The sequence below is a fragment of the Pseudorasbora parva genome, chromosome 1, assembly GCF_024679245.1.
Source record: "Pseudorasbora parva isolate DD20220531a chromosome 1, ASM2467924v1, whole genome shotgun sequence".
NCBI lineage: Eukaryota > Metazoa > Chordata > Actinopteri > Cypriniformes > Gobionidae > Pseudorasbora > Pseudorasbora parva.
The window spans coordinates 35,441,996-35,575,430 of NC_090172.1; the positions used below are offsets into that span (position 1 = coordinate 35,441,996).

Consider the following 133,435-nt stretch of genomic DNA (forward strand, 5'->3'; position numbering starts at 1 on the left):
TATTGGCAGGGAACATTCGAGTGCCACACAAAATCACATTCAAAACGGACGCATTTTAACAAGGGGCAATGGGTTTTTGTGTTATATTCTGTATGTACTACACAGTACAACATACTGGAAAGTTCCCCATAATGGATACTGATTATGTACCTTCTATAAAAGGAACTTCCCCATGTTTATGATCCTATGAGGAGATCTGAGAGCAAAGACAGACATTTTAGACTGACTGAAGGTCCACATCCAGTAGTGTGGCACACCTAGTCATTTTGTTCTCACAGGCTTTTCTGAGATCCATTATAAAACAGTAGAAAAATATATTTACAGTCATTATTCATACAGCCAGCCAAATATTTGGACAGTGTCATTAAGAGGCTTCTCGGGATATCCAGCCGCTCTCCGACAGAAAATTCAGAATCCGTTTTTTCAGCACCTTGTCCAGGTAGCTGGGTAGGCGGCTTTTCGAGGGGATGCCCTGCCGTTTCTGTAAGTGATCTTTGATGATGATAGTCTTGACAGTCAGATAGCGTGTAGGACTAAGGTTCATAGAGTTGCACAGTACCTTCTCCCGATCCGACAGCAGCTCAAAGCCAGACAGGTTCTCGATAGCTGAAAACTCACTGTCCTTTCCCTCCTCTTTAATGGCACTGACTCCTCCACCGCTGCCAAGACCACCTCCTGCTCCAACTCCTCCTCCAAGCCCTGCCGCTCCTCCTCCGCCACTGCTACCTCTCTTTGAGCCAGCAACACTTTTGTTCTCTTTCCGTTTTTCCCGTTTGTGGCGTGCCGCCTCATACTCTGCCGACTCATCGAGTCTTGTGATGCCATTTCGCCTATAGCGCTGAAGCTCCCGAACCTTTGCCCGTAGCATGCGCTCTTTGTGCATGTTATCAAAGAATTCTTCAAACTCGCGTTGTGGCATGAACTGGCAAAGAGCACGTAGTTTTGTCCGTTGCTCCTTCTCTTCCTTGGTGATTTTGCGTTTCGGGGTTGCTGCTGCAGAAGAGCCCAGCGGCCCTGTCGGAATGATGGTGTTAACGCCCCCCAATCCAAGAGCTCCACCTGTGCCCGCAACCCCTCCTGTACCACCTGGACGTTCTCGCTCTTTATCTTTTTTGTCCCGTCCCAGAAAGGCTGGCACCAAATTGTAGTCACGAGCGATGTTTTTGCGGCGCTGGCGTTCACGCAGCTTCCTCACGTACATGTCCACGTGGGCTCGCTTCATCTCGATCTCAATATCTTCATCGTCGTAGTTTACAGACAGGCCACTGATGAGTTTCTCTGCCTCCTGGTCATATTCAATCTCATAGTCGTCCCGAAGCGGCATGTATCCAAGCTGCTGCTGCTCCGGCACAGTTATGTCTAATGGGGGCAAAGGGGTCGTCAAACTAGGAGACAGTGGACCTCCACTTGGGCAAGTGTGGTCTGTCACGCGATTGGGGATGCTGTCAGGGATGCAGGCTTTCCCCAAATTCCCATGGATATACATGCTCACATAATGGTCCATGACCTCCTGTGGGGTGCGTGATGCACCAACATGGGCAGCCATATCCTCCTAACACAGAGAAATAATCAAAGTTAAAGGGTTAGTTCATCTAAAAATGAAGGGTCATCATTAACTTACCCTCATATTGTTTGCCAAATGACTTTAATTTATCTTTAAAACATAAATGAAGATGAGGTGATGGTGTCAAACAGCGTGAATCAAGTGAAATGCGTTTACAGCATTTTTAATGAATATTTTGATGATGTCCATTCAAATGACTTTTAATAGAGGGTCAAAAAATCTCAGGTTTCATTAAAAATATCTTATTTGTGTGTTTTGAAGATGAACAAAGGTTTTGGAACAACATGAGTGAATAAGTGAATTAATTATATATATATATATATATATATATATATATATATATATATATATATATATATATTGGGGAGAAATATCCATTTAAAATACAGGTCATAATAATGTGAAAGTTACAAACTTTCAAAAAGTTATCGTAAATATTACTGAATCAACAAAAGCACCTGCTTTAAGTACAGATGTACAGTACAGTTTGTTCTCTCTGTGGAACCTATAACCTATATTGTGTTCTTATAAATGACCAAAACTGTGATGCACCACAGTCCTAGAAAATCAGCTTGGTTCTTTAAAAAAAAAAAAACTTTCTCTAAGTTTCTTCATTAAGCCATGCATCATTTGTTGCAGACTAAAAATGACTAGTTTGTGTTGAGGTGCACGTTTGGCAATGCAAAGGAAGTTTATTAAAGCCGCATCAATATGGACTCAATTGAGAATCGTACCCAGTTACCAAATCCATATTGCTCGATGGCATCGAGCAGCGACTGTTCTTCCCTGCTAGTCCATCCTCCCTCTGCTTCGGGACCCCACAACGAAAAGCGCCCGCCGTCAACTTGCTGATAGCCATGCCATCGTCTATGGTTGCCGATTTCGGCACCCGCGGAGAAGCACTCCGGACAAAGTTCAATATCCTGACATTCGGCACAGCGAATCCGCAAATTCGTAACATCTGCCAGGCAGTTCACACAGTACTTCTTCCCTAGGTCGGCCATATTGCTTACTACCGCTTGTTGTTGGAAGCAGCAGTGGCGCGGGGCAGGGCATGCGCAGTGGAGTATCACTGGTCACGCCGCTGCGTCTCATTAATATTAATGAAAACCAGCAAATGCCTCTGATTGGCTCTCGCTCAGGGTGTCTATGGCAACACACACGCACTCCCATACAGACAATATTTGGGGCAAGCGCTGTTTCATGAGCTAAACGTTGGTTATTTTAGATTAATTGCATGTAATTATTTCTTAGACTAATAAAAAAAATATTGTAAATTCAGCCATATAAAATGGAAGAGGGGTCATTAAATCATGAAGAAAGCACACTGGTGGAAAACACTGAAACGTTTGAGGATCTAACAGAGGCAACAAGTGTACAAGATGGGGAGAAAGAATCTGAAGAAACTCAAGCTCCTAATATCTCAGAAGCTGTTGAGAATGATGTGGTCGAGCAGGGTTCCCAGCTCTCACTGGGTGTCCTCACAGAAGACATGTCCATTGCTGAGACAAGTGGACCACAGAGGGAAGAAACCGAGTCTAAGCAACATATAATAACAGAAGAAGAGGATGTAATAGAGCTCCTTATAAATGAGAACCCGGAGGACACTGACAGTCATGAAATAGAACATTTAATTGATGATCTTCTATCTCGTGAGGAAACTGAAGATGAAGAAGCTGAAGATGAGGAGGTGAGCAGACTTCAAACTCCTGACCCAGAAAATGAGAGGATCAGCCCTCATAATGAATCATTGGTCCCTGCAGAAGAGGAAGAGTTTGGCCTTAGCATCGACAATGAAGAACGCATGGCCCTGCTGCATGAACTACAGGCGGAGAATGAAAAGCTCAGCGAGATAAATGGTCAGCTGCAGGCCAAAATAGCAAAATACCTCAGTAAGAAGACAGTTGCCAAACTGGAAGGAGATATCCCTGGACATGAGCAGTACCAAAAGTACATGGAGCTCATGGAGGACCTGAAAATGCAACATCACCGTTGCTCAGAGCGCCACCAACAGCGGACAAAGGAGCTCCGCCAGCAGAGCTTAGAGAAACTGAACCAGGTGGAGCAGGAGCTGAGATCATTTTCTGGACTGAAATATGAGACTGCCATGAAAGCATTGACTGGTAAGGTAGACAAACAGGCAGCCCTGGCAAAGGTGGAGCAGCTGCAGGCAGACGGACTGAAGCAGGAAGACAAGCTGGCATGTGTGCGTATCATCAGTATCAAGCTCAAGAACAAAATAGATCAAACTGAGATGGCACTTAAATCCAAACGGGAGCTGGCTGATGGCTTGCTGCTGATGGACTTTGAGCAGCTCAAAGGAGAGAACAAGACATTTAATGACAAGATAAACGAGCAGGAGAATGAGCTAAGTAATCTAAAAGAGAAGGTTGCCTGCACTGTGCAGGTAAATCACATAGTTTATTTCCTAAATATCAACTAAACATCTCAAAAATTAACTTTCTTTCTTTCTTTCTTTCTTTCTTTCTTTCTTTCTTTCTTTCTTTCTTTCTTTCTTTCTTTCTTTCTTTCTTTCTTTCTTTCTTTCTTTCTTTCTTTCTTTCTTTCTTTCTTTCTTTCTTTCTTTCTTTCTTTCTTTCTTGTTCAAATGTTGTTGTGCATATAAAGCTATTCATAGTAGGCTACTGATCTCATTAATTACATTTCTTTCACATGTTTCTTTCCATCAACCTCAGGGCATTTCTCATGTGAAAGAGAAGCACCATTTCATGCAGATAGAGAATAAGGCCAAACGCACCCAGCTTGCCAAGGCAGACACATTAGTTGCTCTTAAACGTGAAGTGCTGACACGTACCCGTCAGGTTCGTGATGGCCTACGGGCAGACAATCTTAAGCTGCAGCAGCGCTGTGGCCTGCTGGGAAACACCACACTGCTGCGGGACTTTGAGGAGAAGGTAGACACCTCCGAATGTCTGCAGCAGAGACTGGAGATGTTAAAGAGACGCCATGCTGAGCTCATACTGAAGTGTGACGGAGTGAAGCGGAAGATTGAGCAAAGCAAACCAGAGTAGAACCAGTGGGTATCACATCAATTTCAGTAAATTGTTTCTGTCAAATGTAATGTGTGTAACTTGACAAAGCATTAAAGTTTAAAATCAAAATGGGTAGAAATACTGAGAAATAATACTTATCAAATGATACTTGTCATCAAATTTGCCTTAGCATTCAAAGTTTATATCTAATTAGTTGTTATGATTGTTTCAATGCCAGCAGATGGCGATATTTTTCATATCTTACCTTGGCAGCTAATTGTCATATGTATCCTCTTCAGAAATCTGATATCACCACCTGATATTTTAGCGTCTGTTGATAGTCTAACTACTTTAAAAGATGCTGTTAAATTCTTTATTCTTTGGTTCAAAGCTGGAGTAATTTAAATGGCCTTTCTATTCTAACTTACTGTATCAATTGACAAAGGCAGCATTTGTTGACAAAAGAACAAACACATACAGTAAAAACATGGACATGGTCAGACATTTTACTTAAAATTGTATCACTTGCACCAAAAACCTCCACCAGTGCATTCTCTAATAACTCTTAAAGCATCAATTTAGCGATTGTATGTCTGTATTTAAATGCTCATATACAGTGCCGATATAGATTCATAAAAAAATAAGAAAAGGTAACATAGTCTGACTGGCCACTGTAGCCCATTATTCATACTTTGGCACAGATATATTAAAGGCACAATATGTAAGATCTTTGGATTAAAATATCCAAATAAAAGCATATATTTTGCTGACTTGTGTACATACTTTATGCCAATTGTTTACAAGAATGTTTTAATCCAGATAAATGATCTATTTTAACCAGGACATGGAGCGTGTCCATGTGTCACTGTCATTCATAAATAATAATAATAATAATAGATTTTATTTATAATGCACTTTTCATTCCGAAGAATCTCAAAGTGCAACAGGGGGGGGGGGGAATAACAACAAAAAATGAATAACAAGTAAAAATATAGAATACTACAAACAATCAACCAACACAGAAAACAGAACAGAAACAGAGCTGATGGTGAACAGAAACAGAGCTGATGGTGAACAGAAACAGAGCTGATGGTGGACAGAAAACAGCTGATGGTGGACAGAAAACAGCTGATGGTGGAAGTCTCTGTTAGCTCCGCAGCACACTGTTAGCTCCGCAGCACACTGTGGTCCACTCCATGTTTCAGATTTCTCCCAGCGGCAGTGTCCCGATGACATCGCCGAGGCACGACAGCTGAAGACCAGATGATGGGTCTTCTTCATGACGATTCAAACGATGGGGATCGCTGCAGCACCATGCAGGAGGCAGAACATTCCTCCGGGCACTTCTGTGGACACACCGGGGCCGGCGCAGATGTCCAAGCCGCTCCACGGTCGCAATGCAGGACGGAACAGCGGCGCAGCCGAGAAGCGGAACATCCCAACATCATGCCGGACGCCGACGACGAGAGCCCGGATGACGCTAGCCCGGTGCAAACTTCAGCCACCATGCAGCCCAAGCCCAAGGGAGACCACCAGTGAGCACCCGCGACGAGAAACATCAAATGTCCTCCAAACCAGAAACCAACCGCAGCAATTCAAACGTAAACATTAGAGAAGCGGTTGAAAACGGCGAAACGACGAACAACGACCTCTCAGTGGCTGCCAGCAATCAGCAACAGTCCCAATTGTAGCTCTGACTGTTAGACTAGTCACAAACATAAGGACATAAAATAAAATGTAAATCTAATAGTACATTAACATGATTTGTTGTGGGTGGAGAAGCGGCGAACAGACAACGCCAGCGTCCTCTCCCCCACGTTGCCTAGCAACATATCCAAAATAAGGGAAAGAATCCATAAATAATCCATAAATAAGGGAAGGAAGGATCGGGAATCTGAACATTTAACAACTTTTAATTAAAAACAAATAAACAAACCGAAAGTAACGTGGGCAGCCGCTCACGGACAACTGCCCGCACACACAATAAAACCATAACATAAAGTCCAGTCGCTCTCCTTATACGCCTCCAAGCTCCCTAATGCGAGGACTCGAGACCAGTGTGGCTCGCAGGTGACACTCATTCGCAACCACGTCCCTGGTCTCGCTCGCTCCTCCCATATCTCTCGCTCGTCCACCTCGCCATAGTCACCTTTTAATGACATCATATCCGGTTACTCTCGATTTTTGTAGAAAACATGGAAACACCAAAGACGCTTTAATGTACTGTAAGCTTTATTAGTCAAAAGAACAACTGTTTGGAGACATTTATAGACAGAAAACAAATTATTGTACAGTAGCATTTTCTCCATTGTTGTCACCATTATGTTTAGTTTGTTTTCATCAAGTCTTTGTTTATTTGCCACCACACATCAATCACCGTGGACGCTTAACTAATCATCTCAGCTGTTCTTAATTTGTGTTAATCATCTGTATATTTAGTTCATGCTTTTCCTCAGTTCACTGTCCGGTATTGGTTGTGTCCTGCGCACACTGTCTCGCATTTTGGCTTGTTACTTGGATCATATTAATAAACGCTGTGTTACCTTTATCATCGTCTTCTATGAGTGTTACAGTAATACAATGTTTTAAAATTAATTGCATGCCATTTGGCAACCATCCAGCAATTATTACTGAAATTCTAATATTGATCTAGCTTACTGCAGTGTGCAAGTGTCTCATAGCAGCCGTGAAACGAACACAAGTTATAAAACTGCAGTGTTTTAACATATAGTGTAGTTTTAATCTTATAAAATAATTTTCAACACACTCATAATGCAGTGATGTGTTAGACAACTTACGCTTGACCAAAAGAAGCGGAAGTGGCAACTGTGACATAATAAAAGTTCCAGGCATACAGCTATACCTCAACTCTCCATCCCTTGTGGCTCTACTGCAGTCTTCCAGGTCCCTGCCTCCGCCTTAGTCCCACGAGTCATCACCTTTGGTCTTGGCCTGGCTCTTCATATCCCTGGTTTCACCTGGGTCTCCACCTCTGTTGGACAGAATTTTGGCTCAATCCTGGTTCTGCCCTCCATCGGTTATACCGTGGATCCTCATTCTGGCCCTAGTCTGGCTCGCTCTGTGCCTTCAACAATTTCACACTACTGCCCTCTCACTCACTGTTCCCCCTCACTGCCTCAATCCCTTCTTATGGACCTTCAAGAACTACACCAAACTACTTGGTCAAGGACCATTACAGTTTTTGTGTTCATCAGGAGCTGGACGTGGAGGGGTGGGGGTTGGGTAATGTCAAATATGCTCTCTATTTGTCCATCTTCAACAGTTACTCTTTGTCTTGTCTCAACTTCGGACAGATGACTTACCTGCTTTGCTAACCTTTTGGATCTCTATGTGATACTCCAGCAATCTCCTTAGATAACTATTCATTGAACATGATGATCACTATCAGACAAGACATCCAAAGGATGTAGGATAAAATACTACCTTACAAAGGAAAATAATACCTCCCAATCACATCTTTATTGTGTCCATTTGAAGCAAAACTGACTTTCATTGTCTCCAACAACGTACCTGTCTAAACACCTTACTTTTTTGAAGAGGTGCTCTCTCTACACTCCTGCTCCAGACATCATTTCTCCGCCATCACCCTGGTAAAGAAACTCACCTGCTTGCATTTAAATTCATCACTGTCAATAAATACTATGTTTGGGTTTAACTTTATTTCTATCTCTTAATGTTCCCTGAAAGAAGACCAGACCAAACCAACATGAACCTAACAGCATATTCACCCGTCCACCTCACTGACCTGCTACTCTTACAAGCTAGCCACCTACTAGAAGATCATGAGGAGTTCTAGAGCTCCTCCTAGAGTTTAAAACTGTCCCACCTTGTGTTCTGGAGCGACTACACTCTGAGAGTGTCTTCTGGCAGGGGGTTGGATGATCATCTCTTTAAACAGCTACCAGCAGGAACTACCACATGTACCCTGGAACGATATGTAGAAAATGAACTGTGGCTCTTCCCTCATGGTCACAGGCGCCCTGGCAACCTCCAGTCCTACTGGTGCTGTCAGTCTCAGAGACACTGCCCATCAGAGCCCACCTGATGCTACATGAGCACCTGAATGCTACATCCTGCAGCCCTACTCATCCAAGAGCATGTCGGACCATGTGCGAGAGCAGGCACCCATGGCCGTCCCAGTATTAAGGTGGAATTTGACTGTGATTTCACTCTGGCGAATCGATTTGAATCAAACAAGTTTTTATAGAGGTCAGTGATCAGCAAACAAAGATTTTTTTGTTTGTTTGTTTGTTTAAGCACAAGACTTTTTCAGTGCCAGAGGGAAAACATGCTTCAGCTGTATTTTCCCTGCTGTTGCTTGTTGCTGTTCATTTTCATGCTGGAACATTTAAGTCTTTAGAATTTTTTTATATAAGACTTAACTACAGACTGATTCCATAAAAAAGAAAGGTGTTTCCATTTAACATTATAGGTGAAGGGTTTTTTTTTTCTACGTGCAACCTTGCAACCTCCGACAGGAAATGCAGTGGAAGGTAACTGTTGAACCGAACAGCTAGAAACAACTAGAAACTGTTGAACAGTTGAACCAACAACTAGAAATATCTATCTGTAACTTTTGATAGTAGCCTTGGATTTGATAAACAGGTTGATAGTGTGGTTAAAGCTATTTTTTAGCTATGTCTATTAGCTAAGGTCAAATCATTTAAAATCATTCTGACCTTGAGAAAGCTAGTCATGCTTTTACTAGTTCAAGATTAGATTATTGTAATGTGCTTTATGCTGGTGTCTCACAGTCATCACTCATGTGCCTTCAGCTGGTGCAAAACACAGCAGCCCATTTTCTAACCAACACACGCAAACGTGAGCATATAACTCCAATTCTCTCATCGCTTCACTGGCTTCCAGTTTGTTTTAGAGTGGATTTTAAAATGATATTGTTTGTATTTAAAGCTCTCAAAGGCCTTGCACCACCATACATAACTGAGATGCTGGCTTTGCATCAGCCAAATTGGACTCTTAGATCAGCAAATCAACTTTTGCTGGAAGTCCCAAGGACACTGGGGTGATCAAGCTTTTATCGTAGCTGGGCCCAGACTCTGGAACAAGCTCCCTGCTGATTTACGTACAATCACTGACCTGGGCCTCTTTAAGGATAAGCTTAAAACTCATTTATTTAGACTGGCTTTCAATGTTTAGCAGTTGCTGTGGATTTATGTATTCTATTGCTGTTGGTTTCTTTTTAAAATGTTTTGTTTTATTAGTTGTCTTATTACTTTTATTGGAAAGCACTTTGGTTCACTTTGTGTGTTGTAAAGGGCTGTATAAATAAATGTTGATGGTTAAAGGTGCTAAAGGTCATTGGCATAAGCCTCCAACCACAAGTTCTACTCCGCTGTTCTGTTCCGCTGACAACTCTGAGGTGTTATCATAGTGACACTTTACTTGTAGGTGAGAAACTAAGCTATTATAAGACTCCACCAACACATTCTGCATAAGAGAACATTTTGTTTTATTATTATTATTATGAATGATCTTGCTTTTAGAAGTTATTTATTAATAATTAATGTGGGGGGAAAATGTAATGCTAAAAGTTGTAGTGACTAGGGAGAAAATAGTGTCTATGAGAGATTCATGCTAGATTAATGTTTGAATTTGGAAGAAATACCCCAACCAACATTTCCATGTGAGCATGTGGGGTTTTGATGGGCTGTCACATGGACCCTGCATGGGCAACCCAAATGAGGCCTTGAGAAGTGGGTTAAAAATTGGGCTCCATTATTAATTTCTTCAAAGATTACAGAGGGTCAAATACTAAACTAATATGCTAAATTAAATTTCAAACCACCTGTACCTAAGCAAACAAAGAAATCATAAAATCAGCTGATAATGGTATAAACTAAATCAGCTGCAAAAAATTCATTATTAATATTGTCTAATATATCCCAAATATGGCCCATTTGAGACCCCTAAATAAACAATAATAGGCAACCTAACTGGGTTTCACAACTTCAATCAAGCTGGAGCCTACATTCAGTCCATTAAAGTGTGACCCCTACTCTGACCCCATGCCTAGATGACGCCCATATAACCCATGCCTAAAATCCATGTGGACATGTTGGCTGGGATATTTTAGTTCTGTCTTTAACTTAGTATTACCAGTTTAAACCACAAACCATGTTGTTTTAGAAATCTATATGTTTAATTAAGTATTTTGACTAAAAGACTTCAGGTGGCAAAATGAGCAACAACACATTTATTTTGCAATACTAAATATTTGGTGAATAAATTATTCTTGACTAGGCCTATACAAAAGCCAAGTGGATCTTTTGCACAGACTGTGAGTGATGACGCATTTTAACTTGTCATCAACATCGTAAATCCTGCCACGTTTTATATTAAAACATTGTTTTTAATGTATGTACATTTATAACTGTATTCTATTACCTTTGCATCAAGTTATGAGAAACTAGTTAATGCCACTGTGAGGGTGTTTCTAATACAGTGGCTGTGGGAGTGATGGGAAAATTGATAGCGTTCTCTCTTCTGACTGCCGTTATAAGTCTCTCTCTATTTTTTTCCCCATTTTTGAAAATTGATTACTTCTGTTTCTCAGAAACTCAAAAATGTGAAAAGGGCCCGTTAATAGGTCAATAATTATTCACACTTACATTGATGACACAAATATGCATAGATACACCTAACAATAAATGACATTGACAACACATGTTTTTTCATTCATTACTAAATATAAATGCTTTAAAGAGTTGGCTTAAGTTTTTTTTTCTGTCACCATTTTATTGTATTTATTGACTTTTTTTCCAACACTGGTTTTGATTGATTTTCTTGTTTTAAAAACTCTATTTAAGCTCTGCTGTTGATGTACAATTGAGGGGTCTGTAACTTTAAGGATCTGTAACACTTTATTAGAATTAAGAGCATCCTACAAGCATCATATACTATTTAATACATATTTCTTTCTTAAGCCTACATGTTAAAAAAAATAACAGTCATAAATCATGTTGTCTTTTTACATGCAGTGCTTTACAGTAAAAGTAAAATTACAGTAGCAAGGTATAACTTTTTTCCACATACTTAAACACAATGTTAAAGAAATGCTAAGCTCAAACAGAAAACATTATGCAGTTACTTGTCCTTATGCCACAGATTATAATGGAAAAAAGACAGATCATAGGAAGAAGGTTAATGAGCTAATTCTTCAGTTAAGAAACAAGTTAAATCACTCCTTAGAGTATGCACATCATCGCCACAGCTGCATCACTACAGATCACGATCATCCATTATTTTAAGGGCACTCTTCACCCAGCTCATGTCAGGGTTCACACAGATGCGAAAACCCTTCTGTGTGATAAAGCTGTTGAAAGGAAAAGATCACAGTTACTCAACTACTCAACACAGAAATCTTACATACATAGACTACACAATCCAAATCATTTCCATTCAGCAATCTTTATGATGACAAATTGCATATTATTAATATATTTTTTTTTTTACATCTATTGTTTTCAGAAAAAGGAATGCAAATTAAAACAGACAATGGAAAAACTTACATGACTCCTTGTTTGTTGCAATCCACTCTCGTCTCTATGTAGGAAATAATTTTAGTGATGGGGATTTTTCTCGCGTAATGGGTAAAACAGCATTCGGTTGGCATATTGGCATCTGTGTTGAAAAAATGTCATTAATTTATGCAATAACCACTGTAACATGAAACACCTAAATGTTATCACACTGTAAATTGTAGATCACTTATTCACGTTTAGAAATTAGTTTAACTGTCACAACGGCCACAAAAAAAAAAAAAAAAAAAAAAAAAACGTTTGTTGAAACAGTCAAACCAAAAATTATTCAGAAACCATATAACTATTTTTTTTACTAGTGGGTGCAGGACACTAGTTAATTTATGTAAGTGAGGATAGAAAAAGAAATGATATATCCAAAAATTCTTCATACAGTGGACTACCAGTAAAATGTATAAAAATTTGGGAAAAAAATGATTCAGACAGTTTGACCTGACCATGTTTGGCCTAAGTGTTTTTTCTTTAATTGCTAAAGTGACCTTTTACACCACAGACTGAACAAAATGAAGCATTGCTTGGTCATTGGTTGACATATTATCTAATTGTGTACTTAAATTTAACAGCTGACAACTGATTGGTTGACTGTAATCCATTACATCAAAGTTATCTGACATTATCAAGATTAATTTGTTCTGACACGTCATATTTTATTACCATTTTCTAAACTATAGCGAATAAACTGTGAGATTTTTTTTTTGAAGGTGTCTAAATAATTTTTGTTTTGACTGTTAATTCACACCATTGAACAAATAAATAATGAAGGTTTAGTTTGACTTACTGTTGGCCAGTACACCAGACTGGAGGAATGCAACAGCCAGAATTCCAATAAAAAGAAAAAGACAATAATGACGCATGGCTGCAGATCTTTGCTTCTCGAGATAATGCTGATAACAGGAAAATGCCCTACAAACTTTACCGTGGTCTATAAAGGTAGAAGGGGAGGGGGCAGTGTGGTTTTGGTAAAGGGGCAGGTTATAGGTGAGAAAATGTTCCACTGCGAATCATAACTGCAAAAGTATGCTCATGTCTTACAGGAAACAGTTTTGTGGTTATTTCATGTAGCAAAACGCCACCTCAAATCTCTCATCATCTTAATCTTGGGTCTATAGTGCTATTATTCTCAATGTGAACATTAATGAGGTGATGAGACAAAGCACCATGAATATATTCAAGTTTATTTATTTATATATTGACACAACAAAAGCAAAGGCAGCATTTTATGACAAACATAAGAACAAGGACACGGTCAAAGCGTGTTGTGCGAGCTGCATCAATGCATACTCAAATAACGTCTGAAAGCTTCAAGTGTGGGGTTTGCATGCACAGTCTGCATTTGAATGCTTATACAGTGCCGACTGGCCAGTTATTCATACATAGGCATAGACACACTGAACATTTTACTGCCTTCATCTTATCACCCCATTTGGTTAATTTCCACATAAACAAAACACTAACATAAATACAACGCACGATACATTATTGCACTTCATTATCAACATGTTCCTGGATGCCCTATGCTCTTCTGAACAGCAGAAGTTAGTTGTTTATGATGATGTGCGCACTCAAGAACTCAACATGACATGACTGTTTACACACACAAGTCAGCTCTATAATTACAATTAAGATTGTAATGGCTTTTTTTTTATTGTACATTAAGTCATAAATAGCTGATTGCACAACCGGACACATCAACTCTTTTTTTGTGTTATGTATGTTTTCATAAGTTTTGGACACTAACAAAGACTTCAACTTCTGGTGCTTGATCCCAGATATACAATACTTTTTTTTTTTTTTTATTGTTATACATAAATTGTCTTTTGAATTGAGGGCAACGAATAATCAGATTATGGTCATGCAAACAGCCAACATTAACATAAAATGAATTCCTGGGGTTCTTGTTAATGAACAAGAAACGAAACATGAAATAGTAGAGAGTATAGTAAAGAAGATCGTGAAAATCTATGAAAAAGAAAAGAAAATGTGCAAAGCAGCTTATTGCATTAGTGTGGTTTGAACCACAAAAAAGGTTGGAGGTTTTCCTTTGATCACAGTGATCAAAAAGCAGCAAAATCTCCCCACATTATCAAGATAATATCTAAATATAAATTTACATCATGGTGTGCAAGATGACAAGCCTTTCAATATTCTTTGCAGTGCCTTCATAGCTTGTTTACATATTACTGATATATGTCGACACATGCACACATACGATATACACTCAGTTTCCATATGAAATTAAGATATTTTTCTCACAAAAATAAAATAAAAAAAATCGAATCGATATAATAAATAAACATCTGGATGTTTAACATTATAATGTCAAACCAAAAAAAAAAAAAAGAAGTGAAAAACGCTGTTATTGCTGTAACATTGTGGTCCCATAAATTAGGTTGCTTTACTGCTTTTTACTGTTATTTACACAAAACAAGCAAAAACTATAAAGTCCTATAACATGGTATATATATTTTTTGATTCAAATTCATACATTGAATAGGTTGTGTCTTTGATTTTAATCTCGACTTGATGCCTTAATAATTTACCGCAGTCTCTTTTTGATTAACAAAGACATTAGGTCAAACAACGTTAAGATGAGCTGTATGGGACCAAACCAACACCACCTGCAGGTTTTCCTATACGTAATCTTTCATCTACTTTCTTTTTAACACTTCAACCTCTTTGAGATCCAACTTGCACCACAATGTTAAAGCCACATTCATTACACTAAATTTCTGTTGTAAACTGAAGCCAAACTTTAGAAACGCTATAACTGGTATATAAGAAACATCATGTTTGGATTTAGACTGGCACAATATTTTCCATAAGAAAAAAAGAGAAAGAATCCAGTCATAATACCACAACACACCAAATATCTTCCAGTACACACTCAAATCTTTAAATAAAGACATTGGTGAGATGGAGGACAGCAACAGAGAACAGACAAGAGGTAGAATAAATGATAGTTCTTGAGAAGAAACTTGGATTAAAAAGTGATAAACAGTGGTGGGATTCACTGACATTGCATCCTAGCAAACAATATAACCTCATGATTTGTGCACTTCCAGTTTAACACATAAAACTCCCTTTGAGACGCCCAGATTTTGAAGGTCACTCAGAGGTCAGTATTTTTCTACACTTTAAAAACATGAACAAACAAATTAAAATCTCAGAAAACCACAGCAAAATATATATTACTTTATTTCCCTTAAATGGAAATATTTAAGCTGAGGGAGAGAAAAGGATAAAGTCAAGGATAAAGGTGTAAATAGCAGAAAGAGGCATGAAATAGTCTAGAGCTTCACAAACTCACACACCTAATTGAGAGATGGAGTGTACATTCATGTGACGTTGTCTCCGTTCCAGCCCTGTGACCTCAGTTTGTATGGAAGAGGACACATACAGTGGTCACTGGAACTGATATTCTCTGATGAGGTGCCCGAGGTGTGCAGAGTCAACATGAGTTTCTCTCTTAGTCTCTGTAAGCTGGAAAAGAACACGAGGATGCATCCTTAGCGTTTCAGTAGTGGACTGCCCCGGTCTTGTCCTTTCATCAAAGCCTGAAGAACCTAGAGGAGCAAAAGAGGGGGGGAAAATACTTGTAAAGTCCCATCAGATTAAAATTTATTTTAATAAAACTAAATTATTTCAAACTAAATTATTAGTTTTCAATAAAACTAAATTAATTACATTTTAAAAGGTATTAAGACCCTTTTATTGGGTCAATTCTTCTTTTCTTTTGTTTAATTGTATGCATTAAAAGCAACATTAAAGACATACTTAGTGTTACAAAGATTCACATTTCAAATAAACACTGTTAATTTGAATTTCCTATTCTTTGAAATATCCTGAAAAAAACATTTCCACAGAACAACATCAATTTAACAAGTCAGAAATCAGAAATGTTTTTTGATCCTATTAGAATGATTTCGGAAGGATCATGTGACACTGAACACACTCACCTAAAGGATTATTAGGAACACCTGTTCAATTTCTCCTTAATCAACCAATAACATGGCAGTTGCTTTAATGTATTTAGGGGTGTGGTCCTGATCAAGACAATCTCCTGAACTCCAAACTGAATGTCAAAATGGGAAAGAAAGGTGATTTAAGCAATTTTGAGCGTGGCATGGTTGTTGGTGCCAGACGGGCCGGTCTGAGTATTTCACAATCTGTTCAGTTACTGGGATTTTCACACACAACCATTTCTAGGGTTTACAAAGAATGGTGTGAAAAGGAAAAAATATCCAGTATGGCAGTCCGGTGGGCAAAAATGCCTTGTTGATGCTAGAGGTCAGAGGAGAATGGGCCGACTGATTCAAGCTGATAGAAGAGCAGCTTAGACTGAAATAACCACTTGTTACAACCGAGGTATGCAGCAAAGCATTTGTGAAGCCACAACACACACAACCTTGAGACGGATGGGCTACAACAGCAGAAGACCCCACCGGGTACCACTCATCTCCAGTACAAATAGGAAAAAGAGGCTACAATTTGCACAAGCTCACCAATATTGGACAGTTGAAGACTGGAATTTTTTTGTCTGGTCTGATGAGTCTCAATTTCTGTTGAGAAATTCAGATTGTAGAGTCAGAATTTGGCGTAAACAGAATGAGAACATGGATCCATCCTGTCTTGTTACCACTGTGCAGGCTGCTGGTGGTGGTGTAATGGTGCGGGGGATGTTTTCTTAGCACACTTTAGGCTCCTTAGCGCCAATTGGGCATTGTTTAAATGCCACGGCCTACCTGAGCATTGTTTCTGACCATGTCCATCCCTTTATGGCCAATGTACCCATCCTCTGATGGCTACTTCAAGCAGGATAATGCACCATGTCACAAAGCTCAAATAATTTCAAATTGGTTTCTTGAACATGACAATGAGTTCACTGTACTAAAATGGCCCCACAGTCACCAGATCTCAACCCAATAGAGCATCTTTGGGATGTGGTGGAGCGGGAGCTTCATGCCCTGGATGTGCATCCCACAAATCTCCATCAACTGCAAAATGCTATCCTATCAATATGGGCCAACATTTCTAAAGAATGCTTTCAGCACCTTGTTGAATCAATGCCACGTAGAATTAAGGCAGTTCTGAAGGCGAAAGGGGGTCAAACAGTATTAGTATGGTGTTCCTAATAATCCTTTAGGTGAGTGTATATGCAAATAGAAAAGAGTTACTTTAAATTGTAATTTTTCACAATATTATTGTTTTTAAAATATACTAAATACACCCATAGGAAGCATAAGAGACATTTTTCCTTAAAAAAAACACAACAAAAAACATACAGACACCATATGTTTGAATGGTGATAATATATCTTTCTGTATAATTCAGTGTATGCATTCATTACATATACACTACGTGATGCGTTTATGTGAGATTGTTTAGAAAAAGATGCGCACTTGTGGCCATTTCTTGTTCTTGCTGTTCATGCTGATGGTGGTTATGCTGGAGAAGATCTCTTCAGCAGTGATGTGGTCCGGCAGGCGCGTCAGGAACTGAGCGATGTGGATGAAGTCCATGTGTGTGAGGATGTCCTCGTAAAGATGCAGGATACCCAATGCAGTGCGGAAGAGAAATTCCTCACCATCACGACAGAACACGTCCCACACACGACACGCAATGTCCAGTGGGAGCGATTTACTGTACAAGGTGAAGATCCTACACAGACAAAAGCAGACCTCTAATAAATGAATCTATATCTCACAAGGCTCAAGGGTGCGTATATGAACTGAACTTTTCAAGAAACAAAGTAACCTACCAGTCAATTAAATAAATATCAGAGGACAGGTTGTTATTTTTGAAATGTGCAAAAAGCTTTGGTAGATTTTCTTCAAAGAACACTTCAAATGCTGCAAAGTATGTCAACATCTAGGGATATAAAAAAACAGGAGCATATGAAGAGTCTTGTGTGAATACTATTACTGGATTTCCCAGCTCAAAATACTTCAAGACTACTTATAAAACTCACAAGGCTGTGGTCCACTCTGTAGAAAGCCATTTGACAAGGCTTGTTCAACAAATTGGCAAATGCAATGAAGGCATCAGCAGTATCCATGTTGAGGATCAACACTGCTGCTATAAAGGACATTCCCTGCACCTATGCATGAAAACAGATGGGGGGAAACACATTACAGAGACATAATGGAGGAGTTATCTTTAAAGTCGACATGAAACAGAATAATCTATTGTGACATATCATAGTAAAGTGGCTTCTCGAAGAAAAAGTAGGCAGATTATTTGTCCCTTTTGTCCACTGAGAACTGATTGTATCAATGTGACTTGCTACTGCTGTGATCTCATGTGAGTGACAGGTTGTCCCATCCTTGCGCTGGTAAACATGTTATCATCAAGAGAAGTCGTTGCAATAAGGGGGGGGGGGGGGGGGGGCATCTAGCCTGACAAGCCAGACCCACATCAAGATGTTTGGTCTGGAAACTCACCCTTGATAGGGCTCAATCTGAGGGGCAGGATAAACGGTTGTCTATTAAACTCCCTCTGCATGCAATTGGATAGCGCTAACAGCAGCGCTACAACCAACCAGAGCAATAAAGAAGGTCAAGCGGAGCTAATTGACAGATTAAACTTTCGCCGTATCCGGTCGGCAAAACTCTGATCACATCTTCCCCCTTTAAGAATGACTTCAGTGCCGTTCTTTGTTCTTTTCTCAGAGAAAAGCTTAACTCCAAGTCTTCCAGAGTCGCGGTCAAAGCTGATTCGAAAGACCGCCGTTCGCCAGTTTCTGTGTTTACTAATAGCACGCAAACGCAACTCGGCCAACATTATGTTAAGCCCAGCCTACTGACTCTATACACGATGTGATTGGCCCGACCAGAGTTTGGTTTTTACAGCTCAGAAGTGTATTGAGAGTTGCTAGACGACACTCACGGCAGATTCGATTTGCTGCCGCTAGGGTGCGTCTAGATTTCTAGGCTAGGGGGCATCTTGATTAAAGATTAAAAGCGTGCATTAATAAAACATTAAAAATAAATGCACAGATAAATATATTACTATAGATTCAGCAATATTCCATAAAAACAGGAATCTTTATTTCATGGTGACTTTGATGCAGAGCTCAAGCTGATAAACGAGTGATGTTTATCAGCTCAAAAATAACATCTCTTAACCACAAAACAACACGCTTTACCCCATACATGTCAAATCAGTGCCACGTTTCTAAACTAAACTTGATAAGCATATACGCAGAGTAACCACACTGTTCCCTGATAACAGTCATGTTCAACAGTTGAGTGTTGTTCATAAGGTAGCATGAAAAAATAATTAATAAATGTAAGTTTTTTTCCTCAAAAAAATCATAAAATGCAAATGTATTAAACTAGGCAGCTACATTATATTAGAGATATTCTAATTTAAACTGTTGCGTCATACCAGATAAGGTATTAATTGGGAGTGTGACAGATTTACAGAAAAGCAGTGTAACATAAAAGTCCCCTGTGGTGAAAAATTAGTTTTTAATGTTATAGGTCTATATGATGTTTAATATGCTATAAGATAAACCATGTGCAAATGTATAAGTCAATATCATTGCTGAGGATTTTTTTCTTTAAAACCACAGTGAATCGAACCAGACGTGGTTTAAAATCACATTCTCTACATCACAACCTTCTTGTAACCAATCACGTCAACTTGCGGGCAGGCTTTAGCTTATCATCATTACTATGCTGCGAAAACAGGGGAGTCTCAAGAGAAGCCAGGCTATCCCTATAGATTTACAATTAGCAGTATAGCAGGTGAATCATGTGTATGACGTTATGATGAACTATATGCCTTGCTGCCTCCACTGACGTTCTTCTCAGTTGTTCAAAGCATCTGAACCAGTTTCTGGTTCAAACATATATTGCTGAATTAAACTTGTATTATTTTCCACTTGCCATTGTGCAGGGTTAACTTCCGTTAATTTGACAGAGTGGATCAGGAATTCTGAGCTGGTGTGAGTGAGTAGAGGCAGGGTTAATTTGCTTATTCACAGTCAGCATATATACTAAATTAAGCAAGGGCGTAGCTGTATTCAAGCTTTTAGAGGCATGAAGAAATTATTATCACAAGATTTTTTTTATACTGCATTTGGTGATCAAAGATGAGTTTTAAAAGGGATCCAATTATTAACTACAGGGGAACTTTAATTTACCTTGTAATTTTTAAGTTCTCTTTATAATACCTTGTGTGGAGGTGTAAGTGCAAAAGCCCCTTGACCCAACAATTGATGCTGTGGTCTGTGAGCAGGATGTAAGAGGGCTGTGCAGCACACATTGCTGCGGTGTTCTCAAATGTGCAGCAGAGTAAGGGTTAGGGTTCTGCGTATAGTGTGCATAATAGCTGGAACAATACTGCTCATCATACCCCAGCAAACCAGCTGCACAACACAATATCTATGTCAGTTTCTGTTTTACTCAGTAAACATCTCTTTATATGAGTCAATACTCAAAGCAAACTGATGTTAAGATAGTCACAGAGGGGTTTTATTTATAAACAGTGCAGTGGTGCAGAGAACAGAAAAAAAATTAAAAAAGACATTACTTGAGCAAAAAAGCTTGGTTACTTACATATCCCACATCGGGACGATAGCAAGTGTAAGCTCCCAGAATGCTGTGCAATACATCATGGTATGGGCCACCCTAAAAGTACATTTAAAAACAAAAAAATAATTATGATTAAATTGTCAGCAGATTATATAAAACACCAGAAACAGCAATGCACCCTACCTGTTGGAATATACAGAGACTGGGAAAAGTTCTGGAAATGTCTAACTTGATCAGTTCTAGACTGGCCTCTCGATCAGCATGAGACAATCCTTTATCTGAAAATTATGCAATTTTTAGTTACAAAAGAACATGAAAGTACAAAAAAAAAATAAAGCAAAAAAGTGGAAGGAGAGAAACAAAGCTTAAATAATTAAAAACTAAAAAAGAAAAAAGCAATCACCTTCAACTTCTGTTTCTGCAGCAGCCGTAGGGGCTACAAATGCATTCCACTTCTCCTTGGCTCTTGCCAAACAGATGTTGTACAGCTCTATTTGAAACACAAATAACACATCATTTTTTCTTTGTGTATAAGTTCAAATTATTTCATATTTACATTATTTCCATTGTAATCTGACCCGCTAGTGATACAGTAAGGTTATAAAATGTAACTTTTCATGAATCAAATTTGCTTCGAGATCTAAAAGACTAGAAGAGTGTTTCTGATTTCTGAGAGTCTTTATTGACTAAATATAATACTGGGAATGTACAACCAATAAATGTACCAAGCTCTCATTATACAAGTACCCAGCTTGTAAACCTGTCAAGACTAATTTGCTATTCAACATTATTGCTCCTAAACTTTCTTTATTTCTCCACTCATGATTATTATGAAAATGTTAAAAAAAAATTAAACCACAACACTGGTTCTTCACGGCAAATGGCCACACATTTTTTATATTACCATATGACGTCAATGCAGCATTCAAATAAATTATTCATGCAATGTGTTTTTGTTAACTAGGCACTTGTAGAAAAGTTTAAAATGACTAATCAAACCACAGGATGCTTGTGAAATACCATGAAGGAAACAAAACCACAATACAGCGTAGGACTGCCTGATAAAAGTGCAATATTAAATAATGTTATATTCAATACAATAATACTTTGGAAAGTGTAAAATAAACAAAGCATCCCTAAAACCTCCAAAAGTAAACAGCAGGGTTTAAATGTAGCATTACATAAAAAGTAAGTGTCATTTTAAAGCTACAGTGTGTGATATTTTCCCCCCTCTAGCGGTGAAAAGGTATATGACCATCCAGGAATATTAGTTTCTGTTCCTCTCAATTCTGATATCGTTTTAACTCCTACGGTGGCCGATTTAGTCCAAGATTACCATGGCAATCCCCCTCCTCCCATTCGACACGGTGCCATCGAGTGTTAAAGCGCGAAAGGCGAAGCTTGAATTTACGGGTATGTCCCTCTTTGGCTAATGTACTTTCAAGATGGAGGGGCAACATGGCGACCGGCACTCAAACCCCTCACCCGTATGTATTTTCAATGGCATATTATAAACTTACGAGAATACTTTATACCTTAAAAGAAGTAAATATACATTAATGAGCACATATATTTTTGAAAGAACTAAGTGTTTTTAGCCAAGAATAAACTAAAAAAGTTACACAATGTAGCTTTAATGTCAGTGTAAACCAGAGGGTTTAGGGATTCAGGCAGGCCTACATTAGGTTTATTTAACAACGGAAACCGAAATCAAATTTAAAATTGAAACACTGCTTAGTCTTCACTGTATAAATAAAATACTGATTCTTATTAAAGCTAAAAAAGTTATTCCTTCAAGAGAAGTGTGATTTTCTCTGTCTTTTGTTGTTTGATTAACATTACGCACATAGACGGAAGGAGGGTTATTAGGCTGCAATATCTGAGAGCTGCAGGAGTCAAGTGACAAATGTGAGGAGCGATGACTGACAGGACAATGGCAGAAGTGAAAGTGAACAAGAACATTTGGTCATAAAAGTAGCATTTCACATCCACAAAAATTTTAGGTCGGGCAGTTCGGTCTGGCCTTGCTCCATAGAGGAGTAATTATCCCCGAACTGTTCGGACCAATGAAATCATCAGGGCGGGCTTGAGACGATGACGGACCGATGATCAACAGTAACGTAATCATGCACGTCATCAAAGGGGCTTGGATTATATTTGTTCAAATCTTTCTCTCAAAAATGATCATGTTGGGTAAGTACTCAATTCAATTCTTTTATTTTTTTACAACACCGGCAAAGATTGTTTATTCCAATGCACGTGCAGACAGGGTTGCCAAGTTTTTACAACAAAACCCGCCAACTACTAGCCCTAAACAATAGCTTCTCTCGGGGTGGTTCTCCGGAAAAAAATGGTGTTTGGGGGGTAAAACATGTGTTATTTTAGCAAGGTTGCAAGCTAAAATTCGCACTTATGGGTATATATATCACATAACAGTCGCTTCAACCCGCGGACATAGAAAACAACCGGCGGGGAAAAAAAACACGGACTTGGCAACACAGTGCAGTTGAGCTCTATTGACGACGCTTCGTTGCTCTGATTGGTTGTAGGTCTATCCAGGTGAGGTCTTTCCTGGTTCGGTTGAAACACACCCCATAATCACAGCCCACTGGAGCAGTTTCAGACTCATATTCTGACTAGAATTGAGTATGACCACGTCAGGCAAGTTGTTTTTATTAAAAAATAATAAAACACTAAACTAAGCTTTTGTTTTAAGCAAATAATTTAAACAAATAATTATATATATATAATTTTGTCATTATACCGTTTTATTGTTAATGTGTTTTGATTAATAATAATTAACATTATAGTGAAGTTATAGTCGGAGTGGTTTGTGGCTCTAATGCGTTTCAATGGCACCACTACCAACGCCACAGCTGAATCAGCAGCAGTCAGGTGTTACAGGTCAGTGCTCTCTAAGCTGTTTATGTTCTTTATTTCTGTAATGTTATGTGCTCTGAGACACCCTTCTACTTCCCGCAGTACTGTAGGCTGCTGTCACTTTAAAAGCTACACAGACCCAACATAAGCATTCATGTAAATACTCACTAAGACGGGCATTTTGACAATTTTGTGTATTTGTCCATATTAGCCGTATAAGAGAACTAAATTCGATATCACTGTCCAAGAGGCATCTTCCTACGTGCATGAGTACTTTGCTTATTGCGCCTAATAATGTTGAGCATGTCACTTGTATGCAACAGTCATATGTCCAGTCTAATATACGCTGTCTGCGTCAACCTAAAACTTTTCATAATCTTTTGAAGAATTAGAATCCTTCTAGTGTAAGCTTGCGATATGCATTTTGTGATATGTACATTTGTAATATTTTGATATATCGTGCTGCCCTAATGCAAAGCGATTTATATAATTACTAACAAAATACACATAAAAAATATTTTTTATTCATAATTTCGGATTTAAAATAAATCCAAAGTAATTGTCCAAATTGTAAAAGTTGTATTGTCTTTTGTGCCTCCTGTATGTGTTTATATGCAGAATGCATGACATTTTGTGTGATAAAGCATAAAAAACAAGCATTCATACCATCTGTGATGTTCAGGTCATTTCCTATCGCTAGACTCCAGACTTTGCCCCTCACACTTGGTGGCAGGCCTTGCCACCATAAATCTCTCACCCGCTTAGATGAACACCTGAAACGGTTAAGAGAAAGAAAGTGCAAAACATAATATATATATATATATATATATATATATATATATATATATATATATATATATATATATATATATATATATATATATATATATATATATATATATATATATATATATATATATATATATATATAGTATGACTGTGTTTCTCTGAGCACATTTTTAATTGTTACATTGCTTATTTCATTTTTGGACTTCTATCCATTTTAATGTTTTATTTGTAGGGACAGAATAGAGATATGATATAACAAGGAAGACCTGGAGCTGAAATGTTGCAAGCTAAATTCAAACTCACATAGCTTGCATGAGCAGCTTGGCTCAAAATATCAGCACACATGCACTAACTTCTAGTCCACTTCTCTCACTAATCTTGCATATGTCAATTAATCTCTTGCCAAATATTAAGATTTTTAATATTAAAAAATATTAAGCAACTTATGTATTTACTGTTATTTAATTATATGGAATGTCAAGAAGTGATTTTTGTTTGTGTGTCTATACTGTGTCAGTGTCCATGATATTTGTGTGCTGACTCACATGCTTTGCCAGTTGGGCAGTATCTCGTGACTCCATGTGAAAGCAGCATTGCCGATGCTTTCCTCCAGTTTACACCTGTCTTCTAGCTGTTTTTTCCGTCTCTGAGCCTCTTTCAGCTCTGCACAGAACAAACACAAACAGTGTGTGTGTGAGAGTGTGAGAGAGAGAGAGAGAGAATCTGTCTCTAACTGCATTAGATTTCATCTTGTACAGCAGCGCCCTCTAGAGCACACAAAACTAAACACATAAACACTCAAACTGTCAAGTTCAAATAGGATCCAACTTTTTGCAACATCTGCCAGTGATGAACTGAGCATTATTTACTGGCCATAAAGCTTTCTTACCTACCGTTTTTATTATTATTATTATTATTATTATGGTTGAAGAAATTATTCCTATAGACTCGCCAAAGGTCATTTTTACTTCCAAAGGTGTTGTTGCACACATATTAACTGTGGACCCTGCACTAATATATACAACAAATAAATGCACGAAAAGAAAGCCACCTCTCTTCTTGGCCTGAGCCACCATCTCCTCATATTCTTGTCTGTGTTTCTGGGCTTCTTCCTCAGACTTTGCAGGAAGATTCCTACACAACAGATACAAAATAACTATCAATACACATTTACATTCTGTAAAACTTTACATCTATAAATCATTTATTGACCTTAATTGTCTCTATACACACATAATACACATGAAACATTTGCTGTGAACCTGTCAGAAAATGGTATAGCATTGCATGTAAGATAGAAGTGATTTCATTTTGTTTTTGGAGATTGCTATGGTAGCCTTGGCCCATTATACAGGAATGAGAAGTTTAAGGATAGGAGGACATAACACATTTACAGAGACATAGGCACACACGAAAACACTCACGCTGGTCGGTTCTCCAGTATAAGGGCTGTGGTTGAAAGTGGCTCAAAGTCCAGGTTCTTTCTTACATTCTTCTTGGGAGATGTGGAATTGCTTGTGTGTCCACTTCTCCTTTCATATTCCTGTAAATAAATACATAATATAAGCAAGTTTATACAAATTATTATTGTGATGTTTTAAATCTTATGAATAAAACCTGTTTACACATTTCAGTCATTAGCAGCAATAACCGACACTGTACATGTATACACCTGGTATTGAGGTCCCTTTTTTTGCAATGTGACATTTATATAACAATAATGCACATTTTGCCATATTGTATATATATATTTTTTGTTATTCTCAATAGAAAGTCTGATTTAGATCTGATTAATACAATGACGTTATCATATGATCTCACACACATGTTTTTTTTTGGATTATGGTAACAAGGCTTAAAGGTGCACTATGTAGTATTTTTGCAGTAAAATATCCAAAAACCACCAGGCCAGTGTTACATATTTTGTTTAGTTGAGTTCGTACAATCTCCCAAATGTTTTCAACTATTTGTAAATTGTGAGAAAATTGCTATTTTAACCAAAGAGCAGAGATGTCTGAGGGAGTCGCCTGTCAATGGCGTCATATCAACGTTACCTTGGTTTCCGGTTTTATTTTATAAATGCTTTACTCTTACTGCAGTGTGCAAAAAGTTTCACAGCAGCCGCTGAGCGAATGCACAGAGTAACGTTATAACATCATTTTAAACACACTTAAATGCTAAACAGAGCTGCGTTCCTTCATACTTATGACGGGAAAAGCAGAAATAGCGCCGGTGACTGTGTCCCGTCATAGTAAAAGTCCTGCTTCTTGCGAGTCGTGATCGGCAACAATCGCTCCAGCGGCCTTGCTCAGCTCCCTCAACAGTCGATCCTGCTCTGCTTCATACTACAGTAACGTTAATAACCGCATCCATGAACTTGATTTCTACCTGAGTCTTTTCTACCGGCTGTGAGATGAAAACCACATGTCCCAAGATTATGCGCTCAAATTTGGAGTCATCAAACTATGCCTTTGTTTTTAATATGTGCCCTCTAGCGGATGGAAAATTAGAAAATGTACATAGTGAAGCTTTGATCATCCTAAAATAATAATTAAATAATGCATTTCAAGGCTTTAAGCATGACAACTTGATGTAACTCATGCTTAAACATCAACGCATGCCACACAATACTTTCTTCACAACCTGCACAACCAAATGGAACCAGAAGTTCTCAAACCAGCAGGGACTGAGCAGCAGTCTTAGCAAAAAAACAATATATTAAATCACATTAAATCAGAACAACTTGGTACTGTTTACAGTATTAGTTTTGTTTATGTCTCATGCCACACACTGTACATCATGAATAGAAATCTGTGATATCTTGCACTGCATCCATTTTTAAATTCTCTGATTTGGTCTATACCGGTAATCGGTTGGATCTGTATAACATACAACATGATAATAGAGGAATATGTTTTGTTTTATGCAGTCAGAAAGCACGCACACTATTGGGCACTGAACTGAGTGAATATAAATATTTAATTTGTCCCCACACTGCACTCTCTCTGAGATTACTAGACAAAATGACCTACATTCCAACTATGAGCCAAATAAGTATAAGAAAAGGACATTAAATAAGATTAGTCAAGAAATTCTTAATTAGTTTAAAGAGCAAATGTGGGACAGCCAACAACAAAAAACCTAAGAAAATATAATTCAACAAAACAGACAATGTGCTCACACATGACACCAGGTACACCTGCTGCGACAGAATCTCTCGCTCCACGTCATTTCCTCCCCACAAATTCTTGTTTTTCTCTTCTTGTTCCCCTCAACTTTTCTTATTTATCTGACAGAAAACAATGAGGGGGAAATAAAAATAAATGAATAAGACATTAACTCACCATGAACGCTGCAGTGCTGTTGAGACATTCAGAATCCAGCGTTTCAGACACCACACTCTACTATTGCTGTATTTCACAACTATAAGATTAAGTGCCTTGTGGAAAGAAAGGCAAGGCACAGTAGCAGAGGAAGAATGCAAGGAATATGGGACACACCCTGAGAAACAGTAGCATGATACTACTGTGCTCCTGCTCCTCTGCTGTTATTGCTGTCTCACTCCTGCTAAGTTACCTGACACTGTTTTTCTTTGCCCTCTTTCTCTCTAGAACTCCGTCCTAACAAACATGCACCAAACTGGGAGGGCCTACATCAGAGGGATGCAGAGGATCCGATCTTGTCCCTTGCTCCTGCTGTGTCCATATGTGTGTGTGTGTGCATGCTAATGTTATTCGTCATCATCACAGTGCTGAGAGAGGATCCATGATTTACAGGCAGCCATACTAATTGATTCCAGCTATTAGGAGCACAAGGCTCTCAGCACGGCAGTTTCATGCGATCAGTGTGCTCTGTGTTCCGCTGCGCATGCCTGTTCAAAGATGATGCATAATCTCTTTCACGTGGCCTGTTTGTCATCAGTTCTTCCACTGATTCAAATAAAATAAAAGAAAACATATCCTAACCACACGGTCAGACAATCCCACACATTTTTAGCCATTAAGAACTTACAATTAGTAATGGCAGCAGGTAAAATACTGCAATGTTCATAGTTAAAAGCACTGAGGCAGGACGGAAGCACACAATATTAAGTTTATCTTAACTAATTTCTCTCTAGGAGCCACTGCTACGGAGCCTAAATAAAACAGCAACTCGGTCACCCAATACCTCAATCTTACATTACAGCAGCAGAGAACAAAAAGGAGAGATAAAAGGTAGGAGCTGGAGGTGCGTGAAATCTAGATGGACACAGGGAGGCTGAATCAAGAGGGGGTCAAATTACCTAAAGCACATTGAAGGCCTGTTGTCTCCCTGTCCATAGGAAACAAAGCCCCATTCAAAACAATGTCATAAGACAGCAATGTAAAGCCATTCGATTAATTCTTGCATTCTTGCAAACTTTATCAAAAATGTTCAAAAATTCTCAAAATGCAGAGCAGGACTTGATTTTGTCCAACAAGAATTGAATAGATTCTTAAGGTTTGCTCATGTTTTCTCACAATCTCATGTGAGTGAGGCTGCTGGAGGAGAGGGATTATTGTCCCGCCCTCACATCGATGCACACATTAGAGAAGAGACTTTGCTGTGAGGAGGAGAGGAAAAGGGTTAGGTCACCCAAAAGTTTAAATTAAAAAAATAAAAATTCTGTCATTAATTACTCACCTTCATGTCATTATTGGTTCAACCTTAAAGCTAAATTTTTTTTTTTTTTTTTTTTTTTTTTTTTTTAGGTTATACTCCTAGACATAGTATCTTTAATTCTTAAGTACAGTATCTACACCGGTGCGGTGACTAACAGCAAAGCCACACATAATCCTTAAAACATTAGATTCATCCGCGCTGAGGAGCCACCAATGCACAACTTGCATACAGATGATAACTCATCAACAGGTTTCAAACAGAGATGGTGACACAGAGGCAAAACTTACGGACGCTTTCAAAGCAATACAGCAGAATGCCGGCTTACCATCGGCCAATGCTGTTCCTGTGAGCACCCCAACGAATGTGTTTGAAGCTGTTGTGTGTGAAGCCGAATGTGTGTAAAGCGCTGTACTGTATTTATTTAGTATGTAAAATGCGTAGGAAACTGGCGCAGACAAAATATTGTTAAATATAACGTTATTTTTGTTAACTTAAATAAACATTGTTTTTATAGCAATATATGATTTAATTGTTAAATTATTGTATGCTGTTGTAAAGAATTTATCAAGAAATTGTTAAATACTTTCCTCTTATACATTAAAAAGAGAAATCCACAATTAAAAACCCATTATACTATTTTCCTGGGTAAAGTGGCAACCTCACATATTCTAAAGCATAGTTTCACAGTTAGTAATTGCTGGGGTGGGATGCCTATAATATTTCACTTGTAAGTTAATACCTAATTCCATATTTGAAGCAGTCTTGGGAGTAAGGTGTTGTTACCCTGCATATTTGTAATGTCAACTTAAAAATCAACTTTACTAGGAGACGTATGACATTAAAACGACGTGTTCTAAAATTATTCACTCCATTTAACGGCGCATGTGATGAGGATTGCAGTAGCCTGGCCTCTCAGGACTCTGGTATCCCCACCATTGAGATCAACCCACCAGAGCACATTCATACTCAGGTCACCACTGCGGAGCTAAAATTGACTCAAAATAAATTTGAAACATGTCTTATGTCCTCCGACTGGAGGTAATCATAGACTGAAGGTAAAAAAAATTGCAGATTAGATCTGATTTTCAGCAACTTCTTGAGACTGCAAATCCATGCAAAAATCTGGGCAAAAGTTGTGTAATGTATCCCAGCCTTTTATTTAAAAGCAGTACCTCACAGTACTTGGTTACTTGGTGCTGAAGATGGCACTGAATACAGAATCTATATTTTCATAATTTCAGCTCAACCTAACTACAAACACACACACAAAAACTTTTTTCTCATTTAAGGTCTTGTCTGAGTGAGTGCAGGTGTGTACACATACCTTTGGTATTTTCCTTGAGTCTTTGATTGAAAGTTCTTTATGCGGAACTTTACCAAAAGGTTTCCACCCAGGCTCTCGCTGTCCTTCCAGTGCACCTGTGTCCTTCATCCTCTTAGCAAAAAGACTCCTTACAAAATATAGAAGAAAAAAAACAGAACTGAGCAATATGAACTCCACAAACTAGACATTTATTATTTTAGCACTTTTCAATGAATACTAAGAACAGAGGGAGAAATTGAAGAAGAATACTGCTTTATATTGGAGACAGAAGAAAAAATATTGTTGCCATTGAGGGCTTCTCAGCTTGCTGTGTAGGTCAGTAGGGGATGAGAGTGAATTGTCAAAATGGTGCAGGACATCATCATTCTCAAACAGCGCTGGACTCAGATGTAACCATGAAGTCTAGGAAGTCCTCATTACTGACTGATAATGTGGCAGAAAACTCAGTACTTAAACTGGACACACAGTCTTATTTTTTGTGCATATTTCTTGGGTAATTTTGGATATTTTTGAAGATTTTCACACCAAGCTATTTTTATTCTTGCCGCCTTTGTCGACTTTTTTAGTTTATTCTTAGCTAAAATCACTTAGTTCTTTCAAAAATATATGTGCTCATCACTGTATATTTACTTCTTTCAAGTAAAAATGCATTCTCGTAATTTTATAATATACCATTGAAAATACATACGTGTTGAGGGTTCGGATGGCGGTCGCCATGTTGCTCCTCCATCTTGAAAGTACATTTGCCAAAGAGGGACATACCCGTAAATTCAAGCTTCGCTTTTCTCGATTTTACACTTGATGGCACTGTGTCGAATGTGAAGAGGGGGATTGCTTGAGGCTGCTATATGATGATGGAGGATCACTCTTAAGCCCCTTTCACACTGCACGTCGGACCCGCAATATTCCCGGAACATTGCCGGGTCGCCTTCTGTGTGAAAGCAACCACGTCCCGGAACTGATTACAGAATTTGACCCGGGTCGGGGACCTAGTAAAATTGCGGAATATGTATCAGAGTCGCCAAGGAAGGGGAAAAGAGAATTAAGACGGCAACGCGACAGGCAAATCAACAAGACAAAAGTAAATATTGGAGTGGCCTTTCCAAGATAAAGAGCTCATGAGGAGCAACGATTTAAAAAAAAAAAACCAACGTTGCCTGCTTTCTTCTCGACAGGTAATATTAATTCGGCCTATTTGTGTATATTGGAAGTTTTATTGTTGCTTGGCTAATTATATCAAGGTGTGCTGTGTATAACACTAGAACGACGTCTAGGATAGTTTTCCTCGCGTCAATGATGAAAAAGTATTGTTTACCTTATAACATAAATCCGTGTTCTATGACGGATAACATGAGATTAATATTTTAATTGCATTATAATTTGTTTGTATTACGCTAGTGATGTCGTACAATATACAAAATAACGATAGCACTGATAAAAGTTACTTTACTAAGATTAGCTTGCATTCGTCTGGGAACCTGATAGCTGATGTTAGCAATGAACTGGTTAAAAATAACGAAAACGTAAAACTATTATTCATTGTACATAGATTAATTTGATCATAGATCATTTGGTAAATTAAATAACTGCAAATTATAATAGTTTTCAAAAATTACCTCATCACTTGAGTTGAAGCAACACTCACCGAAGAGGTCGAACTGGAAGCCATGACTAAATCGGCCACCGTAGGAGTTGAAACGAAATCGAAATTGAGAGCAGCAGAAACTATTATTCACTGGATGGTCACATACCTTTTCACCACTAGATGGGGGAAAATATCACACAGTGTAGCTTTAACTAAAGGGAGGCGGGTCTTTGCCAATGGTCAGACAGGAAGGGAAGTTTAGAAAATACTTTTTTGTTGGCAGTTCCACTAAAGAATTGCAGTCTTTAGGAAACATCACCTGCAGCAACTACAGTATTTCAACTTGTGCTGTAGGTGTTATGCTAAAAAAAGGACTGAATCTCAAAGGAAAAACAGAAAACAAGAAAAAAAATATTTTAGGATGCTACCCCATGACAAACCAAAGAAGTCAATAATCAAACATTTTTGCTTTTCACACTAAGAAGTTATCTAAAACAACCATAGATTGCCATGAATTTTGCAAGATCTTCAAAAATATTCAAAAGTACCGATTAAAATATGCACACATGCAAAATAAATTGCAATAAAAAATTGTCAATTTGAAAAAAGCTTGAAGCTTGTTAAATAATATTAATGCAACATTATTTGACAAAATTTGTAGGAAAAATTTGGATAAACTTACACAAGCATATCACAATACTACTGAACCAATCAGTGGTTTCTTGGTGTGAGTTTAACAACATTACAAATGTAAATGTCACAATACCTGTGGAAGAAGTTGGCGAGTGGTCCCAGTTTCTTAGGCCTAGCCTCATGTGGTGTAGAGAGCCCTACTGGTTGCCGTTGTGGGCTGCTCAGCTTGCCATGTAGGTCAGTAGGGGATGAGAGTGAATTGTCAAAATGGTGCAGGACATCATCATTCTCAAATGTAACAACAGCGCTGGACTCAGATGTAACCATGAAGTCTAGGAAGTCTTCATTACTGACTGATAATGTGGCAGAAAATTCAGTACTTAAACTCGACACACTGCACACTGAAATATCATCACTGCGGTTTAATGTACCCTTGCCTGTCGCACTGGAAAGCCCACTTGCACTGTAGAGACGTACTAAATCAAAGTCACAACGGGGGAAGGTGGAAGACTTGAGTAAGGAGCTATCTGAAATATCCAAATTTAGTGTTGCTGGATTATCATCAAGTGGCGGTGGAACTGCCAGCTCAGCAGTGGTGACCCGAGCATGAATGTGCTCTGGTGGGTTGATCTCAAGAGTGGGAATACCAGAGTCCTGAGAGGCCAGGCTACTGCAATCCTCATCACATGCACCGTTAAATGGAGTGAATAATTTGCTGCCGAGGGAGACATGTTGAAAGTCATGCTGAGAGTCTGAGGGCATGAAATGGTTGATATGGTTTTGGGTGTAAGGCTTGGAGGCACTCCGCAAACACTGTGAACACTTGCTGATTGATGAGACCTGGGAATCTAGAAAGGCAAATTACAAATGCTGATCAGTCCTTACAAGTAAAAAGCTAATATCTGTAAGCATCAAGTCATACAGATGTTTCTTCCCATATTTAAAAAATAAATAAATACATTCTCAATACATCACACCTTACACAGAAAGAAAGAAACAAAACAAAACCAGAAACAGAAAAAGCATTAGAGATTCCTTCAACCCCAAACTGAAAAAATGCAATGCGTAATTCAAAATCAATCAGGAAAATTCCTTAATTCTACCACAGTACATTGGAGTAGCCTAGAAATCTAGACCCACCCTAGCGGTAGCAAATCTAATCTGCCCGCAAGTGTCGTCTAGCAACTCTCAATACCCTTCTGAGCTGTAATCGCCAAACTCTTGCAGAGCCAATCACATCGTGTATAGAGTCGGTGGGTGGGGCTATAATGACGACGGCCGAGTTGCGTTTGCGCTTCTAGTAAACACAGAAACTGGCGAACAGCGGACTTTCGAATCAGCTTTGACCGCGACTCTGGAAGACTTGGAGTTAAGCTTTACTCTGATAAAAGAACAAAGAACGGCACTGAAGCCATTCTTTAAAAGAGAAGATGTGCTCGGAATTTTGCCGACCTTCCTGAAGAGTGATAAGACTCAATGTGCGTGGCTAGGTATACACTTCTCTGAGTCTTCCCTCAGAGCATAGAGTAAAACATCTACAACAACCTTTATCTTCCTTTAGTCGTAACACACTTGACCAGCTTATCTCCACAATAGAATGACAGGAAAACTCCAGCTGGGTGTAGAAAAAGCAACCTGAAGAAAGCAACTCCAGGAGTAGAGAAAGCAACCTGAAACTAGACTAAAATGTGAGCCAAAGGCCTGAGGAAACATCACGTCAACACTCCCTACAAACTATGAAACAAATGTCCTTGATAATCTACCGGACAAGATCTTCCATCAAAATTGGACCAAAATTGCTCTTTGATTTAATAAGGATAGAAGATGAATGATTGGAGAGTGGAGGGCATGAGCCCTTAGGACAGCATGGTAGCACATCAACAGCACATCAAAAACAAAATGGAAAATAGAGTAACATCAGCTCACTATGACAAACAAAATATGTATATATTGTTCCTAATAAGGATGCAAAATATACAATGAGAGAGGCAACAATTCATTCTAGCTCTACTGGTTCTGCTTCCCCAATTGAATGTGGTTCAGTGTGCGTCACAGGTGTGTGCAGCTGCTCATCTACTGCAAACGAAACAAATAAATCTACAAGCCAATACTCGATTGAGGACAATATGCCATAACCAAGCCGTGAAATCTTCAATTGAAAGTGCAATCTTTAACTGCTGCATTTGACAAGACAATAATGGTTTAATTGCCCAACAATACACACCTTGAAAAATAACAACGCTTTCACAATTTCAAAGGTGACCCAGCCTACATTTCTCAAATTCAAAAAAATATTTTTGGTCTTCGAGTTTTAGGTTTTGTGTTACTGCAGTCACGGACAATGAATCAAAATTAGTTAGCTATTTCTCCAAGTGAATAATTAGCTCCTACAACCAAAATCATACAGTCATAGCGCAATGAAGTAGCTCATGTGCTGTTAATGCTTGCAAAATACTATGAGACTGTTGCTCTCTGATGCAATCCTTCATAAGGCAATCAGCAGCATCCTCAAGTTCTCAAAAGCACAAAAGACAAACTGTTTTTTAAGGAATTGGAATTGCAATTGCATGACAGATTATATGATTACAAAAGTTAACATCAGACTACAGCATTTCTAGAACAATGAACAAAAGAGTCCATTTGTACTTTGCTACACTACGTTTGATTTGCAATGCTTCATGGGATTGTAGTTCTATCCCCAGATCCCCCACATTAACAAAGACTGGTACCCTTGATTTTTAAAAACGTTTTTGCTTCATATCAACGTTTATAATGCTGTGATTAACCTGCTAGCGGGTTGTTGTGGTTCATGCTTAAAGCTCTTAAACTAAGACTTTTTTTAAATACCCATGGGAAAAATATTTCTAAAACCAAAGAAGCTAAAATGAAAAGTAGAACAGATGAAATACAAAATAGTCACTGCATCTAATAACTTTGTGATCACTGATAGACAATATTTGTATATCACAAGAATTTCTGTTTTAGTTTAGTTTTAGTCTAGTTATATTGCAATGGATGGCCCTGGAAATAAGTTTGAAGCCACTCTGTTAATTTACTAAAGTGCATGCTACATTTATTAATTTGTCAATATTACATGCTTTAATAGATTATACTGAAACAGTTTAATACTCATCTGAACATGTTAAACAGACAGATCAAAAATAATCATGTGACAAACCTTTTTTTTTCTCCTTCAATTTTGTCCCACCTGTCTCAAGAACCTAGTGATGCACAGCATAAGCGTACTAATACGAATTATGTTATCATTTTGCAATACCCTAAAGACCCTAAAAATAGCTTGGAAAATGATGTTGGAGGATGTACCGATTACATACGTACTACAAATATACTTTGAACTCACCATCGTTGTTCTGATCGTTAGTGTTGCTTTCACTGGACGTGTTCTCTGCTTCTGCCATGTTCCTGCTGCAGGTGAAGGGATGTGTGTGTGTCCATCACCCCCTCACCTTCACTCCAGAGTTAGACCCTCCAACAAACAATACGTCAAATACTATAATTATTATGATTATAATGCAACGCCGTCTGCTTTTATGAACACTTAATTTCATTTATCATCGAAGCTCTAAACTTAACTCAAAACCTTAAACTTTTCCCATTGCTGGTGGCGCAATTCACTGTCTCTCGGTTCAGGAAAGAGCTCAAACTTTATTCAAACTTCTGCGTACGGGTAAAGCTAACAGCGCGATAAAATCTAATGAAAAGTATCTTACCTGTTGTGACGCTGCCACCGCCATTTTAAAATCTTCTCGCCGATGTAAATGTGCCAGGAAAGCATGCGGAGCGATAAATTCACCTGCCCCACGGCTGAAAGAAGTACTGGTCCGCCTCAAATAAAGTAAGAAAGGTTGATATTTCCACCTGTAGGAGTACTACAGCGTTTCAGGGACACAACACGTCAGTTAAAGAGAGGCAGAGCGGTTTGAAAGTGTTAGGACATAGTGCGACAGTCAGTAAATCAGGAAGTGACCTTCAGTGCCCTGTCAACACTGTACGTTACACACTGCGCGACGCGATACAACTACAACGCTCCCATCTACGCAGCTCTAGTGTTGTAATCTTCCATGATTGATTGTGGTTTTATTGCCTCGTTTGAAGTTAGTTTGTTTATACGCGAATACGGGTTGTTTATTGCTAGTTTTAATAAATCCAAGTAATAAAACCTTAGGTGGTTTTATCAGTATCCAGTAGACAGACGGTTGCTATAGTAACTAACCCCCCCACCAGGCTAATTAAAGTGAACGTCCCTTATTCCTCACCATGTGAGGAAAATCTTTACAATGAAAACGCCTGACCATCAGTTGCACACTGACCACATACTGTTTACAAATACAGTTACTTCAGAAAGAATGAACAGTATTAGGAGCCCTTCTGTTTGTGCATGAATGCATTTAATGCTACAGACCTTTCATTTTTTCCTGTTATTTCACAACTACCAGGTAACAATTAACATTTACAATACATGGGATAAAAAAATAAAAAAATTAAGATGAGTTAAATGTGAGCTATTGTCATCCGACAATTGCATAAAAACATTGCAATTAATTAATAAATAAAATAAACAATTAACACAATAAGAACAATATGAAGACAAATCATGGGTGGAATATGTGCTGGACAAGGTGAATAGTTAAAATTCTGTCAATATTTACTCAACCTCATGTTGTTCCAAATCTTTGTTCTGTTGAACATAGAAGATATTTTAAAGAATATGGGTAACCAGACAGTTGACTGTAGCTATTGACTTCCGTAGTATTTTTTCACCCATACTATGGAAGTCAATGGGGCCCATGAACTGTTTGATTACCCATATTCTTTAAAATATCTTATTTTGTGTTCAACAGAAAAAAGTTATTCATACAGGTTTGGAATAACATGAGCGTGAGTAAATGTTTTTTGAAATGAAATTTTTTGAATGAACTATCAAAAACGCATAAAAACACTGCCTGCAGCTGATTTTAGAATGAAAAGGGCCTCCCTAGGGCCCCTTTTATTTTCCATTTTTATAAATGATCTACCACAAATATGCTCAGATTGTCAGATTCATCTATATGCAGATGATACAATTATGTCTCATCATGATATATCTAGGATTCAAACCTCACTTCAATTTGATTTCAATCTTATTCTTTCTTCTAATCTGCTTTTATTGAATAAAAATAAGTCAAATTGTCAAACTGTCAAATGTATCAGTCACTGGATCTTCTTTCACTAAATGCTAGACAACAGTTTCACTGGTAGCAGTTTGTTTATAAATGTATTTTTACAAATTTTCCATCCTATTTGAAACAATACTTGATTCCATATCAATAATCCTATAGTTTACGAGATACGGCCTATGTTTTTTTTTGTTTTTTTGTGTACCAAATATAACTAAGGAAATTGGGAAATTGGCTTTAAATTTAAAGCCACTTCTGATTGGAATGGTTTACAAGTCTTTGAGATCTATCACCTCTTTTCACCAGTTTTCTTCAGGCATGATTTTTTTTTTCTTGTTATTTTTTTTGTTTGTTTGTTTGTGCGGCTCTGAAGGGAAGTAGGAGAGCACTTAGCAATGATTTCTCGATGTTGGACGGTCTCTTGTTTTTTTTCCGGAACTGTATATCTGTATATTTATTTATTATTATTATTTTGTGTTTATGGCGTGTGTGTGTGTGTGTGTGTGTGTGTGTGTGTGTGTGTGTGTATACATGTATATGTGTGTATATATGGATATGGATATGTGTATGTCAATATGAATGACCTTAACTGTTTATTTAATATTTAATGGATTGATTGGGGAAGTTAAGGGGGATTTTGGTGTGAAGAGCTTGTCTTTGTTTTGTTAGTAGGCCTATGTATGTAGTGGATGTGATGTATGTATTGTTTTTTTTTCTTCTTCTTTTTGTTGAGGTCCCCTTATATGACGAGATATATCTGAATAGGTTTTCCTCTTAATAAATACATTTCAAATATATATATATATATATATATATATATATATATATATATATATATATATATATATATATATATATATATATATATATATACATATATAATGTGTGTGTATATACGCTTACCTAAAGGATTATTAGGAACACCTGTTAAATTTCTCATTAATGCAATTATCTAATCAACCAATCACATGGCAGTTGCTTCAATGCATTTAGGGGTGTGGTCCTAAAAATGTGCATAGGATTTGCATCAGAAGTAGCGTACGGATGAAACATAGGACGTGTGTACGCACAGAAAAATTCGGATTTATAAAACCGTGCACACGCACATCCTACACAGCTTTCCCTTAATAAATCACAATCAATTCTAAATGTAGTGCAGCTTTTGCAGTTTCATGTCACGCCCATAATTGCCCATAAATAGTCTGTGAAACACCCACAAGTTAATATAAATCGACTGTGAAATCATGGCAAACACAGAGAGGAAATCAAAATTGTTTTACTTCACTCAATGTGAAGTATCGGCGAGGTGGAAAAGAGGAGAAAAAATTTGTTTGGAATGCACAGTGTGGGCATTACTAATGCCAAAAAGGCACTTGAGTGGCAAAAGGTTGCAGACGCTGTAAATGCTGTAGCCTCACAACCTCGGACCATGGCCGAAATTTAAAAAAGAAATGGTCGGACATCAAAGTCGAGGCAAAAAAGCGTCTAGTACTCCATCGACAGAGTGTGCGGGCCACGGGTGGGGGAAAGTGGAAATCGCAGCTAACCCGTCTTGAGGAGAATTTCTTATTTTCTTTCTGAATGTTTGAGACATACATCATACGTTATTTTATCAAAAATAAAACAAACTAAAGGCATAAGCATGAATACCATGATTCCGTAGTTGATGAATAAATGTTTACTTTGAAAGCAACTTTCCCCAGTGGACAATTAATCTATCTATTTGTATCTATCGATATATTATCTATGTATCTGTGTCTATATCTGCACCGCCAGATGAACACATTGACGAGAATATCAGTTTTGTACATTATTTCATTCTGTTTAATATATTATTTATGAGGATGAATTGCATAACATGCCAATATTATCGCAGAACATATTTCACTTTTCTTTTTGCAAATATGTGTTAATTTGCATTTCTGTTGTATTTTTTGTTTGATTTTGTTTGTTTTAGATTGCAGATCAAACGGGTGTTCGTAAGGCTGTTAATTAAGACTTGCTTTGTGAAGTCTTCATGTTATTTATGAGAGGCAGTATTGTCATTTCTTTTACATAACGGTCTACAGTTACACACACTTTCACATTTCTTACATCTGCCGACGGTGTTGCCATTTCTCATTTCACCCATTTTTGCGTGTACACCTGGGTCAGAGCTTGCGTGAATTGGACCGCACATTTTCCTGTCAAGCTTTTTATAAATACCAATTATTGCGTAGAGAGTGGCGTGCACATTTATAAATGAGGCATTAAAATTGTGCATTTATAAATGAGGCCCCTGAACTCCAAACTGAATGTCAGATTGGGAAAGTTATGTTATGTTGCAGGTAGGACATTCTGGCTGAGCGCTTAGAGTCAATTTCAGGTAGGAGCAGGCTGGCATGGGTTTTGAACCAGTCAGGCTGGGATCTGGATTGCTTTCCAAAGATGGAAAATGCAGCCTTTATGGTAGGCTAGTAGAGTGGAAGTGCTGCCAGGCAGCCGTAATGTCTGCATGAGGAGGTGAGGAGTCAAAGCTGGAAGCAAGTGCCTGGAACGCATGCTGCGATACAGGAACATGGGTTGCAGAAACATCCAGATGAGGAGTAGGCTCAGGTCTGGCGTAATGAAACTTGTTTGGGACCATCCTTAGTTTACAATGTAGAAGGGCGTGGTCAGTGTCACAATCTGCTGAGAGTAATGATTGGCAGTGTGTTACTTCCTTCAAGTGTTCACGCTTCTCCAATACATGGTCAAGTTGGGGCCAGCGCTTAGAACGTGGAGGACGCCAGGTGACCTTGGAGGAGCTTGAGCCCTGAAAGAATGAGGAGGGGACACAGAGTCTGTGGGTGCTACAAAAATTCCATTAAGCACTGACCGTTGTCATTCATGTTGCCATATCCATGGCTTCCGAGAATGTCAGGCCATGCACTAGAGTTGGCACCCACTCGGGCATTAAAGTCACCAAAGATCACCAAACGTTAAGTTGAGGGGGTCTTCCTAACAATAGCGCTAAGTTGATTGTAGAAAGATTCCTTGGCATCTAGATCAGAAGTCAGTGTAGGGGCGTAAGTGGCTATGATTGTAACTGGGCCACAGTTTGTGTGCGGGCTCAGTAAGGAGAGACGTGAGGAGATGGGCACAGGTTTTTCCACTCAGGACAGTAGCTTGTTTTGGATTGCAAAGCCAACACCATGCATTGGTCTGTCACCGTCTGGGTATCCATTCCAGAATAAAGTATAGTTTTTTCCCCGGACAGAACCAACACCGGACAGCCAGGTTTCACTCGGCAGCGGTGGAGATGTTAAGTCGGAGTAATTCTGCATCAATCAGGGCTGATTTACGAGGTGAGACGCAGTCCATGTCAGAATTAACACCAAGAGAGCATACATTCCAGTATGCGATGGAGGTATATGCGACAGTTGCAGGATGACGACCAGGTCGCGCCTGCCATACACGTGAACCTTGCCGAGCAATGACAGCACTCTTAAGGACAGAGTGCTCCCGAGTTGCCAGTCGTGGAAGCTGAAAGTTTGCCGTCATAAAAGGAGAGATGAGATGCTCATAGGAGAGAGCGCCTGGGCAAAAATGTAAGTGAAAGCATGCATGCCCAGGTCAAACTTCCACCTCTGGACTCAGCACTACAAATTCCAACGGAACACAGGTGTAACTATATTACACACTAGAGGATGGATATACAGTGCCCTCAACAATTATTGGCACCCCTGTTTAAGATTTGGTCATGGACTTCTAAAATTTCTCCCTTTTTTTAAAACAACATAAAACCCAAATGCAAAAAAAGAGAAAAATCCAACTTTTCATTTAAGTACATTACTTTGGTGGTAAAAAAAAAATCACACATTTAGGGAAAAAAAAATCCTTGAAATCAGGTGTCCCACAATTATTGGCACCCCTAACAATTCCTCTGAAAAATGTAATTTATTTTTTTCTAAATATATTTTTCTGTAGTTGCTAAAGTTGGTTGGGGTATCTAGGAACTTTTAATTAGTAATTCATGACTTCCTGCTTCCCTGGGGTATAAATATGATATGACACAGAGGCCTAATTCTCTTACCCATTTGTCAACATGGCAAAGACAAGAAAACACACCATTCAGGAAAGGCAGATGTGTGTCAACCTTCATAAGTCAGGCAATGGCTACAAGAAAATAGCCACTCGCCTTAATGTCCCCGTATCTATAGTCAGAGGAATCATTAAGAAGTTTAAAACAACTAAACAGTGACAAACAAGGCTGGAAGAGGTCCCAAGTTTATCTTGCCACAACGCATAGTGAGGAAGATGGTAAGAGAAGTAATAAAATGCCCTAAACTCACTGTCACAGAATTGCAGCAAAGAATGGAATCTTGGGGTCACAAAGTCTCCAAAACAACCATCAGACGCTCTCTACATGCCAACAAGCTGTTTGGGAGGCATGTAAGGAAAAAGCCTTTTCTCAATATCACTCACAAGCGTAAACGTCTGGAGTTTGCTGAGCGGTACTGGGACTTCAACTGGGATCGTGTGCTTTGGTCAGATGAGACTAAGATTGAGCTTTTTGGCAACAGACACTCTAAGTGGGTCTGGCGTAAAACAAAAGATTAGTATGCCGAAAAGCACCTCATGCCCACCGTCAAGTATGGTGGAGGATCTGTGATGCTGTGGGCCTGTTTCTCTTCCAAAGGCCCTGGGAACCTTGTTAGGGTGCATGGCATTATGAATGCTTTGAACTACCTATAGTAACGACCTTACTATAAAAACCTGATGGCCTCTGCCAGAAAGCTGAAGATGGGTCGTCATCACCAGGATAATGATCCAAAACATGTGGCAAAATCTACACAAAAATGGTTCAGCAGTCACAAACTCAAGGCCCTCCCATGGCCACCTAAGTCCCCAGACCTCAACCCAATCGAAAACCTGTAGGGTGAGCTAAAGAAGAGAGGACCCAGGACAATGTGATCTAGAAAGATTGTGCAAAGAAGAATAGTCAAAGATCCCTCTCTTTGTGTTCTCCAATCTTGTGAAATGTTATAGGAGAAGATTAAGTGATCTCTTGTTGGCAAAAGGGGGTTGAACAAAGTATTAGGGATCCAATCAGGGGTGCCAATAATTGTGGGACACATGATTTCAAGTTTTTTTTTTCTTTCCAAATCTGTGATTATTTTACCACCAAAGTAATGTACTTAACGGAAGGTAGGATTTTTCTCTTTTTTGCATTTGGGTTCTATGTTGTTTAAAAAAATGAGAATTTTTAGAAGTCCGCGACCACATCTTAAACAGGGGTGCCAATAATTGTGGAGGGCACTGTATATGGATATATATTTAGAAATGACGTTCGGGTTCGGACCTTTTAAATTTAAAATGGCTTATTATGTAAGTAGCCAACGGGCCTGTTTAACTTGATGCAATTGTTTGTTTTTGTGATTAAAATAAATACATTTAAATAAATTTAACCACCTGAATTCTGTACAGGGTCCATAATGACATTGTCATGTATATACTTTTAATTTTAAATGTCTGTGGAGGAGCTATGATGTCATATGTGGTACCATTTGAAAGCTTAGAGTCCCTACTTTCTAAGATATGTATCAGCACCCTGCAGACAGTTTGGGCTGTTTCCAGCATATATAATTAATTTAATGACACTGGAATATTGCTTTTATATCACTGTGGTGGTGGAGGGGGTAGCAGGGTAGGCAGGGGCAGGGGGAAAAGGGGGTCATCCCTTCAGCCCCATTTGGACCCATTTCCACTATTTTCTGGAATTTAGTTAGCCTGACAAGCCAGACCCACATCAATCCGAGGGGCGGGATAAACGGTTGTCTTTCAAACTCCCTCTGCACGCAATATGATAGCGCTACCACCAACCAGAGCAACGAAGGTGAAACAGAGCTTGATGATAGATTAAACATTCGCCGTATCCGGTCGGCTAAACTCCGAACACATCTTCCCTTTTTAAGAATGACTTCAGTGCCGTTCTTTGTTCTTTTCTCAGAGAAAAGCTTAACTCCAAGTCTTCCAGAGTCGCGGTCAAAGCTGATTCGAAAGACCGCCCGCCAGTTTCTGTGTTGTCTAGAAGCACGCAAACGCAACTCGGCCGTCGTCATTATGGCCCCGCCCGCCGACTCTATAGCCTACACGATGTGGTTGGCCCGTCCAGATTGTGAGAAATACAGCTCAGAAGGGTATTGAGAGTTCCTAGACGACACTTGCGGGCAGATAAAATTTGCTTCCGCTAGATTTGCGTCTAGATTTCTAGGCATTTAGTAGAAACAGCCCAAACTATCTGCACTGAGTTACACACTTTCAAAAATGAATTTATATTAAAAAATAATAATAATAAAAAAGCGGGTACTTTTTTTTGGGGGGGGGGGGGGGGGATTACAGCTTAGACAACCTATACTTGCATGTGTATCACTTTAAGCAGTGTTGTATGTAACTTCAAAGGGTTTCCTGTAAAATGACACCACCATTTTTAACTTAGAGCACTGTATGGGAAGCTTTTCAATTTGGGTAGGCCAAATCCAGACGGAAATCCCAAAAAATATTTACCCTAACATCCGTCTTCCTGTGTGCGGAAATTAGTTTGTGACAACAACGCGCAACACGTGCGTGCCTATTGCCCGCGGCATTCTTGTCATTTCCAGCCAGCAGCAACTAGCGCAACTTCAGCGCTGCTGGCAGGAGGACAGCCTTGAAGCCATGATCCATAGTTGATGATGCAATTCTTTTTCAGCATAAAACCTCTATTAGCCTAAACACTATGATGGATTATCTAAATATATCCCATGTTCCAGTTTAGTAACCGTACAGTTAAAAAAAAATTTGTACGAGTGACTTTCATTTCAGTAAGCATTTCAAGTGTGTTACATTATTGTTTTGTTCTATTAGCTTGGGCCATTTTAGTAGTCCTTTGTTCATTTAATTTCAGTTGGCTATTTGATTGGGCTCTGCGCAACGTTATGCCCCATGTGCGTGCTGATGCGCTCGTAAACATTTCAGAATGCCATCCTACAGTTTCTTAATAAAAGCGGGCTTTCCACACAAACAAAAGTACATGTGTCATTAGTACATGAGGAAAAAAAAAATTGATTTTAACAGTCGGGCTCGGACATAAATATCTTAATGCCTGTGGGGTTAGGTTACTGCTCTGTCGGAGGCGGGCAGGCCAGGGCTCGAACAGAACAAATTAGAGGGCCCAATCCGCGGCCGCCCTCTAATACACACACACTTTGGATTTTGTGTGCCCTGAACATTAATGTTTTTTGTCATACAGGGCTGTGTTAAAAAATTCAAAGTATTATGGTTACAGCCTAACATTATATTAGGCCTACTCATAACAGAGAAAATTCTAATTATTTAGAAAAAGAATATCCTTTAAAGTCAAATTACATTATGTGTAAAGTCATTTTTTTGTGAAGTTGCATTGGCAAGACTTTAAGGTCAGGGATCCACTAACAGATTAAGCACTTCCTTCAGCCTGATTGTGGCATAACCCGGTTGGCAGGGTCAAAGCTTAATGTGCATCTAGAAAGGCCAATTTAACATTAGCTACCTGGTTACTGATTGTATAAATCAGTATGTTTCAGAATATTTCAGAAAGGTGCTTTCTTGTGCAGTAAAAAATAAAACAAATAAAACAAAAATTCAGGTCTCCAAATGAACATTTTCAAATGACTGATCACATCTAAATTTTTCAGTTGGCCGAATTGAAATTCTATGAATTGATGAAATTTAGATGATCAGTCACTAGAATTTTTTTCAATTGGAGCCATTCATTTGTTTTTACAGTGTGGTCACTAAGAAACAGAACAATTGTGAACTTTTTTTTAATGTTTATTAAAGGTTTAGAAACTTCACAATGGAAACAAAATGATGTACTCAGATGTACATGGCATTAGAACAATGCAACCAACTTTGTCTGTGTTGGGGTTTGGTGACAGGTATTCAGAGGAAAAATACAGGGTTGGGCTCCAATTAAGATGTCACAGAGATGAAATGGAGAGGGTTCTGCTTTAAAAGTTATACATTGCAATCAAAACTTAAACCTGTAAGTACAGACTTGAAAGTCATCCTCTCCAAATGAACTGACCAAACCAAATCCAAAAAGAAAAAAATGCAAATAATGCAATTTCTCCCACAGACATGAGTACTCGGGTCTTTCTTTAGCAATCATACCACCTCACACACAGAGCTAGACTTTAAAGATAACAAAATGTCACTTTTTATTTCATTTTAAAATGAGTTCAAACTAAAAGAGGAACTGATTCAAATTTCAGATTTCTGTAACTGTAAATAATCTGTCTATGCTGTTCCGTTATATTTGACTGTCACACACATTTACTGTAATATTTGTGCATTTTCTCAAAACGTTAACATTTGAAAAATGCTTTTGTCCTCTGTCACCCACCCACCATAAACAATTATTTTTTTTAATGAACATAAGTCCAACTAATGCAAGTAACAACTTTGGAGGACGGCAACATTTCACTCAAAGTGCTTGACAAAACAAGAAATAATTTCGATTTTTGATACGAGAAAGTGATGCCAAAAATGTGTAATTGCATTTTCGAATCTGACAGGATTTTAAATTGGAAAAAATTAAAGTGAATTGTAATATGTTAATTGTCAACTAAATCCAATAAAGGCATCCGGGTGCTGCTCTGCCCAGTTATACCATACAGTAAAATAATTTCTTTGTGCCATCACACTCGTTTTCTACAACTACACATTTATGATCTTTGTAAAACAAATCACACTCCCATAAGTCACAATGAGAAAAATATGGGGAAACAAACACACAAGCCATTTCAAACTGGGTCATACAAAATCATCTCTCCAAGGTTATGGTCTACAGCCATTTCCATACAGTCTAGAATCACACACCTCAAACCTTAGACCTGTTTCTGTAAAAAAAAAAAAAAAAAAAAAAAAAAGCACAAATCTTTTAGAAGAACTAAGTGTGCAGACATTTTTCTTGTACACATCTGAAGATTACATCTTAGACATGGTATATGAAAGTTAGCACCAATATATAAAATACTCTATAGATTTTACTATCAAGACCAATTTTCTATTTTTTTTATTTTCTTTCCTTTCCTTTTTTGTTGTTGTTGCGCTATTTAACCCAAAGTGCATCTCAGAACAGGTCAACAAAAACTCTTACTTGCAAATGGGCTTTTTTTTGTTGGGACATCTGATGCCAAAGAAAGTTAAAAAACTTAAATCTTCTTGAGCCAAATTAAGGACCCCCCCACCCCCACCCCACTGAAAATATTTAACAAGTAATGCTTTAAAACAGTTTCCCACATTAGTACAGAAAAAAACACTACATTTTTGACGAGAAAAAAAACATTGAGGGTGCTTTAAAAATGGTCAATTTCCCCAAATGTCTTAGTTCTGTTTGTAAATTCACACTTCTTAACGCTCTGCTGATGTAGCATACATGTAGTAATTTTTCACTTGTAAGAAAACAATTAAATGGGGGGTAAAAAAAACCAAAACAAACAAACCAAAAAAAAACATCCATTCTAAAGCTAGTAGAAGGCAGGTTAGACATGTTCAATCTGTTAAGGTCAAGAAGCAGACAAAGGGGAACAGATAAGACACAGGTGTAAAAGATGGTATTCAATCACAAATTAGATTTAGGGTGGACAGGATTTTGTATTATGAACATAAGGGTTAAACCTTACCCCACCACCTTTCATTCCACAGCCATAAAAAATATATAGGAAAGCATCCTTTCAAACTACGCAGGAAAAATTATTTGGGCCTTATTCAAAGGAAAACAGAGGGGAATTAGACTAAATTAAAGTAACATGTCACAAATAGACCCCATGTATGTTCCTCTTAGACTAAATTAATATTATAAGGTTGTAGAGTTTTTGTGTGCCAAAATACTATATTGCTTTTATAAACCCCTCTTCATTTTAGATCTTGCTAGGCATTGCCCATGCCCATTAAATATGATGCATAAGTGCACACTGAAACAGCCACAGATTTCTGAAACAAGTAGGAGGAAAAGTACATGAAATGAAAAAACCTTCAAGCAATCAAATGCAGTTGCTGAAAATACTCAATATTTTTCTTGTGAAAAAAAAAAAAACCCTCCAAAGACAGGGGAAGAAATTTCACTGAAAAACCAAAACTTTATATTAAGCTTAAAGAAAAAATACAAAGTTATGGCTACAATACCAAACTGCAACTGCACCCCATACCCCATCAACTGTAAGGTGTTATAGTTTTTTTTTTTTAAAAGACTTTTTCGCCCACAATGCTTCACTTCTCCATTATCTGCAGCATTTTTTACATGCTTTACAGATATCTTGCAATACTTGTATTCAGGTAAATGCAAGCTATTCTTTGACACCCCAACTCTTTCCCAATTTTTTTTTATGAAGGTAACTTCACAAATCAAACCAAACTGACAATAATAATAATAATAGTAATAAAAAAAATCAAAATGGCTGTATTAAAAAGGAAACAAGCAACTTTCAATTTCGAGGGGAAAACTGTTTCTTCATAAACCTTCTGTTTAACTATCTCAGTTTATTAGTTTGCTTATTGTATTATTACATTTTCAATATATTACTTTGCTTTATTTCTGTAAGATGCTTTCAAAACAGCATGGTAGGGGACAAAAGCACTTTCTTTCAACACACCAAACCTCACACAACTCTATCCTCTACAAGTCATTTAGAAAGAAAAAAAAAGCAAAAAAAAAGCAAGATGATCTGGCGGGGAAGGGGGTGTTGCAATCGTAGTGCTTTCAACCTGACTTCTGAGAATTCAAAGTTCGGTCACAGAAACTTAGACTATTAGAAGGACTGAGACTAGGTTCACAAGCACATGCACAATCAGTAGGACCACAATTATAGTGTATCCCAGATCAAACGTAAAAGTGAAGCTAAAATCTATAAGGGGTAAATAAAGAACAATCTTAATGCTTAACTATGCCTTTTATTCTTTATTAAAATTGATCAACCTTGGAATTAACAGACTGAAAACAGGTCTATAATAAATGCTGTTGACCAGAATCATCTAACTGTACGTTCAACCTATTGCCATGTTTTCCTCTCTCTGTTTTCATCTTGCTGATACACCATTTTATATGAACTGAGGAATAACAGGACTTAGGATAGGGTGGTTAAGTAAGAGCCCACTGCGGCCCAGGGCTCGCTGTTCTTGTAAGGGTCCTCCTATCCCTCCTCTGGTTTATGGTTGAAAGTGATGGGAGGAAAATAGTATTGGTACGCCTCCACGTTAAGCAGATGCTTCATACATTACTGCTTCCTAGAAGCAAAGAGTACAACATTTAGTTTTATACAAACTCCATCCAGTGTAGCATCTACAATTTTCATCACAATCATTCTCCATTTATAGGTCAATGGGTTTGTCAAAGCGGTGTACAATTGACTTCCCAGTTTCTAAAATAAATTGTGTACTTTTCTTACCTCCGCACTGAGAACCTGGAAATAAAGGAGAACATAGAGTACTCTGCCACCAGCACTCTTCTTGCTGCATATTAGTTAGGCACTGTTCTCCAAAATTCAACAGAGGAAACTGTTGAAATACACAAAGAAAGTCATTCAATTGGAAAAAAATATGTATCAGAATGCAGAGCCTTTTATACTGTTTTCTTTTCTTCTTTTTTTTATATGTTTTATATCACGTACATTCATGGCATATGTGAATTAAAGCTACACTGTGTGATATTTTCCCCCCTCTAGCGGTGTAAAGTTATATGACCATCCAGTGAATATTAATTTCTGTTCCTCTCAATTCTGATTTCGTTTTAACTTCTACGGGGGCCGGTTTAGTCCAAAATTAACATGGCAATCCCCCTCTTCACATTCGACGCGGTGCCATCAAGTGTTAAAGCGCGAAAGGCGAAGCTTGAATTTACGGGTATGTCCCTCTTTGGCTAATGTACTTTCAAGATGGAGGAGCAACATGGCGACCGACATTCGAACCCCTCACCGTATGTATTTTCAATGGCATATTATAAACTTACAAGAATACTTTATTACTTGAAAGAAGTAAATATACATTAATGAGCACATATATTTGTGAAAGAACTAAGTGTTTTTAGCTATGAATAAACTAAAAAAATGTACACAGTGTAGCTTTAATTGCATTGTGAAGTACAGGTTATACCAATGTCTATATTAACTGCTAAAGACATGCTAATCTATAGAACAATCATATGCATGTATCTGACAGGGACGGTTTGGTCATAGACTGGCTCTGTAGTCACTTACCTCATGCATATCTTGAGCGACATCAAGCGACTTCCCAGTTTTAGGAATCTGATCAGTTTCAGTACATTTGCAAGACTCAGTCACTCTGCTGCATTTTTCTTGTTGAACAGAGGGCTGCACATGAGAACATGGCGTCGAAACCACTGCCGTCTCACAATGTACACAAATCTCTTGTTCAGTAATCGGCAGAAGGGTGCTCCCACCCTCCTGTGAATCGAGTGACGTCTGGGCACTCTTCTCCATGCCAGACTTCTTTAATCTGGGTAGGAACTTCCCAGACTCCAACTCAGATTTCCCATAGTAAGGGCCCTCACACTCTGCGTCCTCCTCGAGAGGCTTGAGGTCAGCCTGTGGGTCATCAAAGAGGTCTGCTTGACCAACTGGAAGACTCGCTTCCTCTTTCTCAGACTCTACATCTGACTCACTGCACCCACCTGGAGACAGTTCAGAGGCCGATATTGGCCGGAAATGAGTCCTTGGGGAAATTCGAATGGCCCGATACTGAGTCCGATTGATTCCATATAACCAAGGGCAAAAGGGCTCATTGTCTGAGCATAATATGGATTTTGGCTTGAATCCCGGACTGAACGAGGCCATATCCTCTGGCTCAAAGGAGCACTCCACATGCAGGACCTGGGAAAAAGGGTTGTTTAAATCAAAGGATGAAAATGGGTAATCCAGTCCAGACTCTTCTCCACGGAAGCCTCCGCATGATCCCAGTAAATCTTCATGGAAGACAACAGAAAATCCTTTATTCAAACCATCCCCATGTCCCTTGGAAGCCTGCTCATTTTGACCGAGGGACACAAGAGGTCTCCACAATGGCTTGTGGCCAGGAGCAATGCGACTGCTCGTGTTCATGAACACATCCGCTCCTGCAATGGTTACCATGTCAGAAGATGTGGCTGCTGCACACTGCAACAAACTGCCACAAGCATCACCAGGTGGAACCATAGCCCATTCTCTGTCGCCACTTAGAGTTTTTAGTTCTCCATAAACCCCACCGAGGATAAATGAGGTGCTGTCCTGTGAATTACAATTCCAGGGCTTGGCCGGTGTTGTGTAATCCCCATCATTGATTTTAGAGAGCTTGTTTTTAGAAAGTCCCTCATCCTCTTTCTGCCCATCCCAAAGATGATACTCCGAACACTGCACAGCTTTCTTTTGAATAAGTTCACCTTTTACATCCTTGTCAAGACAGCTGCAATGGTAGCCAGTAGCCTCCTCTGAAAACAAGTGTTCCCCTGTATTCTTTACCCCAAGTGTGAAGACACAGTCTCTGTCTCCAATAGCCATCCAAATGTCTTTTATTATCCCTGAGGTGTATTCATCACTTTGTTGATTTGGGACATCTGAAAACACAACAGCATTATAGAGGTTACTCTCATCCTGCTCTAATGCTATGCCACAAACAGACTCCAATTTCGACTTCTTATTGAAGGGCTGGTTGGACTCTGTGCCTACACTTGTTTCTTCCTGCTGGTGACTGGAGTTCTCTTGAAAGAAATCTAAAAGCTCCTCCTCTAGGCATAAAGGTGGGATAAGGGAGATACAGCTGACCTCTTCATTGCTAAATTGAACAGATTCATCTGCCGGAGCATTGATCTGCTCACTATCTGATCGTGTCTCCTCTGAGTGGGACCATGGACTGCATGTCCTTGTTGATAAGTTAGAGCAGTGTTCCGTTTCATCAAAGGCACTGTTTTTGGTCCAAATTAGCAAACGGGATTGTTTGTTTCTTTGTGGATCTAAACAGCTACTTGAATCTACATTGTCCTGACCTCCCGTGAGTGAATCGCAGGGGAAAGAAAAGGAAGGGCTATCGTACTGCAACTCAAAAAGTGAAAAGCAGGAGTTTAGGTCAGAGATGCTACCACTGGCTTCTTGGAGATGATGTCCTACAAAAGCTCCAGATAGTTTGCTAAAGTTAAATGGATCACTGTCCAACACTGGGGAGAGCCTGACTGGAGAGTCACCTGGACAACTTTCTCCCTCCAAATCCTCCAAGCTGGATGATGAACAACACTCCCAGACTTGAGCAATGTTTTCCATATCTTGAGTGATAGAAACATCTGCTTCTGAGGCTCCCAGAGAATCAACCCTTATTGCACTTTCCCCTTGCAGCTCAAGGCCATCTAAAACTACACATCCTGCTTCAAAGTGTTTTCGCTCAATGCTCTTCTGCCGAATCATGTTCAGGATTCGACTTTCTTGTACCGCATCTGAGGCACTAGGATCCAATATGGATTGATAAAGATCAACTTCATAGAAGTGAGTGAATTCAGACAGATGCTCGTCATCTAAATCTTGGCCATCTTCAGGAGGATGGCAGCTTGGAATCCCATTCAGTTCAGGAGCCTCTTCATCACCTTCACCAGGCACTTCAATGAAGTGGCCATCCACAAAAGTGCCCGCTGCAAGGTATGCCCTTTGAAAACAAGAATTTGCAATGCAGATTCCTTGAATTCTCTCCGATAGACAGTCCACATCAATGGACATAGATAAGTCATTGGAAGAGTCTTCTTTACTCCGATACTTTGTCTCTAATTTACTTCTACTGAGAGGGACAAAGTATTCAGAGATGGGCTCTGTGTACCAAAGAGGCTCCTCCATATATTCCTTTTTATTGGCCTCTCCTCCTGACTCCTGTGCCTCAACTAGATTAGCATCTTTGCGGATCTCCCTCAGAGGTTTCTTGCCTTTTTTCATGTAGTGCTGCTGCTTAGGTGGGCCTCCAGTGGTACTGATGTTGCCACGTGCATTTTTCCGCTCCTCTTTGTCGATGACTTTTAGGGCCAGTTTGACCTGTCCGTTGCCATTTCGGCCTCTTTTGTTTCTGCTGCTGACCTCTCGAGACTTGTGTCTTATGCGGACTGCTTTGCAACTAGGGGTCTGGTCACCCTGGTTACCACTGGAGCTTGAGCCAGCCTCACTCGAGCCAGAGGACCATGATCTAGGACGGAACCTTCCCTCAGATCGGTATCTGGCCTGTCTCTTACTATGAGCAGCAACCAGATCTTCAGGCATTCCTGTTGCACTTCCATGGAATCGGTTTTCCTTCTCCCGCTTGGTGCGTCGCTGCTGGGCCCTCTCGCTGGTTGTGGTGGTGGTGGTGGTGGAACTGGGTGCATCAACTGTTCGGTCTTTAAAGGCTTCACCTTCGCTGGTGCAGTCTTTTGGAGAGGATGTGTCTGTGCTTGTTTGAGGGACAGCAGATGATGATGAGCTGGAATATGTGCAGGCTTTAGCTTTATTCCACACAGTCATAATTTCTTGGAGACAAACAGATTTTTCTGACAGAGGTGGAAAGGCTTCATAGTACCTAAGAGGGAATAATAATAATAATAATTCTATTGTAAATAATACTGAGAACATTAAACAAAAGAGCAATAAGATAAAATACTGCATAAGGTCATCTTAATGTTGCTATTTGAGACCTGTGTTGTAATCAGGGCTCTGAACTGGTTCAAGGAACGAAAACAAATCAAAATCAAGTTTAAACATACTGAAGAGAAATGCTTGTTTGAAATTACCATTAACCAGTTAATAACATTACTTTATTATTCTGTGTAAGATTTTCATTGGGCAGTCAACCAATCATGAATTCAAATAGTATGGCCGATGCAAATGTGAATGACACATCCAACGTGAGTGAAATGCCTGCGCTCAGTTGTCAAGTCATCCTACGCAAGTTACAAGGCAATGTGCTGGCATTAGCCGTTTGATCGAACCTTGCTCTGCAAACAAGCAGTTTCCAAGATGTGTGCAGGACTTATTCATGACTAAGGCGATTTTATACAGTTTGAGGATCTACTCGAGTTACAAGGTTTAGTCACAAGCTTAGTAAAGAGTTATTTACCAGTATTTGTTCTAATCAAACCATTTTCAGAGTGATAATGTTAAAGAAGGAATACAGAACAGAAATTCAGTTACTTACATCTCAACCTGGTCCTTAGAAGAAAATGATTCATCTGGTTCAGGAGACTGAGATATATCAGATTTTTTATTTCCTTGCTTTTCTTTTTCTGTAAGACAACAATAGCAATGTAATTTAATTAAATCACTGCCATTACAACTGTAAACAGTGCAATTTGATAATCTTGCATGAGACAGAAACAATGGAAACCAACCTTTCTGTTTGTTTTGAATATCCTTGAGTTTAGAGCAAAGCTCCTCAACCAAGCTTTCAATTCCAGAATTCTGAAGGAGAACAAAACATTTAAACTTTTCTGTCTGACTCATAAAATAAATATAAAAAAGCTAAATATAAAGCATACACCAAAAGAAAAAAAACACAGAAAAAGTAAGTAAGATTTAAATATAACATTTGTTTTAATTACTTCATTTGATTTGAAAGCGCCAAATAAACAGCATTATTATATGACCTCATTGTTGAATATTTGTGAATTAGTTCTGGGGAAATTGTTATAGTAAAAAAGCATAATCACTGCAAAAGGCTTTGAGTGCTTTGAAGAGTGATATTCTTGATTGTTTAACCCCTTGCCTGTCTGTCACCCCCCACTTTGACATACACAGAATAAAAAGGCTGCTGCTCATAAGTCATTCTGAATAGAAACTAGGGCTGTCACTTTTTATTCGATATTCGAATATGCATTCAAACATGACGTGAAATATCCGTAATCGAACTATAAATAAACTATCCGGTTTTTAAAGTGCCATGTGTAGTGCATTTTTTTATGTAAACGACCTGACCGGATTACTTTTGAGTGTGCGTCCTTATATGACGTACACAGCACGCTTTCACCACTGAAGAGCACGCGCCGCGCTCACATGCACCAAGCATGTTGACAAGAGAGGAAAGTAAATTTTTCTGAGGGATAAACTTTTTATTTCGTAAGAATTTATGAAGATAATTTTGGCATAATGACACTGTCCCTAAACCTAGCAAACAATCAACTACTTAAACTGCGCCTGACATTAGAATACATTTTTTTTTCTGAGATGATTAATACAGTTTACAACAAATAAATGGCTTTTATAAAACCGTATAAGTCCTGGTGGCCGCTGAGAGTTGCTATGGCATCCGTAAACAAATTCCAGCTGCTGGAGAGGACGGCGTCGACATCTGATGCGGTAGACAAACTGAAAGCTGTGATGATTGCATATAGTGGCACTTCATTTCTTAATTTACACTCAAGTTGATAACCTGCCGTTTCAAACATTAAGTTAAAAATTTATTTTTCCATACAGGCTGTGGCCTGAGTCCTGTTTATGGCTGTCAGATTGTTAATGCATTTGTGACTGAATCTCCGTTACAGCGGTGTCCGTTATTTTTAATTTTTATATGGGGTCCTAGATATTCGAATACATTTGTTGATATTTGATATCATTTCGAATTTGATTTTTTTTTTTTAAATGACAGCCCTAATAGACACATAACCAACATATATTTAGAAAGCAAACACTTGAGAGTTTACTTAAGAATTAATAATATGGAGATATATAGGCTCAAACATAAAAACTAAAACTTATCAAGAATATATTTTTAAATGCATAAGTTTAACATAGTAGTGTTGCACGATATACCGGTACTAGAAAAGTATTGCGATACCCTGTTATTATAAACGGTTACGGTACGATATGGACTTTTATTATTACCGGTACTTTAAGGAGGACAGCGCTAATATGGGCTGTATTTCTTAATTTGCACCGATGTGTGACAGCAGGTGTCAGGACGTGTGTGCAGAGATCTGCTTCAGCCGTTCACTAAACACTGGAAGTAGAAGAGTTAAATATAAAGAAAGCAACAGAAATATGCGCATGAAAAGAAAAAGCGCGGCGCGCAGACTCTGACCTGAAGCGCGCACACACGCCTTTCAGACAATTTGCGGTTTGAATGGTCAAACGCATGTAAACATGCACGGTCTGGCGAGTATTCAGGTAAACACAGTCGGATATTGTGTCTTTAGTGAAAGCATACAGCTGAGGTAATGAGATCCGTGCAGGTCTTACAGACCTAATATTCTGTGTGATTAATGATAATCAAACACCAATGTAAAATAGAAAACCACCACATGCTTGGCTAAATAACTAAAATATATTTATTAAGAATTAGTTTATTGTTAAATTATAGAGTGAGTTTATTGTTAAATTATAGAGTGAAGACTAAGTATGCAGTTTTGTGAGACTATATACTATTAAATAGACCTAATGTAGCTAAAAAATAAAGCACTGTTTTTGTCATATTGTTTGTAATTTGCATTTTTGCTTATTTTTAAAAACAAAGATACAATTAAAAATCTATATTATAATTATAAAATTTAATTTAATAAATATTAAATTACTCGTATCATGAAATAAGATTTTGGTCATCCCAACCTGTTAGTGAATGATAACATGATTGATGTCAAGTGAAAGGTTAGTGAATGATAACATGATTGATAAAGTGATCTCTGTGAGGATGTTCACACTGGTAGTTATTATAGCAATAAAAGGAGGGAATGGTCAAAAACCAGGGCAGGAACATGCTGGCCAAGTGAATCTTTAGTAAAAAAAATAGAACAATGAATGATAATTTCTGTTGTCATAATATTCATATTATCTGTTTCTTTTTTCTTTTTCTTTTTTACAGTGGTATCAATTTAGTATCGGTATCGAGGTATTGTATCGAAGTCATAATTTTGGTATCGTGACAACACTATAACATAGTATAACAACTTATAAACACAACTAAAGTAAAGCCACAAGTGTGGTCATGCTCCATTTCAAATCCAAAATTGATATCTCCACTATTATTTATTCTGTCATAATATGTTAAGATCTTGTCTGGGAAGTTTTTACAAGAGGCTAATTCAATTAGTTATTGCTCTGTAATTAACTATTTGAATTCTTTTGTCTAATGTCGGGAGAGGTTAACTTGCTCTATTATTCTCAATCCCACGTTTCACACTTCTGGTGGTATGAGACTTAATCCTCATTATTCTTTTCTTTGTAATCAGCCATTATAACCTTTATTCTGGCATGAAGGTTTACCCATTAACAGCACTTCATAGTAATCCACACAATATCAACAAACAAACTTAAAGCAAATCCTTGGAACCTTATGTAATTTACTGTAGCAAAATAGAAATAAGGTTAAATTATTATTTATTATTATTAATATTATGAATATATTTATTATTTTATTTGCTTGCATTCATTAATATTCATTTGTATGTGCATATATATAAGCATCTCTAAAAATATTAGGACATTAACATTTTAAATACTTTGAGCAACTAGACTATTATTTATTAAAGGTGCCCTAGAATGAAAAACTGAATTAACCTTGGAATAGTGAAATAATAAGAGTTCAGTACATGGACATTATATACTGTGAGTCTCAAACACCATTGCCTCCTCCTTCATATGTAAATCTTGTTTGTGAAAAACACCACAGAAAAATAAATGATTATCAACATGATGCCAACTGTGACGCAATCGCTGGGATGAACAATATGTATACCCCCAACATTTGCATATGTCCAAACATGTTCATTGTCAGGCGGAACTGCAGCCGAATCATCGGGACTGCAGGTAAATAGACAACACTTGAGGATAGCGAAAACGGCAGCTCTCATGGACACAAATGTCATGTTCCAGGCTGTGCAGGAGACGTGAGGACTTTTCTATCCTTCCCACAAAAAATGTCAACAGTCATGTTTGATGTTTATTATAATACGATACCACAACAATTTAATTCAAAATCATCTGTTTGTTCGCCCCATTTCAAGCAAGCTTCGCTCAGCGTCTTAAACTGAAGAAAGGGGCAACTATACCTGCAAGCAGTAAGTAGCGATTTATCCACTTATTGCAAGATGCTAGTACAGTAACAACTACCAGTACCATACAAAACTAAATAGTGTGTCTAATGACAAAGGTTAATATTACTTTGTATTACAAAATACAACTGTAGATACGAATGTTATACTACGATAGTTTAGTTGACATTTAGTTGCTAATGTCACCTTCTCCACCATATAAGTTAAAACGAAGGCTTCTATTCATTTCGTTAAAATATATATTTATATATATTTATATTTTTGAGAACTGAAGTTTGATGTTTTTGCAAGCTTGTATTTCAGAGTACATCACAGTCACTGCATAGCCTACATTGTGACTAACGTTATATTAAACATGCACGTGTCATTCAGTCGGTCTGTGTTCTGTCAGGACGGTCAGGACTCATGAGCCACTTCGCTGAACAACTGAGGGATGCTAAAATAAGCCAACCAGTGCAGAGCTCAATTAATATTCATGACTCTTCCAAATAAGGCAAAAACAGAGCATTACATCTTAGGGACAATTTAAAGGGTTGTAAATGGACCTGTAAAACTGTATCTGGACAATTTTTGCCATTAAATAAGCAACATACCCTCTATGTAGACATAAGACAACAATTTAACATATTGTTTCAAATCATTCTAGGGTACGTTTAAAGAGCCATACAGGCACTTAGTGCAGTGCTTCTCAAACTTTTTTGGTCATGCCTCCCTTTCAACCTATGAAAAAAATGCGTTGCCTGAACCACATCTGTGTGGCTATTAATGTTTGTTAATTAAATGCAGAATGGTGTTTTATGACAATTCTTTTTATTGTAGTACAGGCGGAAGTACCGCTGAAAGCGGCCGTCATCCAGACGCAGCTCCTGGAGCACCTTGAATGTGCCTCTATTCTGCTTCAAACGCTCGTTTTTTTACGCGCGTCCAATTCGCTGTGGACATGCGAGTGGATTCAAAATGTTATGCATCCAATAGACGAGAATTTGACGCTCTATTCACATTCGGTGTGAATGCAGCCCCTCCTCCTCGCCAACCACATTAACACTTAAGCCGAGAACAAGATATGCCTCATATTTTCTGCATTTAGCTTTTGAATGACCAGCACCTGCCTGGGATGTCTGTGAGACATGTCTGTCTACTGCTTTTCTCTTGCCTTTTATAAACCGGTCCATCTTCCATGCAACGTCAGTTAACTTGGCAGTTGTTTTTTTTATGTCCGGCACCCCCCTGCAGTACCCTTAGTGGCGAGCAACCACTGACTTAGTGGGTAATGGCATTACAAATTAAAATTATTATTTTTCCAGCTACAGAATGACTAATTTGCCTCTTTGCATTGGAATTCTCTATTTTATCCTTAAAGGTGCACTATGCAACTTTCCATCCACTGGAGGGCGCCTATTCAAAACAAAGGCGTAGTTTGATGACGGCAAGTTTGATTGCAGTATCTTGGGACATGTGGTCCTTACCTCACAGCCAGTGGAAAATAGGACACAGGCAGAAATCATGTTCATGGATGCGGTTATTAACGTTACTGTAGTGTGAAGCAGAGCAGGACCGAGTATTGAGGACGGGACGGGACAGTCACCGGCACTTCCGGTCATAAGGTAAAGCAGCTCTGTTTATCATATTAGATACATTTAAGTGTGTTTAAAATTATGTTAAGACGTTACTCTGTGCGTTTGCTTGGTGCTGCTATGACATGTTCACACTGCTAAGAGTAAAGCGCTTCTGCCAAATAAAACTGAGGGAAACGCAGATATGACGCAATTGACAGGCGACTCCCTCAAAAGCTATGCTGACATGTCCCGGTTCATTAGTTAAAATAGCAATTTTCTCACAATTTACAAATAGTTGGAAACATTTGGGATATTGTAAGTACTCAACTGAACAAAATATATAACACTGGCCTAGTGGTTTTTGAATATTTTACTGCAAAAATACTACATAGTGCACCTTTAATTACTAAACTAATTGTAATATAAATAAGTATTTAGTACCAAAGATCTTCAATAAATATTATTAAACTAAAATAAAAAACATTTATTTAAAGAACAAGTCACATCAGTCAAAAATGCGCCATGAAGAGGAGAAAAACATAAAAGTCGCACTGGATTATAAGTCGCATTAGGGCAGAAGCAGTGCGGAGAGTGCGCCCACCCGCTCGCGCCCACTTGCTGTGCATAATCGAGCAGCAGAAAGAAATTTTGTAGTGAGTGAGAAACTTGTGAGGGACTGGCTAAAAGCAGGTTACTTTAACTGTAATGAAGAAAACAAAGAAAGCTAATCGCGGACTGAAAGCAAGTTGTTCAGAGCTGAAGGAACGAATCCACAGATGGGTGCTTGAACGCTCTGCCAGGTAAGGCTTAGCCGTGTGATCACAATACACGGCTAAGTGTTGTCACAATACCAAAATTATGACTTCGATACGATACCAGACTAAAATATCTCGATACCGATAATAAATCGATACCACGGTAAAAAAGAAAAGAAAAAAGATAATATGATTAATATGACAACAGAACGTATTATTCATTGTTTTATTTTTTAACATAAAAATTCACTTGGCCAGCATATTCCTAACCTGTTTTTTGCCCATTCCCTCCTTTTATTGCTATAATAACTACATGCCAGTGTGAACATCCTTACAGAGATCATCATTATCATTCACTAACCTTTAATTTCTGAACAGGTTGGGATGACCAAAATCCTATTTCAGGATAGGAGTAATTTAATATATTTTTTAATGTAATTTTATAATTATAATAGATTTTTAATTGTATCTCTTTTAAAAAAATAAGCAAAAAATGCAAATTACAAACTATGACAAAAACAGTGCTTTTTTCAGCTACATTAGGTCTATTTAACAGTAGCAAGGCAAGAAAGAAATTAAATAATAAAATATAAAATGGCTTACTTAGTCTTCACTCTATAATTTAACAATACACTGATTCTTAATAAATATATTTTAGTTATTTAGCCAAGCATGTGGTGGTTTTCTATTTTTCATTGTGTGATTAACATTAATGTCTAGCTTAAGACCTGCACGGATCTAATGACCTCAGCTGTATAGGTTCACTAAAGACATATCCGACTGTGTTTACCTGAATGAAATTACTATGAACTTGGGCTATGTCTGCAAAGGGTTAAAGAAGGTACACTAAATCACAATTTAGCTGTGAAAATGGTAGCGGGATACAAAATAATACATTTGATAAATTCCCTGAAGGTCTTACTTCATCAGATGCTGAACGCAAACATTGCACAGCAGCTTGTTTCTTCATCTCTTCAAGACTAAGGTCAGTCCCTCCTTTCTTCTTGCTCTTCCCCCATTTCTTCGCTGTTCCTTTCTCCCAGCCCAGGAAGATGTCATTTTCCTGTGTACAAGGAAAGTCATTTTGGTTGCTTAGTATAGGATACGTGTACATTTGTTTATTTATGATTAATTGCATAAATAATCTACTGATTCATTGAAATAATCATTACTTGAAGCCCGAAACTGAACACAAACAAAAAAACAACAACAGAACTACTACTGAATACATAAAATATATTAAAGGCTCATGAATCAACCACCATACAAAATAAAATAAAATAAAAGTTAGATGCTTTTTTCCTTTAAAAATTATTTCACTAAAGTTGGTTTACTTTAAAAATATATATATATTGTATGACTTCATAAAACTTCATTTTTTTGTACACATGCTTTAAGATGTTTTATTAAAACTGTAGTCACAAAAAAAAAATACAAAACAAACAAAATCAGATAAAATATTAAAGCAAAAAACAGTTTTTTCTGCACCATTTTCACTATACCTGGTCCTGCAGGTCATAGTCATAGCTGTCATGCAGTAGCAGACTAAGGACATAGCGGGTGTAGATCATTGCATCTATGCCACATTTCTCCAACTCCTGACCCAGCCAGCTCTGCACTGGCCCTAGTGACTGCAGTGAGGACATCTCTGAGGAGGACACAGGGCCTGACAAAGGGAAGGCCTGCGAAACTCTTTCAGGAGCAGGGCCGTCTGACTCGCCACTCATTGGACGCATTAGACTAGGTTGGAGCCATTCTCAAATGCAGCTGCATGTTCCCAGGCGGACATGAAAGTGCGAGACGGAGTGGTATGAAAAGGACAGAGCTGATATAGTAGGGGAGGAAGGACTCAATCCAGCAGGACAAACACAAGAAGGTCTACATGAAGAGTCATGTAGATTCTTCTGTATATTTGTATTGCTGTTTAGCAAGAGAGAGGCTCTAATCTTCAGGCATGGCTTTGACCACTGGAAGCTAACAGCTTACTGAATAGGCTCACGTTCACTCATAAGGGTTCATCTTGGAGGACAGCTGGTTCCAGGCTCAACCTGTGAGAGAGAAAAAGCAAAAGCATTTAGTTTCATACTAAATGTTTTTTTTGCTCTAGAGCAATTAATAGAGAAAGTTTTAATAATCCATAGTCTTCCATAGGCAGAACTTCAGCTGGCAACAGACTCTTGGCAAAAACCCACAAACCAATATAGACCACATGACTTATGAAGACAAGACCTTAAAATAGAAGTGGTCCATAATGCATTTCAAGGCGCTTTCAAAGTATAGATTTTGGGGCAGACCTAAACTATTTAGTTATGAAAGTACACCAAAAGCCCTTTCGGAAAATAAGTGTGACATTTAAGATATTAAAATCAAAAAAATAATGCGTGTGGATATTTTAAGACTTTTAAATGTTTTAAACATTGACCTAATGCAGTGCGATTTTCAGTCAGTTTAATAAAAATATTTGTGTGTGTTTAGCGAATGTTTTTTTATTACAGGATTATTGTAATTTGTATTTAAAGTCATTGCTTACATTTCCTGTGTGTGCTGAAGCTGAGCATCACATTGGAAGCATCCACCCCACATTAACTGTTTCCATCCACCTATTTATGTGCAATTTTGGATATTGAATTTAAAAAAATTACATGATAAGAAAACATGCATAAACTTCAATGAAAACACATTTACCTAATAAATTCCTTGCCATGCATTAAAAAGTCATCTGACTTCACGATGGGACATAACTGGACTAACTAGTGGAAAAATCTTAATGCAAAGCATCTGAAATGCTGTTTTGGTCATTCTGAAATGCTTAAAAATCTGTCGTCAAACGAGATCACATTCACAGACCTTCTGCCTATTCAATGCTCATCACATCCGCCTTTCATATGGTAGGAAAAGATCTAATAATGCTATAATCAACACAATTCATTAATCTCAACAGCTGTAATAGTAAATTGGTAAAGCAGTAGGGATTTACACTAAAGTCTTACAGCAGACACGGACCTGCAAAAAGAGCATTCAGAGCAGAGGGCTAAAATCAGGATAGAAAAATGCCTTTTATTTCTAAATTATGACATGAAAAAAACAAGTATACTAACAATATAAGTACACCTTAGGAAACACTATACAATAATAATAATAATTAAAAAATAAAAAAAAATAAAAAAAAAAGAAACCACATCATGGGACCTTTAAAAGATTTCTCAAGTTGACCAAAGTAGAGTTTGACCGATTCATCGGTTTGGCCGATTAATTGGCACCGATAGCTGACTGATGGAACATTCGGTTATCTGCAAAAATCAATACTGATAGTTTTTCCATGTTGCGTCTGTTGTGTGAGTGGAAAAGAGTTGAAAAGGGTGCAGTAGCCTAAGAGAGCTCTGAGAAGGGTCTGCTGGCATTGTATAGCACGAGCGCGGCCTCTAGAGGCTAAATAAAAAACTATCACTGACGTTGTTTACATTAACACAGGCTGCGTGCTTCACATAAAAGAACACGCTGCCAGACACATCTGATGCACGTTTAAAACACCAAAAGGGAAACAATATGAATACAGAATACTTTAGTACATCTTGCCATATCATAATGCTTTAGCATGGAAAGAACAGCAGTATGCATGTACTTTGTCGTCGAGGCTGACAGGATGCTAACATTAGCAGTAAGGCCGGAGACAAACGGCAAGCGTGCCGTGAGCGTCTCGGCTGCGTGGTGTGTGTTTTTATTTTGGCTTCCATGTTAACCGGTTAGAGTTTGCACACTGCCTGCATGACACGCAGAAAACGCATGCATGCTTGAAATAGATGCACACGCAAGTGTGTTGGAAACAGGCAAAATAGAATAGAATACATATTAATAAATTAAATTTTCATGTTTGAAAGTCTGTAGGTTAACATAAATGCAGATATAGGCCTAATTGTAATAATAAAAAACAACAATTATCAATTTTCAATGTCAATACAGAACAAAATATTCTGTAGCCTATTTTGTCAATGCCATGGTCAATAGGCTACTGCAGACGTTGTCTTTGCTGTATCAATTGTAGGGTTGGGAATCGTGAGAAATTTTCCGGTTCCGATTCCGATTCCACCTAACGATTCCGGTTCCGATTCCATTAAAATTATTAAAATAGTGGTAAAGGAAAAAGGCACAATACGCAACTTTAAACAATCCTTTTTTGTGTTTATTACTTGCTCTCAAATGAATTTACAGGTTGGCAATGTCAAAAAAAAGTCCTGTACTATACATATATTACAGGATTAATCGAGCCACATGGAATTTATGGAAATTAAATTAAACATGTTCAAATTTACACCTCTGAAATTGTCTTATTACATTTTCTCTCTCTGTTTTAGGGATGTTAACCGATGACCATTTGACCCATGGTTGACCGTATCAACGTTAACCGATCAAAGTTGTCGGTTAAAAAAAAAAGTGATCTGTAAATTAGGCTATTATAGACAGTGGACTAAACGCTACTACAGTTAGCCGTCTCATTTCAAAATCTTTTTGTGTGAAGTGAACATATCCCTCGCACTCAATTTTTCATAACTCTCCTGTTTGTACTTAATAAACCAATAAAAGCATTTGGCGCGAGGTTGCAGCGTTTGCGCGCTCAAAAGGTTTGCAAAAAGTAAACAGGCTAAAACACTTGAGGTTAGAGCCAGAGCAGACGACAGTATGAAGCGTGCATTCCGCATAAGATGGGCTTACATTTGGAAATATATTACATCTACATTTCAGTGGTAACACATAAGGTGTTGATCGTCTTTCTTTATTATTTTTAGCACTAATTTACCTCGAACTAAAGCGCTGTTCAGAGCTGTCATTTTCTTAAATGAGCCGAGGCAATGTTTCAAATGAGCTAATAACGCTAGACAAAAGCCTTTATTTTCAACGCGATCAGCTTGTACCCAAACCATTTCGAAACTAATCAGCCATTTTCCTCGGATTACAAACAAGCTCCTCGGCGCCGCGTTTGCGGGACTCGCGCTGTGGGGGATTTTAAAAAAGTGACGTGAGGGGAAGGGAGGCGGCAGCGCTAAGACAGTGTGTGTGTGTGTGTGTGTGTGTGTGTGTGTGTGTGTGTGTGTGTGAGAGAGAGAGAGAGAGAGAGAGAGAGAGAGCAGGAGTGCGGCTTGCGGCTATGCTCCCAGCGCGTCGCACACTCATTGCACCAGAACCATTTTCGGAACCGACACTCAGGAATTTCACTTGGTTCCGGTATTTTTCAAAAATCAGTATCGGTTCTGCATAAGAACCGGTTCTAACGATTCCGGTTCCAACCCTAATCAATAGGCAATATATTTATATTTAACATGAAGTATAAGGGCTATCCTGTACATCAATAGCAGCAGCAGCAGCGCCGCATGAGACACGCTTCTGGTGTGTAAAAGAAAATGCCAGTTAGCTGCACTGCGGCTGACACGCAACAGAAACGCCACGCTCAAGCTACGCTTTCAGTGTGTCTCCGTCCTAACGGTTACCTCAAGCAAAAAACGACATTAGGGTGAGTCATTAGACATCAATTTCATTTTTGGGTGAACTAACCCTTTAACATTTATTAGACTGCAGGTTGAAAGAAAAGTGCGTTTTCACTGAGTACATTCTCTGCAGCCCGAGCGCGATGCACTGGAGCTCCCTCTCGCTCAGGTTAACCATTAACACCATCACCACTTACAATACATGTGTTTTATTGAACTAAATGCATTACAATCGGCTAAAACGAATACGCAGGTTACTTTTCTGAACAAGAGCGCTCCCGAGTCCATGTTCTTCACAGTGTTCACGTGAATCGCAGCACAGTTTGCCGCACCCACACAAAATACCAGCAGTTCAAAAACACGCAGCTCTTAAAGGGGCCGCACTACATTTCTACTTGTGGAATATGGATTTTTGCGATTAAGCTTCTGCATTTATACTTAATGTATTCAGGCTAATGTTTTTCATACTAATACCATATAAACCATATAGTTACATTTTATCATGGTAGTGAAGTGATGTATGCATGTTTTAACTGCGGTTATCATAATCTAAATGTATGATACTATGGAGGATGACCAATGGTTTATTTTAATAAAACCCAAACAGTCTGATTATATACATTTTACCATATAATAAGTTTATATAATTTTTTACAGCTGTTACTGTTTTTGTTAACAAACATTAATTTACATCTTCTGCATCCTAACTCAAGCTATTACTACTGTCAAATGTGCATTTCTTAGAGACAAAACGTAATAATATTGAAGCCTGCATTGCAAACTGTGCTGAAGACACATGTCAAAGTCAGGGGAAACAAGCCTGTTTAAATGGCTTGAAACAAGATCACCCGTTAGCACATGCAGAAACAAATAGGGGTGGGCAATATCTCAATATTTAAAATATATCGAGATATTTTTTAAACTCGATATGGATTTGGACATATCGTATATATCAATATTTTGTTTATATTTAATTCTGATTCCGCCCCTTTGCTTGTTTCCATTCTCTGTGCTGTGCTCGCGCACCTCCCGCCTCGTTGCTTTTGTTCCCCCTCCCCTCGCGTGTTGTCTCATTGAACACGGCGGCGTCTGCAACCAGGTGAGAATTAGTTATCATGTTGACAAGCGCGTGCGTTGTTCAAGACTCAGTTTAGAGACCATGATTTTCCTTCTAACACAACTGCTTGCTAAAATTTATAAAGACATATTAATGTTCATCATAGTTCAAATCGCAAGTTTTACCCACAGTCTGAGGTGATTGACACTATTGGTGCGAGACGTGGTCAAAATCATGTCATCATGTCATGTTATTTGTGTCTAACTGATCGCATGGTTTTCGGTTAAAATGTCAAAATGAAATTGAAAACATTTGAAAACATTTAAAAATTATTGCAATATCATTATTATTTTGTCAGTTTTATCACGGGATTAACCAAGAGGGAAAAACACGACATCCCGGGTGTCCTGAGACATAGTGCTCTTCTGTAAGTTGTACTGTAGCCATCATATTATAGCCTACCTTCTGACATTCATATTTCATTCTGTAACTGGAAAATAATTGAATATCGGCTCGTGTACATGATCAATTTTGGACCATTTTGATACAAATTTTACAGGAAGTGGTGTTATGACAAAATCAGTTTATTTTTATCTCAGTCATGCCCCCATCTTTCTGCAGAATGCTTACTGTTTACTTTAAAGGGGGGGTGAAATGCTGTTTCATGCATACTGAGCTTTTTACACTGTTAAAGACTTGGATTCCCATCCTAAACATAGACAAAGTTTCAAAAACTAATGTTGGACGTTTGATGGAGTATTTCTGTGTCAAAAATACTCCTTCCGGTTTCTCACAAGTTTTGGAGAGTTTTTTTCAAGTATGGCTCGGCTTGACTTCGATAGAGTGGAAGGTCCTTGTATGGGCCATACGGGCTCTTCTCCCGGTAGGGTGTGCGCGCGCGTGGCTAGAGCGAGAGAGGAAATGCACGCCCATAAACACTCGATCAGCAGCAAATCCACTCGTCCGTGAACACTTATGTCGTTATAGTCTGCGCCGCGCTCCACTTTATTCCTATGGTTGACATCAAGCGACTTCAACGCTTCAGCACAGCATTCCGGGAAGGCAGCGCTACATTTGAACCGATTTGAACACAGAAATGACGGGAAGCTTCACAACATCGCTTCAGTCGCGTCGCAAAGTGGATCTCCGTAGCACTGCTGTCACAAGACTTCACCAAATCATACCAAAGAAGTGTGTTTTTGACGGAGCGGTCCCAGCGATAAAGGTTCACGGTCGGTGAGTAAAACTGCTTCAAATGTCTGTGCTGTTGGCTATCGTCGCGTGAGTAAACATCAGTAAACGACGCGATCGCGTGCTTCGTCATTCAAATGCGCTAACAGTTACTCCATTGTTGTTCTATGTAACGTTACACTAGTCTGACGTGCAAAACCGTTTTGCTTGCGACTGCTAAGGTTTAGTCGCATACAATAGTCCATAAACCGAATCATGTCATCATAAACTGCGAGTAAAGACACACAAATTTTGACAGTACATACCACAGAGACGGACGTCCTGCTGTTGCTGTTTCTCCTGTTCAATTTATTTCAGCCTCCAAATCTGATTCTGGATTGATAGCCATGGGTTTCTCCACGCTTGAGGACGTCACCGCTTTGTGCGCATTCGTCATTCTTTAGCTCCGCCCACACGATACGCCTCCAGGCGCTCGATTTTTTCCGGAAAGTCTTGGTACAGCCTATATTTCTTTTATAAATATAATAAAACTAAAGACTTTTCGGAGATTGTTTATTCGATCTTATTTTATTACTGTTTACTTGTCTTTTTAAATTCAATTTACCATTTGAAATCAAGCTTCCTCTTGCTGTATGTAAGCTATTGTGAAGAAGAAAAAAAGACCCCATTGTATAAAATACAGTGAGAAAATATTTGTGAAATAATTGTAATGGTATTTGATAGGGTTTAGGGATGGGCATTTTAAGCAAAAGTAAAATTCGAAGAGCGGAATTATTCGAAAAATCGCAACTCCTCCCCCCGAATGCATGCATAGACACATAAACAGATAGAGAGAGCCATTCACACTCTTTCAGTATAATCAACTGTTTAATTCATTAGGGAATAGGCTATATTAACTCAAGCCATATAATTATTGTAACATGCTGAAACATTATTTGATGTTATTTGACATTGCCCCAAATTACCGTAACCGGTGTACGCCACGCAAGTATAGTGTGTGTGAGCAACACTCGGGTGCACTTGTTCAGGAAGAAAAGTAACCAGCGTGTGTGTTTTAGCTGATTACAATGTCATTAGTTCAATAATGTAAGGGATGATGAGTGTTGTTGAGGATTTACCTAAGATACGACTGAGAGAGAGCCAGTGTTCACATTTTTCCCCCCGTTTTTTTTATCTTCCCATCCGATAATTCACACTGTTACAGCCACTAAAATAATAAATAATAATAATAATAGATTTTATTTATAAAGCACTTTATAAATAAAAAAATAGGTCAGTTTTGTTTTTAATGATAGTTATAAGTGGTTTTGTTTCTTTATTAAAGCTGCTGTCCGTAACTGTGTGTTCAAGATTTACAAAAATTATTTAATGAGAATGTACAACATGAATCCATTTTCCAAACCGTATTTTTGTCTTACCCTGAATCATTATGGTACACTTATAATAAGTATTTATGTTGGGACTATTTCAGGCAAGATTGGTAGGAACCGATGCGGAGGAGCACAGTCCCTGCATGATCCGCCATAGACATAAACAGAGAGAAGTAGATCTGGCTGCAATGTTCTTCCGCAAGACGCATGCAGTTATGTTTATTAACCACTAGAGTGCAAAAAGTTACGGACTGCAGCTTTAAATTAATTTAGAAAAATGTTTGGAGCATTTTTTGTTTGTTAAATTCAAGTTTTTGTTTTTTAAAGTGCTGAGCAAACGGCCCGCGGCAGACAGTGGGTTAACCACATGTTGGATCAATTTAGTCTCTCAAATCAACACTTGACTTGTCTTGCAATTCCCCTCATTAGATAATCAATATATACAAAACATTTCAATTATATCACAATGTTTATGTTTACTATCACCACCAGTAAAAAGGCGTTTTGACATGTTGAGGCATGGGCTCTGCTCGCATTGGCAAAAACGGAACGGCCTATATACAATCACATAAAAAGATGCAATCTTAAATTCCCGCATTATATGCACATTTAACGGAGGTTCCAGGGATGGAAATTAGCACCCGCGGGTAAATAAAAATAGCATACTGTATCCCCTCGTTGTAAACTTTGTTCAATGCATGCGAGTGCGGCCGTATGTCCGAATATGACCAGTCGTTTTCGCCGTCATTACCCGGATGTAGTGCCAGAAGACGCGAATAGAACTCGTGCACGCTGAGAGAAGATCTGTCTCTGTGCATCATCCGAAAGCACACACTCGTCTCACAGCGCGCAAATATTGAGTTCTCTTTCAAGTCTTGCGCTTAAACGGACAAACTCACACAAAAAGTATTTTAACATGTCCATCTTGATGAGTATCCAAGCAGACATAGTCTGAACATGCCTAACTTTATACATTCGAGAAAGACGACGCATATCCGTGGATAAGGTCTTAAAGGGGCAGTAGCCTTTACTGCAATGTTTAATGTCAAACAAAAGATAAGGACATCACTCACTGCTCTTGATTGAATGGCTTTTGTAAGTTTAATAAGGATTCATCTTTAATTTAAACAGTTAAATATGCAGTTATTTTACATTTGATTACTTCAATTTCTGTACCTTTCTGCAGGCCAGTAGGCCTGTACATTATTATTTAATGTACACATGAATGAGGTCAAGTTAAACATTTTAGTTTGAATTTTATTGTATACTGTGGGTTGTTGCAATGTGCTAAATAAATATTTGCATAATTTGTAATTGATTTACTATTTGAAACTTTAATATTAATTAATGCAATTGCAATGCCTTGATTTTTAGTAAAGTTACACAGTCATAGCATTGGCATAATTTCTTTTAGTGTTTCGGTTTCAGCCAATAATTTTTATTTCGGTGCATCCCTTCTGACAATGTTCTGCTCGGTATGTCGTCAACACGCTTCAGAAGATGCCACAACTAGTAGTTTCATTGTTGGTACTAAAAACATAAAACTGGAAGCCATAAAAGACCACAAATCATCCAAATGCCACATCCAGGTAAAAAACAAAAAAAAGAAAAAGAAAAAAAGAAGGAAAAAAAAGAAAAAAAAGCACACAGCCCTACTCATTTAATTAAATATATATCAGTTCATGGTTTGTGTGTGTGTATAAGAGAGAAAGAAGTCAGTATTTCATTGGCCCTCATTTATCAATCTTGCGTAGAAACTGGTGTATATGTTGGCGTAAGATTGTGCTTACACTCCTCTCACCGCCTGATTTATGAAGCTGTGCGCACCTCTGTAATCCAGGTGTACGCAATACTAGCCCTTGATAAATGCCGCGTCTGAAAACGATTGTTATTAGAATAACACGCCCCTATATATTCAAGTCTCCGCCTCTCCCACGCCCTCATTTTACGCCATGGACAAACAGAAGACGGCAAAGAAGCGAAACTTCTCCGACGTGGAGATCGGGCGCGCTCAATCATCTCACTAGTCCACTAGTCAGGGCACTGATTAGGACATAAGTCAATGGGCTGACTCCCTGATCAGTGCTCTGACTACTGAACTAGTGAGATGATTAAGACACGCCATTGAGACTTGAGATTGAATAAACTGCTTAAGTATTGTAGAGCTTGTAGCATTAATTTTTTTACATGCAGTTACACATTGTCGGTTGAAAAAAAGAAAGTGGCTGGTTAAAACATTGAGTGGCTGGTAGATTTATAAATCCACCAGCCACAGTGGCCGGTGGACAAAAAAGTTCCATCCCTGGAGTTTACGTCAACGAAAGCAACAGATATGAGCTGCATTATTCATCATCAGCTCATGCTCAAACACCGCGATAGAATTGATTTGTATTAGTGGTCGGATATTAATCCGTCTCGAAAGAATTTAGAAAGGCATTTACTCATGATCTTTTTGCAATCGGATAGACATCTGATTCTGATCAGAGAAAACGAATGAGTTGAGCAGCAGTGGCGGCTGGTGAAAAATATTATAGGTGGGGCTATTCTTAACGGGGGTCTGGGTATTCTCCCCCAGAATTTTTTCCTGCATTATGGTGCGTTTGAGGCCATGTCCCTTGCCTATACCAATAAAAGAACTCAAACCAGTCAATACCAATAGTCTAATAAAAAAAGACAATATTAATTTAACTGCCAAAGAAATCAACAGTTTCACAGGTAATGATAATGAACAAGTTGCATGTTTATTATGCTCCGTGTCCAGATAGAAAACGTGCAAACGCATAACGATAAATTATATTAGATGAAATTATAATATATATATATTAGAATTATATTAGATGAAATATAAACTTTTTTTGCGTAGCAACCGGAGAGCCATTGGCTTAAATTACAGCACTGCGGGGACATCTCACGAGACGAGACACGAGATTGGGTTCAAGAGAACGAGACAAGCTTTTTTTTACATAGTATTTTTAAGAAATCCTCAATGATGAAATACATGACTAGAAAAATTTTTTGCAGACACATTTGAAATGTTTTAATGAACGTCATTTCAGTTCTACTTTGTGAGTATGAATTATCACATGCAGTAAAAGATAACAAGCACTGTAAAGGTTTTTGCCAAAGACTCTCTCCTCTATGATAGTCTCTTCAGATCTTACGAGCTGCACATCAGCCTCTTTTGACCTCCTAACTGAACTCCTTCCCACAAATTGATCATAGATATTTAGTACAAACAACAATGATAATCAAAGTATTCAATATTTCAAAGTGCAAATAGAGACCACATTTTTCATGATACAGAGCTAAGAGATGGTTACAACTAAATACGTTTTCATATTGGGAAATTATTTGCATGCCTCAGGGAGCCGCTTTCAAACAGCAGTAACTCCTGTTTACGTTCACTTTCACAATCATGCATATTCTGTTAATATGGGGTGGTGGTGCTGCATGCACATTTTAAAATATAAGACAAATGTCGTGCAACGAATCCTCCGTGGCTTACAGTCAATCTTCTCAACACGTGATCAGTGCTGTGCACTATGTACGAGTCGACTCGAACAGCTCATGCTGGAAGAGCTGATAGAATTAAAGCAACTATTATCCACCTGAATTAGATTGTTTTTATTTCTATAAAAAGCAAAACTACAGCGGAGATGTAATTTAAACGCAGCGTTGGCATATTCTATCCTAAATTCCATATTCCTCCCTCACACTCTGCCATTATGAGTGACCACCAGGTGATGACAATATGACAAGACAGCTTTTCACCTCGACGAGAAATCTCGCCACAGTTTAGTCTCGTGAGATCTCATCACACCCTGTTTGATAATCATTTATCTATGAAAAAAAGCTTTATTATATTAAATGATCAGAAGACATTTTGATTGCACAGACTTTCAACAGATGGACAAAAATTAAAATTTGACAGTATGTGCAGTGTTTTTCCTCATGGTGCCAAATATCAATACTTTTCCAGGTATCTTATCGAAGTTGGAAATTCCAGTATTGAAATTTCTGTACCTTTCTGCAGGCCAGTAGGCCTGTACATTATTATTTAATGTACACATGAATGAGGTCAAGTCAAACATTTTAGTTCAAATTTTATTTTATACTGTGCATTGTTGCAATGTGCTAAATAAATATTTGCATAATTTGTAATTGATTTATTATTTGAAACTTTAATATTAATTAATGCAAATGCAATGCCTTGATTTTTAGTAAAGTTATCCATAAATGCAATGGTTACTATTGGCTACAATTACTAATAATTGGCATATTTTCTTTCAGTGTTTGTTTTCGGCCTTGGTTTCCTCTTTTCGGTTTCGGCCAAATTTTTTGATTTAGGTGCATCCCTATGAACAATAGACTATCTGGGTAAAATAATTAGTCAATTATATACACACACAAAAAGTGCTAGTTCTATGTATTATGCATTTCATCCAGAAGCAACAATAAGTAAAGATCACAATCTGTTGTCACTGTATGAAAACCGGCAGTTCTTCAAAATCATCCTTTGTGTTCAACCAAGGAACTAAAAACATGAGCATACGAAAATGACAATTTTAATTTCTGAGTGAACCATTTCGACATTGCCCAAGGTATGAGCAGAAAGATCAGCATGCCTGGAATGCTACTTTAATTATGAGTTTTTTCTGCTCTTCTTGTTATGCAAGACAATACATGAGTTTCAAAAGACAGTTTCAAAGAAACAGGTCTTGCATGTCAAGACTCAGTGTGATAAGCATTTCGAGATTATTATCAAATTAAAATTATGCCCCACAACTTAACTTAAACAATGTTTAACTTTATACCTTCTACATAGTTAGTATAGGTGTACATAAAATCATAACCTCAAGGAGCAGCTTTCTATGGAAAGGGCAAACTCTACATGCCCAAGAAAAAGCTGAAAATCCAAGCTTGGATATGCTATGTGGACATTATAATAAGAAACGGCAAAAAGATTACAAAAAAAGAAGCTATCCCTGTCTGACATAAATTTGTTTCCCCTTTTTTTGGTCCGCCACGCCGATCTTCTGTCGTCACTACTCGTAATTTACACTGTCAGTGTATTAAAGAACAGCGCTTTTATTCACTGTCAATTACCATAAACATACTTTAGCATTCACTAGTTACAGAGACCTTAATTTTTACTTTCATAAGACGACTATCTGACATGGACCCAGAAGTCATAAAAAAGGTATCTTTAAAAACGTTTAAAAGTCTGAAAAGATTACACACAAACATATTCAGTATGACTATGACAATTCAGATCATTCACTTTTTCTTTCTTTTGGATTACCGTAATGAGTGTAAACTTGAGTGGCACATTGCAGTGTGAAATACTATGCCCTTGACGTTTGCCCCTTCATATATTCAAATTAGAATGCAAGCTTTGCGATTAGTTATAGTGATGAACACTGCCCCTGATGCCTCTATACCGTCTGTATAGGCTGTTAACGACATCAAAATAATACGCATTGTTTGACAATGACAGGAGAACAGCGGAATGACAGGACACCAGCTGACTAGCTACGAGCTAACAATCACCTGACAAGCCAGTGACCATAAAGCTAAATACTGAAGTAATGTCACGTTTATATCTTACTATCATTTCAGTAAGCCAAACGACAAAATACATGAATAAAGATAGTTTATAATTTCATAATATTTTTCTCAACGGGTCACGAGCGCCGCAGACGTAAGTTACCACAAACCACTTTTCCCTTACTCAGCATGAATCAGCTAACATTAATATTGTTCGGCTCAACGATACAGATATATATAATCTTGCGCAAAGTAGGGCTGTCGCACTACTCCTTAACCAGCCTAAACTACAAAATGACTCCTTACAACAAATTTCCTCACAATGTACAATAATAACTTAAGTGTCATTTTCGCGTTGTGAAACGCGTGATTTAGCTTTATCCAGTGGACAAAACCAATGTTATTGTCGTTTAAGTGTCATTCTGACGCATTCGAGATGCAAACAGATGACCGCTCAAACTGTGTTGTCGGCTGGTTAACTCGGACACCATTTTACGCAAGAGTGAAACGCTCGTCCCGGTTTATCACTTCCTACAACTACAGGCAATGTAAATATTTTTGATTCACAACAACCGCCATCAAACGGTCAAATCCGTCCTTCGCGAAATGAACTGAAAGTCAAATATATCTAAAATGGTTAAAGGGACGATAGTAATCTAAATAATAAGAAGTAGCGTTAAGCTAGGCTAGTCCACCGTTGTAGCTAAACCGGGGAGGAGGCGCGGCTGATTTGACTGGCTACAGAGACGCTTGTAATACTTGACAAGACGGCCTAAAACATCAGCTTTTAATTCAAGTCGCAAATGTGGAGCATTAACAATATGTATGACACACAACATATCGAAACGCAGTTTAACATGGTGAAATATTCTTACCTGCTGTAACCCTACGCAGTGTGCTAATAGCAGCAGGAGAAGCGATGACTTCTCTCCCGCTGCCGTTCCGAGCTCGAGCTCTGAAGGTCCGCCGCAATAGCGTCACAGATATCAGGCGCGGGGTAAAATATGTTACGTCCTTAACTCGGGTTAGGACGCAGCTGACGACATTTTGGATCAAGGTAGACCTGAATCATACGTCTCCAAACATCATATGACAGTTCCGGTTGAGCCAACATGGCTGAAAGGGAAAGACTTTAAAGGCGATTTCCGACTCCATTTTACTTATCTCCAGGCAACAAGACAGATTACAAATGTGTCGCCATGGCTGATATCCCTCCGCGAGCGCTTGCATCAGACCGACTGAGTTCTTGTCCGGCCTATTTACAGTTAAATACTTTTTAACTATGAGGTTAGCAGCCCCTTAATAAAATGTACAGGGGTTCCAACGCTACGTCAGTTTCCTATAAATAAGCAAATGCTTAAAATCAGCATTGTTAACTTTAGAATAGTGCTGATTATTACTTTATGTACAATTAAATTAAGTAAAAATGTAAACAAAAATTATATAATTCTATCGCCATCCCTTAGATTCGAGTTAGATTGCAAACGACAAACATCTTAAATTCCTCATGTAGTGCCCTACAGTAACTGCACGTCATTGCATTGGTAACTGAAAATAACGCAAATCAAAAATAGGTACTTGAGTTAATCACCAAGTGCTGTCTGGAAAATAAATATGAATATATAAATAAATTGAGCATTCGGAGGGGGGAAAGAGACACGTCCAATTGTTTTTTTTTTCAGTCACGCGTAGGCCTACTCTGTAATATAAAGATCCATAAAAGTAAGTCTCGTCAAGCAGTACTGTGCTTTCATTCATTGGGACACAGCCCACCATTCGAGCTCCCTCACAGTCTGACAGTCATGACACGGATTCGGAGGCCTCTGCGAAACAAAAGTTGGGCGTTTCTAAATTTGTGGGTGTTTTCAAACTGATGGGTGTTTATAAATGACGCAATGAAAAGGAGCCCCTTCACCCGAGCCCAATCCTAAACACTGCCCACACTGTAGCTGTGTCCCAAAGTGAAGGGTGCGCACTTCGAAGGCCATGCACTTCGAAGGCCAGACCAGGCCACGCCTTCAAAGTGCACGAAGTGCACAAAGGGCGAACCGAGGGACAGGGTTGCCAGGTCTGAATAATAAAACCCCTCCAATTGTTATTCAAAAGTAACGGAATCACAGCCAGAATGGGCCAAAATATCCCAAAATGCGGGGCGCGGGCAGTAGAAATATTGCTTAAGTAAAGACAACTTAACCTGTGGACTATAGGCTACAAACACCCCAAAGCAACAGTAGCCTAAATGCAACCCCATTCCAGACTTGGCAACAATGAACCAAGCGTCGTTAATGGACTAGCAGGTTCTGACAACTGACAGCGGACGTTCGTGAGGAGATTTTAAAAAGAGAAGTGGAGCATATACTACTACTTATATATATATATATATATATATATATATATATATATATATATATATATATATATATATATATATATATATATATATATATATATATATATATACTTTTTTTGAGCTTTCTATTGGGTTTTGACACGCTTCAAAGCCTGCGACGATGGGCTAGACCATAAGCATGTAAATCTGTAGCCGGTTAAATATTGTCAAATTGCAAATATTAGTTAACAGTTTATTTCTTATGTTATATGTAACTGTTACAATATATTTTAAACATTTAGCCTATACGTCCAAGTTTTTTTTTTTTTTTTTTTTAAGTAGGCCTACTTATTTTTATTCAACTCATCTCAGATGCATTTTTTATGGCATGCCATGCAGCCGTCGACCGATTCGGCCCCGCAAAGCTGCGGACAGTGAAAATATGCACTCATCCCAGAAGATGATGTCCCGCAGGCCTTACCAGAGTCTCTATTGTGCATTATTCCCCATCCCGGTCCAGCTCCAGCTTCTCCCGCTCAGCGCAATGAAAGTGTTGAAAAGGGTTTTCTTCTGGTTTGGCTGATAATAAAAATGTGTTGTTTCTAAAGTTAAACTTAAGTTATTTTATTGGTCTATAAATAGGCTATAGTTGTAAAAAGGCTAATAGACCAATTTATTTTCATTTACACATTTTAAATTACATGACAAGAAAATATATGTATAAACATAAATGTGTTTAATGTAGCTACAAATTATAACGTGCATTACAAAAATAAACAATAGCTAGGCTATAGAAAAACCACTTCTCTTTAATTTAGCCTACGTTTGACGTTAACGAAAATGAACAATAGACAGCAGTTCATTTAATTTACAAATAACTTGCATAAAAATTAATTAGCTAGCCATTTAAATTGTTCTGTGTCGGCCACGCATTCAGCCTTTGGAGGATCGATGTTTCGTTGACCGTCGTCATGCAGTGAACATTCATTCATTCATTCATATAGCTATATATATAAAAAAACTTTATTTTAGCATCTAAGTCAGCAGTTTTCGTTTGTTTGTATTTTTTCTTATAATTCTGAGTGACAGATGTCACATTTGATTTAGCCTATTTTTCTGTGCATTTGTTTTAGTTACGGTGTTGACATAAGGCTGTAAGAAAAATAAATGATTGCACGGACAATTCCTATCCAGTGTCTCTCTTTCTGTAAGGGACATTTAAAAGATAGATTCTGGAAACAAAATCTAAATTTAGCTGGATCAGTCGGGTCGGGAATAAAATAATTTATAGCGGGTGAGCACGGAGTGAATTTTGCGCGAGCGGAATGGTGCGGTGCGGAATAGCGGGAGCAGGACGAAAATACAGCGCCGCGCAGATTATATTTTGAAGGCTATTTAAAGAAAGTGTATGGGGAAAAAAGAAACAGCGAAAAGGGTGATAATGGACTGATTCCTCTTCTTGAGATAATGGTTGAGAAATAAATAGCATTTAAAAATTGGGGAAATTAAAGTTCATCTTGCTCAGGGCAGGGAACTGGGAACTGTGTGAATGCACTAACGTTGAACGTTTTATTTACTTCAAGCGCTTGCGCTGTTGTGTTCAATAGTACCCAGGCTACACTTGAGTTACCGACCGCTACCGTCTTTAACTGGAGTCTGATCGAGTGCCGCGGGAATGCGGACCAGTCAAATCCTGTAGTCACCAGTGTGCTATGAATTCTGGGATAGGAAAGGCTGCGAAGTTATGGGAAGGTCCCATGTGCTGTACCCTTCCTTTGCCTGATAACCGAAGGGCGCATTTTGAAGTCGCTCATGAATTGCGGCAGCCTTCGTCGCACCGCTGTGACGCAATCGCACTTCAAATGCGGCCTTCAGAGGTGCAAATCTCCCTTTGGGACAGCCTACGTAGTGCCGCTGTGACGTAATCGCACTTCAAATGCGGACTTCAGAGGGTGCAGCCTTCACATTGGGACAGTCTTCGTAGTGCCGGTATGACGTAATCGCACTTCAAATGCGGCCTTCGAAGTGCGCGCACTTCACTTTGGGACACAGCTTGTGACTGCCAAATCAGATAATGCAGTAAAAAAACGCCCCTCCGTTAATACTTGGATGCTAAGGACGACTATAGAGCCCCCTAGCGGTTTCTTCCACATTGTGCACCAATTGTGATCCCCTATTTGCTCTGTTGCTGGAAATATGATCTGATTTTGCGGGGCAGTGCGTGTATGAGAATAAGTCTACTACTAATTTATTTATATTTAAAACTAATTTGTTGTATTTCACCCAAACTACTGTACCAGCAACTCATTATGTAAAATCTGCTAATCACGTAATAAGTATTCAATTAATATTAATAAAATGTTAACAATGTAATACTTTTCTTAAAATGTAAAATCTTTAGCTCACAATGTAATAATACATTTTACATTATGAGAAAAAACATTACATTACAAACTCACTAAAAACGTTGTCATATTTTCATTATTGTAATAGTTTTTAAAACATAAAAAAAACATTAGTATTCCCTTACAGTAGGCTACATTAAAAAAAATCTAAAGCCAGTCTAAAGCCAAAATGCAACATTTAAATATTCATGCAATTAAATGTGGTGCTGCTTGCAAGGTGAAGTATCTATTACTATTCTGTGGGCTTATTATTATACGTTTATATATATATATATATATATATATATATATATATATATATATATATAAAGCGGAAGCGATCACCACGCACCGTTGTTTTTCACTGAGGAGCCGAACCGTGGCTCGAACTGCAGTGATGATACAGCTACTGTGGCGACGGGACGTACGTCTCCATTCCCTCCTTCAGGGAATGTGGGTTACATATGTAACCAAGACGTTCCCTTTCAGTCGGTCACGTTCGACGTACGTCGGACTTAGACCAACGAATTGGGATCCCTATGGAAAACGCCACAGTTACTACCACTTCCAGCGCCCTGCCGGAGTCCCTCAGACCCCGTCTCAGCGGGCGGGGAATTTCCTGCAGGGAGAGTCACACTGCCCTCCCACAAGGCCCAAACAGTGGACTATTGGATAACGCTGGGAAAGCGTGCCCCTGGAGGCCACTGCGGAAGCCACACTACCCGGAAGGGGATACCATGTAGAAATATTCGTATGGACTGACCGTAGGCAGTGCTACATACGGGAGTCCCAGGGGTGGCCCTGACCCAGCTGGGAGGGGGACAGTCACCACACTGAGACGGCAGAGCGGGCTCTGCAAAGCGAAAGACATGGGCTTGCTGTAGGAAGCCGTACCGTGGAGAATACACATATGGGACAGCCGTTGGGGTCACTACATATGGAACCCAGCCTAACACAAGTTCCACACTGCATACGAGTGTTAGACCTGGCGTCAGATGCTCCGGCGCATCTGACTGCCGTGGGTTGCGGAGGACTCGACAGAGTTTGCCATGCTGGGGAACTCAACTGGAGCAAATAAGCGCACGTATCCATTCCATGAGGCGCAGCAAGCCGACACTAGAATGGGCACTTCCGTGCTACCGACTATGAGAAGTGAGTACCATGAAGCTACCGGTTCTACACGTAGGCTATAGAATCTAGCGAACGTGTTGGGTGTCGCCCAGCGCGCAGCTCTACAGATATCTGTCAGCGAGGCGCCACGAGCCAGCGCCCAGGAAGAGGCTACACCCTTGGTGGAGTGGGCTCTAATCCAGAGCGGGCAGGGCACGTCTTGGGACTCATAAGCCAAGACAATGGCATCCACTATCCAGTGGGCCATCGTCTGCTTGGAGACAGCCTTTCCCTTCTGCTGTCCTCCGTAACAGACGAAGAGCTGCTCTGAGGTCCTAAAGCTTTGCGTTCTGTCCACATACGTTTGAAGTGCTCAGACAGGACAGAGAAAAGCCAGGGCTGGGTCTGCCTCCTCCGAAGGCAGCGGTTGCAGGTTCACCACCTGGTCCCGGAAGGGAGTGGTGGGAACCTTGGGCACGTTTCCGGGCCGGGGTCTCAGGATTACGTGAGAGTAGTCCGGCCCAAATTCCAGGCAAGATTCGTCTACCGAAAATGCCTGCAGGTCCCCTACCCTCTTGATAGAGGCCAATGCAGTCAGGAGTACTGTCTTAGGGAAAGAATTTTTAACTCCACTGACTGCAAAGGCTCAAAGGGAGGCCTCTGAAGTGCACTAAGCACCAGAGATAGGTCCCAAGAAGGTATGGGGGGGGGGGGGGGGGGATTTAATCTCCTCGCGCCCCTCAGGAACCTGACGATCAGGTCGTGCTTCCCCAAAGACTTACCTTCTACCAGTTCCTGATGGGCAGCGATTGCGGCCACATACACCTTGAGGGTGGAGGGAGACAGTAGGGTTGGGCATCGTTTTGATTTGAACGATTCTGATTCCGATTCTGATTCTTACTTTCGATTCCGGTTCTTTTCGATTCTCGATTCCGATTCTTTGAGGGGTGGAGTCAAAACATGTCACATCGATATTCAATACTATTTTCAATACCACGGAGGGAAAAACGCTGCATATACTGTCAATTAGATATTTTTTATATAAATTTTTTTAAGTCTAGGCAATCAAAAATTTCTTCTGAAGAGATCACTTTATATGATAAAGCTTTTAAGCTTTTTCTCTTATATAAACATTGATCAATTACTATTAAAATTATCTCACAAATATTTGCTAACTCAATGTATTTTTTACAACGGGGTAATTATGTTGCAATAGCTTACACACAGCACAAGTAAGCTTGATTTCGAATGGTAAATTGAATTTAAAAAGACGACTAAACAGTAATTACATAAGAACAAATAAACATATTACAAAAAATAGCATAAATAAACAAAATAGAATAAAATATATAAATGAAATAGACTGCTTTACTTTTTCAGGTAGGTCTAACATTCAGGTAAGAAACTGAATTAAAAAACGCAAAGTGGCTAATTAAATTTAAAATAACATTGGATAATGTTTTTTGTAGTTTGACTTTGAATAACAAATGACTGCGGTCCCTTTAAGAACTGCCGCACTCATGGATCCTGAACACTGTTCCTGTTACTCATTCTTCATTTCTTCCTGAATTGTTTACGACTGTGTTTACATTAATACTCTTCAAAATGTGCACTGAGAATTTGGTTGATTGTATTTGACCAATAATAAGCTGGAAAAAGAAGCAAATATTTGCACTTGTATGTCAGAGGGGGCTTTATTACGGTATGTGTGTGCGCTTCAGATGTGAGCTTGAAATCTGAGGGATTCGTAGAATTATGTGCAATCCCTCGCGAAATTCAGACCGATCACACACACTAACACTAACACGCTGTCGTAAGGAAAAGTCCAGCAGAACGCGCGTTCGCCGTGTTCAGAGGGTTAACCGGGCTGAGTGAGAATATGCGGCTGCGCGTCAACTCGCTGTCAGTCAGAGAAAAAGAGGAGAGGAGGGCGCAGCTGGGATCGATACTGTAGAAACTGAGCAGGCTATTGTATATTTTCAGATATTTCAGTATCGATATTTTTGACAACACTATGTAAGACTGAAAAAACTAGTATATGCCGAAATGTCTGAATGAAGAACAAAGACTCTCTGAGAAAATAAGGAAATTAACATCTGAACTGTCCCTCACACACCACTGGAGACGCAAGTCTCACCTCACTATCAGCTAATCTACATCTTTCCCTATTGACTCCCTCTCCCCCAATTCATTCCCTCTCTCATGCTGAGATCACTGAAAATGCATCCAGAATCTCTATATTACAATGTCAATCCACACGATCGAGTATCATATGTGTTTGATATCGTTTGAAATGTCTCAGTGCGACTGGTACAAAGATCTCATCCCTACAGAAGTTAACCAAAAGATAATGTTTTAAGAGTTTAAAGATATCTTGTCTTAGTTTGGTGGGTGTGGCTTTCAGCCATTTGGCCTTTGCATCAATACAAGTCTTGATCAATGCAAATTCCTATTGTGAACTCGTGTTTACACTTGAAAGAGTTTCTGCATTTGTTTCTGGGTATTTAAGGAAATGTTGCAAAGAGCTCAGGGCTTGACACTTTAAACCGGTCAGCCCGTAATGCTGGATGTCTCAAGATAGCCAGCATTATGTCGTTTTCAGAAGTCAGGTATACATTTCATTCTTTACTTCAGAGTATTTGATGTTATATATGGATTACCTTTGAATTGACTATGTAATTGGCTTTATACATTTACCTGACTGTTAAATAAATTGTTACACTTTGATTGGTTCTGACTTGCTCTGGAATTATTCAGGTTGGGTATAATTTCAACAAAGGGTTAAACGGAATAATTAAATGTGTACTTAAACTATTAAAAATGAATGACCAAATAACCAAATGGCATTCAAACCCAAATTCTAAATTATGATTAAATGGAGTCAGATAACGAGGAATTGGAATAAAATCCCCTTTTCCCCGCTGAAAAGACGAACGCGCAGCGACCTTCACCCGCCGATCGTTAGCCTTCATTGGGACGATTTGGGCGGCCTTACAACTAGTTGCACTGTTTCGACCCAGGCTTTTTAAAAGTGAAATAAACCACACTTCAGAGCTCCGTTTACCGGACTTCCATGGCTAAAAGAACAAGCGGGCGCGCACTGGAAATCAGGTGGCCATGGAAACCAAAACTTGCGCGTTTGGAACCGAAGATCGGAACCGAAAACAAATTTTCTAAACGATTCCGATGGAATCGTTATTTTTTAAACGGTTCCAAGTTGGAACCGGTTCTCGATGCCCAACCCTAGGAGACAGCCTTCTCTCCAACCCATCTTGTAGGAAGGAAAGCACGGCCCTGATCGAACACCTTCGGGGGTCTTCTCGATGAGAAGAGCACTAGTCGACGAACAGGTTCCACTTCAACAACGCATAGAGATGCCTCGTAGAGGGAGCTCTAGCGGAAGCGATGGTGTCTGCCACAGCCTGTGGCACTGGGGAAAACGCATGTTAGCGTAGGCCCCAGGGCCAGCTGTGTGCCAGCGCATCCATGCTGAGGGTCCCCTTGGTCAGGGAATAAAACCACTGGCGATGGGCCATGTTCGGGGCGGCAAACAGGTTTACCTGTGCGGCCCCGAAGCGATCCCAAATCAGCTGGACCACCTGGGGATGGAGTCTCCACTCTCCCGGAAGCACTGGCTGCCGTGAGGGCTTGTCGGCCGCATGCTTGAGCCGGCCCGGAATGTGAGTGGCACGGAGTGACCTCAGATACTTCAGACTCCATAACAGGAGGTGGCAGGCGAGTTGTGACATGCGATGGGAGCGTAGACCACCCTGTCTGTTGATGTATGCTACAACCGCAGTGCTGTCCGTACGGACCAGAACGTGCTTGCCCTGGAGCGGCATCCTGACGCGGCTCAGGGTAAGACAAACTGTTGACAACTCTAGGCAGTAGATGTGCCATTGCAGTTGAGGCCCCGTCCGCAGACCTGCAACCGTGCTTCTGGATCATATCTGTATTAGCTGTATCTGATCGATAGCCATGGGTTTCTCCACGCTTGAGGACGTCACCGCTTTGTGCGCAATCATCATTCTTTAGCTCCGCCCACACGATACGCCTCCAGGCGCTCGTTTTTTTCCGGAAAGACTCGGTACAGCCTATCGTTCTTTTATAAATATAATAAAACTAAAGACTTTTCGGAGATATGAAGGATGCTATACTACTCTATAGGTACTCAAGATTGACATGAGATTGACTGAAACTGAGTGTTTCACCCCCCCCCCTTTAAATAACTTATTTGTTTACATTATACAAAGCCTTAAAATTCTGCATAACTCTGAGTGACAAGTGAATAGCTTTTTGTCTGCTGTCTGTTAGTCATCAAGTCACCTCAGCTCCATCCATACCGTGGAGATCCACTTTTGCGACACGACTGAAGCGCGATGTTGTGATGCTTCCCCTCATTTGTGCGTTGATGGGCGTTCCTCAAGTTTACTGCTATGGGCGTGCTTTTGAGCCAGTGGGGAATAAAAAACAAACGACCCGGGAGAGACTTCACCCAGTCTCCATGTGCTCTACTTCTATTGGATAGTCGCATTGCGTTCAACGGATTCATTTGCATAAAGATGGGAATCGGTCAGCTTTTTTGATGCGCAGCATTTTTTCAAATGCAGTGCTGCCTTCCCGGAATGCTATGCGGGTGCGTTAAAGTCGCTTGACGTCACCCATAGGAATAAAGTGGAGCGCGGCGCGACAGAAGTGTTGCACGGACAAGTGGATCTGCACCTTTTTTAATCTGAAAGCCACGCCCACCGGGAGGGAAAACAAACCAGCCGTCTCCATTGACTTTACATTGCGGGAAGCGGCCTCCTTGTCATTCCAGACTTATTACAAAAAAATGAAAAATGTCTAAAAGCGGATATGTGACGAGGTGTACAGAAAACAAGCTAAAAAACCTAGTAATAAAAACTTAGTTATGTGTTTTTTTAGCTTGTTTGCTGCACACCTTGTCACATATCAGCTTTTAGACATTGTTCTGTTTTTTGTTATAAGTGAAAAAAGACGAGGTGACCACTTCACGCAATACAAAGTTAATGGAGAGCGTCTGATTGTGCCCCCCCCCCCCGTGTGGGCGTGGCCTAAATACACTCTGTCTCTATGTCCCGCCTCTTTGCCCATTGTAAGTTTTCCGGGGGTGACGCTCTGCCAAGATGGCGGGGGCCAGCTCGACTGTACACTTCAGAACTGCTCTTCAGAATCTTATGGGTGACTACATCCATATATTTTTTTTTCAGTCTATGCTTGACATATAGCTACAATGTCTGTGCTGTGGCTGTACGCCTCCTGCTGATTGGGAGGTGCTAACAGAAAGAGCAAAACAGAATACATTATGGTCCCACCTCACTCCATCAATTTTACATCACGTCTCCAACTCATTTCTACACATTTCATTACTTACAGGTTACAAGTGGCCGATTAACCACAGGGAATTCACTAAGATTATAATTTTGTTTAAAGCTACACTGTGTGATATTTTCCCTTATTTAGCGGTGTAAAGGTATATGACAATCAAGTGAATATTATCCTGTGTCCCAATTCGCATACTATCCATACTAAATAGTATTCGAAAATAGAATTAGTATGTCCCAAATCATAGTATGTTGAAAAGAGTATTCCAAAGAGACCCGGATGGTTTACTATTTCCGGTCCAAATTCGAAGTATGAATCGATGGGCACACTCTAACGGCTGATATTGCCCACAACCCATTGCGAGTTGGACGAGGATTCGATTAGAACTACAAACGCGGATAAAAAGCGTTAAAAAAACTACAAACATGACGGATGCGCATGTCTGACGGTTAATTAGAGAAGTTTAGATAAAGGGGTTTGAGTGACCAACTATTAATATTTAACCTGACAAAAATATATTTATTCAGTGTTGTCCACATTATATTTCACCCGCAGCAGCATTGTGAACTTTTGTAATGGCACGTTTGGCCATTAACTTTTAAATGCATCATTATATTTAAACTGCAAACACACGAGGAGAGTCTCTGCATTAAAGACCCACACATGGCAGATCAACGAGCGTCTACATTTCTCTCCGATATGGTAGGAAATTAAACTGAATGTGGAGAATTTGAACTGTGATGAATCTAACGATACCTTACAGGGCAGTTAAACGGTGACGGTATGCTTGTAGCTAAGCGACAGAGTCCGTTAAAGATGGCGAAGTAGTATGTCCCGAAGCTTGCATACTTTTCTGCTACAAACTGAAAAGTATATACTTTTTCTTCACAAAAAGAGTACATACTTTTAGGATGTAGTATAAGTAGGCGAATTGGGACGCAGCATTAGTTTCTGTTCCTCTCAATTCCGATTTCGTTTAAACTCGTACGGTGGCCGATTTAGTCCAAGATTAACATGGCTTCCAGTTCAACCTCGTTCATGACTGCCATCGAGTGTTAAAACACGAAAAGCGAAGCTTGAATTTACGGGTATGTCCCGTAATCATTGGCTAATGTACTTTCAAAATGGAGGGGCAACATGGAGACCGGCATTCGAACCCTCACCCGTATGTATTTTCAATGGCATATTATAAACTTATGAAAATACTTTATTAATTGAAAGAAGTAAATATACAATAATGAGCACATATTTTGAAAGAACTAAGTGTTTTTAGCTAAGAATAAACTAAAAAAAATCACATAGTGTAGCTTTAAGGTAGTTATGCAGCTTGTCCTGTTCAACATTTACTTTATGCTCTCATGAAGGATTCATGTACGGAACACAACATACTCCAAAAGGAGTGATGATGATAATTCTTCAGACAGCTTTGGAGACTGGACACTGGAAACTATGAAAAAGCAAAATACAAGCTACATGCAAGAAGATTTAACTTTTATATATTAATATTTATATTATTTTTTTCTAGTGACTATTCACATCTAAATGTTTAAGTTGACAAAATTGAATTTATGTTAATTAAATTGCATCAATTCACAGAAATTTCATTTGGCCAACTGAAAAATTTAGATGTGATCAGTCACTAGAAAATGTTCAATTGGAGACGTTAATTTTTTTTACAGTATACGTCACCCAAATTACAATTCACTATTCCTTTCTTTTATGTACAGGTCAATATTAAATATTATATTTGTTTGAGATGATCATTGAACAAAACCTGGTTAAACTGACTTTCATAGATAGCACCTTGTCTCCATGTCAATCAAAGTCCAATCACCCCATGGTCCTGATTAACAGAAGAATATTTTTTATTTCAAAATTAAAGCTTATACCAATAATACAAGCCATGATATTGTAAACTTAGTCATGTTACATTCTATTTGGATTTCAACAGCAGAGGAACCATACGAAAGCAATGAGGCAAATTGTATTTTTCAAACCACATCTATTTCACTATAGAACAGGATTAAAATGAAACAAAAATAGTTTTTCTTTTTTGAGATTGAAGGGTCTGTGCCAAACATTTCAACCAAAATCACAGGACAATAAATAAGCATAAAATATCAAAACACTGATCAACGCATGGTTTCTTGAAAACAAATCTTGAAAATATTTGAGTGAAAAGAAGCAAAAGGTCAAATACTCAGGTGGCATTGAAATATTTGAGCAATTAAGACAGCCGAGGCACATGCCCCTGCATTCACATTCAAAAATCAGTATTTCATCTTTGTGCTTGTTTTAGCTTTGTACAGTAGTGCATAAAGACATACTATGCTGGTAGTGAGTCGTTGATGATGATCAAATTAATATCCATTTAAACATAAAACAGCACACTCTCTTTTAAATATATTAAAATCACGGTTATCATGAATATAATCCATGCCATGGATATAATCCAAGCTATTTTGGCCTAGGATCTAATTTGTGTGTATGATATAATGATATACTCATTTGCTGGTGCCTGTGTGTCTGTTACTCTTCTCTGGCAACACAGACGGGTGCGACAGATGGAGTGTTCTGTAGGAAGTGGGGTCTGACTGAGAGTGAGTGGGCAGTCTGTTGGAGGAGGGATAGGACTTCTCTCAGTCTGAACTATAACATTATGATACAAAAGATTATTCAGCTAACATCAAATCATGTCGTTTGATCATGATCACGTTTGTTTCATGCATCAGTATAATAAATTGGTACGCCCAATGAAAACAGGATTTATTTGTGTGATCACTGGTGATTAAGGCTACTAACGGCCTCCTTTACAACTCATCCAACATAAAAACAAAAAAATTGAAAACGTTTTTTTCTTTTTTTTATAGAATTTCCTCAAAGTTGATAAACTCACTGAATAACAACTGTCCTTAAACAGTATAGTCCTGAAAAGTACAAGTTTGGTGACTTTGGAAATGTTTAGCAAAGTTGTTCTGCATGGCAGACAACGTACAAAACCAGAGAATGGCCATCAGGGTGACAAACAGCTTGTAACAGACACACATTTTTAAAATGATTCCTCACAGGAATGTTCTGGTTTGAATACATTTAAGCGCTGTCCACAGCATTCGTGCCATTATAGTGATTAGCACAGAAAATACTTTTCTAGGTGAATAAAGTTTTGTTTATGCCAAAAGAGGAGTTTGCTCCATGCCTTACACGTAACATTTGAAAGTTAATGCGTTTACAGGCTGTACAAGTCATTGAAAGATTGTCAGTAGACGATTTTGGTACACTTTTCTATGATTTACACAAAACAATGATTTTTTTCTGTTTTCTTTTTTCAGTTTTTAGTGCTTTATATTTTTGATATTTGACAAATGCTATAGATAGAGCCTGTATTTACAGTCCTCTAAATGGGTACCGTAAAAAGATCAATATGGGTAAAAACCTGTTTTCTCACTCACTTGTACCTTGCAAGATCAATTTTGCATCAGTTTCACATTAAGAGAGAGGCAATAACTGGGCACTCATATACTGTCTAAAAGGGTCAGAATAAAACAACAAATTGGGGTCATTAATAAAAAAAAAGAAAAGAAATGAATACTTTTATTCAGCAAGGACGCTTAACATTTTTCAAAAGTGAAAGTAAAGACTTTTACAGTGATACAAAATATATATTTTTAAATGCTGTTCTTTATAATTATCAAAGATTCGTGAAAAAAAGAAAATCTATCATGGTTTCCACAAAAAATTAAACAGCACAACTGTTTTCATCATTGCTATTAATAAGAAATGTTTTTTGAGCAGCAAATCAGTATATTAGAGTGATTTCTGAAGGATCATTATGACACTAAAAACTGAAGTAATGATGCTGAGAATTTAGCTTTGATCAGAGGAATAAATCACATTTGAAATACACTCACTTAAAGGAGTATTAGAAACACCTGTTAAATTTCTCATTAATGCATTTATCAACCAATCACATGGCAGTTGCTTCAATGCATTTAAGGGTGTGGTCCTGATCAAGACAATCTCCTGAACTCCAAACTGAATGTCAGAATGGAAAAGAAAGGTGATTTAAGCAATTTTGAGCGTGGCATGGTTGTTGGTGCCAGACGGGCCGGTCTGAGTATTTCACAATCTGCTCAGTTACTGGGATTTTCACGCACAACCATTTCTAGGGTTTACAAAGAATGGTGTGAATAGGGAAAAACATCCAGTATGCAGCAGTCCGGTGGGCAAAAATGCCTTGTTGATGTTAGAGGTCAGAGGAGAATGGGCCGACTGATTCAAGCTGATTAGGGTGACCAGAAGAGACCAGACAGTCCCGAAATCTACAATGTTGTCCCGAATCCCGAATCTGGCTCTAATTGTCCTGGAAATTAGTTATTATCTGATAAACATTAAAAACTGTCTTCAGAGGTTGAGGCGTCCTGCAACCACACCCCGCCGGCTGCTCTAAGTTCTCCAAAAATACTGTAGGCGGTATGTGCTGACGTCAGGCCTTCACAACCTAGGTAGGCTATTGCTGTGAATTTAAAGTTGTACTGTTTTTAAAAATGTATCTTATTAATCTATTATGCACAAAGACAATACAACCTTTTTGTCCCCATTTTGTTCTAATCCTTGATAAAGAGAACGCAAGTTGCTGCGTGCAGCGCGAGGAGGATGGTGATGTGATGCACGCGTAAAAGAGTAATTGATTGCTCGCGGCACTGTGTACAAAAAAATACTTCATTATACAATTATTTCTTTATTTTCGTTTAAGCTTAATAGCATTAGGCTATACAGAAAGGTCTGATTCACGTCCTGTTACTCACAACAGTCATTGTGGGTTTTTTTTCTTTTCACAATAACATATGAGTTCATGATTTTAATGTAGTGTTTTTTGTGGCTGACTAAAGACTAACAGACTGTTGATCTTTGAATACAAATGTTTGGTTCAGGTTTGAAATTCATTATCTTTTATTATAGGCTAGTAAGGCTACACAGTCTAATATCATAGAAGCCCCCCATCCCTTCACTCCAGACCGCATACAACCCCCCACGCCCCTGAATAGTCAAAGTCATTTGGTTACTCTAAAGCTGATAAAAGAGCAACTTTGACTGAAATAACCCCAAGTTACAACCGAGGTATGCAGCAAAGCATTTGTGAAGCCACAACATGCACAACATTGAGGCGGATGGGCAACAACAGCAGAAGACCCTTCGGGCACCACTCATCTCCACTACCAATAGGAAAAGGAGGCTAAAATTTGCATGAGCTCACCAAAATTGGACAGTTGAAGACTGGAAAAATGTTGCCTGGTCTTATGAGTCTCGATTTCTGTTGAGACCCTAAGATGGTGGTCAGAATTTGGCGTAATAAGAACATGGATCCATCATGGATTGTTACCACTGTGCAGGCTGGTGGTGATGGCGTAATGATGTGGGGGAAGTTGTCTTGGGCCACTTTAGGCCCTTTAGTGCCAACTGAGCATCGTTTAAATGCCACGGCCTACCTGAGCATTATTTCTGACCATGTCCATCCCTTTATGACCACCCATCCTCTGATAGCTACTTCCAGCAGGATAATGCACCATGTCACAAAGCTTGAATCATTTCAAATTGGTTTCTTGAACATGACAATGAGTTCACTGTACTAAAATGGCCCAACAATCTCCAGATCGCAACCCAATAGAGCATCTTTGGGATGTGGTGGAACGGGAGCTTCGTGCCCTGGATGTGCATCCCACAAATTTCCATCAACTGCAAGATGCTATCCTATCAATATGGGCCAACATATCTAAAGAATGCTTTCAGCACCTTGTTGAATCAATGCCACGTAGAATTAAGGCAGTTCTGAAGGCAAAAGGGGGTCAAACACAGTATTAGTATGGTATTCCTAAAAATCTTTTAGGTGAGTGTATTCATATATAATTGTAATATTAGTAATATTATTTCACAATATAACCATTCTTACTGTATTTTTGATCAATTAAATTCAGCCTCAGTGAGCATAAGAGAATTCTTTCAATAACATAAAAAAAATTAAACCTTCAAATCAACTTTTTACAACCTTGAATGCAATGTATTATATGTATATATATACATATATAATGTATATATATATATATATATATATATATAAAATACATTACTAAATCACTGCATTTCCAATTTAACTTAAAATATAAATCACGATCTTATTATGGAGATTTAGTGTCAACACAACTCTGCAAAGGAAACAAACACAAAATACTACACCAGCAAAAATGAATAATGTAAATGAAGATAAACTGTTTAAAGAAAGGCTGGATAAGTGAGAGAACAGGTTTTACTGTAGAAATGTAGCTTCTTCTCTTTAAAACCAGTTAAAAATATATAAATGCTGGTTTCATACGTGTACACAATTCTACATGTTGGTGTTAAAACTGGTTACAGTTTTCAAAGTTTGTAAATCTAGAATTAGGATTGTTCAGGTTTTGCGGCATGGACCAATCACTAGTCTTTGGCAGTGTAATAACAGCACAAAACATAGAGACAAAACTCTTTCAATAAATATGACGAATATGTCAGTTCATCCAAAACAAATAATAAAATTCACTTAGTACCAACTAAAACACAAAAGCAGTTCTGCAATAATAAAAAGACTATAACAGCAGCAATTAAAGCATGTGAATGAAAGTTATTCTCATTTCTTGCAAACTATTATGAGGCTTTGAACTAACAACACTTACAAAAAAAGATAAGAAAAAAAGAAAAGAAAAACATTACAATCTCTTGTGTAACAAGGAGGTGTTTTCAAGCTTCTGTAAACTTCCTAATTTCAGCTCAAAGCTGCCTGGAAGGAAACAACGTTTTGAGGACATATGACTAGTTCGAGAACAACTGGAGACAATTAGCATGGTAGCAGTACTGTCTAAAGAAATTCAGAGGAGAACTTGCATTGGTACTTCCAGCTGGATCACATGAGATCATTGATTGAAGATGCTTATTCCAACAGCAGAGAGAGACTCTGCTGTATCAGAAGCTTTTGCACATAATCACACACATACACACACACACACACACACACACACACACACACGTCTGCTTGTAATTGAAACATTTCCTTGCTCATAATTAAAAAGAAGTTTAAAATGTACTTGCTCATGCAAACTGCAAGTCTCAGCAAAGCTGTACGAGCTGCCAACTCGGGCAAATACTGATTATACATCTTAACTAATCAGATACGCAGACCGACATATAAACAATGTTAAATGTAACCAGAGTAAAACAAGCTCATTAAATAAATAGAAATTAGCAAAAAATATCACAACTATATATGTCCCATTGTCATGATTTCTGCTATTGATACAAGCTGGGATTTACAAATTTAACATTAGTTGGATACAGTGTTTCGGCATTTTGATACATAAAACCTTGAGGTGCAGCATCAATGCTTTTTAGAGTCCAACTAAATCAATTCGCATGAAATAGCGTCCAACAATGCGAACCGAGAAGGCAAAGGTATGCTGAGGGAAAATGTACATCATTCTGCACGCAGATAAGCCTCTATCAGTCTTACTGAACAAGATCATGACAGGCTGTAACCACACTGTGTTTAGATCTGCCCGACAACATCTACATACAACTATACGGACCCCAGTATGAACAGAAAGACACATATTAAGGCCATTTTGTATTAAATATAGTAGGCTAACCTCTTCTAGAGACCAACCACACATCCGGAGTTAAAGTCTTATAATCACCATAACACAGTAAACATTATCTCTTTCTTGCTATCTCTCTCCTTCTGTTTCTGCAAAACTATCACTCTATTCTATCATACACACACACACACACACACACACACACACACACACACACACACACACACACACACACACACACACACACACACACACACACCACACACACACACACACACACACACACACACACACACACACACTTCAGATTGCCAAGAGGTTGAGCTTTCAACATGTGAGACCCATTTATAAACACGCACTTTACAACAAATATCATCCTTACATTGAGTTATAAATCCTGTAAAAATGACTTAGCAGTAAAAGGAAAATTGCTGTATTTGTAGGCTCAGAAATTGAAGAGGTCCCTAAACCTAATGCTAAATGTACATCATAAATGGAGGCCTTGGTGTCTGCTTGTTATTATGTTCGTCCCACTGCATATGAAGTACACATGCGTAGAAATATTCTTGTGTTTGAGCACTGATGGCCTGCTGAAAGTTATTGTGAGGGCAGTACTTGTGTTATGATATCTGATTGCTTCATGTCTGTTATGTTAAAGAAAACTGGAGAAAAAAGTATATTTAATAACTAATAGATGTCTTGATGTTGGAGATTGGAGTCGGCTAAAATCTAATATTGAGCCTGCTTCTAAAAGGATGGTTCAACCTAAACGTCTGTTGTTTGAAGACATGAGACATGAGGAACTGAAGGTCAATCCCTGCCCCATGTATTCGGATGAAGGTCAACTGCTCTGTGAAGAGTGATGTGAAGGTTGTACGCTCATTGAGGGTTTACTCTTCTGAGGTCTTTCGAAGCTGTCTTTCATACAGGCTGAGTACATGATGAACAAACTGATACTGCTCCGCTGTCTGGATCATCCCACCTCTAAACACAACAACAACAACAACAACAGCAATAATGTTAAGGACAGCATGTGACCAACTGATAATATACTTCATTATATTACACCATATCTATGACTTAAGGTTGGCTTATGGTCCAGATAACACTGAGGCACAACAGCTAACATTTATTCAAGTAATTGTTGCTATCTAAACATAACACTCATGTTTAACGGAACATACAGTGAATATATTTTACCTGTCCAAGCGTAGCTGGCTAGTGGTTTTCAGGATGTCAACAACCCCTTCATTGCTTAGCTGCTGGCACAAGATGGAGGTAGCAATGAAACAGCCAGTGCGCCCAATCCCTGCACTAAGAGTAGAGAAAATTATGTTTAAATATATGTATACACTCACCTAAAGGATTATAAGGAACACCATACTAATACTGTGTTTGACTCCCTTTCGCCTTCAGAACTGCCTTAATTCTACGTGGCATTGATTCAACAAGATGCTGAAAGCATTCTTTAGAAATGTTGGCCCATATTGATAGGATAGCATCTTGCAGTTGATGGAGATTTGTGGGATGCACATACAGGGCACGAAGCTCCCGCTCCACCACATCCCAAAGATGCTCTATTGGGTTGAGATCTGGAGATTGTTGGGCCATTTTAGTACAGTGAACTCATTGTCATGTTCAAGAAACCAATTTGAAATTATTTGAGCTTTGTGACATGGTGCATTATCCTGCTGGAAGTAGCCATCAGAGGATGGGTACATTGGCCATAAAGGGAGGGACATGGTCAGAAACAATGCTCAGGTAGGCTGTGACATTTAAATGATGCCCAATTAGCACTAAGGAGCCTAAAGTGTGCCAAGAAAACATCCCCCGCACCATTTCACCACCACCAACAGCCTGCACAGTGGTAACAAGGCATGATGGATCATTCTGTTTACGCCAAATTCTGACTCTACCGTCTGAATGCCTCAACAGAAATTGAGACTCATCAGACCAGACAACATTTTTCCAGTCTTCAACTGTCCAATTTCGGTAAGCTTGTGCAAATTGTAGCCTCTTTTTCCTAATTGTACTGGAGATGAGTGCTACCCGGTGGGGTCTTCTGCTGTTGTAGCTCATCCGCCTCAAGGTTGTGTGTGTTGTGGCTTCACAAATGCTTTGCTGCATACCTCGGTTGTAACAAGTGGTTATTTCAGTCAAAGTTGCTCTTCTATCAGCTTAAATCAGTCGGCCAATTCTGAGCAGCTTGTGAAATACTCAGATCAGCCTGTCTGGCACCAACAACAATGCCACGCTCAAAATTGCTTAAATCACCTTTCTTTCCCATTCTGACATTCAGTTTGGAGTTCAGGAGATTGTCTTGACCAGGACCACATCCCTTAATGCATTGAAGCAACTGCCATGTGATTGGTTGATTAGATAATTGCATTAATGATAAATTGAATAATCTAATAATCCTTTAGGTGAGTATACAGGGAGTGCAGAATTATTAGGCAAATGAGTATTTTGACCACATCATCCTCGTTATGCATGTTGTCTTACTCCAAGCTGTATAGCCTGGAAAGCCTTCTACCAATTAAGCATATTAGGTGATGTGCATCTCTGTAATGAGAAGGGGTGTGGTCTAATGACGTCAACACCCTATATCAGGTGTGCATAATTATTAGGCAACTTCCTTTCCTTTGGCAAAATGGGTCAAAAGAAGGACTTGACAGGCTCAGAAAAGTCAAAAATAGTGAGATATATTGCAGAGGGATGCAGCAGTCTTAAAATAGCAAAGCTTCTGAAGCGTGATCATCGAACAATCAAGCGTTTCATTAAAAATAGTCAACAGGGTCGCAAGAAGCGTGTGGAAAAACCAAGGCGCAAAATAACTGCCCGTGAACTGAGAAAAGTCAAGCGTGCAGCTGCCAAGATGCCACTTGCCACCATTTTGGCCATATTTCAGAGCTGCAACATCACTGGAGTGCCCAAAAGCACAGGGTGTGCAATACTCAGAGACATGGCCAAGGTAAGAAAGGCAGAAAGTCGACCACCACTGAACAAGACACACAAGCTGAAACGTCAAGACCAAGAAATATCTCAAGACTGATTTTTCTAAGGTTTTATGGACTGATGAAATGAGAGTGAGTCTTGATGGGCCAGATGGATGGGCCCGTGGCTGGATTGGTAAAGGGCAGAGAGCTCCAGTCCGACTCAGACGCCAGCAAGGTGGAGGTGGAGTACTGGTTTGGGCTGGTATCATCAAAGATGAGCTTGTGGGGCCTTTTCGGGTTGAGGATGGAGTCAAGCTCAACTCCCAGTCCTACTGCCAGTTTCTGGAAGACACCTTCTTCAAGCAGTGGTACAGGAAGAAGTTTGCATCCTTCAAGAAAAACATGATTTTCATGCAGGACAATGCTCCATCACACGCATCCAAGCACTCCACAGCGTGGCTGGCAAGAAAGGGTATAAAAGAAGAAAATCTAATGATATGGCCTCCTTTTTCACCTGATCTGAACCCCATTGAGAACCTGTGGTCCATCATCAAATGTGTGATTTACAAGGAGGGAAAACAGTACACCTCTCTGAACAGTGTCTGGAAGGCTGTGGTTGCTGCTGCACGCAATGTTGATGGTGAACAGATCAAAACACTGACAGAATCCATGGATGGCAGGCTTTTGAGTGTCCTTGCAAAGAAAGGTGGCTATATTGCTCACTGATTTGTTTTTGTTTGGTTTTTGAATGTCAGAAATGTATATTTGTGAATGTTGAGATGTTATATTGGTTTCACTGGTAAAAATAAATAATATTTTGTTTTTTGTTTTTTGTTAAGTTGCCTAATAATTATGCACAGTAATAGTCACCTGCACACACAGATATCCCCCTAAAATAGCTAAAACTAAAAACTAAAACTTCCAAAAATATTCAGCTTTGATATTAATGAATTTTTTGTGTTCATTGAGAACATGGTTGTTGTTCAATAATAAAATTAATACTCAAAAATACAACTTGCCTAATAATTCTGCACTCCCTGTATATAGTATATACAGTATGTGTGTGTGTGTGTGTGTATGTGTGTGTGTGTGTGTGGTATGTGTGCCTGTTTATGTGGGTTATGAGGACACAAATTTGTAGGGGTGACCCCTAATAATTGAAGATTCGATGCATCGATATGCAGGGCCGGATTCGACCACTGTTTACTTTATTAAAAGTGGTGGCTGTGTGCCGTGTATAAAGTAAAATAAAATTGTCTTAGCCTCCCGCTGACTAGTGTCCTGCCCTTCCCAACCCGTTTATTTTTTTCCAGTCTATGGTTTACACACACATAGATGATTCGACTATCGGTCGACTATAGAGAGATTCGAAAATTCTGATTCGAATGTGTAAATCCTTAGTCGGGGACACCCCTACAAATTTGTATAACTACATGGGTATTACACTGGTATAACACTATAAATGTGGTTTATGAGGACATTTCAAATGTCCTCATAATTCAAATAGCTTTAAAAACATACTAAATGATGTTTTTTTGAGAAAGTAAAAATGCAGAACGTTTCCTGTGATGGGTAGGTTTAGGTGTAGGGGCAGTGTAGAGGGGATAGAAAATATGGTTTGTACGGTATAAAATCAATTACGCCTATGGAGAGTCCCTGTAAACCACATAGACCAACATGTGTGTGTGTGTGTGTGTGTGTGTGTGTGTTACCTGCAGTGGACAATGACAGGGCCACTGTTGGGTGGGGCCTGTTTTGTGGCTTCCTCCACTTCCTGGACCAACTCTAGGAGAGGCGGGGCCTTGTCTGGAGTTTTTTGATCTGGCCAGGATGTGTACCAGTACTGTCTGATAGTGCGCTCCTCACCCTCACTCTACACACACAAACATTCACCAGCATATTTGCAGTTTATTAACACACTTGTATACACAAGAGCATTTCTAGCCTTTCATCAGTACTGGGACACAGCCCAACCGCAATTACAAAAGTGTCCCCTTAAAGCCAATTCACACCGCACCGACAGACACAGACCAACGCCGGCAGTAACCAGATTATATAGCACAGCACTTCTCAGACAACATTTTTGTCTGGCACAATGTCAGATTATGTGATTTTGACTCCTAAATTCTTGTTATGACGCTGAGAAGCAGATGTCAAACAGACTGTACAGTCTGATATTGTATAGTCTTAACATGGCAAAATTACAATTCAGCATGTTCAATATATGAAAACAACCTCTGGCAGACACAAACAGTAACACACCGATCCGAGAAAACACGACGAAGTGTCTGTTGCCATCTGTCTGTGCGGTGTAAATGGGCCTTGATTTAAAAAAAATTGTGTTACCGTTTTAGATGTATAGAAAATGTATTATCTTTACCTGCAGTACAGAGTGTGTTGCTCATTCACAAACTGCACATGCAATAAAGAGATGCTTCATGTGTTGCCCATACTAACACAAACACACATTCTTTGATATATCTCTTTGAGATATCTTGCGCTGATTTTATGATTAACTCCATTTCCTTTAATTATGTGAAACACTGCATTGCTAAGAATATTTGTTGCCATGGCAGCAATGCCTCCAGAGGAAACAGTAGAAAACACACCTAGAAGCAGAAAAATATTGCACTCAATCTGGACTTTTCACTTTCTGTCCCTATTTCTCGACTTCTCGACTTTCACTTTCATGCAAACATTTATGAGGTTAGACTTTTCAGTAAACGTGTATATGTTTACGTGACTGGTCTTTATTAGTTACCTTATTTGGCCTCACTTTATATTAGGTGGCTTAAACTACTATGTACTTACATCAAAATATAAGTACAATATACTTATTGTGTTCATATTTTATTGGTCATATACAGGTCCTTCTAAAAAAATTTGCATATGTTATAAAAGTTCATTATTTTCCATAATGTAATGATACAAATTAAACTTTCATATATTTTAGATTCATTGCACACCAACTGAAATATTTCAGGTCTTTTATTGTTTTAATACTGATGATTTTGGCATACAGCTCATGAAAACCCAAAACCCAAAATTCCGAAATTAGCATATTTCATCCTACCAATAAAAGAAATGTGTTTTAATACAAAAAAAGTCAACCTTCAAATAATTATGTTCAGTTATGCACTCAATACTTGGTCGGGAATCGTTTTGCAGAAATGACTGCTTCAATGCGGCGTGGCATGGAGGCGATCAGCCTGTGGCACTGCTGAGGTGTTATGGAGGCCCAGGATGCTTCGATAGCGGCCTTAAGCTCATCCAGAGTGTTGGGTCTTGCGTCTCTCAACTTTCTCTTCACAATATCCCACAGATTCTCTATGGGGTTCAGGTCAGGAGAGTTGGCAGGCCAATTGAGCACAGTAATACCATGGTCAGTAAACCATTTACCAGTGGTTTTGGCACTGTGAGCAGGTGCCAGGTCGTGCTGAAAAACGAAATCTTCATCTCTATAAAGCTTTTCAGCAGATGGAAGCATGAAGTGCTCCAAAATCTCCTGATAGCTATCTGCATTGACCCTGCCCTTGATAAAACACAGTGGACCAACACCAGCAGCTGACATGGCACCCCAGACCATCACTGACTGTGGGTACTTGACACTGGACTTCAGGCATTTTGGCATTTCCTTCTCCCCAGTCTTCCTCCAGACTCTGACACCTTGATTTCCGAATGACATTTTTTTCCGAATCAAATTTGCTTTCATCCGAAAAAAAGTACTTTGGACCACTGAGCAACAGTCCAGTGCTGCTTCTCTGTAGCCCAAAAGTGGCTTGACCTGGGGAATGCGGCACCTGTAGCCCATTTTCTGCACACGGTGGCTCAGGATGTTTCTACTCCAGACTCAGTCCACTGCTTCCGCAGGTCCCCCAAGATCTGGAATTGGTCCTTCTCCACAATCTTCCTCAGGGTCCGGTCACCTCTTCTCGTTGTGCAGCGTTTTTTGCCACACTTTTTCCTTCCCACAGACTTCCAACTGAGGTGCCTTGATACAGCACTCTGGGAACAGCCTATTCGTTGAGAAATTTCTTTCTGTGTCTTACCCTCTCGCTTGAGGGTGTCAATGATGGCCTTCTGGACAGGGTTGGGTTGGCAGTCTTACCCATGATAGCGGTCTTTTGAGTAATGAACCAGACTGGGAGTTTTTAAAAGCCTCAGGAATCTTTTGCAGGTGTTTAGAGTTAATTAGTTGATTCAGATGATTAGGTTAATAGTTTCTTTAGAGAACTTTTTCGTGATATGCAAATTTTTTGAGATATGAATTTTGGTTTTCATGAGCTATATGCCAAAATCATCAGTATTAAAACAATAAAAGACCTGAAATATTTCAGTTGGTTTGCAATTAATCTAAAGAATATCATCAAAAATTTGATTTATTTCACTAATTCCATTAAAAAAGTGAAACTTGAATATTATTTTTGTTCATTACACACAGACTGATTTATTTCAAATGTTTATTTCTTTTAATGTTGAGGATTATAACTGACAACTAAGGAAAATCCCAAATTCAATATCTCAGAAAATGTGAATATAATTTAAGACCAATACAAAGAAAGGATTTTTAGAAATCTTGGCCAACTGAAAAGTATGAACATGAAAAGAATGAGTATGTATAGCACTCAATCCTTAGTTGGGGCTCCTTGTTCCTCAATTACTGCAGCGATGTGCTGTGGCATGGAGTCGATCCGTCTGTGGCACTGCTCAGGTGTTATGAGAGCCCAGATTGCTCTGATAGTGGCCTTCAGCTCTTCTACATTGTTGGGTCTGGCATATCGCATATTCCTCTTCACAATACAATAAAAGTTCCTTATTTATCCATAATGTAATGATAAAAATTAAACTTTCATATATTTTAGATTCATTGCAAACCAACTGAAATATTTCAGGTCTTTTATTGTTTTAATACTGATGATTTTGGCATACAGCTCATGAAAACCCAAAATTCCAATCTGAATAAAGTCAGGTGAGTTTGCTGGCCAATTAAGAACAGGAATACCATGGTCCTTAAATCAGGTACTGGTTGCTTTGGCACAGTGTGCAGGTGCCAAGTCTCGTTGGAAAATGAAATCTGCAACTAAAAAAAAACAGTGGACCAACACCAGCAGATGACATGTCACATGGCACACCAAACCATCAGTGACTATGGAAACTTTACACTTGACCTCAAGCAACATGGATTGTGTGCCTCTCCTCTCTTCCTCCAGACTCAGGGACCTTGATTTCCGAAGAAATGCCAAATTTACTGTCATCACAGAACATAACTTTGGGCCACTCAGCAGCAGTCCAGTCCTTTTTGTCTTTAGCCCAGGTAACATGCTTTTGATGCTGTCTGTTGTTGAAGAGTGGCTTGACACAAGGAATGCGACAGCTGAAACCAATGTCTTGCATACGTCTGTGCGTAGTGGTTCTTAAAGCACTAACTCCAGCTGCAGTCCACTCTTTGTGAATCTCTCCCATGTTTTGTTTCACAATCCTCTCCAGGGTGTGGTTATCCCTATTGCTTGTACACTTTTTTCTATCATATCTTTTCCTTCCCTTCACCACTCTATTAATGTGCTTGGACACAGAGCTCTGTAAACAGCCAGCCTCTTTTGCAATGACCTTTTGTGTCTTGTCCTCTTAGTCCAAGGTGTCAATGAGAACCTTCAGCAGCCTACAGAACTAGACTGAGAGGCCATTTAAAGGTCATTGCAGGTGTTTTGAGTTCATTAGCTGATTAGATTGTGGCACCAGGTGTCTTCAATATTGAACCTTTTCACAGTATTTAAATTTTCTGATATACTGAATTTGGGATTTTCCTTAGTTGTCAGTTATAATAATCAAAATAAATAAACATTTAAAATATATCAGTCGGTGTGTAATGAATGAATATAATATACAAGTTTCACTTTTTGAATGGAATTAGTGAAATAAATGAAATTTTTGATGATATTCTATGACCAGAACCTGTATTGAGGTGGGATACGGGTAAGGTCAGGGATAGGTGTGGTGGTATGGCTATGTTTAAGGGTAGGGTTTGGTATAAGGGACGTGTCAACAGTGTAATTATAAATGTAAGTACAAAAATTAATTACAATTAATTAATTTAAAAAATGTAAATACAATGTAAAAACATGTATCTACAAAATAAGGGCATTGTATCAAATATGAATTAAAATGTTAGTACAAAGTAGTTAAGGCCACCTAACATAAAGTAGGTCCCATTATTTTATATAATGATTTAAGTACATTTTTAAATACATCAATTAATACAGCAATTAATCTGCATTTCTCCATGATTTTGGGAAATTCTATTTGAAAAGAAGATGCAAAATATGAAACAGCAATTTGTCTATTTTTCATAGGTTTTTAACTGATTTCCTATATTTCCTGTTTTGGGTCGCTATAGTTTGTTTCGTCACAATTTGTCTCAAAATTGTACCTCTTCAGTTGGTGAGACACATTTCTTAAATAATAATATAAAAACTAATATAAGATGCCATGATGCATAGCAACCAATAAAATATAAAAAACGTTTATTTACCAAAAACCAAAGTTAACTGTTAGCTAACTGTAGTTAAGTCCATCAATCATCAGTTCACTAATAAATGTATATGTCAGTCATTTTTAACAAAAAACACACTCAAACACAAAACAGACCTTCACAGTGAAAATCCTTAGACTGTAGTCATCTGCCTGGATGACCTGTTTGACAGTGATCTTGATACCCTCACAGATGACACTGTCCTCTGGCCAGTATTCTGTGCATTTCTGTGGGTCACACAAACAAGTGTGTTTTATTTACCGAATATTTCTAGGCAAGTAAAGAGTCACCTGAAACAGGTGTATTAACCTTTTGACTACTGCAAATTGGCTTAAGTTGCAAATTTACAAAGTGAACATTTGGGAATGTGGTTTCATCCTGAGTAGTTAGTGCTCAAAATCAAATAGTGACAGCATCAGGGGTTGGACAAGAAGAACTATTTAGTGATAATGAAACCTCTAGGATTTTAAATCTCTCATGGAAGACTGATTCATCCCAATCACGTGAGCAGAGTGCGCATATGGAATGTGTGGATATAACCAGACCTCATTTTTTTCTTCAATATTGGTGATCATGACGATAATGGGACAGCGCTCCTGCCAAACCATCCTCCAGAAATCCCCCACTGTGTTTACAGTGGGACCCTGTGTGGCAATGTATGCTTTTTCTTTCCCACCATAGCCCTAAAAAAGTGTTAGATAAAAACAAAGGTGCAAATTTGAACAACTTTAAATGACTGCTTTGAGGAAAAGCCTATAGCATTTCTAGACTTTACATTTATAGCAAGTGATCTGAAATGGTACACACAACTACAAAATCTCATAAAATGATTATTTCACACACACACACACACACACACACACACACACACACACACACACACACACACACACACACACACACACACACACACACACACACACACACACGTAGTGTTTCCATGTTTTATGGGGACTTTCCATAGGCATAATGGTTTTTATACTCTACAAACCGTATTTTCTATCCCCCTACACTGCCCCTGCCGCTAAACCTACCCATTACAGGAAACATTCTGCATTTTTACTTTCTCAAAAAAACTCATCCTGTATGTATTATAAGATGGTTTCCTCATGGGGACAAAAAATGTCACCACAAGGACAACAATTTCGGATATTGCCATCATTTTGTCCATATAACCTAGGGATTACCAGCCCACACATACACACACACAAACACACGCACGCACACACACACACACGCATACACACGCAAACACACGCATACACACGCATACACACGCATACACACACACACACACACACACACACACACACACACACACACACACACACACACACACACACACACACACACACACACACACACACACACACTCACACACACACACACACACACACACACACACACACACACACACACACAAACACACACACACACACATTGTGCGGACATTTGGTCCCCACAATGTAATATAAACAAGTACACACACAAACAGAAACACAGACAGCTAAATCTAAACAAAAACACCATAATTTTCTTTTCTTACATATAATTTAGGGCCCATACATTTATTAGCTAGAATTTGAGTACAAATGACAGAATGATCCAGAAATGTTGCAAGAATTCATCTATTTAGAGCCCTCACAAAAACACTAAATGATTAACAACCATAAAAATGTGATTGTTATATTACACATTTGTTAATTTTATAAAGTGTTATTAAAACCATTTAAATACTAAATCAACCAGCAAAGTAACATTTACCATTTGATGCTAACACAGACTCACCTTCAAATAATTGGCATTGATGTAGGTGCTGAGAAAATCATCTTCCTCTTTTGCTTTTAAGCAAACTCTGCTATGCGTGTCTGCAATTTAGAGATTTAGAGATCTTATAAATAAAAAGGTATGCCAATATCCAGAACAAACCTCATTAGACATTTCCACATAAAACTGTGTACTGAATATTATACACACTTGGTAGTATGGTTTTGTAGCGGTTCTTCCTCACCACGCCGGGAATGTTATATTCTTTTGGGTCCACGAAGTTCATGGGTGTCTCCTGTTTCCACCAGAATCCCAAGATGAGCAGTGACATCACGTTAAAATCACGGTTTTGTTATGTGTATGCTTGTTACCATGAATTGTACTCACGTAGAACTCGGCCTGCAGTACAGCGTCATCCAGTGCGCGCTTGTGCAGCTGCTCGGGAGTGAGCAGGTTGGATGCGTTCTGCAGGTATTCCTGTGTGCCCTGCTCTCTAGGGGACAGCAGCGCTCCGTAGGGCTCTGTAGTACCAGGGGTGCACATGTCCAACGTCAGCGACACATTAGAACCTCTCCTGAAAATCACAACGATGCGATCATTCATATCACAACTGATTTCATTGTTAAAGCTATTTATTAAAGCTTGTAAGATCAGTATGAATAACTATTTTTAATACTAAGTTTCTGTTTTATGCACTTTAGGATATAAATAGAATATAATTCTGCGTAAATGAAATGGGAATTCATCTGTTGTTAAAATATTTATTTAAAGTTGCCTTTTAAATATTGAACAATTGCTTTTTAATGTTTAATGTTCACACAAGTGGTTAGCCTCTCATCCTCACCACTTCTGCATTTATTATTCTTTCCGTATTGAAATATTCAGCTGTCACATTAAACAGTGAACTAACAAAGCCATCATACAATATTCTAAAAGCAAACAACAAATTATTTATAAGATGTACAATAAATCAAAAGTAAATCATCCAGAAAAATAGCCTGTATAATTACCTTTCCTGCAAGCCAACAGGTTTGACAGTGAGAGTGGCAGGATCAGCATCAGTCTTCATATCCATAAAGCAGTCGAACACGGGCGTCTCCGGAACAGCATCCAGGTCGTAGAAATCCTCCTGTTTGGCATCTGTCCATTCTGAATATGTAAAGGACGGCTGCCTGCTCATGGACTGACGACGGTCGTCAGGGAAGCAAGATGGGTTGCCAGGCACCAGGGTTTTAATGCAGAACAGCGTCTGTTGTGGCAGCAAAAGGCGAAAAAAAAGGAAAGTTTAAGCTTTGCATGAGTGCATGCTAAACAACATAGAGTTAAAAATCAACTGCTGCAGCACTGTTAATACTGAGCACATGCTGTGGGGCAGATTGACAGGAATCATGTTATTGTATTCAAGATGTCATGAACTGGCTTTTAATTTTTTTTTTAACTTTTGTCTGAGGTCAACTAATGACGTTTGTGTGTTTTTTGCATTCAAAAACATCATAACTAATAAGTAATAGGCTCTTTTCTACACTGGTTTTGAGGCTCTCTCCTGAACGCTGGGTTGTGATGGGCGTGCCATACTGGAGACTTGGAATTAAACCCCCACAGCTAGAATTGGAGAAGATTTGCATATTAAATGAGCTTCAGCACCGCTGTCATATCTATGCCCCTGTCGGTTCAGTTCACATGAGGGAGGGGTTGTTTTGAAAGCAGCAACCGGAATGATTCAAGTACGTCTTTTATCAAACAAACAGAATTATCTATTTCTCATCCACCCCCGTGATTGATTGAAATATTATTTTTGTAATACTTGGCCTGCCCGATTGGTGGATATAAGTGCAAACCACGCTCACACACACACACACACACACACACACACACACACACACACACACACACACACACACACACACACACACACACACACACACACACACACACACACACACACACACACACACACACACACACACACACAGATAGATCAAGTAATTAATGTTATTTCATTATTTGAGATTCACCGGCCTGCCAAAGAGCTTACATTTTGGTAGCCCGTCTGGAACACACATAGCCCCGGGACTACTATTACATATATAAAAGACGTTTTACTCACATATGTGTGTTGCAACATTCCTGTCGGATCCAATATAGAAAGCACAGTATTGTGTTTTAATCTCAATATGTCTTCAAATCCAGCTCGATCTGAGACTTGTTTACAAACGATTCCGCAGTTAAATGAAGCAAACACGAGTACATGTCTTCCCCACGTGAGCTGGAACTTAATTAAAATAAATGAAGTATCACTCATTCCGAATATTAGGATCTGAAGGAAGCTTATGCAGCGACTGTGTTGTTCCACAATCAGGAAAACCTTCTGCGGCATTTTTATTGCTGCTGGCCAGCGTGATCCGAACAGCTCCATGAGTCGGTGGGCGGGGCTACTGAATTAGACGCGCTGTAGAGGCGTGTTTCGCAACAGACGACATCAAGATGCGCACATGATCGTTTTTTGGACCTGGTGTCTATAAAAGCTTTTATTTGACTAACAAGGATGTTTTCGGCTCAGAAACTTACAGGATATTCTTATATTACCATGAACTGTTATATATCAAAAGCTCAAGGGAAAGTTGATTTCTCAATTCATCACCCCTTTAACAGGTTTGTCAACAAAAGCTAAACACATAGAACATACTCACTCCAGTACCGAGGATGACTACACCTAAGAAGAGTGTGGCTATGAGGGGCAACACGCTCTCCACCCTCCATATCTCCATCTGCAGACAAGTGCATTCATGTGTTTTCAAAAATGAATGACAAATGGCAGCGAAACCCTTTAAAACATGATTTGTTCAGATCAATCTTTATCATTCTGTTGACAGAAGTCATTTCTGCTCTAGCTCCGTCACCTGTTGATCATAGGCATCACTGGTGGAGAGAAGGTACTGAAGGAGATCCAAAACCTTATGTGCTGCTGGGAAAGCCCTGTATCCATTCAGCATGTAAAGGACCCACAAACCCTGAACACATCATCAAAACACATTTATTGTTACACATGCCCACACACAAACCCTTGAAAAGGTAAAAGTGACCTGCATAACTGGGGATGGCAAAGAAAGATATCAGATGTTTTCTATGATTCACAGAATTTGGCTGAAACTGTCATTTGCATTTCGGTAAGTTTAATGAATTACTAAATTAATATTTCTTTGTAAATACACTCCCATTCAAAAGTTTGGGGTCTGCAAGATGTTTAAAATATTTTTTTAAAGAAGTCCCTTATGAGCACCAAGGCTAAAGTAATATTGTGAAATATTATTATGAAATTTTAAAAATGTAATTTATTCTTGTGCAAGGCAAAGCTCCAGTCCAGTTTTTAGTGTCACATGATCCTTCAGAAATTATTTTAATATGCTTAATAAACATTTCTTATTAGTATTATTGTTAAAAGTAGTTGTTTAATATTTTTGTGTTTTTTTTTCAGTATTCTTTGATGAATAGACATTTTAAAAAGCAACATTATGCCGTTAATGTCACTTTTGATTAATTGAATGTGTCCTTGCTGAATAACAAATATGAATTTATTTCAACAAAAAGAAAAAAAGTGACCCCCAAACCTCTGAATGGTCTTACACAGCTGTTTGCTGGTTTGTCAGACAGGAAGGCATGTGGTGCAGTTATTGACTACAGGGTCGATCACAGCAGACCCTGGAACAGCCTGTCTTTCTATACTTATGCACAAACACACTCAAACAGAAGGACATTCAAGCACACTGATATACAGACACACCACAACAACTGTTTTATAGTCCATTTACATGATAAAAGCCTCCATTATAAATTTAAAACACTCCTGGTTTCAAAAAGTCAAAATTATTCAGCGACACGACATCATTATCAGCTGTTTAATTTGAGCTAAAAGCCAAACGTGACATTTTTAGAGAACAAGCCAGAACATGGGACTAAATTATATACACCGATAAAAATCAATAGACATCAATAGTCAATGGTGTGCACGCTGCAAAAAGTGTGATATGTATTAAGGATCTAATTCATACTTATTTGAGAGAATATGCATGAACTCACTGTGAGCTGAGACAGTGTGTAAAGCAGGAGGAAAGCTCCAGCTGTAACACCAGCCTTCAATACTCTTTCCCACAGAGCACCACCAACCCCTGGCAGAGGATCATGGGTAAGTGGGGTGGCACTCTCCTGCTCTTTTGGAGCGTCCTCTCCAACAGGGGCTTCTGCCATGCTGCTCTCGAAACTTCCTGTCTTTAAACAGCTGAAACCGTCATAGAGAAAACCGTATTTACTAGAGGCAGAATCGAATAAAATGTGTGTAAATAAATATGTACAGCAAAAATAAAATTAACAGTGGCGCAAACAGGAGCAAGAAGGCAGCTGAATGTAATCAGAAAGTAGTACACTACAGCTTCTGCAGTACAGTCTCATAATTCATGGCATTGCTGTGGGAGGAATGACACATTTAGAGGTGGACTATGCAAATGAGATAGTGCTGCGGACATAACGCTAACATGGGGTGTTATGCCATATACAGTGTGAACAGCACTGTAGCAATCTTGTCACAAGATACATAATAATTAGCATTAAGAAAAGATTTGAGGTTTGAGCAGCAGTGAGTAAGGTTTTTCTAATTACATTACATTCACCATCTAATTTACCCTGATTACTGTTAGTCATCTGCTCTATTTTGTATTCATTAAATGAGGACCATTGACCATATAAGGGATCTTATTTTCAAGTTCCAAAGCATGTTAAAGAGATAGTTCACTCTGAAATTAAATGTTGATATGTTTTAGCTTACCTCATGGGCATCTGAGATGTAGGAGTATTTGTTTCCCTAGTAGTTTCAATTTTGATCATTTTAGGTCAAACTGTTCTTGTCTGTGCCTCACATAATGCAGGTCTATGGTAGGGCTGTACTAGAATAATCGAATATTCGAATATTCGTTCGGTGAGGTGGCATTCGATTTTCAGTTTTGAGATTCGAATATTCTTTTTTGTTTTTGTTTTTTCAACACGTGACTTCCGTCGCAGACTCATTCTCACTCATGCTTGAAATAATAATAATAAATTAAAAAAAACACCGCAACATGCTTTTAATAAAAGCATTGCACATTTTAAAGATTTAAATTAACAAAAAGTCCGAATAAGACAAAATAAATCTAATTGTAATAGATATTACATTTTGTGTCATTTTAAAAACAATTCATTTATTCTTATTCAACTGTTTATAAGCATGCTACCGTGTTCTTTATTTATTACAGTTCGTTGAAATCACTGTGTGTTACTAATTTAATTTCTGTTTTGGGATTCATTTGTTTTAAAGAAAGGTTCGTTATTAATACCTTATTAAAGTTCTTGCTCTCAACAGACTTTGTGTTTTGTATCACTTGTGCACTGTCCGTTTTCGGAGCATAAACCTGCCCGTGTAATGCGTACCGGAAACTGTTCTATTTAAAAGATTATTAAATGTTTATTAATATTTAAAGAATGTGTGCCACCTGATCATATTGCACCAAATGCAACACTGCACTCCACTGGGTCTGCCGCAACACATTTACGAACGTGAAGTCGTGAAAGATGATACAAATGCAAACCGACACTATTATTATATATTTAGCCCCACCCACCGAAGCTTCGAATATTCGATATTGATTGCCACCTAAGCTTCGAAGCTCAAAAAATGGCATTCGAAACAGCCCTAGTCTATGGTCACCACCTCAAAGAGCATACACAGAGAAGTCCAAATTTCACAATCCCCCATCGTAAGTACACACTGATGGCCTAAGACACGAAACGAACGGTTTGTGTGAGAAAACAAGCAGTATTTATATCGTTTTTACCTCTTGTACACCACTACGTCCGACTGATCCGAAGGCGCGCGTGCGTGTTTCCTGTGGTGTACAAGAGGTAAAAACGATATAAATACTGCTGGTTTTCTCACAAAAACCGCTCGTTTCGATGGGGGATTGTTTAATTTGGACTTCTCTGTGTATGCTCTTTGAGGTGGTGACCATAGACCTGCATTATGTGAGGCACAGACAAGAACAGTTTGACCTAAAATGATCGAAATTGAAACTACTGGGGAAACAAATACTCCTTCATCTCGGATGTCCATGAGGTAAGCTAAAACATATCAAAATTTAATTTCAAAGTGAACTATCCCTTTAAGGCAAGAGCTCATTTAAACTGAAATATTCACACATCATGTGAGAGTTACTGCTGATCAAATTTTGATTACTTTTTTTTTTCATAGCAGAAATGCTTATGACACAGTGTTTAATATTTAAACACTTTACTGTGCCCTGATAGTGACTATCACTTTTCAAAAACATTAAAGGTGTACAATATCGCTGCTTTGTCAAAGTAAAAGCCAAGTTGGCATTTTGACTTACATAACCATACACAAACCAGCCATTTAATTTTGTTAAATACATTATCCATAAATTAATAAAGAAAATGAAGATCCTAGGAACCTAGCCACCAATTAATTCCACTCCTCACTCAAACAGTTTTGCATGAATGCTGTATTGAATACTACATCAAATAAAAAAAAATAAAAAAACTTATAATATGCTTAATTTGTCAAATAATGTGTAAAATACTAGTTATTTTATTTAACTAGTTAATCTATCTACACACACACACACACGCACGCACGCACGCACGCACGCACGCACGCACACACACACACACACACACACACACACACACACACACACACACACACACGTTGGTCTAGGGACTTTCCATAGGCGTAATGGTTTTTATACTCTACAAACCGTATTTTCTATCCCCCTACACTGCCCCTGCCCCTAAACCTACCCATTACAGGAAACATTCTGCATTTTTACTTTCTCAAAAAAACATGATTTAGTATGTTTTTAAAGCTATTTGAAATAAGAGGACATTTGAAATGTCCTCATAACCACATTTTACAGTGTAATACCAGTGTAATACCCATGTACACACACACACAAGCAAAAAGTCAGACAGAGCAGGATGTTTCACCTTTAGTGCAGAGTCAACATTCAGGGCTGGAGTGGATCTCTCTCTTTCTCTCTTTCTCTCTCTCTCTCTCTCTCTCTCTCTCTCTCTCTCTCTCTCTCTCTCTCTCTCTCTCTCTCACACACACACACACACACACACACACACACACACACACACACACACACACACACACACACACACACACACACACACACACACACACACACACACACTGCATTTACAAGAAAAACAGTCACTTCAGCAACAAATACACCCCCTCTCTTTCACTTTTTTATCTCCCTCTCACCCTCATCTTGTTACTTCTCTGCATTTTTCCCTTCCTTTCTTATTTTCTCTATTATCTATTCTTTTTCTCTTTTTTTCTTTAATGTTAACCCCTCTCACTTCATACCTCTGACCCTCATCTGCAAATGGTCTCCTTCTATTCATTTCACCTCACCATCGTTACCTCCCCCTTTCTTTAACCTCACCTCTGTGATAAATATTATTAATTTATTTTCCCCTGTAATCTATTCATGCTGCAGCTGGATGCTCTTGAATTATCAGAATGAGCTATAAAGAGAAAAGATTGCTGTGTTGAAGGATACACACACACACACACTAAACACACACACACACACACACACGCACACGCACACGCACACACACACACACACACACACACACACACACACACACACACACACTTCTCAGATTATCTTTCATCAAACCTAAGCATAATCATCTCAAGCCACTTGCTAAATCAGCATCCAATTCCAACCCACAAACTGTCCAGCAGGGATAGATGGAGAAAGAATAGTCTCTGCAGGCAGGAGGCAGGTATCTGAATAAATCCAATGGGCCATAAGCAAACTATTAGTAGTAATATTTATTTTTGTTCTTGAATGATTTGACAACAGCTGTCATTCAACAACAACAAAAAATTATTCAAGAGCATTGCTATTAGTATATTTCTTTTAAACAAACAATCAATAAGAGAGTATATTTTCAGTCTACTTTTCAGAAATATACTTAAAATTGCACTTAAGTATACTTGACTTATACAGACAGAAAAGTCTAAGTATATTTGGCCTATACTTGGCTTGCAGTTGTGTGTACTCTTTTGATAGAGTAGCCTATTAAATATACTTTTTTCACATACATTATTTGAAAATATTGATTTATAGGACCATAAAAATGGTCCTAATTTTAGATTCTGAAATATTGTGTAGGCTAGTCCACTGGTAGTGTATATAGAAATTGACTTAAAATCTGCTTTAGCTGTTATACGGTAGGGGGTGCTATTATGCATCTTCTGAAATAGTACAGAATCTCCGGAACAAAACTCAGGGGAAGAAGTAGAAACAAGTGAAAGGGCCTGTTCATATACCAACCCTTGCGGACTTTGCATTTGACCACTTGTCTACTTGCATGACGTATTTCCTGTATCTGGCCCAAGTGGTCAAGTAGAGGAGAAGGACGCAAGTGTGTGTAGATCATTTGATTACCCAATGGAACACGTATTTATATACTATAAGTATACACTTATACTACTGTATTTTAAAATAAACTTCTTAATGTCTGTTTAGTAGTCCCTATAACAGAAAACTATTAAAAATGGTGGTGTTTCTAATTAAGTTGTTAAAAACAAAGCAAAATACATATAGCCTACTCATCTTTGTACAAATAAAATGTGCAACACTTTATGTTTTACTACCAAATTGTATGTAATATCGAATTAATTTATCTCACAGTGTAATGTTTTCCTCGACATCTCGCAATTTCAGGGCACGAGAGTTCCCGAACATGATGCATAATGGGATACTACTCCAAAGCAATATTCAAGATGGTGTGGATTTAGAGTGCATTCAGGCCACTGCGGTTGCCATTTTTAAAGGGATACTTCACCGCTTTTTCATATTAAACTGTTATTTCCTTCACTAAAACGAGTTAACACATACCTCTCTCGTCTGAGTGTGTGCTCTTAATCTCTCTGACGCGCAGTGATGATCTGATAGCATTTAGCTTAGCTCCCTAAGCCCAGTTCATTCACTATGGTACCAAACAGAGATCAAGTTAGAAACGACCAAATACCTCCACGTTTTCCCTATTTTTAACTGTATTTAAATAGGGAAAACTTGGAGGTGTTTGGTCGCTTCTAACTTGATCTCTGTTTGGTACCATAGTGAATGAACTGGGCTTAGTGGGCTAAGCTAAATGCTATCAGATCATCACCGCGCGTCAGAGAGATTAAGAGCACTGAGACGAGAGAGGTATGTATCAACTCGTTTTAGTTAAGGGAATAACATAGTTTAATATGAAAATGGGATGCGGTGAAGTAACCCTTTAAGAAATGGGACAGTCTTGCAGACTTACTTCCTGTCGTCGCTCTCGTATTTGGACTTTCTTGAAAGCTGCAGTCCATGCCTTTTTGCTCTCTAGTGGTTAATAACTGCATGTGTCTTGCTCAAGAAAATTGCAGCCAGAGCTAATTCTCTCTGTTTATGTCTATTAGAAGTCACACTAAGTGTACCATAATGATTCTGGATAAGACAAAAACACGTTTTGGAAAATAGATTCATGTTGTACATTTTCATTATATAATTTTTGCAAATCTTGAACACAAAAAAAAGTTATGGATAGCAGCTTTAAGTATACTTAATAAAATGAACTTGAAGTATACTTATTTTTCATAAGTTGGTCCCAATTACTGTTTTGTTTTTCAAAGATGTCTTTTATGCTCACCAAGACTATTTGATTAAAATAAAACAAAAACATTAATACTATGAAATATTATTACAATTTTCATTTGCAATATTTACATATCTACTGTTTACAATTATTCTTTTCAACTATTTAATAATCATTTTTACAACTGTTTTCAATTTTTATTTTTTAAAAAGTAATTTATTGCTGTGATGGCAACGCAAAATTTTCAGCATTATTGCTCCAGTCTGCTCAAGAAACATTTCTTATTATTATTAATATTGAAAACAGTTGAGTTGGTTATTATCTTTGTGGAAACAGTGATACATTTTTTTCAGGATTCTTTGATGAATAGAATGTTCAAAATAACAGCATTTATTAAAAATAGAAATCTTTCATATCATTATGAATTTCTTTAATGAAGCTTAGCTATAAACAATGTAATGTATTGCTTATGTTTTAAAATTAAATTATATCTTATTTTTATTATGCTATCTTGAGAGAGACATTTTTTTTTACATTTATCTTAATTCTAAAAGATAAGACAAAACAAATTGTGCGCTAGTGTTGTGTATACAAAATGACTCACAAACACATGGCTTTCATAAATACCAGCATAATCAAAAATATAATTCATTCCGAAAGAAAGAACAGATATACTTCATTAAGAAACAATAGAGCACTTACTGTATAAAAAAAGCAAAGTTAGGCTCACATGACAGTGACAAACGCCTCTCTCAGGACCTAAAACAAACTAGGAGTAGTGAGAAGAAAAATTAGAAATGAGTGAGATTGTAGTATTGCATTAAGAATCTCAATTTAATAGCAGTATTTATATGGCAGTAGATGATCATTCTTACTCATGCAGCTCTGTACAGGGCGCTACAGATGGCAATACAAGCAGAGGACACTGCGTGCCAAGTCAACCAACAGTATGGAGTCACTGAGCGGTATCGAATAAATAGTCCTCCATGGGTGTCTATCACAGAAAAATGACAGGTGGTCAAAATATAGCAGGAGATGTGATTAATCCAAGCAAGGCGTCCAGGAATCAAACACAGTACAGGCGACAGGCTAGACAAAAAGACTAAAAACAATGAAGAACTTAAGGTCTGTGGGGGGACGTATCTAACACCTTAACACACACTCAGTTTTCTCTACAATCAGTAAACAATAGCTGCAGAGGTCTGGTCTGGTGATGACGTGATCTACATTGGCATGGGGGTAACCATGGAAACAAATACACTCAGCAGCATACGGTTTATATAGAACCACAATCAACACCCCCCCTCCACACACACACACACACACGCACACACACACACAAAGATACACACACTCTGACACCCACACATACAGACACACACACAAAGATACACACACTCTGACACCCACACATACAGACACACACACACACACACACACACACACACACACACACACACACAAAGATACACAGACTCTGACACCCACACATACAGACACGCAAAGGGATCATTCAGCAGACACAATCCATATAGTGGAATTAAAAGAGAAACACAGTTCCCATCTGGCATAGACCTTTCATGCATTTTGTGTTTGAAACAAATATTAAATCAATTTCTCTTTCTACAGTTCTATTAAGATGCAAATTCGTTATATAGGGCTTTTTAAAGCCATAATCTATAGACAACCCTAACCTATAGGCCTACATACAAACACGTATTAACAGTATAAACTAAACATAGACATATTCCACGGCTTCCCTCCGCACTGTACAATGAGGCAGACTTTGCATCCTACACACTATTCTGAACAATATAGTCTGAGACTAACATTAAGTTATTATGTCAGTAATGATTTTAATAACAAAAGTGGAGGATTGGACATTTAGCATGGTCTTTATATTTTCATTTTGAATAAATTATAAGTCTATATCCATAAAATAAACATTTTTAATTATCCTCAGCAAGGAATGAGTTAATGGTAATACTGCTTTTTCCCCTATGTTAATAGTTTTAATGAAAGAACAGCATGAGAGAGTACAATAGAGAGAGAAAGAGAGAGAGAGAGAGAAAGATTACCTGCTTAGCAGCCCTACACTATAGGGTCGGTGTTTCATTGTGCTTGCTCGCATGAGAGGATTACGCTTTATGCTGGATGAGTTAAATCGGTGTGTTTTTGTTCTGCAGACTGGCCTAATATTGCTCTGCACCTTTGGATATCCATGAATGAAAACTGTCATGGTGTCAAAAAGAACCCACCTCTCCGTCTCACTCTCCAGTTCTAAAACGCATAGCAGATGTGATTAACTGGTTGTGTACATTTCAGAGATGAATGACAAAGACAGGGCTACAGATCATTTGTGAGAAAGAACGAGAGAAAACGAAATCACTGATATCACAGTCAGGGGATTATTTAGACCAGTCTCCCTCCCCATGGAATATACATCTAACTGGCTTAATGCATTGACTAAAAGCGACCCCCCCCCCCCCCACACACACACACACACACACACACACACTTACACACTTTAAAAAAAAAAATCCTGCAAAGACAGTCATTATATTGATCCAAAAGTCTGAATTATTCAAACAAACGCACAAAAAAGCTTAAAATCTAATAGTCTGTCTGCATACAGCCCCATATCCCCATACACACATCAATTGCATGCGCGCACACACACACGGGATGGCAGCCTATCTGGACAATATCAGGCACATAGCAGAAGGGATGAGATAGTCTACACTTGTTGAATGCCATTTGGATCACAAAAGCATTCTCCCCATCTTGCAAAACACACCCAATGGGCTTTGAAAAATGATCCACTGCATCTTTAACATACTGATCAAATACATCAGTTTTTCATCACCATAAGCATTAATACCATTTAATTCATTTTCATACCAGTCATTGTATTCCCCAACCAAAGACATCCAATGTTTAGCCTACTTATGATAGCATGAAACGCATCCCAACGGTGAGCTAGTTTTTTTAAAGAACGAAACAGCCAGTAGCCTATAAACAGGAGACGAACAGGCACCATACTGAAACGCCTCGCTCATTGACTCGCTTCGCCTCTTCATTGATACCGACACTGCGTCGACCGAGCGTCTCAGCATCCTCAAAAACACGACACGCGATTCCACAGGATGAAATGGACACTGAATAATAATGTAAACCGCACCGTCAACGGAAAAATACGGATGCGCTCTTACCTCTCAGATGGGTGAAAGCGATAGAAATGAGCGCGGAGATTCGCGCAGCATCATTAATATTCACATCACAGCGCTCGCGGAGACGCGCGCGGAGGAAGCACAGGCAGCGGGAGACGCTGCAGTCGCTGCAGAGCCGAAAAGCGGCCCTCCATATGAGCCCGCCTCTCTGTAGCTACTGACAATCACAATGAGGAGGGTCTGTTTGTGTGTGTGTGCGTGTGCGCGCGTGTGCTTGCGTGCGTGAGCGCGCGCGTGTCTTAATATTCTCTGACTCTCTCTTCCGAGTATATTTTTGTTTCATGAGATCCCTTTTGTATAGTTTTCAATAGGTGTTGACGTGTGAGGTATTGTCTTTCGCGAGGCGGATGGTGCGATGCTTTGCTTCAGGTGGCAGCTGGAGGTGTAACCTAGGCAACGTATCTCGGGGTAGAATAGGGTGGAGGGATGCTCTTTGGTCCCCACTTCTCTCTCCAGTCCCCTCAGCACTTATATTAACAACAGCGTCTTTTCATTAACTCTTGGAGCTGTTTGGTCGTTTTTGGCCAATTTTATTTTAAATTCAGATTAATTTTACCCAAATGGAACATAATGGAAAAGGTTTTGGCACTTGCTATATAAACAAACAACAATTCATTGTTGTTTGTTTATATATATATATATATATATATATATATATATATATATATATATATATATATATATATATATATATAAAACGGCCTCTCTTTGTAAACTGCTCAATGCATGCGAGTGCTGCCTTATGTCCGAATATGAGCAGTCATTTTCACCGCCATCGACCCCTTTCACCGGGTATATATTCGCCAGAAGACACGAATGAGAACTCGCGCACACTGTGAGAAGATCTGTCTTTGTGCACTCGTCCCAAAGCGCGCAAATATTGAGTAATCTTTCAAATCTTGCGCTTGAAAGGGCAAGCTCACCCAAAAAGTATTTCAACATGTCCATCTTGATAAGTATCCAAGCCGACATAGTCTGTATATGCCTTAAGTGAACTTTATAGAGTCGAGAAAGATGACGCATCCTTGCATTGGGTCTTAAAGGGGCAGCTAGTAGCCTTTACTGCTGTCTGTCAAACAAAAGATCACTTACTGCTCTTGATTGAATAACTTGTGTAAGTTTAATAAGGATTAATCTTTAATTTAAACAGTGAAATATGCAATTATTTTACATTTGATTACTTTATTAAATTGCTTTACCTTTAAACTAATGTTAGACCCACCTGAATAGCATTGTTTTTTATTAGTATCTTTGCTCAATAGTATTTATTTGTGTGCTGCTTGTATTTATTGAAGTTATTTGTTCTTATTTTCTTTATTTTTATTTGACAGTTGTTCTTTTTTCCCTGAACACAGTAAAAACAGAACCGTACCGAAACCGTAAACCTAAAACCGGGATACAAACCGAACCGTGAGCAATCTGTACCATTACAGCCCTAGCGTAACGTATGTGAAAGGGTAGCACACACATTCTAAAAGCCTTCGGCAGAATTCAGATGAGCCATTTTAATAGATTCATCTAGATAGATTAATCTAGATACAATTTTTAATCTAATAACACCTCCAGGCGTCAAATATTACGTCAATGCTGAGTGGGCTGTTGTGCACATTGTATGCGCAAGACCCCATTTCGCCTGGAGGTGTTCAGCACATTTTTTGTAACAGCGCGCAGCTCCACATCTGAAGATGAACGAGTTCTAGGCGAATCTAGCCGAGCAGGACGTTGTCACAGAAACGCCAGGCTTCAACATCACGGTATCACAGTGCTCCTCCACCGCATAATCACCTCCACCTGCAGCCCATCAGCACTCTCATTAGCACGAGCACATATACACCTCAGTCACAGTCACTCATTGTCCGGTCTCGTTTGTGTAAGGTATGTGTTCACCACAGCTAAAACAACGGACTCCAGCAAACTACTGACCTGTCTCCAGCGTCTCCCCTGTGCCTCCATCGTTCTCCAACACCTTGTGTATCTGTGTTCCTCGTTCTCCAGCGTCTTGTGGATCTGTGTTCCTCTTTCTCCAGCGTCTCTCTCCATGGAAGTCTCCCAAGTATCTCTGCATCTCCAACCTATTGCCACCATCCAAGACTTCACCTCATCTCAGATCACCTGCACTGCCATATCATCTGCTCACTTTACTGGTTTCACTTAATAAAACCTTTACTCACCATCTTTGTCTCTGCAGTTCTGTACCGAAACAGAAGACCAGACCACAACCACGAGCACCTCTCCTTCCACGCCTCTGTACGCCAGTTCCATGGCCAAGCCAGCGCCCTTCTCTGGTTCGGCGGAGGACTGCAATGGATTCCTTCTGCAGTGCTCACTGGTCCTGGAGATGCAACCCCCCGCAACTGTACCCCGACGATCGATCCCAGGTAGCGTTCATAGTCTCCCAATTGAATGGCAAAGCATTACGCTGGGCAGAAACGTTATATGCACAGAATAACCCGATCTTACAATCCAAGTCCAGTTTTGTGGACCACTTCAAGAATGTGTTCGGCAAACCTGCCTGGGATGCGTTGATTGGTGAGAAGTTGTATCATTTAAAGCAAAGTAATATGTAAATTCATGAGTATGCTCTACAGTTTCGGACCCTGGCCGCTGCCAGCGGATGGAACGAACAGTCATTCTTGACCACCTATCATCAGGGATTGGATCCCCTGTGCGGTTGCATCTCGCTGCCTACGAGGATAACATCGGGCTCGAACGCTTCATCCAGTTATCCATCTGCTTCGCCACTCGCATGCAGTCGTGTTTAGAAGAACACCAGGGCCATTTCATGAGCTTCCAGTCTCTCCGCCGACCAAAATCTGTCAGCCCTCCAGAACAAGTAAGCGAACCCATGCAGCTAAATAACCAATGTTTGACCCCAGCAGAGCGTCAGAGGCAGCTGGGCAATGGCTTATGTTTGTATTGTAGAGCTGCGGATCATTTCGTCGCCAAGTGTCCTACTCATCCTCCTCGTCACTTGGTGAGTGTAATCCAGCCATCTGAGTACAAAAGTCAACCGTTAACCACTATAGTGAAGAGTATTACTGCCGATGTCTCCCTGCCAGTCTCAGCCCTCCTCGACTCCGGGTCCGCAGGGAATTTCATCTCAGGCGCCTCTCTGCCGTCAGCTCAAGCTCAAGACGACTTTCACCCCGACCAGCTATCAGATAGAATCCATAACGGAAAATCCCTGAGTCGGAGGCAGGTTCGCTCCATTGCCGGTCCTGTGCAACTGCAAGTGTACTGCACATCGAACTGCATTTACTGGTTCTGGAGGAATCCACCGCTGACGTGATCCTAGGGCACCCGTGGCTCGCACAGCATAACTCCGTCATCTCTTGGAAGTCCGGTGAGATCCTAAAGTGGGGCGAATGCTGTTTCTCTCGTTGTCTCTCTGCACTGCCACTTCCGTCCAAGCCTCTTCCTAGCAAGCTTCCAGTGTGTGCCACTTCCATCGAGAGTCCCATCGAACAACGGTCTGTGGAGATTCCCTCCTGTTACGCCCCCTTTAGCGTTGTGTTCTGTCCTTACCGGGCTTCCAAGTTGCCTCCACATTTGCCATGGGACTGCGCAATCAATCTGCATCCGGGTGAGCTAGTGCCCAGGGGGAAGATCTATCCCCTATCCCTGCCGGAGGAGAACGCCATGGAAGAATACATCCAGGAAGTACTCGATCAAGGTTACATCCGGCCATCCATGTCCCCTGCTGCGTCAAGTTTTTTCTTTGTGGCCAAGAAGGACGGAGGCTTGCTGCCCTGCATTGATTACCGTACCGTGATTAAAATTCCGCTATCCCCTTCCTCTCGTCCAGACGGTGCTAGAACATCTCCGGGGTGCCACTGTGTTCACCAAGTTGGACCTCTGTTGCGCCTACAACCTCATCTGGATACGTGAGGGGGACGAGTGGAAGACTGCCTTCGTGACCCCTATTGGCCACTACAAGTACCTCGTCATGCCATATGGCCTGGCCAATGTATTCGCAATGTATACACTACGTATTCCAGGACTTCATACATGAGGTGCTCCGGGAGTTCCTCCACAAGTCTGTGCTAGTTTATATCGATGACTGTGGCAGAGGGGGCGTGGTTCAGCGAGGTCTGCAGCGGGAGAAAGAGGCGGGAGACGAGCAGTAAGTGAGTGGGTTGGACACAAACTACCAACACCTGTCTCTCGTTCCAGTAATTGGCGCGGGGAGAGTATAAGAGCCCTGGAGAGACGGAAGCCAGTGAGAGAGAGAAGGACTACTGACGTGTCCCCCAGAGTTCCCGGATGATCACAACGCAGAAGTGATTACGACGAATGTATTGAGTTGAGCGTGCACTGTGGTGCAAAGACGAAGCTACTTTGAGTTTACCAATAAAAACGTCAGTAGTCCAGCCGACCCCTGTGTCCTCTTCCTTACCCTATACACGATCCTCTACACTGGTCCCGAAACCCGGGAGGAAGAAGGACCCACGCCGCCGCCATGCAGACAACACCGTCCTCCATGCCATTTGCGGACATCATCACGTCCCTCACGGTCCTGCACCGTGAACACCATCAAGCCCTGCTGAACCTGCGCACGGGTCAAGAGCGCTGCTTCCAGGCGATTGTACAGGCCCAGCAGGAGGACCGCGAGAGGTTCCGGTGCTGGATGGAGGCACTTGTCTTTGACGATCTGAAGCGGGCCATCATCCAGCGGGTCGGTCGGTTGGTCGCCCGAACAACACCGCCAGCACTTTTGGTCTCTGGACTGGGGCGACGCGGGCCGGCCCTTCGCATTGGCCCAAGAGCTCCGGGACTCCTGCCGCAAATGTCTCCTGGCTGAGGGAAGCGACGTGGATAAAGTGATCGATCTGGTGGTACTGGAACAGTTCATCTCTCGGCTGCCGAAGAAAACGGCCGAATGGGTCCAGTGCCACCGACCCATGTCGCTGGACTCGGCCATCGATCTAGCGGAGGACCACATGGTGGCATGCCCAGGGGTCGGCGAAAATACCACCACTAATTCTCTCTCTCTTCCCTCCCGGTGATCCCAATCTCTATTTAATTTCGGGGGGAAAAGCATAATGTTGAGGTGGCGGTTAGTCCCCACCTCCGGCATCCACTAATTTTGGGGACGAATTGGCCCGCCTTTTTGGTTCTATTAGGGGCTTTTTGTGTGGATGCTTCTTGGGGAAAGACGGCACGGAGGGAGGGGGCGCGAGTGCAGCTGGGCGAGACTGAGCCAGGACCCCGGGCTGCTGCCTCAGAGGAACCGACCGGGATCAAGAGACTAATTCTCTCGGACCGTGATGACTTTCCTCTGGAGCAGTCCCAGGATGAGACATTAAAACACGCCATTATAAAAAGATCGGTTGTATCGAGTGACCCAAGACGCTCGGACAAAAATAGATACAACCCAATTGTTACGCCGCATTCACACGGAGCGTAGGCGTTAACGCTTGACGGAGGGCGTGGCTGAAGCTGGGTGCTGACGCGATCGTCATAGTGACAACAGCCAATCACATTAACTTGCCGCTTGGACCAAAACACAACACAAAAAAGCGCCTTTTTTGGTTGTATGTGCGAGTACGATTGCCCGTGTAGTTGTTGTCAGCGCACTGCACAGGTGCACGAAGCTGTTAAGTACATTAAATCCCGAAAAAGCGCCGACAGCGGGAAGAATATCACGTAGCGGTCCAGGAGCTGCGTCTGGATTTTTAACGGTCTATGGTCTGGATGGTTCACGGAGCAGTAATGAACGCAATTGGCTAGCGTCTGCTGTAGGATATTTGCATACGGCGATCTGATTGGATGACGCCTGCGCTGGCGCTTGAAAAGTTGAGAATTCTTCAACTTCTGCCGCTTGCAACGCGAGTGAAGCGCCGCGACGGAACCCACAATTCAGTTCGGCAACGGATGATGTCACCCATTCAAAGTAAATGGGAAGCGTTAACGCCTACGCCCCGTGTGAATGCGGCGTTAGTTCCAAAGAGCCGCAGGGAAATGTTTTTCCACGCGGCTCATACAAATCCTATGGCGGGACATTTGGGACAGGCGGCTACACTGAATCATCTCATGACCCGATTTTTCTGGCCAGGCATTCATGACAACGTGCGCAGGTGGTGCGCGGCGTGTCCGGAATGTCAGTTGGTGAATCCACTGGCCGCCCCAAAAGAGCCTTTGCGCCCCCTTCCATTAATGCAGGTCCCCTTCGAGAGAATTGCGATGGACCTCATCGGGCCATTAGAGCGATCCGCACGGGGACACCGCTTTGCACTAGTCATAGTGGATTATGCAACGTGGTATCCGGAGGCAGTAGCCCTCCGCAACATTTCCGCGAAAAGTGTTGCGGACGTGCTGTTTCGTCTTATCTCCCGGGTGGGGGTTCCGAAGGAAATCCTCACCGATCAAGGCACGGCGTTTATGTCACGTACGTTACGTGAGTGTACGGGTTATTGGGCGTTAAATTGATTCGAACTAGCGTCTATCACCCACAAACAGACGGACTGGTTGAACGGTTTAATCGCATGCTTAAATCCATGATCCGAAAGTTCGGATCATGGATGACGCCAAAAATTGGGACAAGTGGTTAGAACCCCTCTTATTCGCTGTGCGGGAGGTCCCACAAGCCTCCACGGGGTTTTCCCCCTTTTAGCTCTTCTATGGACGCCAGCCCCGAGGGGTACTGGATGTCCTGCGAGAGGCTTGGGAGGAGGGACCTTCTCAAGGCAAAAACGAAATTCAATATGTGCTGGACTTGAGAACAAAACTCCACACTATGGGGCGGCTATCAAGGGAGAATTTGTTACAAGCCCAGGATCGCCAGAGCCGGCTGTATAACAGGGGAACGAGACTACGCAAATTTTCACCGGGAGAGAAAGTACTCGTATTACTCCCAACGTCTAGCTCTAAATTAATGGCTAAGTGGCAGGGGCCGTTTGAGGTCGCATGACAAGTCGGGGATCTTGATTATGAGATTATACGGTCCGATAGGGGAGGGGCGCGTCAGGTATATCACCTCAATCTCCTCAAAAAATGGAATGACGACCCTCTACAATGACATCTTGACGCCAAACGTTTAAACCTTGTCAAGCTTGGTGGACACTCTTCTTCATGAGGTTCATTATCTCCTATCGCCCAGGTTCCAAGAATGTCAAAGTGGATGCCCTGTCTCATCTCCATGCCCCAGAAGAAGCACCAGAGAGGTCAGAACCCATCCTACCTGAGAAGCTCTTCATCAATCCAATCACCTGGTCAGAGGACACCTTAACCTCCAGTGCCTCCACCAACACTCCGCCGGGTTGTCCCCCAGGGCTCCAGTACATTCCACGATCATGACGCACCCCCCTAATTCACTCCGCTCACACATCATTTGGCACTGGCCCCCCCGGGGTCAATGAAACCCTCTCGCTGCTACTCAAATGCTTCTGGTGGCCCAACATGGTGGTGGATGTGAGAAGGTACGTGAGAGGGTGTCGGGATTGTGCCGTTGCCAAGAGTCATCGGCACCTCCCTGCCGGTAAGCTCCTTCCTCTGCCCGTTCCAAATCGGCCATGGTCACACCTAGGGGTAGATTTTATAACCGACCTACCTGTGTCCGATGGCTTCACATGTGTCTTAGTTGTTGTGGATAGATTCTCCAAGTCATGTCGTCTAATTCCTCTGAAAGGGTTACCCACAACCATGGAGACAGTCAAAATAATGTTCAATGTAGTTTTCAGATATTATGGAATTCCTGAGGATATCGTGTCGGATCGAGGACCCCAGTTCATCTCCCGGGTATGGAAAGCCTTTCACTCGCTCCTAGGTGTGACCGTGAGCCTGTCATCTGGATACCACCTACAGACCAACGGGCAGACGGAGAGGAAGATCCAGGATATCGGTAGGTTCCTCCGTACCTTCTGTCATGGTCAACAGAACTCCTGGAGCCAGTTCCTAGGATGGGCCGAGTATGCACAGAACTCGCTCTGTCAAGCTACCACCGGACTAACACCATTCCAGTGTGTACTCGGCTACCAACCCCCATTGTTCCCGTGGTCGGGGGAACCTTCAGATGTACCAGAGTGAGAGGGTCTGGGACGAAGCTCACCACCAACTCCAGCGAGCCCTGCGCATTCGCAAGCTGACAGCCGACCTTCGCCGTTCTGCCACACCCTCCTTCCAGCCCGGGTAGAAGGTCTGGCTGTCCACCAGGGACATCAGGCTGCGTCTGCCATGCAGGAAGCTCAGTCAAAGGTTCATTGGCCCCTACTCAGTGGTGAAGCAGATCAACCCGGTCACTTACCAGCTTCACCTCCCACCAGAGTTCAAAATTCACCCCACGTTCCATGTTTCCCTGCTCAAGCCTCACTACCCTTCTGTTTCTCCCCCCACGGAGCCTGGCGTGACGGAGGAGACCACCCTCCCACTCACCGTAGAAGGAGGCACCGCTTACGAAGTAAGACAGATCTTGGACTCCTGACGTCGTGGTGGCATCTTGGAGTACCTGGTGGACTGGGAGGGCTACGGACCAGAGAAACACTCATGGGTACCGAGAAATGGAGAAATGACATCCTTGATCCTTACCTTCTTGAAACCTTCCATGCCTCTCATCCCAACAGTCTGGCTCTTTGAGGTAGAGACCGACCACCATGGCATCGGGGTCCTCGGCCCTCAGGAGCGGGCCATGGAGGGTGGGGTAATGTCACAGAAATGGCAGGCTCCAACGTCATGGTATCACAGCGCACACCCTCACCTGAGTTTTAATTACCTCCACCTGCAGCCCATTAGCACTGTCATTAGCACGAGCACATATACACCTCAGTCACAGTCACTCATTGTCCGGTCTTGTTTGTGCAAGGTACATGTTCACCACAGCTAAAACAATGGACAGCAAACTACTGATCTGTCTCCAGCGTCTCCCCTGTGCCTCCATCGTTCTCCAACGCCTTGTGTATCTGTGTTCCTCATTCTCCAGCGTCTTGTGGATCTGTGTTCCTCGTTCTCCAGCATTTCTCTCTCTCCATCGAAGTCTCCCGAGTATCTCTGCATCTCCAACCTATTGCCACCATCCAAGACCTAACCTCGGCTCACCTGCTCTCCCATATCATCTGTTCACTTTACTTGTTTCCCTCAATAAAACATATACTCACCATCTTTGTCTCCACAGTTCTGTACCGTAACAGATGTCTCATACCGGCACCCAGATTGCACATACACATAAGGTGCTTATATTTACAAAATGAGCCTACAAAAGCAGAAATAAGCTAGCCTGGATGCCAGCCGAATTTAGCCCCACCCACAACATTTTTAGACCGGCAGTTTGGTCTGGACTCGATCCATAGAGGAGTGATTATTCTCGAACAGAAACTTTTCGGACCAATGAAATCATCAGGGCGGGCTTTAGACGATGACGGACAGATGATAAACAGTACACTCTAAAAAATGCTGGGTTGTTTTTTCAACCCAAACGCTGGGTTGAGACTGCTGGGTAAGAATGCTGGGTTACTAACGTAATCATGCACTTCATCAAAGGGGCCTGGATTATATTTGTTCGAATCCTAAACGGAGAGCTTGTTTGTATTTGCATTCACCTTCACTATTTCTCTCAAAAATAATGGTCGTGTTGGGTAAGTTCTCTGTGTATTATTAAATCCTTTTATTTTTTTACCACACCGGGATCACATGGATCCATGGAACACATGGATCTATATATCACATAATAGTCACTTCAACCCGCGGTCATAGAAAACACAGTGCAGTTGAGCTCTGTTGACATTTGACAACTAACTTAATGAAGTCGGTTCGTTGCTCTTATTGGTTGTAGTTCTATCCAACTGAGGTCTTTTCTGGTTCGGTTGAAACACGCCCCATAATCACAGCCCAATGGAGCAGTTTCAGACTGTTAGGTTAAAAATAAGCCTTTTTAAATAAAGATCCATGTTTAATAAAAATGTTTTTAAAACATTGAACGTTTAGTGAAATTAGAAATATTTAAGAGATCGGTAATTTAGTTGTATACATGTGTGCATATATTTTGTTCTCATGTCGCAAGTAATAATATCAAGGTTTACACAATTCTTTTGTAGTGTGGTTTTTAGTGAAGTGTAGCACCTGTGTACACTAGCACACTTCTTCTCGACGCTTTTTCCTGATGGTTTATAGAACAACTACTCCAAGTCACCCTCTGTCATTTCATACATTAGCACAATGGTGAGCATGTTAAGTATAAACTCCTCATCCGTGTGGGGAGGAGCGCACACAGTCCTCGGATCGCAAGAGATGCTCTAGTGACTGATGCTAGAGGTTGCAGCTTTTAGCATCCTTGTTAGAGCACCCGACTCTCATACCGGCGGACCAGGTTCATCTCTCTCTCTCTCTCTCTCTCTCTCTCTCTCTCTCTCTCTCTCTCTCTCTCTCTCTCTCTCTCTCTCTCTCTCTATCTCTCTCTCGCCCCCCCCCCACACACACAAAGGCATTTTTGACTCCCAGATTAACCTAACCTGCACGTCTTTGCACATTGACACGTGCAAACTCCACACTCGATCTCTGAGGCAACCGCGGTAACCACTGGCCCAACGTGCTTCCTAGCCTGATTCATTCATTTCACTGAAATAAAAAAGACGCACATTCTTGACCACCACAGGAGCTACACTAGAGAGTTAAGCAAATGAAAACACATGAACATGTACTAGTCAATCTTTCCAACATTTTGCGAATCATCATGGGATATTTTCATTACAGTAGCAACAGGTCTTTCTTTCTCTTATTCCCCATTTCTCATTATTGGAAGCCTACAGATTTCTTATTCCAGTAACTGCTTCCATCTAGTGGTGCTAAACTAGCTGCATTGATGACCATGCTAGCAGCACCACTTGTGGTCTTCATCATACGTACTCAGCCTGAGCTTTGGGGACCTTGGGTAACTCAATTTTGATTTGACACATTTTGTGATACTTGATATCACATATTTGATACATCAGGCTTTTATGGTTCATCGAAATTCAGGTTTTGAAAGGGAAATTTGAATGGTTTACTAAGTAAAAGTGGTGAATTCAGAGTAAATAAATTCATATAATTTTTTTTTTAAATATTGTTTTTCAAAACTAAGTATTCAGTGGCTGTTAAATTTCAAATATGTGGGTCTCTTTTTTGCTTCCATACATATGTAGGAAAATATGGATCTCATATTCAAGAAGGAAAAATACCTAGATTTTAATCAGAGACCCAAATTGATAATGTAATCTAAATCAATGACAACTTTATAACAGAATAGCACACTACTAAAACATAATGCATATAAATATTAGTTGTCACTCTATGTCTCAAAAATGTATTGAGATGATAAAAGATGATAGTTAAATGCTTAGTTTTGTGATCAAAGCTCTGTAGTTTTTCATTGTAAGTAGCAAAACATATACAATGCAACACAATGATGATTGAGAGATGTACAAATAAACATCCATATAAATACTGATGTATCATATATGATAGATTTTATGAATAATCAAGTAAATCTATGCAGAGTTAAGCCTTACTACTAGTACTAACAATATATATAACAAAAGGATTCTTATTCATTTTTTTAACTCAAAGACAAGTACCAGGACCTGAAGATAAACGTTTTTAGAATTATAATAAAAGGATTTTTACAAACCCGATTTCAAAAAAGTTGGGAAAGTTGGGACATTGTACAAATTGTGAATAAAAAAGGAATGCAATAATTTACAAATCTCATAAACTTTTATTTTATTCACAATAGAATATAGATAAAATAGCGAATGTTGAAAGCATTAAAAATAGCCAAATATTGACTAATTTGGAATATCTATACATTCCAAAAAAGAGCTATACATTCCAAAAAAGTCAGGACAGTATGCAATAAGAGACCGAAAAAGTTAAATGTGCACATGTACACCAACTTATTAGGTCAATTGGCAACATTATTGGGTATAAAAAGAGCTTCTTAAAAGTCAAGGCAGAGGATCACCAATTCCTCAAATGCTGTGGCGAAAAATAATAGAGCAATATCATAAAGGAGTTTCTCTGAGAAAAATTGCAAAGAGTTTGAAGTTATCTTCTACAGTGCATAATATTATCCAAAGATTCAGAGAACCTAGAACAATCTCTGTGCGTAAGGGTCAAGGCCCGGAAAACCATACTGGGTGCCGTGATCTTCGGGCCCTTAGACGGCACTGCATCACATACAGGAATGCTACTGTAATGGAAATCACAACATGGGCTGAGGAATACTTCCAGAAAACAATATCGGCGAACACAATCCACCATGCCATACGCCGTTGCCGGCTAAAACTCTTAGTAAAAAAAGAAGCCATATCTAAACATGATCCAGAAGTGCAGCTGTTTTCTCTGGGCCAAGGCTCAGTCATTTAAAATGGACTGTGGCAAAGTGGAAAACTGTTCTGTGGTCAGATGAATCAAAATTTGAAGTTCTTTTTGAAAACTGGGACGCCGTGTCATATGGACTAAAGAGGACAAGGACAACCCTGGTTGTTATCAGTGCTCAGTTTAGAAGCCTGCATCTCTGGTGGTATGGGGTTGCATGAGCGCATGTGGCATGTTTAGCTTACACATCTGGAAAGGCACCATCAATGCTGAAAGGTATATTCAAGCTCTACAACATATGCTCCCATCCAGATGTCATCTCTTTCAGGGAAGACATTGCATTTTTCAACATGACAATGCCAGCCCACATACTGCATCAATTATATCATGGCTGCACAGAAGAAGGATCCGGGTACCGAAATGGCCAGCCTGCAGTCCAGATTTTTCACCTATAAAAACATTTGGTGCATCATAAAGAGGAAGATGTGACAAAGAAGACCTAAGACAGTTGAGCAACTAGAAGCCTGTATTAGACAAGAATGGGACAACATTCCTATTCCTAAACATGAGAAACTTGTCTCCTCAGTCCCCAGACATTTGCAGACTGTTATAAAAAGAAGAGGGGATGCCACACAGTGGTAAACATGGCCTTGTCCCGACTTTTTTGAGATGTGTTGATGCCATTAAAGTTAAAATCCAGTTATTTTTTTCTTAAAATGATACATTTTCTCAGTTTAAACATTTTATGTCATCTATGTTGTATTCTGAATAAAATATGAACATTCCACATCATTGCATTCTGTTTTTATTCACAATTTGTACAGTGTCCCAAATTTGTACTTTACAGTGTATTCTTTGATACTTGAACAAGTAATTCTATACATTTTGACTTGTTCTTTTGTAAATTATCAGAAATATCAGGCCTACCCCCCAAAAATGATACGCGTTTGTTTGAATGTAAGAAGATGTACATTGAATGAATGATATCAGCCATGAACTGAACCGTTTTTGACTTGGACCAGTAAACAGTCAGTCACCAAGAACAACCTAAAACCACGTAAAAAAAAAAAAAAAAAAAAAAAAAACCCTGCTGCATACTAATGCTCTGACATCCACCCACAATAACCCACTATTGTGGTGGCAAGTTGCGCACCACTATTTTCACTTTTTTAAGAACATTTAACAAATGCATTCGATTTACACTTAGACTTGCAAAATACATATACAAACTTCCATGGACTATTTATTCACACAGTTTTCAGCAAAGGATATAAAACTACAGCTCACAGAAGTGTTTAGTGCTATGATCAGTGCAGTCTAAAAAAAAGCTTCTATTGTAAGCGGGTAGATAAGAGTTTCACTGTTTCATCCACCAGAGATCTGTATGTATGACCACTTCCTGTTTAGTTACTGCGTTTGCCCTACTCTGCTTGCTTTCTGTTACCCATGAGACTGCATAGTTCACTGAAAAAGACTGAGACCCCCCTAAAAAAGAAAAACTGTTGCAACACAGAGAACAGTGAAACACGAAGCAGAAAAAAACTGCACCCACAAGCATTTACAATGCAACACTGTTATGGGGCTGATGCACCAAATCATCTTGACTACTGTTAAACTCTTTAGGAACAAAAAAACTTTTCTTCCAAAAAGGATTTGGAAGGGCCTTTGGATTGATATGTTATGAAGTTTATTTTTGAAAAAACACCACAACATTGCTAATAAAAAAGCCCACTTAGGCTACTGTAAATACTTATATATTTGTAATAAAAAGTATTCTTTCAATCCAGTGATTAGAAGCAGGAAACAAGACAGTCCTACAAACAGGAAGGCAGAAATGCTGGGCTAACTACTATGACACTATGACATTTTTATGCAACAATTTCCTTTTCAAATTTTTTTTTTTTTTTTACAAATCACATTAATGCTAACCAGTGTACAAAAACTACAAACAAAACACAATTCACATTTTTTTGTACAATATAAATTAAGTGGGAAGTGAGATGGTTAGCAAGATATGTGGTTTGTTACGGTTTTAGACTATGCTTTGTCAGTGTTGTGGTATTGTCGCATTCTAAAAGACATGCAAGCACAGTTGCAGACAGTTTATGAATTGTTTGGGGAGCCTAATAATGTATGGAGAAAAACACAAATTTGGAGCCGGTTTGATATCTATATTTGCTGTAATTTTTCTCACCTATACACAAAAGATTACAGTTTGATATCTAAAAAAAGTCTTGATGAATCTCTCTCATCTCCAACACGACACTCAACGGAACAAATCAACGGACAAAACAGTGCAACAACATGAATCGAGAGCCCCGTTCACTCTGCTCTATTTTCATTCCTCACTCATTGTAGCAACTGTATATGGTCTTGTCGTTTAGTATTGCTTTGAGATCCCTTTTCATTTGAATTTCATCAATATTTTGGCTACGTTTGAAAGTTTCTCTTCACCAAGGTCATGGGTCGTTGTACTGATAAAATGTATGCAGTCGCTGTGGATAACTGCGTCTGCCAAATGCATAAATGTAAGTTCAAGCTTTACTGTAGCCTACTAAAAGCGTTAAATAAATTCGCTCTTATATGCATTTTAATTCTGCAAATGTTGGGGTAAATTGATTAAAGCAAAGCTTAACTATATTATAGTTACGATCCATTTTAATGCATTTTTGAGAAGGCTCGATCGGCCTCCCTTGTCTTAACTGACGCCTGCAGAAGTATTTTTTTTAAGGGTGAACGGCCGCTGGTGCTGTTAAAAAAAACGTTGATGTCTGTCTAGTCTGTGCTCGTGTGCTGGATAAAGGCACAGGAGGCGTGGCTAATAATTTCGCTCCGCCCACACCACCAAGAGAAGAGAAAAGAGTCGCAAAGAGGAAAGTTCAAGAGCACCTGAAGCAGGAATGAGCAGCATCGCAGTGCAGTGTACACAATAGAGACAGCTTTTAGATTACAACTGAGACATTAACCAAATAATGAAATGACATAACCCTTTTCCTTTCTTTTTTACATTATGGGTCAGCATTATTTACTTCAGGCCAGTGTCTTCCGTGCAACTGTCTTGTTTGCTGTTCTCGTCTCGGTAAGTGTACAAGTGTTTTGTTGATGTCCGCGCTCGTCTCCCTTTTCAAAGCTGATACTTTTTGAAGTATATAGCCTACTGGTTTCGTTTCTCTATTCTCTACTGGTTTCATGCTTGGCTATATGACATCCTGTGTGTCTGTGTGAGTGAGTGAACTTGAAGTTCTCAAGATTAAGTTTAACTGTTTCACGCTGTTTTGAACTTATATTTACGTTCTGTTGTGTAGGCTACTTTGCAATACAATGAAGCTATCTGACGTGTGCGTTTCATGAGATGTATAAAATAACAGTAATGCTAAATTCAGTTGAAATGAAGACACATTTATGCAAATTGACACATTATTTTTTGAACTGATTCAAAAGTGGTTCATGGAAACTGGTAACTTTTGTTCCTACTTACAAACTCTTCCCCAAAACTCTTGACCACACAGTGCACAGCAGTAAGCTGAT

At 39.4% G+C, this 133,435-nt stretch overlaps 7 protein-coding genes across 13 annotated transcripts in view; 2 read left to right on the forward strand and 5 right to left on the reverse strand.

Annotated features, from left to right (window-relative positions):
• The window catches only part of tada2b (transcriptional adaptor 2B), a 4,459-nt gene extending 1,789 nt beyond the window's left edge, over window positions 1-2,670 (reverse strand). The window contains exons 1-2 of the mRNA XM_067438846.1: window positions 2,299-2,670; window positions 1-1,552 (exon numbers count right to left, since the gene is read on the reverse strand). The exon at window positions 1-1,552 is cut by the window's left edge and continues 1,789 nt beyond it. Coding sequence (XP_067294947.1) covers window positions 365-1,552; window positions 2,299-2,568 — 1,458 coding nt within the window. The 5' untranslated portion in view covers window positions 2,569-2,670 and the 3' untranslated portion in view covers window positions 1-364. The remainder of the gene's footprint in view (window positions 1,553-2,298) is intronic.
• Window positions 2,671-2,718: 48 nt separating this feature from the next.
• On the forward strand, window positions 2,719-5,433 carry cfap184 (cilia and flagella associated protein 184). The gene is made up of 2 exons (XM_067438860.1): window positions 2,719-3,971; window positions 4,261-5,433. Exons 1-2 carry the CDS (start codon window positions 2,856-2,858, stop codon window positions 4,594-4,596), a joined length of 1,452 nt encoding a protein of 483 aa, XP_067294961.1. The 5' UTR covers window positions 2,719-2,855; the 3' UTR covers window positions 4,597-5,433.
• Window positions 5,434-11,440: 6,007 nt separating this feature from the next.
• ccl36.1 (chemokine (C-C motif) ligand 36, duplicate 1) lies at window positions 11,441-13,047 on the reverse strand. Its single transcript, XM_067438909.1, has 3 exons — window positions 12,916-13,047; window positions 12,108-12,219; window positions 11,441-11,911 (listed from the first exon to the last, which is right to left on the reverse strand). Exons 1-3 carry the CDS (start codon window positions 12,989-12,991, stop codon window positions 11,818-11,820), a joined length of 282 nt encoding a protein of 93 aa, XP_067295010.1. The 5' UTR covers window positions 12,992-13,047; the 3' UTR covers window positions 11,441-11,817.
• Window positions 13,048-13,292: 245 nt separating this feature from the next.
• tbc1d14 (TBC1 domain family, member 14) lies at window positions 13,293-36,712 on the reverse strand. Of its 2 annotated transcripts, XM_067438887.1 has the most exons (15): window positions 36,258-36,712; window positions 35,888-36,013; window positions 32,660-33,374; window positions 30,309-30,435; window positions 25,768-25,886; window positions 25,395-25,477; window positions 24,889-25,006; window positions 24,221-24,327; window positions 21,078-21,164; window positions 20,858-20,952; window positions 20,699-20,770; window positions 18,106-18,234; window positions 17,896-18,005; window positions 17,537-17,795; window positions 13,293-15,700 (listed from the first exon to the last, which is right to left on the reverse strand). In XM_067438887.1, exons 2-15 carry the CDS (start codon window positions 35,943-35,945, stop codon window positions 15,644-15,646), a joined length of 2,136 nt encoding a protein of 711 aa, XP_067294988.1. In that variant the 5' UTR covers window positions 35,946-36,013; window positions 36,258-36,712; the 3' UTR covers window positions 13,293-15,643. The 2 variants fall into 2 exon arrangements, with proteins under 2 accessions (XP_067294988.1, XP_067294997.1); XM_067438896.1 differs by lacking the exons at window positions 30,309-30,435; window positions 32,660-33,374; window positions 35,888-36,013; window positions 36,258-36,712 and adding an exon at window positions 27,688-28,741.
• Window positions 36,713-46,593: 9,881 nt separating this feature from the next.
• On the reverse strand, window positions 46,594-75,833 carry kiaa0232 (KIAA0232 ortholog). The gene is made up of 8 exons (XM_067438921.1): window positions 75,552-75,833; window positions 61,534-62,079; window positions 60,954-61,094; window positions 54,070-54,139; window positions 53,877-53,964; window positions 49,940-53,261; window positions 49,133-49,241; window positions 46,594-48,971 (listed from the first exon to the last, which is right to left on the reverse strand). Exons 2-8 carry the CDS (start codon window positions 61,765-61,767, stop codon window positions 48,955-48,957), a joined length of 3,981 nt encoding a protein of 1,326 aa, XP_067295022.1. The 5' UTR covers window positions 61,768-62,079; window positions 75,552-75,833; the 3' UTR covers window positions 46,594-48,954.
• Window positions 75,834-91,983: 16,150 nt separating this feature from the next.
• On the reverse strand, window positions 91,984-117,909 carry ptpn5 (protein tyrosine phosphatase non-receptor type 5). Of its 3 annotated transcripts, none has more exons than XM_067438933.1 (15): window positions 117,608-117,908; window positions 115,271-115,389; window positions 115,098-115,164; window positions 108,774-108,972; window positions 107,597-107,707; window positions 107,387-107,464; window positions 105,707-105,945; window positions 105,084-105,270; window positions 104,907-104,991; window positions 104,718-104,797; window positions 103,475-103,612; window positions 103,046-103,156; window positions 98,113-98,273; window positions 94,665-94,778; window positions 91,984-94,448 (listed from the first exon to the last, which is right to left on the reverse strand). In XM_067438933.1, the coding sequence occupies exons 4-15, from the start codon at window positions 108,939-108,941 to the stop codon at window positions 94,355-94,357; spliced, it is 1,566 nt and encodes a 521-aa protein (XP_067295034.1). In that variant the 5' UTR covers window positions 108,942-108,972; window positions 115,098-115,164; window positions 115,271-115,389; window positions 117,608-117,908; the 3' UTR covers window positions 91,984-94,354. The 3 variants fall into 3 exon arrangements, with proteins under 3 accessions (XP_067295034.1, XP_067295042.1, XP_067295051.1); XM_067438941.1 differs by lacking the exon at window positions 117,608-117,908 and adding an exon at window positions 116,474-116,843; XM_067438950.1 differs by lacking the exons at window positions 115,098-115,164; window positions 115,271-115,389 and having other exon boundaries at window positions 117,608-117,909.
• A 14,849-nt stretch (window positions 117,910-132,758) lies between these two features.
• ptprja (protein tyrosine phosphatase receptor type Ja) overlaps window positions 132,759-133,435 on the forward strand; it is a 38,502-nt gene continuing 37,825 nt past the window's right edge. For 2 of the 4 annotated variants that reach the window (XM_067438975.1, XM_067438985.1), the window contains exon 1: window positions 132,764-132,986. In XM_067438975.1, the coding sequence (XP_067295076.1) occupies window positions 132,918-132,986 (69 nt within the window). In that variant the 5' untranslated portion in view covers window positions 132,764-132,917. Of the gene's footprint in view, window positions 132,987-133,435 lie in introns of all 4 variants that reach the window. The other 2 variants (XM_067438993.1, XM_067438965.1) reach the window with 2 other exon arrangements.

Excerpts from the sequence above, each read along its gene's own strand:
- tbc1d14 (XM_067438887.1), bottom strand. The coding sequence starts at position 35,945 with ATGGCAGAAGCAGAGAACACGTCCAGTGAAAGCAACACTAACGATCAG. Across the intron at positions 25,478-25,767 it reads ATACTGGAGAACCGACCAGC|GAATCTTCCTGCAAAGTCTG; the intron begins GTGAGTGTTTTC and ends TCTGTTGTGTAG. Across the intron at positions 18,235-20,698 it reads ATCGTCCCGATGTGGGATAT|GTGCAGGGAATGTCCTTTAT; the intron begins GTAAGTAACCAA and ends TTTCATGCATAG.
- ptpn5 (XM_067438950.1), bottom strand. The coding sequence starts at position 108,941 with ATGGCAGAAGCCCCTGTTGGAGAGGACGCTCCAAAAGAGCAGGAGAGT. Across the intron at positions 107,708-108,773 it reads ACACACTGTCTCAGCTCACA|GGTTTGTGGGTCCTTTACAT; the intron begins GTGAGTTCATGC and ends TGATGTGTTCAG. Across the intron at positions 105,946-107,386 it reads TAGTCATCCTCGGTACTGGA|ACGCTGTTCTGCATTAAAAC; the intron begins GTGAGTATGTTC and ends CTGCCACAACAG.
- cfap184 (XM_067438860.1), top strand. The coding sequence starts at position 2,856 with ATGGAAGAGGGGTCATTAAATCATGAAGAAAGCACACTGGTGGAAAAC. Across the intron at positions 3,972-4,260 it reads AGGTTGCCTGCACTGTGCAG|GGCATTTCTCATGTGAAAGA; the intron begins GTAAATCACATA and ends CATCAACCTCAG.
- kiaa0232 (XM_067438921.1), bottom strand. The coding sequence starts at position 61,767 with ATGCGTCCAATGAGTGGCGAGTCAGACGGCCCTGCTCCTGAAAGAGTT. Across the intron at positions 54,140-60,953 it reads TGCGTTCAGCATCTGATGAA|AATTCTGGAATTGAAAGCTT; the intron begins GTAAGACCTTCA and ends GTTCTCCTTCAG. Across the intron at positions 53,262-53,876 it reads TCTAAGGACCAGGTTGAGAT|GTACTATGAAGCCTTTCCAC; the intron begins GTAAGTAACTGA and ends ATTCCCTCTTAG.
- ccl36.1 (XM_067438909.1), bottom strand. The coding sequence starts at position 12,991 with ATGCGTCATTATTGTCTTTTTCTTTTTATTGGAATTCTGGCTGTTGCA. Across the intron at positions 12,220-12,915 it reads GTCTGGTGTACTGGCCAACA|ATGCCAATATGCCAACCGAA; the intron begins GTAAGTCAAACT and ends TTTTCAACACAG. Across the intron at positions 11,912-12,107 it reads TGCAACAAACAAGGAGTCAT|CTTTATCACACAGAAGGGTT; the intron begins GTAAGTTTTTCC and ends TCCTTTCAACAG.